Raw genomic sequence first — 144,179 nt, 5'->3', positions numbered from 1 at the left:
ATTACTATGTTAATCAAACATAAGCTCCATATTTCATAATAATAAGCCATTAATAGGTACCCTTAGTGAACATTGGCGGCCACTCACGTGGACACATTTTCAAATGCGTGCATTATGTTTCTCTATATTATTACATTTTCGACGCAAATCCATTACTCAGAATACATGAATATTCTTTAATATTTTTATTAAACACCTGCTTTAGCAGTTGTGGTACAATGAGCCAAAAAAACTCTAGGAAAAATCATTCAGCCACAAAAATCATTTGCTTGTAATAGACATAAATATTGCAAAAAACGTAGAACTATTAAATAATTCAAAGTTCGAAATAAGGAAGCAAGTCATGTTAATGATGTGCACATGTTATCAATAAACAGAATACAGATGTTGCTCCAGAACCCTTCCTGCACAAAAAACAATCCTGCATGGAATGCAGGCACCCTTGCACCATTGTGAAAGGGTGCCTGCGTTGGCACTAGGCTGCTGGAACAGCACCAGTGCAGGCGGAAAGGACAGGAATGCGTCATATGCCATAGATACAGCATACTCCCACCCTTTGATGTGGGGCAGCACAACAACCAAGGTGACTTGCTGCACTACCCTGCACCAAAAGCCCATAAATATGTGCCTAAATTTCTATGGTCTTCAGAATTAGATGAGGCTTTTAGTAAGGTGTTATGCCATTAATTGTGTTTGACCAATGGCTTTGTGTTTCACCACTGCGCATATTAGTTTTTCATTGTTCATCAGGAGCGCATTACATTCTGTATTTAGTTTAGCTGCCTATTGGCTTTAACGTGGCATTAGACATTACATTCTGTATTCAGTTTAGCTGCGTATTGGCTTTAATATGGCATTAGACATTACATTTGGTATTTAGGTTAGCTGCCTATTGGCTTTAACGTGGAGTTAGATATTGCATTTGAGACAATGCAGATGAGCTGTGTTTTTCCACATGGTAGACCAAGCTGTGTTTTTCAAACTGAATTCACACGAACCCTAAAGTGATAAGAGAGCCTATATTTTGTGTTTTCCTTTTTACTCTGCCTTGGGAAGAGGAGAGGCTTAGGAGATCTGGACAATCGCTAATGGCTTGTTTATTTCCCAACTCTGAGGGGAAGGGGCCAAGCTTTTTAACGGTGTCCCTGGGCAGCAGCAAGGGAGAATTTTCCAGGACTTCAGTCAGGAGCGAACGTCAGCTGCCTGGCCTCCCGTTTGGGTGGAAAATCTCTTTCTCGCAGTTGAACAGGAGTCATCAACTTGCTGGCATGAGAAAGATGACAAGCAGTGATAGGCCCTACGGTGCCGACATTTTGACTTGTATTCTTTGCTTTGAAGTTATGCTATAATATAATCACATGTATTTGCTGTGTACATTGCAACTGAGAAGTACTTTGATATATTTTGCTTTCATTGCTGCAACTACTTTTAAACGTGTGCTTCCAACCTACTAATCTCGTCTCTCAGGAACCTTGTGGTGAAGTAATAATAATAAATGTCTTCTTTAAACTAAGAAGTGCATTCCAGAGAAGTTTTGTAAGCTCGGTCATAAGATAAGGAAAGCAAAACATAAGGTTAAGCTTCAACTGAAGAAGCTCCAGCATTTAAACTTTTTATCTCAAGAAATAAATGTATGATCACAGGAGATGCAAGTTTAGTTAGACATGGACCTGTTTTAAGTCAGTGAGTGTCAAACAGGGAACAGACAGTAGTGTTTGCACTGATAATGTTAAAGGTGTCTGAAACACTTCAAACTGTGGAGCATGAAGATCTAGCCTGTACCTGCGCAGTGAAAAAAATTAAAAACTTACATTTGGGGATCTACTTTTGCATTGTATACTGACCATAAATTATTAGCACATATTTTAAATGGTCTTCAGCAAGACTTTTAAGACTGCTTTTGAAACTTCAAGAATATAACTTTCAGGTGAAATATCTTCTAAGCGGCAGGAATCACGGAGCGGATTGCTTGCTGTGCATGCAATTTAACAAGGCTGGGTATGTTGAGTCCCTAGAGGATTCTGAATGTGCTCCCATGGATGCTGTGAATGCGTGTGGCAGCAGCATTTCTGAAGATGATTGGTTGTCAACTTCTGCTAAGGATAAACAGTTATGTTGAGTGAAGACTAAAAGGGAGGTGTTTGACTGGAGATATGAAGAGTTATTTTCAAATATCTGAGGAATGTTCCATCGTCAATGATATGGTTATGAAACATGAACTTTTTTATTCCACCAGAGGTCCTAAGTTAATTTTTCTAGCACATGAAGGGCATTTAGACATTCCGAAACAAATTAATAAGTTGAAGCTATTTTATTGGTGGGCTTCTCTTGATGCTCAAGTTGTTAATGTTGTGAAGAATTGTGCTGAGTGTTTATAGAAAAAACAGTGGCGAATACGGGAAACACCACTGCATCCTAGGCCTCTTCCTGGTGCGCTTTGGGATAAAGTAGCCTTAGATTTCTCTGAGCCTTATAATATATTGCCAGCAAAAAAAAAAAATGTGATTCTTTTAATTGACTATTATTCCAAATTGATGTATTACTTATTTGTTGATGCTCCAAACACTGAATCTGCCATTGAATTTCTGGAAAACGTGTTTAACGTTAAGGGGGCACCAAAAGAAATTGCTACTGATAAAGGTACACATTTTGTGTCAGATCATATGCATACAGTTTTTGGAATCGAATGATGTAACACATTTAAAGGCATCTTTATATAGTCCATCATCAAATGGTTTAGTAGAGTGAGCTAACAGGTTTATCAAAGAAGGGATCCAAACAGATGTAGATTCGAAATTGGATGTTAAAATGATTCTGAAAAAGAAAGTATGAAATTATTTTTTTCACCACACACTACTACAGCTGCTGAACATTTTAGGAAGAGAACCTTGCATGAACCTCTGAAAGTTTAAAGAAGAAAAATGATGTGCATCTGAGTGACAATAAGGATTTGAAAAGATGTTTATCAGGCATTTGTACTAAGCAGGTCACAAATAAGAGTTATTTTGATGAAAAGAACAAATGTAAGAATGATGACATTAAGGTTGGATATTGGGTTTTGATTAGAAAATCTTACAGAACAGTAAAAAGTGTCATAGTTTTCTTCATTGGTAGTGGTGGCGAAGGTTAGCAAAGGGTCTGTTTTGCTTTCTGACAAAGGGTGGTGGAGTAGGAGAAATCTTGTTAGTTTGACAGAGAGCCAAGCCAGGATCATTCTGGAGAGAAAAAGGAGTCCATGTGATGGATGTGATTTGTCAAGGTGGTTGGAAGGCCCTGACAATAAATATAGTGGTCAGCCAACTGATAATCACAATTTGCATAAGTTGATTCCTCAGCAAACAATTTTGTTGTCTGAAGAAGCACATATATATGACACTAGTTCTTCTTTGTCGGTATGGATTAATCCACAACTTTCTTCAAGTTCTTAATTTTGTTTGAATGTTGTAAGTGAATCTTCAGCAAGTTTAACATTTGATGATATGTCCTACAAGACACTAACAAACAACGAGCACAGCAACAAAAGGGCGATTAGAAGATGTTGTATCTTTGGAGAAGCATATCATACACAATCAGTGGTGCTCTTTCATCATAAATATTGAAGTTTGACCCAAATGCCAATGTTTTAGACATTGTTGTAGAATTGGATGTAAGTGCATTCGATTGTGGAAGCTATTGCAGAGTGATTGGCACTGGGGTTGCACAAGCTGTCTGGTCAATCCCAGTGTTTTGCATTTTGCTTCAATCCGCCTCCACTTTGTGTTGCAAGAGATTCTCAGTCACAGTCAGAGGGTTATTGTGCCTGCAGAAGACCACTGCTGGGACGCTTGGAATAAATCTTTCATTATTATGAGGCTCTTCAAATGAAGACTCTAGTGTTTGTTAGTTAACAAAAAAAGAGCCAGATCACTGACAGGCATCTAATACCAGCTGGAGAAAGGGCAAATGGTCTGCATTACAACGTCCTGGATGCTAATGTACCTACTTTCATCAAAAAGAGGCTGCTATTGTATGCCCCTTCCCACCTCAAACAAAGGTCCTTGTTCTTTTCTATACATAGGCTAAGAATGTTCCTTTGATGGAATTATTTTTTCCACCTTTACTCCTGTTGATTGGAGCACCATCCTTTTTAACTTGTGAGCCCTTCGTTCCTTGCACTTATTCCATAAAACACCAAAACACATCTTTTCTATGGCAGCTACTGGTATTAGTACTAATATTCATGTACTGGTATGTACCATTTGTATCCTATGCGCACTTACAGAACAACATAAACATTGGAAAGGTCTTGTATTTAACTATTTATCTAATCTTTCCAATTCATGTTTTCAGGCAACACATTTCCCTCCACTTCAGTGGCAACTTCTTAAGGGCTGTTATCAACATACAAAAAATATACATTACAATCTCAATAAAAAACGATTTGCCGTGATGAAACGTTAAAGTTTAATTAACGTGTTACTAGACCACTGGAAAAAGTCTGATGTCATCCTGTAATCCAGCTATGTTTAACAATATTGGTACGAATATTTTGAAGCTAGTCATATTGTCCCAGATATTATTATGTAGCATTCATTTTGAAGACCAAGGTTATTTTATGTATGAGTATCAGACACCCATATTTAGTATATTCTGCATTATCACAAGCAGTACAACCAAAGCTAAGTATGTTGGCTTACTTGCCCAAATATGAAGTAGAAACCAAAAGCTGAATATCTTCCTGTGGTGGAGGTAATTCAAGCGGTGGATTCTGCAACATGATTAGAGTTTACTCCAGAAACTGGAGGAGATTCAGGACCATATTTATAGGCCCCTAGCGCCTCACTTTTTGTGACGCTCCTGTGACGCTAAGCATTGCGTCGTATTTACAAGGTAGCGTTAAGCCACTTTTTGTGGCTTAACGCCACTTTGTAAATACGGCCCCTTTCCACGCAGCACTGTGCGTGGAGGGGGCGTGCAACGGGTGTTGCTGTGGGTGTGCCACAGCAACACCCATTGGACTTTGATGCTGCCTCAGATTTATGAAATGGTCGTAAACCTGAGGCAGCGCCAAAATCTAACACCTCCCCCAGGGGTGGCGTTAGCAGGGTGCAACAAGAAGGAATATTTTTATTCCTCCTCGTTATTTGCTTTTTCTATGCGTGCTGCAGGATACAGCACGCATAGAAAGAGCAAAATGCCAGAAATTATTGTTTATATACGGGAAGGTGTACCTTCCTGCACATAAACAATCATTTTAACATGACGCATCTAATAGCTCTCTTACAGGTGGGTGGTGGGCCTGCAGTGAACGGTCTATTGTATTTCATGTACCAGTTTGTGTGAACAACCAGGGTCATTGTTTTTCCAACAGTAATTCAGAGGCACCTAATGCAGCGGTGAGGCTGTTTTCTTCTATGGCTCTTATAAGTTTTTTTGAGTGAATATCATACAGTCCAGGATGTAGAAGCGCAGAAAGGTCTTGTTTTTGGAGTGAAGGTTACTGATTAAATAAATAAATATAGGAATTGCACTTACCCTATTCTGTTGCGAGGCAATATGTTTGGAGTAATGTACAACAGAAGAGGGTTATTATATGGTTATTTTGAAAAAAAACGATACAAGGACCTATCATTAGTATTTTCTTTTACAGAGTTGCTTCCCCTGTTTTGATGGTTGTCCTGGAACAGTAATTGAAAGGTTAGTCAGTTTTTAGAACCTGCTTCCAAATAAATCATAAGTGAGATACACGAAATAGTTAAAACAAAATTACCATTGTTTCCATATAGTGTGACAGGAAACCCCCTGTTGGCCGAGGTCTTTTCTGCAGTTATTAAGAAGAAGAGCTTGAGGTTTTTTTTTTTTTAGAATTACATGGATTCTGTGCAGTTGGAGCTGGTCTGGGAAACTTATAAGGCTAATTTACGGGGGTAAGTGACCTTAGTAGATGCCCTGGAGTTCTATTAGAAACAGAAGTGTCTTCTCCAGTCATAAGCCATACTTAATTGCTTGTCAAACCATGAAAATGTTCGTCAATAGAATAGGGCTAAACTGGATTTTAACCTTTTTCTCTTCAAAAACGAATTGATCGATAGGACAACAACTCTACAAAGAGGGGGAACACAGTGGGAAGATCCTGGCGGAGTTTTAAAAAACTAGAGCCATGGCTGCTCTGATCACCAAGATGCATGTCCTGCAGTTGCCAAGCATCACTCAACGCCTAAGCGAATAGAGGAGCAATTTGTGAAGTATTTTGAAGATATCTATACCGAAACATCAGAGCCACCAACCTTAGCCATGGTGGAGTAACTACAGAGATGGCCCCTTCCTCTGCTGCACGCTGAGGAAGCTACAAGTGTGGTTAATCAAATCACGCAAGAACAGTTAGTTGGGATCCCAGGGGAAAGGCAGCGGCCGAAGATGGGTTCTTCTCTGACTGACACCAGATATTTGTGCAACAGCTAAAAGCCCGGATGATACAACTTGTCAGTCATATTTTATCTAGCAGCAATATTCCCCCATCATTTATGAGCAGGAAAAAAATGTTTCCTGGAGAAAGGGAAAGATCAAGCTTATTTGATTTCTTATCGACCTTTGAGGCTCCTCAGTACTGACTATAAAATCTTGGCTAAAGTAATTGCTACAAGTGGCTGCCTGTACAATTGCCCCAAATTATTAATCAAGATCAAAACGGCTTTATTCCTGGATGGCAGCTCTATGGTAACACTCATTTTTTGGCAGAAGCCATTATGTTTGGGCTAATAAAATCCCAGCAGCCTTTGTTTTTATATCTGGGGGAAAAGCATTAGACGTGGTCTGCTGGAGGTTTTTGTTCACTGTATTAACCAAAGTAGGGTTCCCAGCTCAGCTAGTTACACTGCCTCTTCCTGTGAAGGGTGGTCTAGCCAAATTAATATCATAAACATCATGACCTTTATTTGTGAACATAGGATTAAAATCTTGCAACATAGAGTTTAGTTTATCACCCTGAAAAGTGTGTTCTAGATGTACAGTGTTCCTACAGTAATTAGGAAAATATAAATTGAGCCTTTGCAGCTTTCCACACAGGGGTGAAAGTTAAAATCACCCTGGACAACCAAGTGTGTATATAAATACTGATTCTCCCTCACTTGCTCAAGAAACTCCCTATGGACTCCATATGCTCCAAGTGGTTCTTATGGGAATTAGGTTTCTAAAAAATCAACAACCTCTTATTTTTGGAAGTCACAACAAAGCTGTTCCCAAATAATGGGAGGAGGCAGATAACTGAGTCATCCTACAGTTAAGCGACAGTACAACAAAGGTAATAAGCTGTCCCCTCCCCCTGGTCCTAACAGAAAATGATTGGGTCACTGGATAAAAAAGGAACTAAAACCATCTCGAAAGAATGCATTCTTGAGCTCCTGCGGCTCCTGTAACCAAATTATATTGAACTATTTAACAAAATGTACCCATAATGATTCATCCTGCATTGACCCCAGTCCTGTGACGTTCCAACTCAAAACCTCAAAGAATGCAGAAGCTCTAATGTAGTGCAATAATCCTGCTCTACCACCCCAACGTGGCTGTGGACTGCCCAATTTCCATTTGACCAAGTCAATGAACCTGCTCCAAGGGAACGTGTTGTACAAGGACACATTAAACGTGTCACCTAAGGCAGGGCCATGTTTCATGGTGGAGTAAGGGGGCCGTGGAAGCCATCTGATGCATGGGGAGTGGATGGTAAAATTAGCCCAGTGGTGGTACCTGAATCTCCAAAGGGCAACGTATGAAAGAGAGTAGCCGAGATAAGATGTTGCCAGCCAAACCCTTATGATGAAAATTTACCACAATACAGTAATTGGTGTGTCTTCCAGATTTTATTCTGCCAACTAAAGCATACAGAATGGGGCAGTGGGTTAGCCCACTTTAGCCAACGGCTAACTTCCCTGTGCTCTTTCACAAGGAATACATCTGTATGCAAAGTAGTTCTCATCAGTGCCAGGGACTGCTATGGCAACTTATGCCTTTTGAGACTAAGAATTGTTTTTGGTTTTAACCAATTTTTTAAAAATATATATTGGTGAGTGCCCGGCAGCTTCCCCAATAATGAAGTTTTGCGAAAACCATGATAAAATAAAAGAGGCATTGATAAAGTCAGTGACTTAACAGTGACGCCACTGGCCCCTGTGCTAGCAAGGAACAAGGGCCCCATAAACACTGATTTTGTGGTTAAATACATTAACAGCCATGGGTCAGTGGGCCCCTAAAACATTTGGGCCCAAGTGTCACTGCACCTGCTACATCATACAAAGCTACGTCTCTGGATAAATACAAAAGACTGGCAGACAATGCCTGACCTATTTGCTTTGCTAAATGCTTGTTCTGTAAGTAGGATGTCAATCTAAAGTACTGCAATTATATCCACATAAGTCTGCATCAGTTCCTTCAGTACAAGAACATTTAACTGATCTTTAGAGAATCCAAAGTCTGCACAAAAAGTCTTTAGAGAAAGCCAAGGCTATGTATAAGTTTTTTGCTGATAAGACAATCGCAGTCCCTAGATATACTGTAGGTGACAAAACCTGGTTATTGACTACGAATTTGCATTTGAAAAAAGCTTACAAGTTACCAAGCTGCAACTCATGTTTGTGCGTCCGGTTATCACTGAATGCATTGTAAACTTTGTAATTGTGCTATTTAAATTGTCATCAGATTTTTCATGCATCTTTAATAAATCCTTATTCCGCGAAGACGTCTTGCTCCACATCCTGCTTTTATTCTGCCAAACGCCGAAAATGAATATGAAATATATAAGATCTTAGATGTACAAATGGTTAGAAGGCATTTGCAATATTTAGTGGATTGTAAGGAGTACAACAGCCATGAGTAGTGATCATGGAAGCTGGTTTCTTATCTGCGTTCTCAACGCTTAATACAATAGTTTTATGGAGATCTTCCCAACGAACCTGGAGCCATTCTGCCGGGACATCAGCCCTAGGGGGAAAAGAGTATTTGGTGTTGGGGTGGGAGGGTTACTTCCATGAATTGTGGCCTGCACTCAACTAAATATATATGATAGGTGTGGAGATGTGCTCCTTTCCATCATCAGTGGTGTCCCAGTCTCCCCCTGCAGTGGAGGTCAGCGATACATGTCAAGTGGTGCACACTTGGCGCGAGGCTTTGAGATATTTTCACTATGTGAAACAGGCAAAGGGAGTCAAGGTAATTTACATTTCCTAAAGTGCCAAAAGACCCTGTTGAGACTTACAATAGTTGTGTCCAGCTTTCATCCTTTGAGTATAAGTTTCTTGTGGTTCAGAGTATTCCTTTTCTTACTAGGCAACCATGATGCTAAGTTGCTGCATCTGTAATCTTCTTGCCAGGAGATAGAATTCATTGTGCTTTTATCAAGAGCTGAGAAAAACCTCACTCTCAGAGAAGTACTCTAGATAAACATGTGACCAGAGATTAAGATTTTGATTTTCACTTTAGTACTGGAATCATCTTTTCAAGGATTTCTAACTCTATACACCTTATTCTTTCTAGGATTCCAAACTATTGCACACATTCATAGGAGGAGCTAGTAGGTCTTCTATAGCTGATGCACTATGTGTAATGACAGATCACAGACTTGATTTCTAACTAAATGAAGTTAGGTACAGGTGTAAGAATGTGTCATACAGTTTATCTCATACATTATTCACAAAGGTAATGTATATCTTTCAACTATAGGAAGGTACAGAGTTATCAGCAGTCCTGGAGAGTGGGTTATGCAGCAATTGCGACAACGTGTATTAGAAATAGTGAACTAGACCATACAGATCTCTGCTGCCAAACCCACACTCAGACTACCCATTCCACACCCACATCATTATGTACCTCAAAGACCTTCCCTGGCTCTCCACCCACAAATGGTCTCTCTTCAAACTCTTCACACACACATACAAAACCTTATACAACATCAGCCCCACATACCCCAACTGTTGCATTAACTTCCACAAACCTTCGAGACACCTCCACTCAGCTGGAATTCTACACGTATGTTTTAACAAAATGTTCCCAGCGTGATTATTGGGAAATCTGACCCCCCTTCCCACACACTTCAGTCATACTGACCAAGTTATGTCCCCTGCATGTGCTGAACCCCATCCTGTGGTCATGCCTTCTCCTGCTTCGCTCTCAAAGTCTGTAACAAACTGATTCTGCATGCCAGAGCCCCCTCCTCAGTTCTGCAAGAAACAGCTCAGGCTTGGCCCAAGCTACTCATGATTTCAGCACCAGAACACTCTCCCGGGTGAGATGTGCACTGAATAGTAAAATACTTATTTCTTGTTGTAGGTTTCAAGGCCTCTGCAGTAAAGATTGAGTCTGGCAATAAAAACAAGTGAGGTAAAAATATCCAATGTCTTCCTTTATCTCTCTTCTGTCCTATTCTCATTTTCCCCCATTATACTCCTGACAAGCATAAAAAGTAATTGCACAGTTGTCAGTAGGTTCACGGAAGTGTGGGTACTAGCATCATTCCTGTTGGGTCTGTATTGGCAAGTTAGTGCAACCATGACAGGAAATAGCAGTGCTTCCATTTCAAACTCTGAATGAGGGCTTAGTGTTCATGGTTCAGGTGAAAGAAACAGATGAGCTAAAAACAAATGTGCCCCCATGTGAATTTAGGAATTGTGATCAATACCCCTGGTGCAAATATGTGGGTAGGTGTGCCCCACCCAATGGACAAAGAATACCTACAGAGAGAATCGCCTGGATATATTGGCACAGCTCTGACCAGGGGGAGCTGCAGTGAGTAACATAAGCATTCCAGCTGCATAAGTTGACGAATACAACTCTAAATTAAAAAACACCCCTATTTATTTTTTCATCGTTAATGAGAAAAGCTGGTTTAGGAGTATACTATTGCTTAAGACAGGGGAGACTGATGGTGTTAAAGTGTGGGTGTTGAAGTAATGAGGTTGTCTCTATAAGACAGATGACTGTGCAGACAAATGGGTCTGTGACCCCATGGAGAACTAGGCCATCCAGCCCTCTGCACTGATGAAAAAGGCTTGGAGTGACAGCGTAACAGTCTGGGTGATGGACCTAACCCACAGACTGACAGCTAGGTCCACCCTGCCAGTCTCTGAGGGGAAGGGAATGCATAAATCACTGGACATTGTGGCTACCTAGAAGAGCACCCACCCACTCTTTTGCTGTCAGTGTCATGCCACCCCCACCACCTGATGTAGAGAACCACTGGAGGTTTTGAATATGTTCATGAGGTATATCCATGTGTATCCCTTTCTAATGCAAACCTGAAGGCAGGAAATAAATCAGAGAGAAGCTTGCTTGGCCTGCCAGGCTGCAGAGGTCTGCCTTCCAGGTAACAGAAGCTCATCTAGGCTCTTTCAGACCCTTCCAAGCATCTGCTCTGTTAGGAAGCTGTGGGATAAATGAAATAGATTGTGCCCCCAAACTGCTTAGACTAGGGGGCATTAATTGCTTCCTGTCTGAGGGTGGGCCCTAATGCCTCTGCCCACATTTCTCAGGGCTGGGTGGGTATGGTGATGCTTTGGATGGTATGTCCCGGGCTGCCCTAAAGCAAACTGGTGCCTCTCATGCAGCAAAGCAATGAGTCTTGTGTGACAACTTGTGCACTGCTCAGCATGTGGCCTGGAAGTCTGGGTGCCCGCCGGCCCCATCCATGGCAGAAACTGGGTAATGCATAAGACTTAACTATACAGGAGAAAAATTTCTGTATGCATCCATCTGTATAGTGCTTTGACTAAAGTATATTTGGAGCTCTCAAAAGAGAAGACCAGAGGGTGGGAAAAGCCTCATTGGACCAGGGCACTAGGCAGTAGGTGACGCAGGAGGTTGCAGTGTTCCCTCCTACAGTGCAGTTAAAGCCATGCTTGTAGAAGGATTCTTACACAGTTGACATAAATATATATGAAGTAGGTAACCAACATTTACTAATCTGCTCTTACTTGTTTGATCTACTACTGAATACAGTACACTTGCTGGAACGCCATTGAGTAGTTGCCATTTCATATTTGTTCTTTTTGTGTCAGGATCATAATTATTTACACCACTGGGCAAAATAGTCCATATGGGTTGCTTCGCACTATTGGAGCAGTTTGTCTCCCACCTTAAAGTATTAAAAAGATCGGATCAACAGTTGCACACATGCAGGGCTCTGGTAAGTATAGCTAAACGTTAATATAGGTATGCGAGTCATACCAATAACTCATAAATACAGGCTACAATATGGGCTACTTGCAGTAATGGGCAGGCAGCAAGTGGGGGTATGGGATAAATTGCAATGTGAGGGTTGATTATGAGATCGTCTAGGGGTATGCCCAGGAGCAGGTATGTAATGTTGGTGGGCATGGTTTTTCATCTTGGGCTGCTTCTGATATCACATGAATCTTACAAAATGTGAAGCTATACAATGAATGTTTCTAAATCAATATTTGTGCAAATGAAGTAAGCAAAAGTCAATTAGAACCCCATACTCATGAATACCCCATAGACCAAAGCAGAATGAAAAAAGCATGTTTGATATGAAAATCAATCCAGATGATGCCAAGGTAGTGTGTCAACAAACTATGCTATATGTGCATTAGTGCTTGATGTAACATGGTGTAGGTCATGTATTGACAATAGCTGAAGTGTAATCACCCCCCTTGCAGGTGAAACTGTGCAGGAGGATTTTGGTGTGCAGGAGAGTCCTCTACCAGCAAGGCATAAAGGTCAACCAGAGATACCAGGAGCAGTGCAGCAGCGATAAGCAGAGCTACCAGGAGCAATGCAGCAACAACATACCAAACTCTTGTACCCAACCAGTACTCTGGGCCCTGCTACTACCACTGCAGTTCCTACAGTCATCTTATCTCTGCAGCTGCTGCTGCCACCACTGAAGTTTCCTCTGCAGTTGACACCTCTGTGGCATCTGTTGCTGCATCTACTTATGTGGCTCCTCTCTTTCACAATCCTACCAGGTGTCTCCATCCTGGCAAGGTAGGAGAGCAGCACTTGCTACTGCTTGACACTTGCGGGTGACGAAGATTGCTCCAAGAAGAACATATAAGGTCAGAATATATTTACATCGTTGGTGGCAAGGGGTGTTTTGGTTATGGTGGATGGGTGGACAAAGCAGCCTTGAGACAGGATGGTTGGGATTCAGGTGGAAGGTGGAGTAGAGCAGCCAGACCTCAAAGGGGGCTGAGGTTAGGTTGGGTGGTAGGATTGTGAAGCTAATGTACGTTATAGAAATGTATCGAATGCAACTGTTCTGCTGGCACTAAGGGTGAAACATAAATATATGCATGGACCATCTGTATGTTGATGTTCTGCAGAATATTTGCAGTTGGCAAGCCTCAGTTACATTGAATCTTGCTTTGCCATTAGTAACTGTATGCAAGTCTTTGGGGTGGACTGGGCCACTAAAATGAAAAGCACTCAAGTCCTGTTTTAGAATCTGTCCAATTGTAGGCTGTGACATGCCTTTCACCAGTCCTTCCTTGGGTGGTATGAACCAGTGGGATGGGAAAAAAAAAGAAACCAAGAAGTACTTTTATTAGGAGAGACATGGCAGTCAGTATACCAATGTTTGACTCTAATGCATCCCCAGTGTAAGCATTATGTGCTGAATGGTGATTATGGCCAAGTTCTGAGATACCATTATGTTCAAAGGGATCATCCTTAGATTGAAAATCCTGAGCATTCTCCTTTATGTTTGGACTGGCAGTGGGGCTATGGCACTGGACAGCATGGTCCTCTTCCACCAGCAGCTTTACATGCCAGATTTGCAGTGATACCTGGTGAAGCCCACGGAAGTCATTGACATAAGGGCATTCATGGTAGTGCTTGTAATTATCAATGTGGTCAGCAGTTATAGGCATCTGCACTCTATTGGACATACCTATGTGTTAGTTGTGTTCAGGTGTTCCTGAATGTGGTCCCTAAGGCAGTGCTGTACATTGATTTATTATGTGAGATGTTTTCTTTTACAGTTTTGGGTTTACACTGTTATTAGCTGTGTTGTTTACATTATATTTCCATTAACCTAATCAGACTCTGGTTTGTGATAAAAACCTTGCAGTCATTTGCAAATCATAGCTAGACCTCTGAAAGCGCTGGGATGTCATACTAATGCCACATTGGGTACTATAATAAAGTGCAACATAACAATGAGCACTAGAGATACTGCTGCCATCACTTTCATTAACACAGTGGTTTGAGTATCTCTCTTTAGTGATTATTGATCAAGTAGAGACACAGTTGCTGACAAAGTTTGTATCCTTGGGCCTGTCAGAATTAACATAGGAAATGCAGGATACTTTCATCAGCTGCAGCTACCATTTTGACACCAAATCATGCCCTTAATTTTTAGATTTCTTTATTTTCTAACAATCAAAACTATCAAGATACAAATAACCACTCAAGTCCTGGAGTACCTCTGGGTTTTCTGTAATTATGCTAGGGGAGTTCAAAGTTTAAATTCAACTTACTTATCTCCTACACAGGGCCTGAGCTAGAGTTTGGAGGTCAGGCTACTCCATCACAAACATGACAGAGTACCCTATCTGCTAAACCCTTTGTCCACCCACCCTATTTAGACTCTGACAAACTATCAGCTTCCCCCTTTGGAGCAAGGGCATCATACAGCCTGCCCTATTTAGGGCTCAGGGCCTGATATCATTTTCTTCTGTCACTAACTATCAGAGAAGCCTGGCAGTGATGAACAGAAAAATCAAATAATGGCCCAGGGAAAAACTCCACGGATGTGGGGATCATTTGTTATTTGTTTTGCAAAATCAAAGTCCCACTTTGGGAGTTAATGTTTGAAAAACAAAATGTTTGCTGAACATTCATCAAAATTGACAGTGGCCAACCACCTAGCTTTTGGTATCTGCAGAGGAACCACAGTTACAGACTTTCTTCTTTCGTCGCTGATCCAGCAGTGATCTCTAAATAAGGCGTTTTTCTGTTCATCATGGTGGGGGGGACATACTGTACTTTGCCACCTTGACAGACTGAGTAAAGACTGTCATACCTTAAATCAGGCCTTCAATGTTGGTTCTGTGCTCCCAATGTCAATGTTCTGGGTTAATGGGCCTCTGTAAAAATGTAATGTAGGTGGAAGTCTTACATTAGAGCAATGGAATGATGAGAACTCCATTGAAGACAATGCAGCTCCAGAGATCTGTATTCACTGGTAAAGGCCCTCTCAGTTGAGTGTTCTAAACTCCACAAGCTGACACTAGCAATCCATTCTACGGTTTTAAGTGCAGCTAACCCAACAGTCAGAACCAAGTGAAGAGCTCAGCAGAAGCTATGGCAAATCCTCCAAGGAATGTTCTGTTTTTTTAAAAAGCCTCAACACATTTCTTTCAATTTATTTGGACACATTTCCAATGATAAATAAATCATTTAAATAAATCATATGGAGTACTAAAAGAGATGCCTGGAAAACGCTACCAAAACTTTGCTGTACATGAACTGGATGTACATGAAGAGCAGAGGGCTGACAGTAAGACTAGAACAGCAACAACATGGGTATCTCAAATATTCAGAGATTGGTTGGTAGAAAATGTGCATGCACCTGATTATGAGATGCAACCACTGCCTGAACTCTGCAGCCTTCTGAGACATTTTTATGCAGAGGTAAGAAATGCTAAAGGGGAATGCTATAGTAATCAAAGTCTAATATCAATATGAGCTGGACTAAATAGACAAATTAATAATCCTCCTTTAAGCATAGCTGTTATCATCATGCATGATGCTGTGTTTGAACCCGCTAACGATGTGTTAGTAGCAATTTTTAAAAAACAACGTAGAGAAGGCAAAGATGTCAGTATTAGAAAATAATTTATATCAGCACAGCACTTGTCAATGATAAAACACTCTGGTATCTTGAACGGTATTTCATTGCAGTACAAACTTCACCTTGCAAGACGCGTCAGGGAAGGATTGCAAGAGTTACCTAAAAATGCTTTCACTTTCCTAGTAGATGAACACAACTGAAAGTATGCAATGTTAACCTTTAATGAACAAACAAAAAATCATAAGGAAGTAAATGAGAAACTTAGGTATCAAAACAGAGGGCACATTTATGTCCAACTAGACAGTGCAATGTGTCCTGTGAAATCTTTGAAACTGTATATTTCCAAATTGCCCAGAGAATGCAGTTGCTTCTATGTACAACCAATGAAACTTACTGTGGTGGATGCTGCAAGTGCCTCTGTTTGGTATTTCAATAAGCCTCTTGGGGAAAATACAATTGGAGGACTAATGAAAGAAATCAGCAGCAAAGCAGGATTAAGCCGCATTTACACAAACCATTGTCTGCGCGCTACAGCTGTGCAATTGCTTGCAGATAATGGTTTTGAAGCACATTAGATAATGGCAGTCAGTGGCCACGAAACCAAAATCAGTGTGCAAAGTTACTGGAAAGCCTCATCTGAAGATAGAACTGGTTGGTCCACTGTACTAACAAATGCTGGTGACAGTATCAAGAAAGATGGATCTGAAAAATACATAAAATGAGTACAACCCTGTGTAGAAATAGAAGACAATTCTTCATTTAAGGTACCAGGGAGCAGCACAGATCACAATATGCAAAACATTGTTTCAGATATTTTATCACACTGTACCATCACATTTAACAACAATGTACAATTTTTACTGAAATGAAATCTTACTGGTACAGATGTTTCTTGACGGTTTTAATGCATTGCAATGCTTGTTTTTCTTCAAACACATTAGTGTGCATGTTTAACTTGTAAATGTAAAACTTTTTATTTCATGATTTTAGTTCTTTTACTGTAGAATGAAGTTCATGGCAGTGTTAGTAATATAATAAATAATGTTTTGCCATGCACATAGATGCCTTTTGTTTCTGTTTTTATTCTCTGTGTATGTGTACATTTTCCTGTTATGATCTGTGATTTAGAAATTGTGTTCAGGATTACAAATAACTATCTTATCCACAGCTGCATTAATTCCCCTTTAGTACAATTTTCTTTAAATATAAGGGAAAATCAATTCAGCTTATATTCCTCAATTGTTGCATATGTTCCAACTGCTAAGTTAAGAAAACAAGGACAGAAAGAGCAACATTTAAATACCTTTTCACTATGTTTATTTAATTTCCATTTAATTTATGTTTCCAGTTGGTTGCTGATATTTAAAATATGTTAAAGCGTCAGACCTTTTATGGTGCTTCTTTTGATTCTTCCAATTATTTAGTCATGTTTTCAAAATGAAACTGACATTTTATGTCGGGAAAACTATTGCTAGCGTTGTTAAGTTCTTCCCTCAGCAAAAAGGTTCCCCTTTTCCTTGTAACCACGTTGGTTGCAGCGGCGTTCTCACTCCTGGTGGCTCTTGCAGAGGCTGTTCAGAACTAGCTTCTTCAGGTTTAACTGCTACTCAAGATGGTGGCTACAAATCCTTATGAGGTCAGCGCTCTAGTGTTTCTAGCTTAGTCTTATGCTGAAGCTTCCCTCCAGCTGTTTCTCTCTGGGAGCCCTGCACTTCAACTGTCATGCTGAGGAGAATGAGCAGTGTTCCTGAGGTGCTTCGTTTCATAGAGAATTCTTCCAGTTTAGAGTAATTAATTATTTTTCTTGTTACAGTGTGCACACCAGCTATTGTATACCTTTTGAAGTAGCTGATTTTTTTCCTTATTCCAACAACTGGCTATAGGATATCTGAGGAGAATTTGTTTTGGCTTAACAGAACTTCAAGCAACTGCAGTATGGAATCCTTTTGTACGATTTCCAGACTTGCCAATATATATATATGTACATATATATTCAAGAATTCTTAGCATTGCAGACTTCTCAGTCTTAGAGACAAACCTCATTGCTCAGACTAAATCCTAGAGACTGTAAATGAGAAAACTGAATTTTGAGAAGGAGTTTTCGTTTCTTGTAAAAGACATTAGTAGTTTGTATGTTTGTGAACTTTTGGACTGTTCTCCAGAGAACCTTGCAAACCCCTGACTCCTGGAAAAAAGAAGATATTAAGTTGACATTGTTCTCTTAGAGAGAGGCTAGTCACTCAAAAGATCCAGGTTAGGAGAACGACAGAATTGGGTGAATGTGAATGGCTGAACAGTTGAATGCACACTAGGAATGTACTTATCTATGCTCTTATCACCCGACTCCAGGCCTTTCCTTTAAAGAAATCCCAATATGAAGAAAGGTGCAGGTTTTCAGAGACACACACTGAATATCCTATCTTCAAGTGGGAAACACTGACTGGAACTGGATCTGGAGGCGGTCTCTCTTTTTCTATTCCCATTCCCCTTTCCCTCTAGCGGATGCAGGGTTCAGATAATGAATTAAAGTCTGAGCACGTATTTGTTGGAGGGAGTTGCGTAAAAGGCATCTGCTCCTCTGGAAGTTTGATTTAATGGGTAATCTTCTGACATTTTACAAGCCTTGTTATTCTTTGTCGAAGTGTACCTCACACACCTCATTTCTGGTAAAAACTGTACAGCTTTCTAGGTTGCGTAGAGAATGAACATGGCGGGTGGGCTCGTCCTTATTTTCTAAATCTCCACTTCCCTTCTCAGAAGCGCATGCCCAGCAAAAGGACCCAATCTCTTTATTGAAATAGAAAACAGATGCTTGTCATCCCAGTACGGTCTGGTGAACTGTGGACATTATTTAAGTAAATTGAAAAATGAACTCTGCAACACCTCTTCCAATTCAAGTTAGAGTGCGTGAAAAGAGCCGTTACACTTAACGGCAGCTGCCATTGTTCTGCAAGAGATGAAGGTATATGTACGAAAATGTTTATTTGTGGAATGTATCTGCCAAGGTTTTTAAAATCGGTGTATGCGCTTTACAAAAAGGTAAATTAGAGAGCCAGAAACATGTAAAAATATATTTTGTTAGACATGTCCTGGTTGCGCAACGTGTGCAGCCTGAGCTGCAACGGTATTCTTTATTGTGTGTTTTGAAAAGCCTCATGCTTTTTCAAAACATAAAGCAATTGACCTTTGTGTGCAGCAAACATCTACCCACATTTCTCTGTCCCAGAGCCGTACATTCTTTTTTTATTATTTTAACGTGAGTTCTGTCTTTATTTCAACTTCAAGTTTTTTGTTTATTTTCCTGAAACGTGAAACTGCAGAGAGTAGTGTTATGTTTCAGGAAAATACGTGAAAACCTCAAAGTTGAAATGAAGACAGAACTCAAGTTAAGATAATAAAAAAAAAAGAATGAATGGCATTGGGACTGAGAAATATGGCTCAGACTATGACGCCTTCATGATGTTCTCTTGACACGTTTCAAGAGTTCAGCTCGGGCCTTTAATGCGGGAGCGGGCCTTTAATGTCCGGTAGAGCCCGCTACGGAGGGTTCTAAGGCTATATTAGTCATTTGAAGTTTTGTTTGTGACTGAGTAGTGTTTTAAGTTAATTTCTATTGTGTTTAAATTGGGAAGTGAGCTTTAACAACTGCTCTGTGTATTCACCCCATTGTAATATTGGCCCTGCGCAGCCGCGGTATGAGGATTTTTTTAAAATAATGGTAAAAGAGGCTTTGGCTTCACCAGTCTGATCAACATCATCTTATTCAGGATCATTCGTATATCAGCTTGACAGCTGGTATGTATGTGGTACTTGCATAGTCTGAATCTATTTAAAACGGCATCTGAGCACTGTACATGGTCAAAGGCAAGCCTACAATCAATGATTGACAAAAGAGGTACATGATAACTGGATTTAAACAACATTATGATGTACTGTTCTTTTTAGAAGTGTGGCTTCAACTCTTTACCTTTGTGACATCAAGGTGCTCTTCGAGGTATGTACCGTTGCATTATTTAACCAAACCATTAACTATGCGGGAAAATGATAATATGTATTAGCAGTGGATGGCATATCATGCATCTCCACTTTAAGTCATAAATATGAATGTATTCCTGCACATTTATTTTCATTTATCTTAGCCATTTATCTAACATTTCAACAAGGCTAGACAGAGTGGAAACATTTCCCAAAAATTTGTTTGGTTAACAGTCATGGCACCAAGAGGATCGGCTTGCACAGTATCAATTAACCCTCTTCTCAAATTTGATGTTCCATAATAATATATTTTTCAGAATTATTGTGGGGCACACATATTGGGGGTCATTACAACATTGGCGGTTAAAGGTGCTTACCGCCGTGCAGAAGACCGCCAATACACCGCCGCGGCCGCAGAATTCCACCACAGCTATTATGACCCACATCTCGGAATCCGCCGAAATTCAGACACCCACAGAAGTCCGCCACACCAAAGGTCAGTAACAATCTGGCAAAAACAAAACCTCCACTGTCACGCCAACAGAAACACACCCATGCTATCATGACACTCGAATCCACGCAGCAGTCTTTCAACTGCGGTATTCCATTGGCGGTACACACCGCTGCGCTCAAAATACACACACATCTCCAAAACACCGCCACATTGGACAATTCCAAATACACACACCTGATACACATACAAACACCACTCCCACACACCCAACACAATATAAAACACACCCCCACATCACTCACAAACCCCTATGACAAAAAACTGAAGACAAAGGCGACAGAGACTACAGCAATAGACAACCCCACCACACAGAGGCACACAACACCATCACCCATACAACATCCACGCTCAAAACACCCCACACCACCACACAACACCACACTCATCAACACATACACCACCCCACACATCACCTACACCACCCCATGTCACGCCAAAGACACCCCAGGTTTTCTGAGGAGGCTATTTGGAGCACAGGTGCAGCACACCTCCATAGCCAGGAAGATGGAGCTATGGCGAAGAATCGTCGACAGGGTCAACGCTGTGGGACAGCATCCAAGAAATCGGGAGGACATCAGGAAGAGGTGGAACGACCTACGGGGGAAGGCGTGTTCCGTGGTCTCCAGGCACAACATCGTGGTTCAGCGGACTGGCGGCGGATCCCCACCTCCTCCCCCACAACTAACAATATGGGAGGAGCAAGTCTTGACCATCATGCATCCAGAGGGCCTCGGAGGAGTCGGTGGAGGAATGGACACTGGTAAGTCAAATCTTAACTATCATATGCCCCACCCTACCTGCATGCTATCACACACCCCCACCCTCACCCCCTCCCCTATCACTCCAACTCCTCACTAATGTACTAATTACACAAACCACACATCCCAACAACAAGCCCTGCATGACACAACTAAGCATGGACACCCATCACTAAAGCATGCCCACTGCACATACCCATAACAACCCCCCAACCATCATCACACAAGCCCCCACACAGGAATGCTTGCACTTGGGTACATGCACACCCACCCATTGCACACCATGACACACACACATGCAATAATCATGCTCTTATACCCCTGCAGGACCACTACTTAACGTCACCAGACAGGAGGGTCCAGACATCTCCACTCCACCCACAGAAGAGGCCCACAGTGACGACAGCAGCTCTGGCAAACTGGATCCAGATGACCAGCCCGGACCATCGTGGGCCTCGGGACAGTCGGTTCGCCTCGCACAGGCAAAGCCCAACACTGACCTTCCACCCTCTGGTAACACCAGCACAGCACCCATCCAGCGGGCCCATACCTCCGTACCCAGGACACGTCAATCAGCTGTGTGTCCACCACTACAGGGAACCCAGGATAACCCACCACCCCAACAACAACAGGGACCTGGGGGCAGTGGTAGTGGGCACACGGTCCAGGGGATGGAGGCACAGGGACGCAGGGGAACTGGGAGGGCTGCTGTGCGACAGGGGGCGGACAGGCCAAGGGAACCCACTCTCCACGAGGCCCTGTCCTCCATCATGGGAGCATACCACCACTCCCAGGAGACGATGGCTACGGTCCTGGCCAAGTTTCAGGAGACCCAGCGCCTGCAGGACGAACAGTATTTGGGCTTCAGGGAGGAGCTCAGAACCATCAGCTCCGCCCCGGGCACCATTGTAGGGGTGCTGAAGGACATACAAAAGACCATGAGGGACACTGTGGCACTCCAAGGGGCCCCTGACACTAGCCTAGACGATGAACTGCCCACCACCTCCACCGGCGCTAGTGGACAGAACGCCCCACCACAGGACCACCACACCAGCACCCCACACCCTGCAGACGGAGAACCACCCCGCAAGCGGTCCCTGAGATCCAGGAACAGGACAGAGCGCGATGGCAAGACCCCGCCAGGAAATGAGACCACCCTGATTGTCATCCCACTGTCTCACTTTGTTACCCTGTTCAGATTGGAACTGCCCCAGCTCCACTTCCTATGCCCATATGGGCAGTGCACCTGTGAGACTAATAGACTGGACTCTGCCATGGACATTCCTCCTCCATCACCCATCACCATTTTGCCACCCCCTCCAATAATTAGCACTTCAATAAACACCCTTGAACCACAAAACAATCTGGAGTCAGTCTGTGATTTTTAAAATGTGTATTACCAATTACAGTGACAAAATGCGTTTTCAATGTAATGCCAACATACCTATGTCACACATCACAAGTCCATGAAGGATGCAAGCAGATGACACACGTTGGTAACCACACCTGTGAAACCGTAATGGAAATGTACAACTCAGTTACCAAATACTGCTTCTAATTGACAGACAGGATAGAGGTAGAAGTGTGAAAGTGAATGTAATAGTAAAAAAATTGTTCACACCTGTGTGTCACTGGAAATATTGCTGTATGACTGACTCCCTGTTGTCTATGTCTTCTTCCTCCGCTTCCTCCTCATCACTGTCCACAGGCTCAACATCTGCCACAACACCGTCATCTGGACCATCCTCCTGCAGAAAAGGCACCTGGCGTTGCAAAGCAAGATTGTGAAGCATCGAGCAGGCGATGATGATCTGGCACACCTTCCTTGGTGAGTCGAATAGGGAACCACCGGTCATATGGAGGCACCTGAACCTGGCCTTCAGGAGGCCGAAGGTGCTTTCAATCACCCTCCTAGTCCGCCCATGGGCCTCATTGTAGCGTTCCCCTGCCCTGGTCCTGGGATTCATCACTGGGGTCAATAGCCAGGACAGGTTGGGGTAACCAGAGTCCCCTAATAGCCACACACGGTGCCTCTGGAGTTGACCCATCACATAAGGGATGCTGCTATTCCGCAGGATGTAGGCGTCATGCACAGAGCCAGGGAACATAGCATTAACCTGGGAGATGTACTGGTCTGCCAAACATACCATCTGTACGTTCATGGAATGATAACTCTTCCGGTTCCTGTACACCTGTTCACTCCTGCGTGGGGGGACCAGAGCTACATGGGTCCCATCAATGGCACCTATGATGTTAGGGATATGTCCCAGGGCATAGAAGTCACCTTTAACTGTAGCCAAATCCTCCACCTGAGGGAAAACGATGTAGCTCCTAACGTGTTTCAGCAGGGCAGACAACACTCTGGACAACATGTTGGAAAACATAGGCTGGGACATCCCTGATGCCATGGCCACTGTAGTTTGAATGATCCACTTGCAAGGAATGGAGCACTGATAGCACCTGCACTTCAGGGGGCATTCCTGTGGGATGGTGGATTGGTGAGATCAGGTCTGGCTCCAACTGGGTACACAGTTCCTGGATTGTGGCACAGTCAAACCTGTAGGTGATGATCAAATGTCGCTCCTCCATTGTTAACAGGTCCACCAGCGGTCGGTACACCGGAGGATTCCGCCATCTCCTCAAATGTCCCAGCTGACGGTGCCTAAGAAGGACAACAGCGAGCACAGAGTCAACAAATTCTCAGGTATATACCCACAGCTACATAGAACACGACACCAAATACAAAACTCTTCCTGTATGTGTGTTGAGTGTAGGCCTAGGTATGTGTGACGCAGTAGTAAATTAAGCCATGTGGGCCCCTGAAATGGCGGCTGCCTGACCTCTAAACTGGGACAATGGGATGTGAGGTAACTGTGCTGGCATTGTTCACCGTCGCGGTAGGCGGTCGTAGACCGCGGCACAATGCTGCATTGGTTAACATTGGACCCTATGGGTCCCAGGAGCCAATGATGAAGTGCGCCAGCGGTGATGATACGCACCGCCGCGGACATCACCGCCGTGGACGTGACCGCCATTTTCTATCTGTTCAATCACTCAATACCTGATCTTCGACAGGAGAGGACCTACACTGCAAGTGCTGCTGTGACCTCGGTCTGCAAGAGACAATGGCTGCTGCGTCTGGGCATGGGCCCCTGCCTTCACTGCTCAGGAGTTGGAGAAGCTCGTGGACGGGGTCCTCCCCCAGTACACGCTAATTTACGGTCCTCCAGACCAACAGGTAAGTACACAGGGAGCACGTTGTATGGGCTATGCTGGGTGGAGAGGGCTGGATGTCAGTAGGAAGGGGGCAGAGTTCTGCGACCATGAAGGACTGTGAATGCATGTGCCACATGGCAAGGGTAGGGATAGGGGCCACTCACTTCGACGGTGTAGTTGCTTATGACTTCTCTTCTTCCCCTGTACATGTCATGTAGGTCAGCGACCACCAGAAGAAGGACATTTGGCCTGCCATCGACAAGGACGTCCGGACCCTGGGGGTCCACCAGAGACGGGGCACCCACTGCCGTAAAAGATGGAAGGACATTCGCCGCTGGAGCAAGAAGACGGCGGAGGCTCAGCTGGGGATGGCCTCCCAACGTGGGAGGGGTGCCTGTCGCACCATGACCCCCCTGATGTTCCGGATCCTGGCAGTGGCCTACCCTGAATTGGATGGGCGCTTGAGGGCATCACAGCAGACACAAGGGGGTGAGTACACTCTCATTCCCATGACTTTGCACGCAGTGGAGGGGTCTGGGTGGGGGAGGAGGGCTGTGGGTTTCCCTAGGCCAGGGCGAGTTACGTAAGCTAGGCCCCTTCGTAAGGCATGGCCCTGTGGCCCTCCACCCCACCTCTGTAGAGTGCCAAGTACAGTTATACATACCCCTGTGTCATCTATGTGGATAGATGAGACTCATAGCCATGTAGGCCATATCCCAGGAATTGCATCTGTAGAGGCCAAGAGCACGGCGTAGTGCAGGGGGCTGCTGTGTCTGTATTGCCCACCAACGGTAGCGGTAAGCCCTGCACAAACCTGTCTTTCTTCTGTCGTCGTCCCCCCCCTTTTTGTGCTCTCCCTGTTCGTTTGTGCATCAGCATCATCAGGCGGAGGTACAGTGGCACCGGACCACGAGGGAGCTGCATCCCACATGGCCATGGAGGGCCACACCACAGACTCTGAATACACCAGTGGGACGGGGGCAAAGGGAGCTTCACGTCAGTCACCGGATCAGCAAACAGCGACACGGACTCGTCCACTGATGGGAGCTCCCTTGTGGTGGCGGCACCATCTGTGCCCCCCACTTCTACAGGTACAGCCGCCACCCCCCCTACCAGCACCACCCTCCCAGCAGCCCCTCAGCCTTCGCTCCGTGCCCGCTCACCCAGGAGGGTGGGCATCACCTTCGCCCCAGGCACCTCAGCCCCTGCCCCTGTCACCTCTGCTGCCCTCAGTGAGGAGGCCACTGACCTTCTCAGGTCACTCACTGTTGGGCAGTCTACCATTGTGAATGCCATACAGGGTGTAGAAAGGGAGTTGCAACACACTAATGCATTCCTGGAGGGCATTCATTCTGGTCAGGCTGCCCATCATCGAACCCTGCAATCTCTGGTCTCAGCACTGATGGCAGCCATTGTCCCTGTGTCTAGCCTCCCCCCTCCAACTTCCTCCACCCAGACCCAATCCCCTGTAACCCAGCCTATCCCAACCACACCATCAGACAAGCATGCACACACCGCAACACACAAAAGTAGCTCAGGCAAACATAGGCACCACACATCCCACAGGCACTCACACAAGCATCACCCACATACAGACACAGCAACATCCACTGCCTCCACTCTGTCCCCCTCCTCGTCGTCTCCCTCCTCCCTCCCAGTCTCATCTACACTCTCACCTGCATGCACTACATCTACAGGCACTAGGACTCGCACCAGAACACCCAGCACCACACCCCGCTCACCTGCACTCACCACCCCCACTACCATTTACACGTCCCCTGTGTCCACTCCCAGTGTGTCTGTGACGCCCCCTCCCAAAGTACACAAACGCGGGCACCCACACACCCAACATCCATCCACCTCACGACAGCCTCCAGTACCTGCACCTGCACCCAAATCACCTAAAGTTACACCTCCTACAACCACCTCCTCTTCCTCCACTCCCAGACCCCCTCCAGCTACCCGTCCCAGTGTTCGTCAGAAACTCTTCCTCAGCAATGTAGACCTCTTTCTCACCACCCCCACCCCTCCAATTCATAGGTCCCGTAGTAGCACCTCAGCCAAAAAAAGTCAGGTACCAGTGGTGCGTGTTAAAGGTGTGTGGAGTGCACCGGCCACCAGGGCATCCAGTGTGACACGGAACCAAAGCACTGCCAGTCCACCCCCTGTATAGCACCTTAAGTTGGAAAGTGGCCAACGGGAGAGGGTGAAGACTCCTGCTGGCGACACAGCTCACAAGGGTCCCGGGGGCAGTGCCGAGTCAGCTGTGACTCCTCCCAAGGTGGTGAAGTGGCAGAAGAAGTCTCCAAAGTCTGGTAAGAGCAGCACGGCGGAGAAGGCTGCCATCCTCCCCGCCGGCCGAGACGCCACCGCCAGCTCTGTCGTCACTGGTCCGGAGACCACCGCCAGAGTCAGTGCCCTGGAGGGCAGCAGTATCGTCACTGGTCCGGAGACCACCGCCAGAGTCAGTGCCATGGAGGGCAGCAGTATCGTCACTGGTCCGGAGACCACCGCCAGAGTCAGTGCCCTGGAGGGCAGCACTGTCGTCACTGATCCGGAGACCACCGCCAGAGTCATTGCCCTGGAGGGCAGCACTGTCGTCACTGGTCCGGAGACCACCGCCAGAGTCAGTGCCCTGGAGGGCAGCGCTGTCGTCACTGGTCTGGAGACCACCGCCAGAGTCAGTGATCTGGAGGGCCCCGGCAGCCACAGCCCCGCTAGGCACTGAGGGACCGTCATGCCACACACCGCTGAACAGGTCAGACACAGCAAAGGCAAGCACCGCTGAACAGGGCAAAGACCGCCATGGTGAAGACCGCTGAACAGGGCAAAGACCGCCATGGCAAGGCACCGCTGAACAGGTCAGACACAGCAAAGGCAAGCACCGCTGAACAGGTCAGACAAAGCAAAGGCAAGCACCGCTGACCAGGGCAAAGACCGCCATGGCAAAGCACCGCTCAACAGGTCAGACACAGCAAAGGCTAGCACCGCTGAACAGGGCAAAGACCGCCATGGTGAAGACCTCTGAACAGGTCAGACACAGCAAAGGCAAGCACCGCTCAACAGGTCAGACACTGCAAAGGCAAGCACCGCTGAACAGGGCAAAGACCGCCATGGTCAAGACCGCAGAACAGGGCAAAGACCGCCAAATCAAGTATCGTTAGCCCATGTGCAGCTGGGACAGTGACGGAACTGGGACCGTCACGGGGAGCGTGATGCATTCTGGGCACCATTCCCCCTCCAGAACCAGTGGAGACCTGCATCCACTCTGTCTGTCCTTCAAAGGATGAAGCACTCTGGGCACCAGTCCCCCTCCAGAACCAGTGGAGACCTGCATCCACTCTGTCTGTCCTTCACAGGATGAAGCACTCTGGGCACCAGTCCCCCTCCAGAACCAGTGGAGACCTGCATCCACTCTGTCTGTCCCACTCTGTCTGTCCTTCACAGGATGAAGCACTCTGGGCACCAGTCCCCCTCCAGAAGCAGTGGAGACCGGCATCCACTCTGTCTGTCCTTCACAGGATGAAGCACTCTGGGCACCAGTCCCCCTCCAGAACCAGTGGAGACCGGCATCCCCTCTGTCTTTCCTTCACAGGATGAAGCACTCTGGGCACCAGTCCCCCTCCAGAACCAGTGGAGACTGTTATCCACTTGAGAGACTGTGGCTTTGCACTCCCCAGGATAAAGCAGTGGGCAACCCACCCACTGTAGAGACTTGAGAGACTGTGGCTTTGCACTCCCCAGGATAAAGCAGTGGGCAACCCACCCACTGTAGAGACTTGAGAGACTGTGGCTTTGCACTCCCCAGGATGGTACAGTGGGCAACCCACCCACTGTAGAGACTTGAGAGACTGTGGCTTTGCACTCCACAGGATACATCAATGGGCATGGAGCCCCGTCGTGGATCTGGCGTGGTGCTGTAATCTGGCTGAGGTGCCCCCCTTCCCTTCCCCCTGAGGTGCCTGTTGTATTTCTATCTGATGCCCCTGCAGTGTTCTCTCCGTTTGTGGACAGGTATCTAGTGTGGGCCTCGCCCATGCATTGTGGGCCCAGTGGTCCACTGACATTGATATGTGCATACCTGCAGTTCTAATCTTGATGTATCATTTTCAATTGTTTTTATACATCTGTATATATTTGGTTACTGTATTTTGATACATTACAATGGTTGAACTCATTTCCTTTTGTCTTTGCATTCTTCCGGGGGGGATGGTGGATGTTACTGTGCTGTTTGGAAATGTATTGGTGTGTGTGTTGTAGTGGGTGAGGGTCGGGGTGAGGGTGTTGCGTGTGTGTCCCCCTGACTTTTGCCTTCCCCCTCCCCTATGTCGTAGGTGCAGTACTCACCGTTGTCTTCGGCGCCTACGTTGCTGGTGTTCGTAGAGGAGCAGGAAGACAAGCGCAGGGAGGATTTGTAGTTCGGGCTCCATGGTGGCCTCCTTCCTCGTGGAGTATGTTGAGGTGAGTGTTTTCCCATTGCAAAAGCTGTTTCCACCGTGTTTTTATCCACAGTGAATCCGCCCTGGAAAAGGTGGCGGATTGGCGGGTTGTGATACTGTGGGCGGTACCTTGTCTTCTGCCTGTCTGTTGGCGGTGACCGCCGCGCAGCTTGTCTGTACCGCCGTGGCGATTGGAGTGTTAAAGTGGCTGTGTATGTTGGCAGTTTCCGCCACGGTCATAATTCCCGTTTTTTGTCCGCCGGCCTGTTTGCGGTATTACCGCAGCTTTAACACCGTCCGCCAGGGTTGTAATGACCACCATTGTGTCTCAAATGCTGTGATGTGCAGAACATCGTAGGATAGAATATCACATGTAAGAATATAGTTTTTTTCAAACTTTATTTACTTTTTATTTTGAAACATAATACAAACATCCAATTCAATAGAAAAGTGTGTGAAGGGCCATTGTGACATATACAGTATAGTAAGACGTTGAAAATCTATTAAGTAACAAAAAACATACAAGGGAGAATGGCATGACAATTCTGAAAAGCAAAACTAGGGCAGCAATGTAATCTGGTTGGATCGAGTTTGGTAAGTGCCTGCGGAGCTGTGATACTTGTAGTGTAGCAATTTATGCTGGTGATTACCAGAGACAAGTTTGGTCTGTGTACAACAGTAGTACTAGTTATTGCCTGCTAGGGAGACTCCAAGTGCTTCCAGGATGCCCTCTCTGTACCAGTGGGCCTTAACTGTAAGGAATCATGGTACAATTTTAAAATAATGTGACAGATATCTGAGGAGGTGATTACCAGTGTGAGTTGGGGAGAATCCTTAGGTTTGTTCGGGTAATCAGGTAGTGTCGCATGTATTAGTGTACTATGTAAATGACAGAGTATGAAAACACCCATGAGTGTGGAGTCTGTACCTCCATCTGCAGCCGTGCGGGGCTTCAGTACCCCATTGGCAAACAGGTCCGCAGTGACCCGCAACCCACACACATGTAGGGTACTCTAAACAATGTGCTCCTGCATAAGTGGGAACTATGGGTTGTTTACGAGTGGAATATGTGAAAAATAAGGGATTTCTCCCCCCAGATAACTCAGTAGTTGGAACCAAGCACAACTAGATGTAGGAAGAGTTTGTATTTTGGTTTAGATACATGGGAGGCCATGTGGTAGAATAGTGGATAATGGTATATGTGGAATATGTGCCCTCTCTGGCTGCTTAATAAAGGGCAGTCTGGCATCAGAATGATACCAGTGATAGGCATAGTGGGCCTGTGCTATGAAGTAGTACAATTGCAGATCTGGGACTCCGATAGCACCTCGCTCACATAGAAGTGTAAGGGTGTGTTGCGTGTACGACGACCTGCCCATATGAGTCGTGCAAGTAACAACGTAATGTAGCGAAAAAACTTCCAGTTAGTACAATGGGCATATTTAAAAACAAATAAAGGAACTCTGGTAGAACAACCCTTTTAATAATGGCAATGCGCCCAGCCATTCCCAACAGGAGTTTAATCCACCTCTCTACCTGTCTCTCAAGTCTGTCTATGGCAGGGCAATAGTTACGCCTAACTACCTCGGCTCGGTCTTTATGGATATAGATACCCAGATACTTGACGGTGTCTGTGCACCACTGTAACGAGAATTTGAGATTGCATGTCACCATAGCATCCGTGACCAGGAATATTTCAGATTTTCTCCAGTTAATATGTAGCTCAGGAAAAATGCCAAACCGTTGCACCTCTTGAATGGTGGAGAGATCCCTTACAAACAGTAGGAAGTCATCTGCATACAGTGGAAGCCAACAGTGTTCCAGGGGGAAGCGAGACCACTTTGGGAATGTCTTTCCTGCATGTGCGGATGAGCCGGTCCATAGCGATGATAAATTAGAGAGGGGAGAGCGGGCAGCCCTGTTGAGTGCCTCGCGTCAATGGGAAAGTCTCAGATTGCGTACCATTTAACTGCAGGCGAGCTAATGGATTTGTATTCAGTAGTCGGACCAGGCTTCTAAAACCATTAGGTATGTAAAATTTCATTAGAATGGCATGTAGGAAAGCCCATTCAAGGGAATCAAACCTTTCTCAGAGTCTAAGAAAACAGCCGCCACCGGGATAACCAGGGAAGTTTGGTTGATCACTGCAAAAAAGGTGCATAAGTTAATGGAGGTGGAACAGTGTGGCACAAAGCTGGACTGCATGGGAGGGATTATGCGGTCCATCAGCAAGGAGAGGTGGACCGCAAGAACTTTGGCTAAGATTTTGTTGTTGTGGTTCATGAGTGACAAGGGAAGGTAACATATACACAGGTGGGAGGTTTATTGGGTTTGAGAAGTAACGTGATCACGGCTTCCCTCAATGTGGGAGGGAGTGTACTCTGGTCTAGAGACCCAGTGTAAACCTCTAACAAATGGGGGATCAGCAGCGTTTTATAAGCTTTGTAAAAATCACCTGTAAATCCATCTAGTCCAGGAGTCTTAGAGCCACTCAGGGCATCTATGGCCTCCGATATTTCCTTGCACAAGATGGGAGCAGGTAGGAATTGTTGTTGTCCAGGCTCAAGCCACACCATGGCTATTTCTGATAAGTAATCAGCAAGTGCTGATGAACTAACTCTCAAGCTTGATTTATAGAAGGATTTATAATATGACGTGAAGTCCACCAGGATGTACCATGTGCACCCCAGGTAGTGGCATAAGTGCAGGTTGGTCTGGGGGTGAGATGGGTCTCTTGGAGGAAGGCCATGTTCACCGCATGTCTAGCAAGATAAGTTAGTACCTGCTTCCCTTTCCTCAGGTTATTTAGTACGCCAATGATCCATGTCATGCAAGTGAGTTTGTATTTTGATCCTCTATTTAAAGGTGCTGGAATTGATGCCAGTGTATGAACCGTATACGTAAGACAAAAACAGCTGCCTGGCATGTCACGACATAGGGTAACACAAACGATTCAGCAGTGGAGAATGCATCCCCATAAACATTCCACCCCCCCCACCTACTCCAGTAATATAAAAAACGAGAGATACCATAACACACATATAACAATTAGGAGCAAATACATAATGGTATACACCTTGTGGAGACTACGCTCCATGACACAAGCCTGAAACATAAAAAATGCAATCTGGAGCAATAAAAGATTATCGGATTGATTGGTCATTTGTCTCCACTCGTAGCCGCACAGGGTACAACATCCCATATTTGAGGCCTTGGGTTGGGAGGATATGTTTAACATCAATAAATTTGCGGCGGGCCTCCTGGACTATTGGTGTGTAATCAGGGTAGAGGTAAGCCACAGAGCCTTGGTATTGCAGGGGACCTTTATCTCTGGCAAGATGCAAGTCCACATCTCAATCTCTGAAATTTAGGAGCCTAGCAATAATCTGTTGTGATGGTGCGTCAGGGACTGGGTGTGGGCCAAGGGAACGATGCACCCTTTCAACCACGAAGGTGTCAAGGAAAGATTTCCTAGCCAATAGTTCCACCCGTATTTGCTGTATGAACATATCCGTACACTCTATGTTACTGGACTCAGCAATTCCAGAGATACGGATGTTATTACACCAGGATCGCGCCTCCTCCAGATCTTTATTTTTGGCAGCAGTGGTTTTGAATATCCATTCTACTTGCTCAAGGCATTTCAGCACATTGACGGTCCCATCTTCGAGGTGAGGCCTAGTAGGCCGTGGTAGCAGTGTTGCATGGGATGTTGCATGTCCACGCGATTCCCAGCTGTCTCCAGCACCCCGTACCTCGGTCTGGAGGGCTGTAGCTAGAACCATCAGCAGATGGGTCCAAACAAAGAAAGGGGACGGGGGCCCCCAGCGCCGGTCATCCAACGGATGCCCCCAATCCATACACCCACCCAGCTGCTGCTGGGCACGGGTCACAGCTGGTAAACTGATGCGCCCTGCCAGCAGGCAGAGTGCAGAGTCAGCACAAATGGAGAGCCGAGGAAGTTCAGATTGCAGGCCTGTGGCAAGCCGTGCAACAGCCCCTCGCTCAGGCTCACCAGCGGGCTCTATCCCCGCAGGGGCTCCAAGGACTGCGTCAGGCCACCTAGTTTCCTACAATATTGTTTATGAAGTATTTTTAAAATTATCATTGTTTTTAATATTTTTGTTATGTGTATCATTGTTTTATGTGTATTTAGTATATGTTTTTCTCTCTTTTTTTGTACATTTTACATTATATTTTATAATACATTTTTGGAATAGGATTTTAGGTATGCAGCATGTTGCTTGTAATTTTGATTGTTTCGTTTTTATTTTTCTTTATTTTTAATATTTTTTTGTGCATAAAATGAAATGTTTTAGTCATATTTTAAAACACTGCATACATATTTTACAATATTAACATTTTTATGAAAATCATTTTCTGGGTTTACTTCAAGATAATTAAAATATAGGTATGTTGCTATTGATAATATGTACAGATAGATACATACATAGCTAGATATTTTCAAATTTGTACTTTTAAATTTAAAGTTCGTTTAGGTTTTAGTTAATTAATAGTAGATATTATAATTTCATTGATTATTTTATTTTGTTAACGTTTTTTACATTTGTTAACACAATATTTTTGATTTTTAACATAATGAGAAATAGAAATGTGATTTAAAATAGTAATATTTAATTTTAGAATTTTCTACATGCTTTAGTTTATTTGTGAATTTGTTTATAGTTGACGTTTTCATTTAAATATATTTTTTAATTATTATTTTTTAATAAGCAGCTATATTTTGTATTTGTTTTATTGTACTCTATTTCTGTGGCTTTATTTGTATTTTTGTCTATTTTATTGTACGTTTTAAGTTGAATACCTTATTTTAAAATATATAATAGCACATGTAATACAATAGAATGCAATTTTACATAAATACTTCATTTTCAGTTTTAGTTATTTAATTTGTAATTTTGTTTTAGGTTGTTGAATTTGGATTGGGAATAGTAAACCTTACCCTGACAAAGCTCAATTAGTTCCCGAATGTGTATAAGTTGGGCGTGCGAATAGTAAATATGACACCACTCTGGTCCCCCCCCCCCACAACATATAATTATGTTCCCAATGTGGTAAAGTCTGGAGTGTGAGTAGTACATCTGACCTTCCCAAAGTTCAACACTTTCCCCAATGTGGGTAAATTCGAAGTGGGAATAGTAAATCTGACCTCCCCAAAGTCCAATATGTTGCACTATGTGGCTTAGTTTAGAGTGGTAATTGTAAATCTATGTCCTCAGAGTACAACATTTATCCCCATGTGGCTACGTATGGAGTGGAAATAGTAAATCTGTGCTCCATCAAACTTAATATTTTTCCTGTGTGGCTAAGTTTGGAATAGTATGTCCCACTATCTCAAGTTCTAATATTTCCCCCAGTGTGGCTTAATTTGGGTGGAAAAATTAAATCCCACCACCACAAAGTGTTATCATTTCCTAATATTTTTAAGTTTGTAGTTCTTATCCACACAAAACAATAGTTTGTTTTAGTGCAAAAAATAAAATTTTACATGTAATGGGATTTTAGTGTGCATAGAATTTATTTAAGCATGGTTTACAATATTGTTTTTGCTCGAATGTAGGTTTTTCACATTAGTGTTGTTTTTTAATACATGTTGTATAGTAAAAGATACTGTACAAAAATTATTAGCATTTGCTATTCACTGTTTTTTTAACATATACATTTATTTTACACTTGTACTTTTTATCCATCAAACAATACATTGTGATATTTTGCCATGTTTTCTATTAATTTATTTAATAATAAACACTTTTCCATTGTTTTCTACTGGATGTATGTCTTCTTTTTTGTGTTCATTTTTATGTTTTTTTTTTACCATTTACTTGCTTCTGTATTTTGTCCTTTGGGCTGCTCATGGACTATGCAGTGATGGTTTTCTGACCTTGCTTTTCGGTGTAGGTAAGAGTATTTTAGAGTTACTTTCTAAGGGTTTAGTGTAAGGGGAAAGAAGTTAAGAGTAAATTAGTGTAGCATTTGTTAGTTTTTGTTATTTTACTATGTTCTTTGTTAGTGTAATCTATATTAGCCGTTTTATGCTAGAGCGGTAAGCGTTATTGAAAGTTATCATATTTTTATGAATTTTGTATGTGTTTTATATGAATGTTTGTTTGTCATGATTTTTGCAATGCTGTGATTTATGTGTGACTTGTAAATATTGTTTGGTTGGGTTCATATGTTTTTGCTTTGCAAGTGGTTATTTCATATAATTCATATATTGGAGATTATTTTAATCTGGATTTATTTTTTCAAAGAAATAATTGATGGTTATTTAAAAAAAATCTTTTATTTTTATTTGTTTTCCTTGATGTTTTATTATTTTTTTAACCTGCTTTTTGTGTTTTTAATAGAATCCCTAGATTAATGAAGTTGTATTGGATGTTTTCTTTTTTTGTGGTTCATTTTTGCATTTGTTTTAGGATCCTTTACAGGGATAGTGTAGGAACCTGGCTCTTTATATAATAAACCAAAATGAGGTATACTGTGTAAAGAGTCTAGGGGTTCCCTTACTAGTGGACAGGGGCTTGTGGTGCTCTTTTTATGAGGCAGTATGGTCGAGCAGCCCTAGGTTCATCAGACAGGAGTGTTAGACATCTGCAAATGCCCACAAACAGTAAATGAGACACATGACTCAAGAAGGAGATCCTCACCAATTTACAAAAATAACAAGTATCTTTATATATGTTTAGGCACCAGAACCAATACGATCAGGTAAGTACACAAGAAAAATCTATAGTTTTGGAAAGTTGACACAGTGCAATATTTGGAAGCTCCAATGTTATCCTAGGGAGAGAAAAACAAGTACTGCATTCAGGTATAGTACAGCAACTTATAGGACCAGTTTCCTAGACTTAAGGTGAGTATGGGACAAGGTCCAAGGCAGCACCAACAGGTCACCTCGGGTGGCACTGCATTCGGGAACTTCACAGCAACTTACGGAACCAATCTCCTGGTAAATATGCGGCAAGGTCCAAGGCAGTACCAATAGGTCACCTCGGGCAGCACTGAGCCGTCCGGGTGCAGAGGTGCTTTACAGCGTTGGGTGCCCAATGTTAGTCAAAGGGGATTGGTCCAGGTCAAAAGAGGCTGCAGGTTTGGACAGGGAGTCCAGTCGAGGAGAACCAACAGGTGAGTTCAAGTCTTGAGATGCTTGAGGACATGGGGACACCTTGGGTTCTCTTCTCCATGAACCGGGGGGATGGATGCAGAGGAGTACTGAGGCATTTGGGTTTTCTCCACCGGGAGTACTCGCGGTTGAGGGGGCTTGCAGGCAGAGGCTGCAAGCAGTGTCAGGGGGTCCCCAGTGGGCATGGGACCATGTTGGCACTGCTGACTCACTTCAACTGGGGCTAGGCAGCACGGGTGCACTGGTGCTTATTGGTGTTGGTTTTTTGAAGTCCGGCGTCCTCTTGGGTCTCTTGGCATGCCTGCAAGATGCAGAGAAGCAGCTCTGCTGCTCCACTGGAGTTCCTGGGACTTTGTTGAAGACACGCAGTCCTCTCATGCTTTTGGAGGCACAACCGCTTGCAGAATGGGTCGACTTTGGTGCAAATCGGCAGGAACAGTAGACAGGCTGACAGGGCTGGGGCCAAGTCAGATGCTTCTTGCTCGGACTTCGCTTTTGCGGCTCTTGAGTGTCCTTCTTCGTAGGTCAGCAAGAATCTGATTTCCTGGTGCAAAGGGCTCCCCTAAATACTGAATTGAGGGGTATTTAGGGGAGTGTAGGGTTGTAGCCAATGGGCTTCTTACTCCTGGGGTCACTACAACCCCTATATGACCACTTTCTGTGGGAAGTGGGCATAACCCTGTCTCAGAGTTCCTAATTCTGCAAACAACAAGATGGCAGATTTCTAAATGTGGTGTACGTAATAGGCAGCTCACCTTAGGGGTGGGACTTCCCTAAATACAGAATTTCCCAGCTGCACATTGCCAAATGGGTCCTGGGACATGGGGGTCAGCATCTCTTCTTTGAGTGAAGCCAGATCTCCATACCAAGGGTGGTGGGCTTCTTTGAAGCCCCCTGCCTTGCATTGCAGATTCACAGGTTGCCTTGTTGAGTGGGGTGTGTAAACATTTCTCTCAGAGCAGGCTTTGTTTCTGACCTCCCAAGAGCAAAGGCGCTCACCCTCGGGGGTCAGAATCATGTCTGGTGGTGGCAGGCTGGCTAAAACTAGTCAGTCTGCACACTGGTAATTGGTAAGTTTTCAGGGGCACCTCTAAGGTGCCCTCTGGGTGCATATAATAATAAATCCATCACTGACATCAGTGAGGGTTTATTAATAAGAGATGTTTGATACCAAACATCCCTATTTTTGGTGAAGCCATCATGAAGCTTGGGAACTCGTATAAACCAGTGGCCAGCACATGTACTTAAAATGGCTTCTCTGTCCACTCACTATGTCTGGGAATCGACAAAGCCATAGCAGGTGGTATGTTTTCACTATAGTGGAAATCATTGTGTGTTCCAAATCAGTGCTGATTTTCTGAGGGTTATGGTTGACAGCTTGTTGTTTTAAATGTGTTAACATTTGTTTTTAGGTAACAGTGAATATACAATGGGATATTTTTTTATTTCGGTCCTGGCCATGTATTGTGTATATTTAATTGAATGGTGGAGGCATGACTTAATTGTGCGATCCGTCATCCATGTTTTACATTGTGTTAAGGTTAGTAAATTGTTGTTAGTAGCATGAAGTATAATTCTTCTGTTGTTATTGCAGTTGTATAATAAAAAGGGGTCTGCATATGTGTGGTTAGCAAATATAGGGGTATGTCTACTTCTTATTATATTCTATATGCTACTGGTGTTTGCCTAGATGTTCTGAGTGTTCTGGCAAATATTATTTTTAGTATTTGGTATGCTGTGGAGTTGACCTGTTGCCTGTTCATAAACATTTGCAATAATATTTTTAAGTGTTGTTCCTGTTGGCTCTTAGGAAGTTGTACTGACCTCTCGCAGATGCTGTGGGGCATTCGTCACTGATGATTAGAGTCCTCATTATGAGTTTGGCGGTCAGACCAAATGCCGTATTACAAGTTACACAGGCAGGCCAGCCAAAAGCCAGCCAAAAACCCAACCCCGCCAGGACTCTGGATCGCAGGAAACAGGCGGTCCGACCACTGGCACCCCCAGCCTGTCAACCAAGCACCAAACCTAATATAAGTCGAAAATCGCAATGGCGGTCTTGCCATGGCAGTTTTCCAATTGCGGTGTGAACCGAAGTGGTCAGCGGTCACCACAGTAATACACAGCACCACACTGGATGTATTTAAAAACCACACAGCTGACACACATTCCCACACTCGACACACTTGCAAAGCACACTATAAAACACACCCCTTGACACACCACAATCCTTTGGAACTTCCACGCAAAATACACTGTCCAGAGCCCTCACCAATACTACACTTCCATTTAAGTAGGCATCCCTCCATCTCCCACTCAGCACACATTCCACACCCTCGCACTCTCCACTGTACGTACTCCCTGTCACCTGTTTAGCATCCAGCACCCACCCTTTGTTTTTTCCATCACCACAATGTCACCCCAGAAAAATCCCTGTTTCACAGATGACGAGTTAAGAGTCATGGTGGATGAAATTATCAGAGTAGAGCCACAAATATTTGCAGCCCAAGTCCAGCAAAGAACTATAGCTAGGAAAATAGAAATTTGACAAAGGATAGTCAACACAATGAATTCTGTAGGCAGCTCCCCACGCAGAAGGGATGACATCAGGAAGAAGAGGAATGACCTCAGGGGGAAGCTCCGTTCCAAGGCATCCAGGCACCAGGTGCGGTTTTAAAGACTGGTGGTGGTCCCCCACCTCCTGCCCTACAGCTCACATCTTCGGAGGAGAATGTCTTGGACATCCTGCATCCCGAGGGCTTGACAGGAATACCTGGGGGAGTGGAGCCAGGTAAGTCACAACCACAAAAAGGGCACATAAATATATTGTCATGCATGCTCACTTTCACCCCACCCACCAGCCCAGTCAAAACCTGTCCAAAGACCACTGTCTGCCACCTCACATGGGAACTAGACCCACATGGAGGAACCACGTCTCCATATACAGTGTGTAGCACAGGGAAATGACTGCACCACAATTCCCTATAGGCACTGTACTACCATTAGGAAGACCAGAACTGTGAACCACACTTAAGATTACCATGTCCTGCAATTCCCTAGTGAATGCTACTCACCTGAGAGGAGGACAATTCTACAGTGTGTGGGAGTAGGGCAGACACTGGCAGGAATGCCAAGGCCAGGGGGCAAATGTAGTGTTAACCAGCCCCAGCTATACAGATTACCCTCATACAAAACACCCTTCCCCCCTACCCACCCATTGAACTGTACTCACCTGACAGGATGACAGCTGCACAGTGTGTGGGATACAGGGAAGAAATGGTAACTACTCATAGGAAGATACCTTACTGACACTCCAAACAACAGTACACTGTACACCTGCCAAAATACCTTTACTTAGGAACACACACATGACGTACACATCCCTGAGAGTGTCAAATTGAAAATCTGCATGTGGGACAAGGAGTCACATGACTGCTGAGGCCGGGAGTCTCTGTCTACCCAATCCAATTACCCGAACCTACTGTGCATATGGTCAAATATCCCTGTTGATATACATGCTATGACTGTCCACTCACCTCAGAGGTCGGACAATGTGAACTGTAAGTTGTGATAGGAGTAACATCTGAATAAATACAAGAATTACCAGGCCAATGGATCCCAAACACCAGGCCACTGTCCATATCACATTGTGCCACACTCCCTGAACCTACTAATGAACGTGGCACACCTTGGAGGGACAAGGATTCAGGTACTGATACACCCTGTGATGTGGCAACACACCCAGATCTATCTAGAGCTGCTATGCCAATATGAAAATAGTATAGACAGGAAGAACAGCTCAAACTGTCTGGAAAGAACTTCCTGAACATATCAAAGGCCCCAAATTGTGTCTGCTGTATGGCATTGGCAGCAGTCACATCCTCAAGGCACTGATTATAGGATGACAACTATCACATATCATCCAAGGTTCTGACAATGCCTGCATGACAAACAAATAGCTTTCAAGATGACTCAAACAACATCCTGCCAAGCCAATGTCCTGCCTGCACTGCTGGCAAGATATTAGCCTATTACCATCCCTCCAACAGCTAAGGATTCAGGACAGTCTGAGGCTAGGTCACTAGACAGGAATTGGTATGTGACAACAGTGTCAGCTCACTACAAATGACAATATGTGTGCCTGTCACATAAGGGAAATCAGCAAATACAATGTTAACAGGGCCCTAGCCCAATGTCAGTCAACTATTATAGGTACAATACAATACAATCACTAACATTGTCTCTCCACATCAACAGGTTGTGCTGCCACTACAATTGCTACTGCTACTACCAACACCACAGAGGAGACTGCCACTACCCCCCATGGACGAAGCCCTCAGTGAGGAGAACACTGCTTGACCTCTGGACATTTAGGATGGTTCTGGTCCATCTGGGCAACCTGGACAGACGACACCGGTCAGCCTCAACCCAACCACATCGACTCCTTCTGGCCCGTGGCCTCTACATCACAGGCAGCCAATCACCCCCAGACCTGCATCCCTACAACAGTCAGCAACATCTTGTGCCCCCTAGTCCAGGTTCCTGAGTCACAACCTGTCAACCATGACAATGATGGACCTGGAACCAGTGGAAGGGGGGTAGGCTGCATCAAGGGTGCAGGCATGTGGGGGTAGGGTGCGTGGGAGGGATGGTGTGGTACAGCGGCAAGAGGCTGCTGGTGATGCCCTTGGCCAGGATACCATCAGCCAGGTCTTGCGAGTCTAACAACAGCCCCAAGGCGTGATGGGCCAGGTAATGACCGTACTCAGAGAAATCAAGGAGCTAAAGAGGGATTTCCATTGTGAGATGTGGGAACAGTGGGAGGCCCACAATTCCAACATGGCCTCCCTAACCGGGATACGGAGGGACATTAATAGTACCCTGCGCAGGGATAGGCAACAACATCTCACCCCTTCTTTTGGTACATCCACACCAGGCCCTTCATCTGTTAAAGCTACTGGAAAGGAGGCCATGCCAGGGGAATCACCCACCTCAGGCACCCTTGCCTTTGTAGTTTCTGACCCTAAGCTCCCGGCAAGTGGGGACGTCCAGCTAAGCATCCAGGATGTGCAGATGGCAAGATACCAACCACTGCCAGCAAGCGACCACATCCTGATGTCACTCCTTTGTGTGCCACAGACTCACTCTGTTGACTGTTTCTTTACCACTTTATTTTTTCCATTGTAGTAGGACACTGGACTCTAGACTTCAAATGTTGTCACCTCTACTCTATTGATTGCATCCACCATGACTGATCCCTTCACCTTATCATTTTTTTCCCATTATCACTATTGAGTTCTGTAGTAATGCAAATAAACACACCCATCGCTAAAACACTGCCTACTACCTATCTTTTTTAACTGTCTGGAATTTTGAATGCTAATCACATGTAATGTACATGATTAAGACATAACAAGGCAATGGATAGAAGGAGATTTCTCACATAGTGTCAAGCTGAGGATGACTAGCAACACAATGTCACAAGTGTCTGTTCACAGCAAATGTTTTATTGTACTGTATTGCACGTAAGGTGTTAAGAATATCTGCAAAGTCATAGCCAAGAACATCCTAGCCATATGGACTCAGGCCAGATATGTAGGAGGCTGGACTGGCTTGTAGTGAGTACCAAGGGGTACTTGCACCTTGCACCAGGCCCAGTTATCCCTTATTAGTGTATAGGGTGTCTAGCAGCTTAGGCTGATAGATAATGGTAGCTTAGCAGAGCAGCTTAGGCTGAACTAGGAGACGTGTGAAGCTACTACAGTACCACTTAGTGTCATATGCACAATATCATAAGAAAACACAATACACAGTTATACTAAAAATAAAGGTATTTTATTTTTATGACAATATGCCAAAGTATCTTAGAGTGTACCCTCAGTGAGAGGATAGGAAATATACACAAGATATATATACACAATAGCAAAAATATGCAGTATAGTCTTAGAAAACAGTGCAAACAATGTCTAGTTACAATAGGATGCAATGGGGAAACATAGGGATAGGGGCAACGCAAACCATATACTCCAAAAGTGAAATGCGAACCACGAATGGACCCCAAACCTATGTGACCTTGTAGAGGGTCGCTGGGACTATTAGAAAATAGTGAGAGTTAGAAAAATAACCCTCCCCAAGACCCTGAAAAGTGAGTGCAAAGTGCACTAAAGTTCCCCTAAGGACAAAGAAGTTGTGTCAGAGGAATAATGCAGGAAAGACACAAACCAGCAATGCAACAACTGTGGATTTCCAATCTAGGGTACCTGTGGAACAAGGGGACCAAGTCCAAAAGTCACAAGCAAGTCGGAGATGGGCAGATGCCCAGGAAATGCCAGCTGCGGGTGCAAAGAAGCTTCTACTGGACAGAAGAAGCTGAGGTTTCTGCAGGAACAAAAAGGGCTAGAGACTTCCCCTTTGGTGGACGGATTTCTCTTGCCTTGGAAAATCGTGCAGAAGTGTTTTCCCGCCGAAAGGACGCTAACAAGCCTTGCTAGCTGCAAATCATGCGGTTAGCATTTTTGGACGCTGTTGGGGCCCAGGAGGGACCAGGAGGTCGCAAATTGAACCGGAAGAGAGAGGGGACGTCGAGCAAGACAAAGAGCCCTCACTGAAGCAGGTAGCACCCGGAGAAGTGCCAGAAACAGGCACTACAAGGATGCGTGAAACAGTGCTCGCCGAAGTTGCACAAAGGAGTCCCACGTCGCCGGAGACCAACTTAGAAAGTCGTGCAATGCAGGTTAGAGTGCCGTGGACCCAGGCTTGGCTGTGCACAAAGGATTTCCGCCGGAAGTGCACAGGGGCCGGAGTAGCTGCAAAGTCGCGGTTCCCAGCAATGCAGCCCAGCGAGGTGAGGCAAGGACTTACCTCCACCAAACTTGGACTGAAGAGTCACTGGACTGTGGGGGTCACTTGGACAGAGTCGCTGGATTCGAGGGACCTCGCTCGTCGTGCTGAGAGGAGACCCAAGGGACCAGTAATGCAGCTTTTTGGTGCCTGCGGTTGCAGGGGGAAGATTCCGTCGACCCACGGGAGATTTCTTCGGAGCTTCTGGTGCAGAGAGGAGGCAGACTACCCCCACAGCATGCACAAGCAGGAAAACAGTCGAGAAGGCGGCAGGATCAGCGTTCCAGAGTTGCAGTAGTCGTCTTTGCTACTATGTTGCAGGTTTGCAGGCTTCCAGCACGGTCAGCAGTCGATTCCTTGGCAGAAGGTGAAGAGAGAGATGCAGAGGAACTCGGATGAGCTCTTGCATTCGTTATCTAAAGTTTCCCCAGAGACAGAGACCCTAAATAGCCAGAAAAGAGGGTTTGGCTACCTAGGAGAGAGGATAGGCTACTAACACCTGAAGGAGCCTATCAGCAGGAGTCTCTGACGTCACCTGGTGGCACTGGCCACTCAGAGCAGTCCAGTGTGCCAGCAGCACCTCTGTTTCCAAGATGGCAGAGGTCTGGAGCACACTGGAGGAGCTCTGGACACCTCCCAGGGGAGGTGCAGGTCAGGGGAGTGGTCACTCCCCTTTCCTTTGTCCAGTTTCGCGCCAGAGCAGGGGCTAAGGGGTCCCTGAACCGGTGTAGACTGGCTTATGCAGAATTGGGCACCTCTGTGCCCAACAAAACATTTCCAGAGGCTGGGGGAGGCTACTCCTCCCCTGCCTTCACACCATTTTCCAAAGGGAGAGGGTGTCACAACCTCTCTCAGAGGAAGTTCTTTGTTCTGCCATCCTGGGCCAGGCCTGGCTGGACCCCAGGAGGGCAGCTGCCTGTCTGAGGGGTTGGCAGCAGCTGCAGTGAAACCCCAGGAAGGGCAGTTTGGCAGTACCAGGGTCTGTGCTACAGACCACTGGGATCATGGGATTGTGCCAACTATGCCAGGATGGCATAGAGGGGGCAATTCCATGATCATAGACATGTTACATGGCCATATTCGGAGTTACCATTGTGAAGCTACATATAGGTAGTGACCTATATGTAGTGCACGCGTGTAATGGTGTCCCCGCACTCACAAAGTTCAGGGAATTGGCTCTGAACAATGTGGGGGCACCTTGGCTAGTGCCAGGGTGCCCTCACACTAAGTAACTTTGCACCTAACCTTTACCAGGTAAAGGTTAGACATATAGGTGACTTATAAGTTACTTAAGTGCAGTGTAAAATGGCTGTGAAATAACGTGGACGTTATTTCACTCAGGCTGCAGTGGCAGGCCTGTGTAAGAATTGTCAGAGCTCCCTATGGGTGGCAAAAGAAATGCTGCAGCCCATAGGGATCTCCTGGAACCCCATTACCCTGGGTACCTCAGTACCATATACTAGGGAATTATAAGGGTGTTCCAGTAAGCCAATGTAAATTGGTAAAAATGGTCACTAGCCTGTCAGTGACAATTTGGAAAGAAATGAGAGAGCATAACCACTGAGGTTCTGATTAGCAGAGCCTCAGTGAGACAGTTAGTCACTACACAGGTAACACATTCAGGCACACTTATGAGCACTGGGGCCCTGGGTTACCAGGGTCCCAGTGACACATACAACTAAAACAACATATATACAGTGAAAAATGGGGGTAACATGCCAGGCAAGATGGTACTTTCCTACACAACCCCCCCCCCCCAAACGAAGGACAATAAGACTAGCCATGACCTGATGAGTCTTCATTGTCTAAGTGGAAATATCTGGAGAGTCCATCTGCATTGGAGTGGCTACTCCCAGGTCTATGTTCCACTGTATAGTCCATTCCCTGTAGGGATATGGACCACCTCAACAATTTAGGATTTTCACCTTTCATTTGTTTTAGCCAAAGTAGAGGTTTGTGGTCTGTCTGAACAATGAAGTGAGTGCCAAACAGGTATGGCCTCAACTTCTTCAGAGCCCAGACCACAGCAAAGGCCTCCCTCTCAATGGCAGACCAACGCTTTTCTCTAGGGGTCAACCTTCTACTAATAAAAGCAACAGGTTGATCCTGGCCCTCAGAATTAAGTTGTGATAGGACTGCCCCTACTCCTAATTCAGATGCATCAGTTTGGACATAGAATTTTTTAGAGTAACAAGGGCTTTTCAGGACAGGTGCAGAGCACATGGCCTGCTTCAGCTCCTCAAAAGCTTTCTGACAGTTTGCTGTCCATAATACCTTTTTAGGCATTTTCTTGGATGTGAGGTCATTAAGAGGGGCTGCAATGGAGCCATAGTTCTTAATGAACCTCCTGTAATACCCAGTGAGGCCTAGGAAGGCTCTCACCTGAGTCTGAGTGGTAGGGGGAACCCAATCAATAATAGTTTGGATTTTCCCCTGAAGTGGTGCAATCTGTTCCCCACCAACAAGGTGTCCCAGATAAACCACCTTACCCTGCCCTATCTGGCACTTTGAAGCCTTGATAGTGAGGCCTGCCTTTTGCAGGGCCTCCAAAACTTTCCATAGGTGGACCAGGTGATCATCCCAGCTGGAGCTAAAGACAGCTATATCGTCCAGATATGCTGCACTGAAAGCTTCCAGCCCTTGCAGGACTGTGTTCACCAACCTCTGAAAAGTGGCAGGTGCATTTTTCAAACCAAAAGGCATTACAGTGAACTGGCAATGTCCTCCAATGGTAGAAAATGCAGTCTTAGGTTTAGCATCTTCTGACAATTTGATCTGCCAATACCCTGCAGTCAAATCAAAAGTGCTTAGATACTTGGCAGATGCCAGTGTATCTATGAGCTCATCTGCCCTGGGTATAGGGTGAGCATCAGTTTTGGTTACCAAGTTGAGACCTCTATAGTCTACACAAAACCGCATTTCCTTCTTTCCATCTTTGGAATGGGGTTTTGGTACCAGTACCACAGGAGAAGCCCATGGACTGTCAGAGTGCTCAACCACTCCTAGTTCTAACATTTTCTGGACCTCTTGCTTTATGCAGTCCCTGACATGGTCAGGCTGCCTATAGATCTTACTTTTGACAGGTAAACTGTCTCCAGTATCTATAGTGTGCTCACACCAAGAAGTGGTACCTGGCACAGTAGAGAAGAGTTCAGAGAATTGATCTAGGAGATTTATGCAATTATCTTTCTGCTCAGCAGTAAGACAATCAGCCAAAACTACACCTTCCACAAGAGCATCTTGTTCTGTGGAAGAGAAGAGATCAGGTAGAGGATCACTGTCTTCTTCCTGTCCCTCATCAGTTGCCATGAGCAGGGTGAGATCAGCCCTGTCATACTAGGGTTTCAGGCGGTTGACATGGAGCACCCTAAGGGGACTCCTGGCAGTGCCTAAGTCAACTAAATAGGTGACTTCTCCCTTCTTTTCAACAATTGTGTGGGGACCACTCCATTTATCTTGGAGTGCTCTTGGGGCCACAGGCTCCAAGACCCACACTTTCTGCCCTGGTTGGTACTGAACCAAAACAGCCTTCTGATCATGCCATTGCTTCTGGAGCTCTTGGCTGGCCTGAAGGTTTTTACTGGCCTTTTTCATGTACTCAGCCATCCTTGATCTGAGGCCAAGTACATAATCCACAATATCCTGCTTAGGAGCTTTTAAAGGTTGTTCCCAACCCTCCTTTACAAGTGTGAGTGGACCCCTAACAGGGTGTCCAAAAAGAAGTTCAAAGGGGCTGAAGCCCACTCCTTTCTGGGGTACCTCCCTGTAGGCAAAAAGGAGGCATGGTAGAAGGATATCCCATCTCCTGCGGAGTTTTTCAGGGAGACCCATAATCATGCCTTTGAGAGTTTTATTAAATCTCTCCACCAGTCCATTTGTTTGTGGATGATAGGGTGTTGTGAACTTGTACGTTACACCACACTCCTTCCACATGGCCTTTAAGTATGCAGACATGAAATTGCTTCCCCTGTCTGATACCACTTCCTTTGGGAAGCCCACCCTGGAAAATATTCCCAGGAGGGCCTTTGCCACTGCAGGTGCTGTAGTGGTCCTTAAAGGAATAGCTTCAGGATATCTTGTGGCATGGTCCACTACCACTAAGATAAACCTATTGCCTGAAGCAGTAGGAGGGTCAAGGGGGCCAACTATGTCAACCCCTACCCTTTCAAAGGGAACCCCAACCACAGGCAGTGGGGTGCCACCTGTCTTGCCACTGGCTTGACAGGTTTCACAGGACTTACAAAATTCCTTTGTGTCCTCAGACATCCTAGGCCAATGAAACAATGGAACCAATCTGTCCCAAGTTTTCATTTGACCCAGGTGTCCAGCTAGGGGAATGTCATGTGCCAGTGTTAGGAGGAACTTTCTGTACTCCTGAGGAATCACTAATCTCCTGGCAGCTCCAGGTTTAGGATCCCTATGCTCAGTGTACAAGAGGTTGTCCTCCCAGTAAACTCTGTGAGAGTCACTGACATCCCCATTAGCCTGTTTGACAGCTTGCTGTCTGAGACCCTCTAATGTGGGACAGGTTTGCTGTGCCACACTCAGCTCCTCTCTGGCAGGCCCCCCTTCACCCAAAAGCTCAGCAGTGTCTGCTTCCAACTCCTCTGGTGTAGGTTCTGCACAGGGAGGGAATTCTTCTTCCTCAGAAGTAGAATCCACTGTAGAGGGAGGGATAGTAGGAAGTGGTTTGCTTCTACTACCCCTAGCTTTAGGGAGCACTTGGTCCATTGTTCCAGGATCCAAGCTTCCCTGTCCTTTTTGCTTTTTGGCCTGAGCCCTTGTCAAAGCAAAAATATGCCCTGGGATGCCCAGCATTGCTGCATGGGCCTCCAACTCCACATCTGACCAAGCTGATGTCTCCAAATCATTCCCTAATAGACAGTCTACAGGTAAATCCGAAGCTACCACAACTTTCTTTGGACCAGTTACCCCCCCCAGTTGAGATTTACAACAGCCATGGGGTGGCTTTGTGTTATGTTGTGAGCATCGGTTACTTGGTACTGGTGTCCAAGTATGTGTTGTTCAGGGTGCACCAGTTTCTCAATCACCATTGTGACACTGGCACCTGTGTCCCTATAGGCCTGGACCTCAACACCATTTATTAGGGTTAGTTGCTTGTACTTCTCCAAGTTATGGGGGCAAGCAACCAAAGTGGCTAAATCAATAGCCCCTTCAGAGACTAAAGTAGCCTCTGTGGTCTCCCTAATCAGACCAACCCCAACTAAGTTACCAAAAGTGAGCCCAGCTACTCCCTTGGATTGGCTATTAGTAGGTTTGCTCCCACCACCACTGCTATTAGTAGGGACACTAGGTGTAGCAGTAGGGGTTGTAGTGGTAGGAGCAGTGGTGCCTTTCTTTGGACAACTGGGATCTATTGTCCAATGGCCTTTTATTTTACATAAATAGCACCATGGTTTCTTTTCCTTGTTCTGATTAAAGGAGGATTTGGACCCACCACCCCCACCAGAGTGTTTTTGTGGGCCTGATGAAGACTCATTTTTAGATTTGTCCCCACCCTTGTCTGAAGACTTACCATCCTTCTTTTTGTTGCCATCTTTGTCACCCCCTGTATGAACTTTTCTGTTCACTCTTGTTCTGACCCATTTGTCTGCCTTCTTTCCCAATTCTTGGGGAGAGGTCAGATCAGAGTCCACCAAGTACTGGTGCAACAAATCAGACACACAATTATTAAGAATATGCTCTCTCAGGATTAAGTTATACAGGCTGTCATAATCAGTAACTTTACTGCCATGTAACCACCCCTCCAAGGCCTTCACTGAATGGTCAATGAAATCAACCCAGTCTTGTGAAGACTCCTTTTTGGTCTCTCTGAACTTTATCCTGTACTGTTCAGTGGTTAAGCCATAACCATCCAGGAGTGCATTCTTAAGAACTTGGAAATTATTAGCATCATTTTCTTTTACAGTCAGGAGCCTATCCCTACCTTTTCCACTAAATGATAGCCATAGGATAGCAGCCCACTGCCTTTGAGGGACATCCTGTACAACACAGGCCCTCTCAAGTGCAGCAAACCACTTGTTAATGTCATCCCCCTCCTTATAAGGGGGAACTATCTTGTGTAGATTCCTGGAATCATGCTCTTTTGCAGGATGACTATGGGGAATACTGCTGCTGCCACCATGGGTATCTAAACCCAACTTCTGTCTTTCCTTCTCTAATTCAAAAGACTGTCTATCCAAATCCAGCTGTTGCTTTTTAAGCTTCAGTCTGGTTTGTTCCACTCTCAACTTATTGAGTTCCCTCTCTAACATTCTGTCATCAGGGTTGGTGGGAGGGACATTCCTAGAAACAGAGCTATGATGGGAATGAACAGAAGGAGACCTGTCCCTTACAGAAGCCACCCTAACAGCTTGGTTAACAGAAACATTACTACCAGTATGGTGAGAATAAATGCTTTTGCTATGATGTGAGACAACACTATTTATATGGTGTGGCTCATCATCATTACCAACTATGCTAGACTGTCTAGTAATGGGCAGGCTAGGAAGTTTCTTTCCTGAATCTTTTCCTGGGGGGGTCCCTGAATCAGATTGGGAACTATTAGGTACTTTTTCAACAGATGAGGCACCTATGGCCTTATCCTGTTCTCTAAGCATGTTAAGTAACAGTTCCAAGGAAGGATTCTTCCCTGCACTCAAACCTCTCTCTATACAGAGACTCCTTGCTCTTTTCCAGCTAAGGTTGTCATATGCAAGTTTGGACAGATCAACATTTTGGCCTGTGCCAGACATTTTTTAGAGAGAGTTAAAGTGATAGAAAAAGAGAAAAAAGTTTTCAGAACTTTTTGGAAAGACAGAAAAAAACTTTTTAAACTTTTAAGAACTTTTTGAAAGTTTAGAAGTACTTTTCAGCACTTAGAAAAGAGTGAAAAGAGGAAATGCAAAACTTTTTGGCTATGTGTATATACACTGACCTTGTTTTATATATTTTTCTCTTATGAAAAGTACAATGACAAGAGTGGTAAGTAGTCTCAAGCACTTATCCCACCACTGCACAACCAATGTAGGAGGCTGGACTGGCTTGTAGTGAGTACCAAGGGGTACTTGCACCTTGCACCAGGCCCAGTTATCCCTTATTAGTGTATAGGGTGTCTAGCAGCTTAGGCTGATAGATAATGGTAGCTTAGCAGAGCAGCTTAGGCTGAACTAGGAGACGTGTGAAGCTACTACAGTACCACTTAGTGTCATATGCACAATATCATAAGAAAACACAATACACAGTTATACTAAAAATAAAGGTACTTTATTTTTATGACAATATGCCAAAGTATCTTAGAGTGTACCCTCAGTGAGAGGATAGGAAATATACACAAGATATATATACACAATAGCAAAAATATGCAGTATAGTCTTAGAAAACAGTGCAAACAATGTCTAGTTACAATAGGATGCAATGGGGAAACATAGGGATAGGGGCAACGCAAACCATATACTCCAAAAGTGGAATGCGAACCACGAATGGACCCCAAACCTATGTGACCTTGTAGAGGGTCGCTGGGACTATTAGAAAATAGTGAGAGTTAGAAAAATAACCCTCCCCAAGACCCTGAAAAGTGAGTGCAAATTGCACTAAAGTTCCCCTAAGGACAAAGAAGTTGTGTCAGAGGAATAATGCAGGAAAGACACAAACCAGCAATGCAACAACTGTGGATTTCCAATCTAGGGTACCTGTGGAACAAGGGGACCAAGTCCAAAAGTCACAAGCAAGTCGGAGATGGGCAGATGCCCAGGAAATGCCAGCTGCGGGTGCAAAGAAGCTTCTACTTGACAGAAGAAGCTGAGGTTTCTGCAGGAACGAAAAGGGCTAGAGACTTCCCCTTTGGTGGACGGATTCCTCTTGCCTTGGAAAGTCGTGCAGAAGTGTCTTCCCGCCGAGAGGATGCTAACAAGCCTTGCTAGCTGCAAATCGTGCGGTTAGCATTTTTGGATGCTGCTGGGGCCCAGGAGGGACCAGGAGGTCGCAAATTGGACCTGAAGAGAGAGGGGACGTCGGGCAAGACAAAGAGCCCTCACTGAAGCAGGTAGCACCCGGAGAAGTGCCAGAAACAGGCACTACTAGGATGCGTGAAATGGTGCTCGCCGAAGTTGCACAAAGGAGTCCCACGTCGCCGGAGACCAACTTAGAAAGTCGTGCAATGCAGGTTAGAGTGCCGTGGACCCAGGCTTGGCTGTGCACAAAGGATTTCCGCCAGAAGTGCACAGGGGCCAGAGTAGCTGCAAAGTCGCGGTTCCCAGCAATGCAGCCCAGCGAGGTGAGGCAAGGACTTACCTCCACCAAACTTGGACTGAAGAGTCACTGGACTGTGAGGGTCACTTGGACAGAGTCGCTGGATTCGAGGGACCTCGCTCGTCGTGCTGAGAGGAGACCCAAGGGACCGGTAATGCAGCTTTTTGGTGCCTGCGGTTGCAGGGGGAAGATTCCGTCGACCCACGGGAGATTTCTTCGGAGCTTCTGGTGCAGAGAGGAGGCAGACTACCCCCACAGCATGCACAAGCAGGAAAACAGTCGAGAAGGCGGCAGGATCAGCGTTACAGAGTTGCAGTAGTCGTCTTTGCTACTATGTTGCAGGTTTGCAGGCTTCCAGCGCGGTCAGCAGTCGATTCCTTGGCAGAAGGTGAAGAGAGAGATGCAGAGGAACTCGGATGAGCTCTTGCATTCGTTATCTAAAGTTTCCCCAGAGACAGAGACCCTAAATAGCCAGAAAAGAGGGTTTGGCTACCTAGGAGAGAGGATAGGCTACTAACACCTGAAGGAGCCTATCAGCAGGAGTCTCTGACGTCACCTGGTGGCACTGGCCACTCAGAGCAGTCCAGTGTGCCAGCAGCACCTCTGTTTCCAAGATGGCAGAGGTCTGGAGCACACTGGAGGAGCTCTGGACACCTCCCAGGGGAGGTGCAGGTCAGGGGAGTGGTCACTCCCCTTTCCTTTGTCCAGTTTCGCGCCAGAGCAGGGGCTAAGGGGTCCCTGAACCGGTGTAGACTGGCTTATGCAGAATTGGGCACCTCTGTGCCCAACAAAGCATTTCCAGAGGCTGGAGGAGGCTACTCCTCCCCTGCCTTCACACCATTTTCCAAAGGGAGAGGGTGTCACACCCTCTCTCAGAGGAAGTTCTTTGTTCTGCCATCCTGGGCCAGGCCTGGCTGGACCCCAGGAGGGCAGCTGCCTGTCTGAGGGGTTGGCAGCAGCAGCAGCTGCAGTAAAACCCCAGGAAGGGCAGTTTGGCAGTACCAGGGTCTGTGCTACAGACCACTGGGATCATGGGATTGTGCCAACTATGCCAGGATGGAATAGAGGGGGCAATTCCATGATCATAGACATGTTACATGGCCATATTCGGAGTTACCATTGTGAAGCTACATATAGGTAGTGACCTATATGTAGTGCACGCGTGTAATGGTGTCCCCGCACTCACAAAGTTCAGGGAATTGGCTCTGAACAATGTGGGGGCACCTTGGCTAGTGCCAGGGTGCCCTCACACTAAGTAACTTTGCACCTAACCTTTACCAGGTAAAGGTTAGACATATAGGTGACTTATAAGTTACTTAAGTGCAGTGTAAAATGGCTGTGAAATAACGTGGACGTTATTTTACTCAGGCTGCAGTGGCAGGCCTGTGTAAGAATTGTCAGAGCTCCCTATGGGTGGCAAAAGAAATGCTGCAGCCCATAGGGATCTCCTGGAACCCCAATACCCTGGGTACCTCAGTACCATATACTAGGGAATTATAAGGGTGTTCCAGTAAGCCAATGTAAATTGGTAAAAATGGTCACTAGCCTGTCAGTGACAATTTGGAAAGAAATGAGAGAGCATAACCACTGAGGTTCTGATTAGCAGAGCCTCAGTGAGACAGTTAGTCACTACACAGGTAACACATTCAGGCACACTTATGAGCACTGGGGCCCTGGGTTACCAGGGTCCCAGTGACACATACAACTAAAACAACATATATACAGTGAAAAATGGGGGTAACATGCCAGGCAAGATGGTACTTTCCTACAAGATATCCTATAACTACTGTGCCCCTGACCACACCAGAAAGAGCTTGTAAGACCTTGCCCCATAGAAAAGGTTAACAGAGTATGGGATGTTGTCTCCAGTTTGAGCCTTATCACATACCAAATCCAGGCCTGCCAACTTAACATAACAATGAGCAGGCATTTGATGTAATGTCACAAACATGTTTCAGTGTTGTGGCACAGGCAAACTGGCCTGCAATGAGGAAACACATTGACAGCCACTAGCAGGTCACAGAGGATCAATTTCAACACAATGTGAAGGTAGAAGGAAAAGATTACACAGGATGACATTTTACAAGGCCACATGATCACACACATGAGACCATTGGACCAACACACCACAGCAAACAGGTCTATTGTGTAGCTCAGATTCCTACTCTCTCACAGTCCAGGCAGCCTGGACATAGAACTCATGCACCCCAAATCTGCAGCCAACATTACCTGGATCAGTCCATGTCCACTCCACATGTCATACCAGCACCAGCCACCTGCCAATGATACAACTCTGAAATGCCACATGAGGATGGCATGGCGAAGGCACTGGGAAAGAAAAAGTGACTTGCAAGGAATTTAGGCAGGTAAATGCATTCAAAGGACACTAACCTCATTTCAAACTTCAGTTGTTTCACTGACAGTGCAATGTGACTGCCCCAAACAAAGGAGATTATCAAGTGAGTCACATCTTCAACTCGGATATATGATGCATAGCATGAGATGCCCTGTGTCACGGTGACAGAGATACCCTTCTCAACAAATCCTGACCCCTACATTTCCCTATGCAGTCACAGTAATCACAGAACATCACATACCTACACTCAAGTGAAGTAGTGATTGATTAGATCTGCTCGCATATCTCCACCTTCATCCTCATCACTGTCATCCTCACTTGGCATTTCCAGAGGCTCACCCGGTGGCACTGCCACCTCCCCCTCATCAGGGATGTATGGAAAGTTTCTCCTCAGGGTAAGGTTGTTGAGCATGCAGCAGGCTACAATGATCTTACACACTTTTCCGGGTGAGTAGAGGAGAGCTCCACCAGTCTTGTCAATGCACCGTAATCTTTCTTTTTGGAGCCCAAAAGCCCGCTCCACGGCACACCAGGTCCTTCCATGTGCCTCGTTGAAGTGGACTTCCCCTGGCGTAGCTGGGTTCCTCCCCGGGGTCAACAACTATGGACGGTTTGGGTATTCAGAGTCCCCTGCAAGGGAATGTGACATGTGTGCAACCATAAGTCCAAAGCGTTGACTCACTGGCAGCAGAAATAGCTTACAAACATACAAGAGATGTGTTACTTACCAACCAGCCAAGCCCTCTCTGGGTACAGTTGTGTCATCAGCTGGTGAATATCGCTGTTCCGCATGATGAAGGCATCATGGACTGAACCTGGGTATTGGGCACATAAATGGGAAATGTAGAGGCAGATTACTTGGACATTGATGGAATGGGAGTTCTTCCTGTTCCAATAGACCTGTTCATTGCCATGAGGTGGAGCCAAGACTACATGGGTACCATCAATGGCTCCCATTACATATGGGATGTGTGCCAAACCATAGAACTCAGCCTTCATATGGGCAAAATCCTCACTTTGAGGAAACCGGATGTAGCTGTCCAGGTGTTTCAACATTGCTGAGAGGATATCCTTCAAGACCAGACTGAACAGAGGCTGGGACATCCCAGCAGTTAGGGCCATTGTAGTTTGGAAGGACCCTTTGGCCAAGAAAAGCAATGGGTGGTATGCTATAAGGATGACTGATGGCTGGCATCAGATCTGGCTCCAATTGACGACAAGAATCCACGATTGTCTGCCTATCCAGATGGTATATCTGGATTCCATGTTTGTCCTCCATGGCCTGCAGATATGCCAGTGGACGGTACACAGGAGGTTGTCTAATCCTTCTCCTCCCAGGGTAACTATGTGGGAAAAAGGAGACTATGGCTGTCATTCATTGTGTCCCTTGTGCACATGACAAGGCCAGGTGTCATGACAGTCATCCCCTGGCAATTCATGCCAGAAGATGCTATCAATGTGTGGTCACATGTAATTGCTTGACAGCAGTTTGGGTGAATGCATGTTGTATGTGTCTGTCGATCGCTATTTGACCTCAGTTTATGTTGGCACAGTAATCTCAGGCCACATCTGGCCTTGTTGGACTGTTGTTTGGAAGCCAGATAATGACTCACTATTCTCCTCAGCTCTGCACATAGACATCCAATAGCAATTGGCTGTATGCTACATGATGTACTGTGCTACATGTGATTGTCGGATATGGTGTTTTGTGTAGGTCTGTCAGTTCAGCCTGCAGAGACTGGGGCCTGTCTATTGTTACTCACAGTATCAGTTGACATCTGGGCTGGTATTGATTCCTTTTTGCAATGAAAGTGTGACATTGTGCCCACACCCTGTATCCCTGCACAGCATGTGATGGTGTCAAATCATGCCTCAGTGCCAATATGAAGCTTGTTGAGCCTCTGTCCACCGATTAGCATGGGAATTGCATTGGGGGCAGGGAGGTGGTCTGTGAATAATGTGCTCTCATTATGTTTGACAATGTGTGTTACATAGCCGTGACAGGTCCCTTTATCCCACAGCCCTTTTGTCTCTTTCATCCAGCTCTAATGTGTCCTGTGCATGGTGCTTGCATTTTGGTCACTGCATATCTGCAAACAGTATTTTGTTAACTGGTGTGCCATGATATTAGACTCTGTTGTTTCGGCATATAGCGGGACATGCACAATGCATAGCCAGGTTTCTCTTAAGGTACTCTAGGTTTAGTGAACACACATGTGTGGAAGTGTGTATTGTAATGCTGATGTGACACACAGACCCCCAACCCCTAAAGTAGCAGGTGCCTGCATCTGTACCTGCGCATGCCCACACATGGACAGGCTTGAATTTTGTGTGCTAAACATGTCACTCCCTTTATTGTGGTCCAAGCTTGATGGGTCATTCTGTAGCCTTGCTGTGATCTGTATGAACTGTATGCAGCGGGTGACATTCAGAGGTACTGAATGTTTGTGTGCAATTTTTGCTGGGTGGTTTACCTGTCACTTGCCACTTTGTGTGATGTGTTCCATAGTGCTCCTCGTCAGTGTCATGTTGCTAGCTCATGTCCCACAAAAGTCACAGTTGGCCTACCTAGTCAGTGCGGGGCCTGAGCTGGGGTGTGTGTAGGGCACCCTATTGGGGAGTGTTTGTAGTCCTGTCCCTGTGTCCAGTGACTGCTATGTGTCACAGGTGGACAGGGTGGTCAAGGCACGGTATTATTAGCTTTGCGCACAGACATGTAAGTGACTCAGCCATTTTGTATGGGACTTGTGGACATAATATCCTGTCTTGTATTTTTAAACCATGCACGTCAACGCCCTTCAGTTGCGGACCGCCCGCTATTGGAAGAGGTGGAAGGACCTGAGATGCAGGGCCTGGTAGATCACAGAGGCCCAGCTGGGGCTGTCCTGCCAACGAGGACGGGGTGCCCATCAGACAATGACCCCCCAAATGACCCGCATTTTGGCTGTGGCCTACAGGGACTTGGATGGGCGTTTGAGGGCAGCACAGCAGCCACAAGGGGGTGAGTACAAGGCAATTTCATGCTTGACCCTTTGCATGAGGGACTGACTGCTCCCCCTGAAAATGTGGGATGTGTCATGTGTCACAGATCATCTGGGATCAAATTGGTGTAGACAGGCCATTTATTTCCAACTGGTGTGCTCATCCTTTTGGAGCTGGGACCAAGGACTAAACTGGGGAACCCCCAGCCCAATTGCACAGCAGGGAGCACATATGGATGTGTTTAGTATACAAATATACTGCTTTACCTACTCTGGTGAGTGTTAGTTTTCACCAATAGATCACTCCTCCAAAATGTTACATTACAAAGGTAGGTAGGATGTGGCTCACTGTCTTTTGCCATGTGTCTGGGGATATGTGTAGGCAGTCATCTGCCACCCAGAGGCAAGCTTTCTTTCATTGTATGTTGGGTTCTGGTTCCCTCACAGCAGTCTGTGATGTTTGAATGTTCATCATACATGTGACTTGTGTTACATGGCTAAACCTTGACAGCTGTAGCAAACTACTTTCCCTTGGTAAGTGAGGAATGTGCATTGCCATGGGTGATGTGTCATCACCGTAGCCAACATTCCTAATGCCTACGTGTCTGCATGTGCGCCTTTCCCATTATGATACATATCTATGCATTAGATGTAGGCATGTGCTAGCCATGCGGATGGGATGATGTATGGAATCTCTCACATAAATGTGCATGGTGTCCTGTTATAATGGTACATCTGCAATGGTTGTCCATTTACTGTGATGCCCCAGACAGGACTGTGTCACCATCATATATCTTCTGACAGATACATTCATGCCTCATAGTATGTCATTAGTTATGTGTAACTGCAGTAGATATGAGGGACATGACAGGTAGGGCCAGGATGTGGATCCACTTCATGATCATTTGTACCCTTGATGTGGAATGATGGTTGTAGGTGCACAGCACCTGTATGATGATTAGGGATTGTGTCCTGACTGTTGGGATGCATCGTGACTTGACTTCCAGTGATGTTTGCATCACATGTTTGGGGTCAGGGATTCATCCACAGAAAGATGCCATGCTTTCCATGTCAAAGAATGGGGTACTGATGTTGCTTCTCATTGGACAACAAGTTAGGGTCCTTCTGTTAGTGTTTGCAAGGTCTGTGTCACTCCTTCCTGCACGGTACAGTTGTCTATTACAAACACACTCAGATGTAAACATGGGAATGGGTGTTAGACATTGGTGGGGGGTATCCTGGACCTTACAGGATCATTCTTGTGTGTACTATGGAGACATCTCTCCATGAGGTTTAGGACCTGACTTCATAGTTGTACCTTGCAACACCACATGTGGAGCATGTCTGAGAAACCTTACTACTACCTCCTTGTCTCACTTTGGGCAGGAGTCACTTGAGGAGCTGTACATTGTTGGGATGTGTCCATAGTGACATGGGTGTTTCCATGTCGCCTAATCCAGGTATGGCACATTTGTACCAGTGTTGTCTGCATTTCCTTAGCAAGATTAATGTTTGTTGGTATATTACGTCAGTGCATTTCAGATGTGTGCATAGGCATGTGTCTGTGTAATAGGTAGGGTACCTTACAATGGGATCCAATTGTTGACTACTGGTGCACTGGCGTGTACTGCATGTGGCACAGGTTTGGGGTGGAGTGGTCACCTAGTTGTGGTATGGTTAGTGTGGTAGCCAGACGTCTTCCATGCAACAGTAGTTGTGTGAGACCAAGATTTGATCTTGTGTTACTTTTGTAATTCCAGATGGCATGCATGGTTTTGTGTTGGCACATGATGGTGCTACTTTGCTGGCACTTCATGCAGTGGGCCACTTGACATGATGGTATGTTTTGTCTTTCAGAGTGCTTTCATATTGATGTTCTATCACCGCCCTCCCTGTTGCTCCCCACCCAGTTGGCGTGCCCCCTCACCCAAGAGAGTGAACATCTCCTTTGCCGCAGGCACCTCTTCCCCGGCCCCTGTTACCCCTGCTGCCCTCAGTGAGGAGGTTATTGACCTCCTGAGGTCGATCTCTGTGGGTCAGTCTGCCATCGTGAATGCCATCAGGGGACTGTCAAGCCAAGTCCAGCAGAACACTGGGTTCCTGGAGAACATTTACAGTGCAATGGCTGGTCTACAGAGATATTTTCAGGCTCTGGCAGCCAGTCACCCCTTGTCTTCCGTCCCCCCTCCACCTTCCTCTTCCCAGTCCAAATTACCCCTATCCAAAGCACACAGACAGACTTGCATGCCACCTCAACAGATAAGGGTAGTGCACACAAACACAAGCACCACAAGACACACCGGCACGCACATAAAAAACATCCACCTGCAGACACAGCAACAGTCACAACTTGCCCTGATACCCCGCATCCCCAGCCTCACACATCCAATATCTGGCATACCTACAGACACCACCACAACAGTTACTGATCCAGCTAGTACACCCAGCCTACCCGCAGACACCACTCCAGCAGACCCTCAGGCATCCACACCAGTCACCACACACGCAGACACCACAACCACAGACACACCTACATGCAGCACATCCACCATACCTGCAGTCACCACCCCAACAGAAAATGACCCACCCACCATGGCATCCCCCCGCACTGCCACCCTCACTCAGCCCAAAACACATGAACTCTCTCACTCACCCACCCAACAGAAACCCACCACACACAAGCATGCCTCCCACAAGCACACACCCAAGACATCCACTTCTACACGTCAGACAGCCACTCCCTCAACCTCCAAATCCCAACCCCCTTCTGATTCCTGTCTCCGTGTGTCTAAGAAACATTTCCTTGTGACCTTAACCTTGCCCCTGTTCGCTCCACCGTAACACACCCAAGATGACCTCGACACTCTCCAAGGCCATCCCTTCCACCTCCAAGGCCTGCCCTGCCCCCCTGCAATCACCCATGCCCGTCTCCCCTCCAAGAAGAAGCCCACCCCTCCCAAGAAGGATCCCCCCTCCTAATCCCAAATCCAAACCCTGCTCACCCCCTAATAATCCCTGAGGTGCCTGCCCGCTTGATGTCTCTACCTGTGGAGGTTACATGGCACTCAGGAGTCAGGTAGGGGCCCAACCCTGTGCCTTTTGGGCAACATTTTTGGACTGGCGATAAGGCCTTGGACTTTATTTCAAAAATTACATTTCAATAAACACAACCAGTTATTGGTTTGTTGGGTACACCTTTGTCCTGCATTTTCGTCCCTAGCTTTCTGTTGTTCCTGGCTGACATTGGTTGTGTGCCTGTAGTTGTGTGTGTTTGGCCTGCTTGCTGCTCCATTTGGTGTTTTTGCAGTATGTGAGTTTGTGTGCAGTGCTGTTGTTCCCAAGGGAAGGCTGTCTGTTGTGTGATGGCTCTATGGGCCTCATTCTGACCCTGGCGGCCGGTGACCGCCAGGGTCACCGGCCACGGGAGCACCGCCGACAGGCTGGCGGTGCTCCGAAGGGCATTCTGACCGCGGCGGTTCACCCTCGGTCAGCTCCGCCGCCATGGGGATTCAGACACTCCCTACCGCCATCCTGTTCATGGCGGGAAACCCGCCATGAACAGGATGGCGGTAGGGGGTGCTGCGGGGCCCCTGGGGGCCCCTGCAGTGCCCATGCCAATGGCATGGGCACTGCAGGGGCCCCTGTAAGAGGGCCCCGCAAAGTATTTCAGTGTCTGCTATGCAGACACTGAAATACGCGACGGGTGCCACTGCACCCGTCGCACCTTCCCACTACGCCGGCTCAATTCTGAGCCGGCGTCCTCGTGGGAAGGTTGATATGCCCTGGGCTGGCGGGCGGCCTTTTGGCGGCCGCCCGCCAGCCCAGGGCAAATCTCAGAATCACCGCAGCGGTCTTTCGACCGCGGTGCGGTGTTCTGACGGGGTTACTTTGGCGGGCGGCCTCTGCCGCCCGCCAAAGTAAGAATGACCCCCTAAGTGTTTAGATGCAATGTTGGTGTCATGGCATTGTGTTGTGTTTGTTGTGGTGGTATGTGATTCTTTTTGTGCTTGCGATGTGGGCATGTATGGTGTAGGACTTGTCCCCCTGATATGGCTATTGTCTACATATGGTGTGTATGTTCTTGAGTTCTGTCAGTGCAGACATTGAATGCGTTGAGTTGTGATAGTCTGCTTTGCAATTGAGTGTACATATATCCACTTAGGTGTGGGTCCCTTGCATCTGGTTGGTGTAGGGGTATGTCCTATGGACTATGAGTTATGTTTGCTTTGTTGACTTTCCCTTCCCCATTGTGTGGTTGTGCATGACAATTTGTTTTGGTATTGCTTGTCCCTGAGATCCAATTAGGGCCAATTCCTGTGCCCATGTTGTTTGAGGCCCTGTTCAACATGCTATGTGTCCCAGTGCAGCTTCCTTCCATGTATGGTCCTGATGCTCCCATCTCAGCTGTGCAGGTATTGTTGTTGTGGTGCACTTTGTCTCTTTTGCCTATTTGTCTCTCTGTGAATTGTGCATGGCATTGTGCTTCCATTGTGTTATGTGTGTCCATTGCAGGGTTGTTTGATGGTGGTATTGTGTGTGTGCCAAGGCACATGGATGTATATGTGTGTTGTATGTGTGGACAGTACTTGGCCAGTGTTGGGTGTGAGTGTGTGGAATGTATTTGTTTATGTGCAGTAGTTCTGTTGTTATTGCTGTGTGTGTGAATGTTGTATGGCCTTCAGTGTCCCTGAGCTTGTGCTGCATAGCCATGTGTAAATGGAAATGTTACTATGCAGTGTGTGTCTGCTGGCTGAATTGTGCGTGTTGTGAATGTGTGGGTGTCTGTGTTGCAGTATGTGAGTGTCTGTGTGTTGAATGATAGGTGTACCTGCTGCTCACGGCGTCGCTCCTACCATGATGTGCCTTGTGGCATGGCATCCTATTTTTAAAGGGATGATGTTGCAGGTAGGTGTGTGTACTTACGATTGCTGTCGTCGGCATTGCTTTTGTTGTCTTTCGGTGAGCAGGAACAGTGGCTTGATGACTGCGAAGGGATCCATGGCGGCTCCAGAAGTGTATGGCTGTCTGCAGGTGAGTGTCTCCATTTATACTGTCTGTTTCCACCTTCTGGGATGTGGTGGTTGGACCGCCACAGTCAGACTGGCGGTGTGCAACCTCGTAAAAGGTCTGCTGGAAGCTTGGTCTCCACTGGCCTGTTTGTGCTTCCAGGAGACTGCGGCGGTCTGTGCTGCTTGGTGGTGGACCGCTGGCAGTCTTCTATTTGTTCGACCGCCAGACTCGTAATACTGTGGTCCGCTCTGCTAGCCTGTTGGCAGATGGCCCGCCACCACCAACATGGCAGTCCTTTGACGGACAAACTTGTATTCGGCCCCTATGTTTCCTGACATTTTCTTCAAAGTAATTCTAGTGATAGTCTGTCATAGCATGCATTTGAATGATACTTGGTGCATTTCTAGTGTGTTATGTCACTGGTGATGCTCCCCTTAGTATAAGTATATCCCCTATAACTTAGGGCCTGATTAGGACCACCACACTCTGTGCAGACAGTGAGAATTGCGGGGATGCTGGTGCCCCATGCGGGTGGCAGTATTGCCGCCGGCTCGTAATAGACAATGCTGCCGCCACTTGGCTTCTGCCTGTCAGCCCAGTGGCAGCCTCCCCGTCCGAAGTTCGGCAGATGGGTCATCCCGCCTGCTGAACTCGTAATCAGGTCCTTAGTAACAACCTCCATTTTGGGGATTTTTAAATATGTTGCTGTTTCCGTCATTTATTGGTGGGTTTTGGAATATAAAAATTGCATATTAACTATTGTAAAATATATTATGTGTTGTAATGTTTTTTTTATGCAGTTCTATATTATAGATGCATATTTATACTTACATTTTATATGTTTTCTATACTTTGATGCTACTATAGATTTTTGTTTTGCAGGGGTGTTTGCTTCTGGTTTTGGTGATAGCTGGCATTTGTTTTAGTCTGTTGAAAGGAAGTGATGTATAAGTGAGTTTAATATGTACAATATTTTCTATTTTGAGTTTATAAATTTTAGTTTAATTTTTAAATATGTTTATACATTATTTTAAATTTTAATGTTCATTTCCTGGTTTAGTTTTAATACTTAACTTTTGGGTTTATGTTTCTTGGACTTATGATTTTCAAATGTATTGGGCTTGATTTTCTATTTCCTTGTCTTAGTATAGTGGAGAAATCTGTGTTTTGGAGATATAAACATATAGTATAGTTACATTATTTATATAAGCTTTCTTTGTCATTTGAATTTAGAAGTCCTTTGATGTGTGGTTATCTTTGTATGTTGAGCTTCAGTCAGACAGAGTGACACTGCCCTGCTGTGGTTGTTTTTTAGGATGCATTTTGTTGTACATTTTTGTGTCCTTTATAAACAGTTTTTATTGGGAAAGTGTTTGTATTTTCTAACTATTTTTATGTTTCATTTCATAGGTTGTTTGGAGAGTAGTTAGATTTTTTTCTTTACCATTTGTGGTAAATGCTAATTAGCATTTTCAGTTTAAATGTAATATATATTTATTTTGTTTATAAATGTATATATATATATATATATATATATATATATATATATGTATATATATATATATATAACCTACTGGCGGTTGCCAGTAGGTAGTTATAGTTAAGACCATGTTCCCATAGAAAAAGCATTTTTGACTTGCCTATATCTTTGGCACTGTTTGACGAATCTTCACAAAATTTTCCTAAAAGAATGTGGTGGTGATTCCTGTTGCGCGCGGAACGTTACAGGGTGATCCGTCAAGTGGAGGCCAAGAAAAAAAGGGGGGAGGGTCAAAAACATGCGTTTCCCATGGTAATTCCCATAGGAGATTTGAACACAACTACAACCTGAACCACTGGACAGAATTACACCACCAGTATGCAGATTAGGCTTTTGGTTATGTGGTGTAAATCTGTTCAGTAGTTTTCGAGAAATTTGTATATCTCTGGCTGTGATGACTTCACGGATATTGAAGAAATAATGCAGGGAAATGCAGATCTCTGATTGATTGCCAACACTTCAAACCAGGAGATGTTAGCTGCCATCTTGGGAATTGGCTTCAGACGGGTACCAGGATAAAAAGATAAAAAATAAGAAAGATGACAAGGTAGAGTCACCCTAACCCCTTAGCCCCGGTGCTGGGGTCCCAGAGGTCCTGTTCCAAAAAATATTTGTTCACAAATTTGCAGTAAATAAAAAAATAAAAAACAACCATGATCACCAATGCTTGCTTTTTTAAAGCCTGCGGGTGGGCAAGATTCCTGAGGCATATTTAAAAAAAGGCGCATGGGGCCCCCCTCCTGACCTTATTACTGCACTGGGGACTGCCACCTCCCCAGGGCTTATGATTTGTGAAATGCAGGGAGGCCCTGTGGCCCTCCTCGCCTTGGGGACACCACTTGCCTAGGGTAAAATGTAGTATTTTAAGTAGGTGGGGTCTGTGCCCCGGGGATTGCCACCTTCCTGGGGCTAACATAATACTAAGTGTGGGGGGACCTGGCACCCCCTGCAGCCCTGGGGACCGCCACCTCTGAGGGCTGAATTTAAATAAGATAGGGGTCCGTTGCAGACCCCCTGCCCAGGGGACCGCCACCTCCCCGGGGCAAAATTGAATGTTGGAGAGGGGCCGTGCCATAGAAGGCCCTGGGGACCACCAGCTCCAGGGCCGGCTCCTGATATGTCCCCGGATGCCCACCCCGTGGCATAGATGTTTGCTCTGACTTGGCAGCAGCTTTGACAGCTGCTGCCAAGTCAGAGCACACACACAGCTCGTGGCGTGGGAGAGCTGTCAAACAGCTCTCCCTCATTGCGAGCGGAGGTTGCCTCTGTTTCCCTGCCCACAAGCGGGAAACAGAGGAAACAAATGCTTTTGCACACAGGGAGCTGCATCTTTAGCAGCTCACTGTGTGCAAAAGCAATGCCAGCTCCCACAGTCCCCCCCTCCTCCAAATAAATATAAAAAAAAATAAAAGGCCGGGCCTTGGGGGATGGGGTCCCTGGGGACGAAAATTCGCCAGGGGATGGGGACTATGCAGTTCCTCCACAAATGATTTTTATAAAAGGCTACTAATTTTTGATTTCTTCGTTTTTGTTGTCGATAAGTGTGTTTTTCTTGTATCAGTATAAGGTTGCGATACTTAGGTTGTGGATATTTTTTGGCGACAATTTTGTGTTTTGATGTTTTTTATTGATACAGTGTCAAACAACACTAAAATGTGGTGGTAACAAAAAATGTTTCCTCCCAGTGCCAACCAATTTTCCAGTAACAACTCCATAGCAAGCTTGCAAATTGACTGCAAATCATGGTGTCAGTTTCTTCCAGTGGCACTACAATACAAAATGAACTGACAACCAACATCAATATCTCAGTTCATTTTACCTTCAACTTATTATCATGCAAAGTGGCACAAACATTGTCAGATATCAGTGGCATACTAATGAAGATCCATTCAATGACTGTCATATTTCTGGAACTCCTATTTATAAGCACATCTTTGGATCTAATAAAGACATTTCACCCTAATGCCTTTCTTTGTATCCACAGTCCTGCAGTCTTCCTGCTATTCTTTTAAATCTAACAGAAATGTCTCATCTGCCATCAGTACTTGTGTTTACGGTCTGTAAACTGTCTTTAGCACAGAAGTCAGTTCTCTTTCAAGTGGACAAAACCGAGCTACTGTTTCAGCTCATGGAAGTGGTTCACCCTTTCTAACCACATTGTGTATCTCTGCAGGCTTTGGTATGTTCGATGTAAATGCAACAGCACACTCATTCGCACTCATTTTTGCTAAGCCTTCTCCAGACTTTTCTGCAAGAGCCTCAGTAGTGACATTGCATTCTTTACACATTCAAAAAGGATGTAACAAGTGCAAAATGACCAGGAACATAGGCGCTGCCTGGAAAGCACTAACAGTTGAGTAACGGAACTGGGTAAGCTGTGAATAACAGAGGGTCCTTTTTAAGTGTTTCCAGGAGACTTCACAGTTTTGGTATTGTATGTATTTAGGCCGCTAAGATGTTATATGGTACTGGCAGGGGATCTCAAATTAAGAGTCCTAGGTGCAGTCATATAAATGCACCGTACTATAAATAATACAGAAACTGCAACCAAACAACATGAACAATATACACAGAACACACACTCTTATTCACCAACTTTAGGAAAAAGGCAGTTGTTAGTTCCAGCAGATAATGCCAGGGAGGTTTAGGCCTCTTTGGATGCATTTGAAGCCCTTGGTGAAGGGGACGGTTCCTTGGGATGGAGTTTCTTATCACATTGTCTATGCAGAGTTGGACTGTCATTCATACAGTGGTTAAGAAGGTACACAACATATTGGAGTATACTTGGAGTAGTTGTCGATAACTACCAGAATGCACCTCCTGTCTGGTAGACTGTAGAAATCTGCACTAGCCTGAATCCATGGCAAATGAGGTATAGCTTCCAGGATGATTGGTGCAGGTAAGTTGGAGGGGGCCTACTTCCTGACAGTTTGCACTTTCTCTCACCATTATTTCTGCTCACTCGTCAATTAGTGGAAAGCATACTTTGAGGTGGAATCTAGCTTTTGTTTAAACCATGTCGTAGTGGTCGATATGTGCCAGTTTCAACATTCTCTCCAGTAGGCTTCTCGCAATTACCAGTCTATTTTCTCAGAGCAAACTGCCATCGTGTTTCAGCAAGCTTAAATCTTAAATGATGAAGTGATGTAGGTATGTAGTGGGCACCCTCTGTACTTCTGGAATAGTTTTGCAGGGATGGTTTCAGATTTTCATATTTCCAACCTGTATTGCTGGTTGTAAGAATTCATCATTTTGAGAAGTCTCAGTGAGTCTCTCAAGGAGACCAAGAGTGGTTTAGATCTTTCATCTACCATATGAACATGTTCTTCAGAAGCATCTGGATGTTTTATAAGATAGTTGGTGTGAATTAATTTCCTTGAATTTGGAGGATCAATTTTTAAATCCTTGGTGGTGGTTTGGAGGCTGATCTTTGGAAGAGGGATAGAAGTAATGTATGATCATTTATCATTTGGAAGGATTTTCTAAAGAAGTATGAATGGAACTGAATGCCCCCTAGAGGTAGTAAAATGGCATCCTTTTTTATATGAATAACTCTGCTCTGTAGAGGTGAGAGCCCAGCTTGCATTGGCTAATGGTGTCCATTTTGATGGATACGTCTAACCGCCTATTCTCCACCTGGTGAATAATTAACCAGATGTCAGACTGAATCGGAAAACTCAAAAGCAGTACTCTTGGGCAGATGTGAGCAGCCGGGTCACATTTAGACACCATCTAAGCACACCTAACATTAGTGCCTTTGTTTCCGGTCCTCTAGATGCAGATTCAGAGCTATACTCCACAAGTTCTTTCATCAAATTTTCTTTTTTTCCAGTGTGCAAGGGAAATATCTCACCTCCTCAAAACAACAGGGTTTAAAATTTGTAAGGACTGATCCCCATGAGTATACCTCTGGTGCCTGAGGCAGGTATACCTGCCCCCAGGATCTGCAACGGCTGTGCCAAGATAAACCTGAAGGCCATATGGGACTGTGAAGCAAAACTATCCACTGTCACACATTGGAAGACGTTGCGCTGTGACTAGTCAAAGTCACAAAGAAGATCCTGTTCCTGTTCCTGAAGTTGTTCCAATGGCATGTCTTGGTTGTGGTTGAAGTCTTGGGTAAGTTGAAAAAGAAGCATAAGAGGTCAAAGTGTAAAAATAACCATTTCCGCTACTCTGGAACTCCAGAAAGGGTGCAAGGGAATTAATGCGCTCACAAACTCCAGGCCTTGGTCTTAATGCCACTTGAATTTCTGGCTCTTAGCAACATAGCAACAAATAGAGGCCTTTAGGAAGGCCATGCTGTGCATATTTCACATGCTTCTAAAGCCTTCAGATGTCAAGGATCTACAAAGGCCTGTAAACTGGCAGGTTTGCCCTCAACGCCTTCTGTGCCTCTGAACCCACTTTGACTTCTGCACTGGCTCTTGTGCCGACTTTGGTCCTGGGGCCACTCCTTGCATCAGTTCCACCCATATCAATGCTGGTAATGACACTGCCTGCACCAGAAAAAGAACCCCCAACCTATAGTAGTTTCCGAATGAGCTGGCTTCATCTCTACTGAAGCCCTGCTCCGATACCATTGGAGCACGACCTATAGCCAACCCCTCTGACTCCAGTACCTTACCTTTATCTCAAGGGAGAGTGCATACTTAACATCAGCTAGTTAGATCAGATTCTGATAATAACGACTATGGCGAAAGGGTTGAATTTGCCCCATCATACGACGAGGACAGCTGGTATGCCTAATTATAGAATGACAGTGGTCTGGACATTTGCCCAGACATTGAACTTGTCTCTCCACCTGGTCCTGCCATGGAGGAGAGTGGTTCTTTTGCTATGATTATGGGAAGAGCCACAAAAGTATTTGACCTGCAGCCCCTTACAATGGAGGTCAAGACAAACTTTCTGACAGACGTGCTACAGCTTGGCAATGCATTTGCTGAACAGCTCTTGATAATTAGGGCTTAATGGATATCCTCTTGGGCAGAACTGTGCTGTTCACTCCCAGTCAACACGCAAGTACCTCAGCGCCACAGACTTGCACTGGGCGATTGTGACTTCTTGACCCAACACCCTATGCCAGTGGTTCTTAACCTGTTGCCAAGGACCCATGGAGGTCCGAAAAGCCAGCTCAGAAGGTCTGTGACTGCTTAAAAAAGTTAACAAATATTAGCAGATTAATGAAGTTTATATTAAAAGAGAAACAAAATGTACAATTGAAAATGTTAAAGCATTCTGCAAGTGTGAAGAATTTTAAAACTGGAAGCTAAAAATTAAGGTAGTCAGATTGACTCATGGGAGCAGTGCAAGTGCATCAAACTGAATATTATATTGACGATGAGTGGCCTCAATTGAATGTAGAAAAGCTCCAAACTTACCATTCCAGTTTAGATTTTTATAAATTTGTTTGTGAATTAAGTAAAATATTTCATTATTTGTATATTTGTTTGATGGGTGCTTGTTTCTGTATTTTTAATGTATTCATTTGAGGTTCAAATTATCAAAAATGCTCAGGCCATGGCCACTGGCAGTAATTACGCAGTTGAGGTGCTGGGTTCCAATAAGGATACCGAGGGGTTCCTGGTGTCCAGTAATGATTAAGTGGGGGTCCACAGAAGTCAAAATATTAAGAACCACTGCACTATGCCAAAGAGTCTGCTGGCCCAGATGTCCACCAGCAGAGGCAACCCATATACCTTTTCTAGGACTCCTCCTGACCATGAGTCTAAACGCCTAGAAAGTTTTGGGATGTCCATGGTTTTGACTACCAGTCTTGCCTTGCGTTCTGTCAATGCCAGCTGCCTCCCAGGGCACTACAGTCATGCTTTATGGAATGTGCTTGGTTAAATCCTGCCTACCATTCTGGAGGACTTATGGTAGTCTTTAGCCCAAACCATACAGGACAGCCGAGATGTGGCAAAATGTGCCATTAGGTTTGGTCCCAAAAGAAGGATTCCTTGGGCCAGGCAGTGGGCATGAGTGTGGTGCATTAACACCACACTTCATGAGGTCTATGGGCTTCTCCAAGGATGTCCAGACATATTACATGACCTGCAATTTAATGGCTCTCTCATCTTTGCCAAGAAAGCAGACTTGGCTCTGGAACGATTTAAGGTAAGTCATGCCATAGTGCTTTCCCTGGTGGTGTCTGTCCCTTTCAGCCAATTCCTTGAACAGCTTTTCCCTAATCATGGTTACAATAGGGGTTTTCAATACCACCAGTGCCAAATCTCACTGCCAGTACAACAACCTGCTAAACCAGTTTGTGGCTGTACCCGTGACTCCCAGAAACATCATGCAGGGAATCGGGAACAATGTAAAGTTCAGGCTGCCACCCAGCTAGCAGCCACAACCACAGGGTGTGCTGTTCGACACACACACCCTGTAGTAAGCAGGATGAAACATTTTCACTAAGGGTGGTAAGCCATCACTTCAGATGTATGGGTTCTCCAAATTGTCAGAAGGGGCGAACACCTTCCCATTTATTTTGCTCCCCCACTGTAACTTTCACCTCATTAGCTTGGATGATGGAGGAACATGTGTCTCTTTGGCAGTAGGTAGTGCAGGCTCTTTTGGCCAAAGGAACCATAGGGAAAGTTCCATCCTTAGAAGGAGGGGTTGGCGTTACTCCTGCTACTTCCTGGTGCTAAAGAAGGACTGAGACTATTGTCGTATTTTAGATCTTTGCCCTCTCAACGCCTTCCTGTGGGAAGATAAATTCAAGGTGCTCACACTGGCCAAGGTTTGCTTGCCCTCGATCCCAGAGACTGAATGGTGGCGTTGGACCTGCTGAATGAATATTCCCATATTCCTGAACTTATCTGTGGTACACAGTGGGCCAGGAGCATTGTTAATTCCATTTGGCCTCACCAGTGCATCTTGGGAGTTCATGAAAGTGATGGCAGTTGTTGCAGGGCACCTTCAATGGTCAGGTATGCCAGTCTTCCCATACCTCGATGTCTGGCTATCAACATGCTGAAGTCACACCTGACTCCTTCACAGACACTGCTGTTCATCTCAGCCATCCTGGATATGGTGCATATTCGCACCTTTTCCCTAAAGTGGGGACTACAGGACATTCTGCTTATAATCCAGATGTTTCAACCTCCATCCTGGATGTCAGTGAGGATGGCATTAAGGCTTTTGGGACTATGGGCCTCCTTCATCCGGCTAATCAACATTGCCAGATGGCACATGCAGGCTCTGCTGTGGTCAGTTTCGATTCAGGTTTCAGAGGAGACTGCAAAAGTCTGCAGTGATGGCTGCTAGACCACAATTGGGTCAGTGGCAAACCCCCTCTCCTTACCCACCCAGGCATTCATCTGAGGGGAGTGGAGGTCAAATTTCTCTGCCTTCACATAAATTTTTGGAGTTCCTGGCTATCTGTTTGTCACTAAAGGCCTTCCTACCATCCACCAAACGGAGGCTAGTTCATGTTTTCACAGACCACACTATCACTGTGAGGTACTTCAACAAACAGGGGTTCTTGGGTCCTATGCCAGGAGGTTGTGCACCTCTGGAAGTGGCTGGCTCTCCAGGGCATGTCTCTGCTTGTAAACAATCTGGCAGGTTCTTTAAACACCACAGTGGTTGAACATAGTCGCCGACACCTAGCAGATCACAAATAGAATTTACACCAAGAGGGATCACTGGTAATTTTTTAGCAATGGTGTAAATCTTTGCTTGATCTTTTCACTACCGCTTAGAATGCGCAATATCAGAGTTTTTGTACCCTACAGGTCCCAAGAAGGCTCTCTCTCAGAAGCAATCTGCTTAAAGTTGACCGTGGGGCTCCTGTATGTATTTCTGCCTCTACCTATTTTCCCTAGAGTTTTGAAGAAGGTGAAGGCTAACGAAGCCCAGGACTCCTAGGCATGAGCATCAGTTCCAGGACTCCTAGGCATGAGCATCAGTCCTCCAATCAAGCTTCTGCTTTGGGAGAACGTGCTGGGTCCTGCACCCTAGCCTTCCGCCCCCCAAAAGATTTTTCTACCCTAAAGACAGTGAGGCATGATAAACTGAAGCTGCCCATGCCATGTCCCTGAGAAGCACCCAAAACCCTCAGGACAAGGTCAGCCTCCAGTCTCCAAATAAGGCTTCGCAGAGACACAAAGGCTGAGGTCTGCTGCAAAGTGACGTGCAGTATAGATGGAATATCCTGGGTGGAACCCCCTCTAATGGCCTTGGTCTCACAAGGTGTTTTTATAAGGCACATGTTATTATACGTGCAGACATCCTGATGTTGGTATGTACCTAAACGTTAGATTGTGTGCGTAAACTTGTACCTGCAATAGCATAACATATGCCTGACATGTTCACATTCTGTTGTTTGTCAAACATAAAGCAAAAGAACATGATGACAATCTAATATGTACATTTCTGATAATAACGCTTTCATGGAATGGTAACTAATTATGAAATAAAAACATTTCTTCTGAAATGCAAACAATGCTAAAATGAATAATAAAAACAGAGCATGTTATCTAGGTGAAAGAGCACAGGCCTGCACACCAAAGCTAAGCTAAACTCTTGTGCCCAGGCAAGGCTAAAATGGACCTCCAACACCCTCCCTTATTGCTAAAATAGGGATGCTAAGACCAAAGTCTAAAAATGTTCTAAACTAAAAGCCTAATAACAAAGGTATAATCATACATAAGAGCCATAATGTCAAAATTGACAAGCAAAGCAAGTCAGCAGGCAGGCCAAATTTAAAGGCAATTTTGTGTCACATTTTACCTTTTGAAAAAAAGCCAATGGTCAAATCAACAATAATCATGGTCTCCAATGTCATAAATGGAAATTAAGCCCAGAAAGGACTCCACTTCGGCAGGCCACAGATTGATCAAAGGATTAGCAGAGGGATCCAAGTGCAGGAACCTCAAACACAGAATGACTTGCGGAGGTGGCACTGTCCATTGTGCCAGATGTCGTTAGAGCCAGGAAATCCACAAGCGGTGGCTCATAAGATGCCTCGCGAATCAACCTCAGTCTTAAGGGGCAGGTACGTGAATGAACCCCTATTGAGAACATTAACAGATCCTTGTCCAAAAGAGAAACAGGCTAAACGGTAAGACACACTATTGGTGCACATTCGAAGGAGCACCAAATGTAGTGGAAAACTGACTGCACACCTGTTAGGACTGGTCGGAACGTCAATGACCAATCATGCTCTAGCTCTTACAGCAACGAGGCCTCTGAAATACTGCATCATATGATCACAACACAGCTGGACTGGTGGTAGCTCCATCACTCTGCTTTATTGAGGTAGGACAGCCACTGCGTAGCAAAAATAGCAGCAGCAGTGTTCTACCAATTAATGCTAAAGTAATAGGGAATCTGCCAAAGACACTCAAAAAGAGTGAATATATGGCTGAAGTTATGACTCCAAACAGTGTGGAAGGTGGTAACAAACCCAGAACCGACAGCCTTAAAAAAGTGCACAATCCCTCCAGTACTAGAAGCATTGAAAATTCTGCTCGACAAATGTCTGGGAAAATTGGTATTTAATAGGGACTGTATCTCAGCTTATGACCTTGCTTTCTGGAGATTGCATGTCTCTCTGACCGATGTCAAGGCCACTTGTTTTTGAAACAATAGCACCTTTAGTCTGCTCAGCCTGTCAAAATTTACAACGGAAGTACCAATGTGGGGTCACAAGTCTGCTACTCTTATCTCTTGTGTGGGGGAGAATAAAACATGGCCGCAACAAGTTGCCATTTGAGAAACTAAAATGACATATGAAATTCCAGGCTTCATACCAAAGCAGCTTTCATCATTCAGAACCACATAACCTCCATTCAAAAGTATCTGAAAGACTGGATGAATCAAGGGGACGGGAGTACCTTTGAGATGGCATGATAGGTTTGCAACCTCAGCATTGCATAGGCTGTGCAAGGACACCTGCTTATAGATCATAGAATGACTAACAGTAGTCTCACATTTGCTTCCGCTAAGCAAGACCTCAGTTTCGCCATTCAAACATTTGAAATTGAAAGGAAACTTCCACACTTCGTGTGTGTACTGTCTCCTGGCAGGTCATATCTGCCTACAGCAAAATGTTTTAAACAGTTTGTGAAACAAAAGGCAGAAATAGGAAGATTTATAAACCCATGTATTGACCATACTGCTGAGGGAATTTCTGCCACAGTGAATGGGCAACTTTTCTAACTTTTCAATATTAAGCATGGTGTAAATAATGCATTTTTTAGGCATTATCTGTTGTTGCCTGGACAAATTAAAAGTGGTAAATAATTTGCTATTGTTTATGTGTTTCCCGGGCACGGAGCCATTTGTAGAACCTGCAAAGTCCAATCTAACTGCATAATGGAACACAGCTGGCTTTGCTCATGTTGTAAAAAGGGCACATCAATCTAAATGATGCCAATTGCAGATGACACAATATTATTTAAGGTGTAAATTCTGTTGGACAAAGTGTCCACACCGTTATCAACAACGCAAAAGTTTTTTTCCATGTTTTCCTTATCTGTTTGCCTTAAACGTGCAGCAGCTTCCATTTGAGAAAGCTTGCAGAACTCATTATACTTGGCATACAGGAAACATTTTTAGCGTGGCTCCCTAGGTCCTAACAATAAATCTTGTAATTTTATTTCCTCAGACAAGAAACTAAGATGTTTTTTTAACTGCTGCTAAGGAGGAAGAATGTAACCATTGTTGGCACAGTTTGCCCACATTGTATGAAGTGACAATACCCGAGAGCTGGCCCAAGACATAGCGAGTGTCTGGCCGGCTTCCTTTGAAACCCCCAGAGGAATTATCAAACGTGCCTGGCAACCATTTGTGTCCTTCGGCCACAATAACCACCCGCTGGGACTAGAAAGTGAAGAATTAAAGGTACCATTCTGAAACCAAGCCATAAGTTGATCTTTGAAAACGCTTGCAAATTGTCAAATTTACCTAGCGTGGGGATGCTGGGTGCGTTCATCACCTTTATTTTTGCCAACCCCAAGCAAGATGTTTTCTGGACAGTTTCATTTTAAAATACCATTTGTAAAGAAGAAGACATGCTCTAAACAAAGCTACTCCATATCTGACAATCTTTTGTTCCCGTATACTCTTCACAATAATAGTGTTTTTCCAGTACTCATAGCCTTCAACAGCAAGTCGGGAAACAAAGGAATCTGAATAAATCAGTTTTGTGTAAGTTAGCAATATTTTCCTAATTTCGGGCAGTAATTTGAAATAATATGACTCAGCATTTCTAATGTCATGCCCAGTAAAATATTCAAACTTTTCTATATATGTTTTGGAGCTCTCCACAGGTGGAGTCAGCCATGTTCCCATTTTGTGTAATTGAAAACTGATCTGGGTTTACTAGCTCGGTGCAGAAAGTAATGTCTCCAATGGTTATTAAAGAACATTTCCTCATAATTTGCTGTGTCCATATAGACATCTTCACTTTCAAATACAGTGTAGTATTCAAGCTCAGAAAGCATAGGATCAACTGTTTTAACATTCTAGTCATCAGAAACAACACCAGGTGTAAAAGCATCAGTAATTCATATTTTAAAACACATGGAATTTGAATGACCTCAGTAGGACTGTATATATCAATGGGCACTTTATCCCAAACATTCCCATCTTGAATCGAAACTGCTGTATTGTTCACCAGGGAAAAATCTCTTCGAATTTTATGGGAAGATAAGTAAGGTGTTAAAGCCTCATCCACTGGCTTACTGGCAGAGCATTCGGGAAGATAATGAACATTTATCAATAGAAAGAAAACAGTGACAAAACCAATCCAAAGCAGAAAGACAAGCAATGTCAGCAGTATCCACAGGTTATACCATGGGTAAACGAAATAGTTATTTTTCAGCCATGTGTACAGCTTATGTGTCTTTGATACAGTTTCTGTTGCAGAAGCACACGAGTTTGAGGAAAAATCATCAATATTGATGAAATAACCAGAAGAAGTCTGGCCAAGCACAGGAGACGGCGCAGAGCTGGTGGATAAATTCTCTTGTTATGGAGGTTCATAGTGGACAATGCCATCTCTTTGTGTTGAATTAGAGTAGTAAAATTCCACATCTTGGATGTGTCTTGTCAGTGAGGTGGTGACTGGAATCAGCAGAAGCTCATTCTCTGCACGCCCCATGTTCGTGGAGGTTATTGTAGCATTGTTGTACACATTGGTGCTTGCAGAAACGTTTTTTGCTGCTTTTAGAGGTATATTTTCTGTTGGGTCGTGAGCAAGGAGTGGGTACTACCCAAGGGACCTTGTGGTCTAATGTGCAGGATCGGCCACATGGTGCAGTTTGATGTTGGCAATGGGGTCAAATCTGTTCCCTTTGAAACCAGGCAACGGTGGTAGGATGACAGTTCTGGTACCATATATTTACAGGACTGGAACCAGTGCCCTGTAGGATGGGCCAAACTCCTTCTTCACAGCAATCTTTTTACAAACTAGATCCCCAACTTTAGGAATCCAGCCTGTAGATGTTGGCAAATCCCATATTCCCAATGTGGCAGTACAGGCAGATGAATTGCCATCTCGAAATTGTTGTAGCTCCTATAAAACAGTGACACATTCATTCATATCAAATAGTGTGTCTGTCGCCACCATGCCAGGACCATCAAGATCTTGGACGTACATAGGTATCCCAAATAACAGCCCAAAGGGTTGCGATCTCCCAGGTACCTTCTGGGCAGATTATCTAATGCTCTCTGGATCCCATGTAGGTGATGAAGCTAACTACGGCTTGAACCTAATACTCTTGCTGTTGAGGATTGCTTTAAGTCTCGATTCCTCCCATCCACAACCAAATTACCATCAGGATTGTGGGGGAGGAGTAATGGAGCTCAACACCCATTGTCCTCATGGTGTCCCTGAATGCCCTAGAGGTAAAAGCAGGGCCCTAGTCTGAATGGAATGCTGCAACCACATATTTACAGATAGAGACCTGCAAATCTTTAATAAAAGTTCAAGCATCAGCTGACCATTGTGGCCATACCCACAGGAATCTAGAACAGGAATCAACAGTGACTTTGATGTATTTGTATGCACCATCAGGTTATAAGGGACCACAATGGTCAAGGTACACACATTGTAGTAGTCTGTTTGACACTAAGAGGGAGGTCTGTGGTGGGGATTTCAATAGTGGATCATTTTATTTGTTGGCAAATGTCACAACAAAAGACATATTACTTGGTCTTTTTGTTTAGACTTGGCCACCAAAAGTGTTTTTGCAGAAGAAAAATTGTAGCTGCTGCACGTGTGTGAGCAGAAGAGACCTCCTCATGCACTGCTTTGATGAGTCTAATCTCTGGTCTTGTTGGGGATCACACGATCTCCCATCCCTGGAACGGTTGCAAATGCAAAGCCATCAGCCAAAGCTTTCACAGCAGTCAGCATCTCATTATCCAATATCGTATGAGAACAAGTTTTTGCAGCATCAGGAGCCTTAGCTACTACGGATTTGGCAGTTTCATCAGCCAAAGTATTTCCTACAATGTGTATTCATACACACTGTTGTCCCACTGTATGTATTACATGGACCCTTGGTAGTCTGTCCAGTAGGTCAGCTACCCTCCCCCATAATGTTCTGTGTTTAATTGTGTTCTCCTTGGAGTCTGTGAACCCGTTTAAACCCTAGTGAGGATTAAGATAATCATTATAGGACTGGACACAGTAATACAAATTGCATACATTTAGTGTGGGCTGTTCCGGATCCGTATGTTCTAGTGCCAAGATAAGAGCCCTAAGCACTGCCAGCTGTGCAGTGCAGTCCCCTAAGGTCTGAGTGTAGCTCTCTTGAGGGTGGAATGCACCATCTCTTATTACCTCGCTTAAGGTTTTGCAAGAGGTTGAATATTGATGTTTGGTGCCTACACCTGGTTGTACTGAACCACCAGTGTAAATGATAGTCTGATATTGATCCAGGGGTAGTATGTTATTAGGTGCAGGGTACTCCTGCTCATAATGAAGAAATTCTTGTGTTTGTAAGTTTTGGTCAAAAATGTAATCAGTGGCAGTCAGGGAGGCTGCACATCGAATCCAGTGTGGATGTAATGCTTTAGCTTCAAGAACGCTTGCTTTGGTAACAGCCTCTAAGGCTGGTATTGGTGTAACAACAATAATGCATTTCCCTTGGACTAGTGGCCTCTCCTTAAAGACAGCCATATGTATAGCAGTCAGTATCTTTTCTGTGGGTGCAAAACGATGTTCTGCGTTTGAATACAAATTAGATTTTATGCTATGGCTACTGTGTAAACCTCCCTCAAAGTGACATAGGTGAGCCCGATGGCACCAGCAATTATTCTAATGACCAAATTTGTTTTGTTGTTGCTTGTGTGTAGGTGTTTTGCTTCTAGCATTTCCTGCTGAAGCTCTCTGAGAATCCGTGTGTGTTCTGGTGTCCAGTGTTTGGTTGAGAAATCTGTCTGAATTAATAAAAAAAATGGTTTTATGCATTGTGCAATCAGGTATGTATGTTCTGCCAAAATTAAAGAGACACAGTAATGACCATAGTTTCTTGGTGGCATTTGGTGGTTCAAGTTGTGCGCATTTCCCTAGAAAGTGCGGGGCAGGCTCTTGCCTTCATCTTATAACTCATATCCCAGGAATAGCAATTTTTGTCTCCTTGAAATTGAAATTATAGCCTGGGCAGCGAATTCAAGCACAATCCAATCTACCCTGGCAAGATGAATGTCGAGGTTGTCTGTGAGATAAATATCATCCACATAAGAAAGTGCCTCAGGGTCAATATCATGTAATATTGATGTCACACAGGCTGAAAATAACTCTGGGCTGTTCTTATAGTCCTGAGGTAATCGGAAAAAGAGGTGCTGCAAGCCTAATGAGCTAAAAGCGCTTAGATCCTGACTTTCAGGTGCTAGATTTTGGCACAAAAAATATCTAAGGTTGTTTTGTATATTTTGCACACCACATTGTAAATTAGTGCTGTGCTGTGTGTGTTTTGTATTGTATAGGTGCGTGGATGACCGTTTAAGTGTCTGTAATCTAAGACTGTCTATATGAATGGTCAGGTTTGGCAACGGGTAATAATGGGTTACTCGTTGCAGAGACACAGAGTTAAAATACTCCCTGGTACTCAAGTTGTGTGAGAGTCTCTATCACTGGGGCTTTAGCTGCATGTTTAATGGGATATTGAGGTTGAGGCTGGGGTGTGGATATAATAGGTATTACATGGTAGGGGGAATCTTTAAACCACCCTATGTGGTTGCAGCACAGCGCAGAATTCTGCGCTAGAGCCTAATCAGCAGCACACGCTTCCTTTACTGCGTCTGGAACCAGGACTTAGAAAGAAGGCAAAATGCCATCTTCCCCATGTGGGAGCTTGCCAACAAAATCAGGTGGGCAATCTTTTTCTGCCAATAGAATATCACAGTTAAGTGCTTCCTAGATGATTACTTCAATAGGGTGCTCTGTGTCCCTCTGAATTTGGATATTTAATTAGTAAACTCTGTCAGGAGGGGAGATGTGTCTGTCTGCTGTCTCTATGACCAGAAAGACGTTAGTTACTGTTACATCCAGATGATCTATAAGATTCTGGCGACAAATTGTGACCTCTGCTGCGCTGTCTAGCAGAGTCACTGCCCACGTCTTGTTCTTCAACAAGGTTCTCAGCGTTGCTGGCATGTTTACTGAACGTTGCGGCCATTTTTTTCTTTTTAAATTGGGGCTTTTGTTGAGAAGATTTGCCCTCCTTTTTAACATAAGCTTCTGAGGAATGTTGTGAGTCCATCTTCTGCTTTTTGTAGTCAGTGTGATGTTCTGACTGGCCAGTCTCTCACTCTGTTTATCTGGCATGTCCTGAAAGGAACAAGAGGGATGAGTGTCAGTATATTGGTATCTATCTATAAAGTTTCTCTATTTCGGAGATTATGGGGGTCATTCCAACCCTGGCAGTCGGTGTTAAAGCGGCGGCCAACCCGCCAACAGGCAGGCGGTCAAAAAAATGGAATTCTGACCCTGGCGGGAACCGCCAACACAGCCCGCCACTTTAACACTCCGACCGCCACGGACAGGCGGCAGACAATGTATCGCCCACCCTATCACGACCCACCAATCCGCCACCTTTTCCGGTGCGGGAGCCCCGCCGATAAAAACACGGCGGAAACAGACCACGAACGGGAAAACGCTCACCTTTATACACTCCATGAGCAATCTGGACAGAATGGAACCCGAATTAAACATCCTACCAGCGATTGTCTACCTGCTCCTCTACCAGGAGCACGAACGCCGCTGCAGGAGACAACGGTGAGTACTGCACCTACGACACAGGGGAGGGGGGAGGAGAAAAGATTACGGGCACACACATACGCAACACCCCCCCCCCCCCAAATCCCCACACACCAATGCAGAGCAACAAGTCAGATTTACACCCCCCAAACCCCCCGGAATAATTCAAAGACAAAATAAAATTATCATTAAAATAGAAGTATATTAAAGCATATTTGAACTTAAGTGAAATATTAGATTATTAAAACAAATAAATCACAACATGAAGAATATGAACATAGTCCAAAAGTCCGGCACATATTGGCTACATGCCATTGTCCGTGGGCCAATGTGCATAAACACATGGGCAAAGCCCACACACGAAACCCGATTCCATTGGAGAGAACACTGCTGGGGCATCAGATAATAAAACCACAGGCACCTCAGGGGGAAGGGAAGGGGGGGCACCTCAGCCACATGAGTCCACGACGCCAGATCCACGAGGGGCCTCCATGCCCACTGTACCATCCTGGGGAGTGCAAAGCCACAGTCTCACAAGTCTTTTCAGTGGGTGGATTGCCCACTGTACCATCCTGGGGAGTGCAAAGCCACAGTCTCACAAGTCTCTACAGTGGGTGGATTGCCCACTGTACCATCCTGGGGAGTGCAAAGCCACAGTCTCACAAGTCTCTACAGTGGGTGGATTGCCCACTGTACCATCCTGGGGAGTGCAAAGCCACAGTGTCACAAGTCTTTTCAGTGGGTGGATTGCCCACTGTACCATCCTGGGGAGTGCAAAGCCACAGTCCATCTGGTGGATTACAGACCCAACTGGTTATGGAGGAGGCATGGTGCCCAGAGTGCTTCGTGAAGCCCTGCCCGACACAGATCTGGCCCTGCCAATGGGCCAGCGGTGCTTGAGATGAAGGCCCCAGCGGAGCGGTGCTTGAGAGGAAGGGCCCAGCGGAGCGGTGCTTGAGAGGAAGGGCCCAGCGGAGCGGTGCTTGAGAGGAAGAGCCCAGCGGAGCGGTGCAATGACGGCGGGGCCCAGCGGAGCGGTGCTTGAGAGGAAGGGCCCAGCGGAGCGGTGCTTGAGAGGAAGGGCCCAGCGGAGCGGTGCTTAAGATGAAGGGCCCAGCAGAGCGGTGCAGAGACGACGGGGCCCAGTGGAGCGGTGCTTGAGATGAAGGGCCCAGCGGAGCGGTGCTTGAGATGAAGGCCCCAGCGGAGCGGTGCTTGAGAGGAAGGGCCCAGCGGAGCGGTGCTTGAGAGGAAGGGCCCAGCGGAGCGGTGCAGAGACGGCGGGGCCCAGCGGAGCGGTGCTTGAGAGGAAGGGCCCAGCGGAGCGGTGCTTGAGAGGAAGGGCCCAGCGGAGCGGTGCTTGAGAGGAAGGGCCCAGCGGAGCAGTGCAGAGACGGCGGGGCCCAGCGGAGCGGTGCTTGAGAGGAAGGGCCCAGCGGAGCGGTGCTTGAGAGGAAGGGCCCAGCGGAGCGGTGCTTGAGATGAAGGGCCCAGCGGAGCGGTGCCTGACAGGAGACGGCGGGGCCCAGCGAAGCGGTGCTTGAGATGAAGGGCCCTGCGGAGCGGTGCAGAGACGGCGGGGCCCAGCGGAGCGGTGCTTGAGATGAAGGGCCCAGCGGAGCGGTGCAGAGACGGCGGGGCCCAGCGGAGCGGTGCTTGAGATGAAGGGCCCAGCGGAGCAGTGCTTGAGATGAAGGGCCCAGCGGAGCGGTGCAGGGACGGCGGGGCCCAGCGGAGCGGTGCTTGAGATGAAGGGCCCAGCGGAGCGGTGCTTGAGATGAAGGGCCCAGCGGAGCGGTGCAGAGACGGCGGGGCCCAGCGGAGCGGTGCTTGAGATGAAGGGCCCAGCGGAGCGGTGCTTGAGATGAAGGGCCCAGCGGAGCGGTGCAGAGACGGCGGGGCCCAGTGGAGCGGTGCTTGAGATGAAGGGCCCAGCGGAGCAGTGCCTGACAGGAGACGGCGGGGCCCAGCGAAGCGGTGCTTGAGATGAAGGGCCCAGCGGAGCGGTGCAGAGACGGCGGGGCCCAGCGGAGCGGTGCTTGAGATGAAGGGCCCAGCGGAGCGGTGCTTGAGAGGAAGGGCCCAGCGGAGCGGTGCAGAGACGGCGGGGCCCAGCAGAGCGGTGCTTGAGAGGAAGGGCCCAGCGGAGCGGTGCATGAGAGGAAGGGCCCAGCGGAGCGGTGCTTGAGATGAAGGGCCCAGCGGAGCGGTGCCTGACAGGAGACGGCGGGGCCCAGCGGAGCGGTGCTTGAGACGGCGGGGCCCAGCGGAGCGGTGCAGAGACGGCAGGGCCCAGCGGAGTGGTGCTTGAGGTGAAGGGCCCAGCGGAGCGGTGCTTGAGAGGAAGGGCCCAGTGGAGCGGTGCTTGAGATGAAGGGCCCAGCGGAGGGGTGCTTGAGATGAAGGGCCCAGCTGAGCGGTGCAGAGACGGTGGGGCCCAGCGGAGCTGTGCTTGAGATGAAGGGCCCAGCGGAGCGGTGCTTGAGATGAAGGGCCCAGCGGAGCGGTGCAGAGACGGCGGGGCCCTGTTCAGCGGTTCTTCTCACGGCGGGGCCCAGCGGAGCGGTGCTTCTCACGGCGGGGCCCTGTTCAGCGGTTCTTCTCACGGCGGGGCCCTGTTCAGTGGTTCTTCTCACGGCGGGGCCCTGTTCAGCGGTTCTTCTCACGGCGGGGCCCTGTTCAGCGGTGCTTCTCACGGCGGGGCCCTGTTCAGCGGTGCTTGTCTTGTGTTCCTAGGGAACCAGATCTGGGCAATCATTCCCGCTCAGTCGCCATCCGACCTATCGCTTGCGGGGCCCTCCTGTGCTGGACTCCTGGGCCCGTGGGTGTCCTCCGTCACACCCCAAATGGGGCTGGTGGGGCCCTCCTGGGCAGCTCGCCTGCTGCCAGACTTCTTCGCCCTTCTGCCCTTGCCCTCCTTGGACGAATCTCTGGGGCCCTTGCTTCCCTTGGAAGTATCTCTGGGGCCCTTGCCCTCCTTGGACGAATCTCTGGGGCCCTTGCCTCCCTTGGAAGTATCTCTGGGGCCCTTGCCCTCCTTGGATGAATCTCTGGGGCCCTTGCCTCCCTTGGAAGTATCTCTGGGGCCCTTGCCCTCCTTGGAAGAATCTCTGGGGCCCTTGCCTCCCTTGGTGGATGGGCCAGGTGACGGTGCAAGGCTGGTGTCCTTGGGGGCAGCCGTCTCAGGCCTGTGGCGCCAGCCCTTCACTTTTTTGCTTCTTTTCCCAGGGGGTGGGCTGGCTGTCCCCTTGCTGCTGGCCGATGTTCCTGCCCTAGGAGCTGGTGGACTCCAATAGCCCTGAACGATGGTCCTAGTAGGTGCAGGGCTTGTGGTGGCTGAGGTGCTGGTTGGACTCTTACGAGATGGAGGGGGTGGGTCAGTTGTTGGAAAGAGGTCAAGGTTGGAAAGGAAAATCAATTTAGAAAGACAGGGACGGGTAGTTGTAGTGGGTATGGGAGTGGAGGAAGAGGATGTGGTTGTAGGAGAGTCAAGTGTGCTGTCTTTGGGTACAGGTGCTTGTGACGGAGGCTGTCGTGAGGTGGATGGCTGTTGGGTGGGTGGCTGCCTGCGTTTGTGTGGTTTGGAAGAGGGGGTGACAGACACACTGGGAGAGGACACAGGGGACGTGTAAATGGTAGTGGGGGTGGTGACTGCACGTGTGAGGACTGTTCTGGTGGGTGTGGTGGTGATGGACGTACTGGCTGATGGTGGTGTGCATGCATGTGTGAGTGGAGACGTCACAGGGAGGGAGGAGGGAGACGAGGAGGAGGGGGACACAGTGGAGGCAGTGGGTGTTGCTGTGTCTGCATGTGGATGTTGCTTGGGTGAATGCTTGTGTGATCTGTGGTGCTTATGTCTGGATGAGCTGCCCTTGGGTGTTGATGTGTGTGCAGGCTGGTCTGTAGGTGTGTCTGGGATAGGCAGAGGAACAGGGGAGTGGGACTGGGTTGAGGAAGTTGGAGGGGGGAGGCTAGACACAGGGACAATTGCTGCTGTCAGTGCTGAGGCCAGAGCGTTGAACGATCGCTGATGGGCAGCCTGACCCGAATGAATGCCCTCCAGGTATGCATTGCTCCGATGCACCTCCCTTTCCACCCCCTGGATGGCATTCAAAAGGGTAGACTGCCCAACAATGAGCGTCCGGAGGAGGTCAATGACCTCCTCACTGAGGGCAGCAGGGGTAACTGGGGCAGGACCTGAGGTGCCAGGGGCGAAGGAGATGGCCGGCTTCCTGGCCAAGCGGGCACGGGGCGAAAGCTGAGGGGCTGCTGGGAGGGCGGAGCTGGTGCGCTGGGTGGCGGCTGTACCTGTTTTTGCGGTGGGCACGGATGGTGCCGCCACCACAAGGGAGCTCCCTTCCGAGGACGTGTCGGTGTCGCTGACGTCTCCACGGGTCCCCGTTGTGGAGCCCCCCTCGCCCTCCGTCTCACTGGTTAAGTCCGAGTCGGTTGCAGGGCCCTCCAGGCCCATGTGAGATGCAGCTCCCTCGTGCGCCGATGCCACTTCTCCTCCGCCTGATGATGCTAATGCACACATGAGCAGGAAAACCAAAAAAAAGGGGGGAGAGAAGAAAGAAAGACATGTTGAGTGCATGCATTGGTGGCACCGTTGGCGGAGAGGACAGACACAGAAGCCCCCTGCACTACGCCGCGCACTCGGGGTACACTACTCAATTATTGTGACTTGGCCTACAAGTCTATGGACGACAAATGCACATAGGTGAGCCCGGGCCATGGATAGCTGTACTTAGCACCCTACAGAGGTGGGGGGCGGGGGCACAGGGCCATGTCTAACGGAGGGGCCTAGCCTACAGAAACCGCCCTGGCCTAGAGATAGCCACAGCCCTCCTCCCCCACCCAGACGCCTCCACTGTGCGCTAATATAGCAGAATGTGCTGATACTCACCCCCTTGTGTCTGCTGTGATGTCCTCACGCGCCCATCCAAATCGGGGTAGGCCACCGCCAGGATCCGGGACATCAGGGGGGTCAATTGATGACTGGCACCCCTCCTACGTTGGCAGGCCATCCCCAGCAGAGCCTCGGCGGTCTTTCTGCTCCCGCGGCGGATGTCCTCCCACCTCTTGCGGCAGTGGGTGCCCCGTCTGTTGTGAACCCCCAGGGCCCGGACGTCCTTGGCGATGGCACGCCAAATGTCGATCTTCTGATGGGCGCTGACCTATGTGACATGGACAGGGTGGAAAAAGAAATATCATAACTTTTCTGCATGGTCGATGTGAGTGGCCCCCCCTCCCCAAACTTGCCATGTGGCACATGCTCTCATCTGTCGTGCGTTGCTATCCTCATACGCTCCCCTCCCCACCATCTTACATCCACCCCACTCAACACAGGCATAGCCCATACTACGTGCTCCCAGTGTACTTACCTGTTGGTCTGGAGGACCGTAGAGTAGCGCATACTGGGTGAGGACCCCATCAACGAGTTTATCCAATTCCTCAGATGTGAAGGCAGGGGCCCTTTCCCCAGTCGCAGCAGCCATTGTCTCTTCCAGACCGAGTTCACAGCAGCACTTGCAGTATAGGTCCTCTCCTGTGGATTATCAGGTCTCGAGTGATTAAGCAGTTAGAAAATGGCGGTCACGCCCGCAGTAGTGCGTACCGCGGCGGTGCGTACCGCGACCGCCGGCGCACATCGTCATTGGCTCCTGCGACCCATAGGGTTCTATGTTAACCAATGCTGCTTTGCGCCGCGGTCTTCGACCGCCTACCGCCACGGTGTGCCACGCCAGCGCATTGACCTCACATCCCATTGTCACACTTCACAGGTCAGGCAGCCGCCATTTCAAGGGCCCACATGGCTGAATTTCTACGGCGTCACACAGGCCTAGGCCTTGCATTGCCACTCATACAAGCCATTCAATGCATAGCGAATCGTGTACTGTGCAAGCTGTGGTTACGTACCTATGGGTTGCTTGACTCTGTGCTCCATGTTGTCCTTCCTAGGCACCGTCCGCTGGGACTTGCGAGGAGATGGAGGAATCCTCCCGTGTACAGACCACAGGTGGACCTGTCGACAATGGAAGAAAGACATGTCATACTTACATACAGACTTGACCGAGCCACTATACAGGAACTGTGTGCCCAGCTGGAGCCAGACCACAGGGATTCCCCCTCTGGTGCAGGTTCTGTCAGTACTCCATTTTTTGGCAAGTGGATCATTCCAAACAACAGTGGCCATATCATCAGGGATGTCTCAGCCTATGTTTTCTAAGGTTTTGTCCAGAGTGTTGTCTGCCCTGCTGAAACACATGCGGAGCTACATTGTTTTCCCTGAGGTGGCCGATTTGGCTACAGTGAAGGGTGATTTCTATGCCCTTGGACATATCCCCAACATCATTGGTGCCATTGATGGGACACATGTGGCCTTGGTTCCCCCCAGTGGCAGTGAGCAGGTGTACAGGAACAGAAAAAGTTATCATTCTATGAATGTCCAAGTGGTCTGTTTGGCTGACCAGTACATCTCCCATGTAAATGCCAAGTTCCCTGGGTCAGTGCATGACGCGTACATCATGCGAAATAGCAGCATCCCTTATGTGATGGAACAGCTACTGAGACACCGTGTGTGGCTAATAGGTGACTCTGGTTACCCCAACCTGTCGTGGCTACTTACCCCAGTGAGGAATCCCAGGACAAGGGCAGAGGAACGCTACAATGAGGCCCATGGGCGAACTAGGAGGATTATAGAAAGAACCTTCGGCCTCCTGAAGGCCAGGTTTAGGTGCCTGCATATGACAGGGGGATCCCTAATGTACTCACCAAAGAAGGTGTGCCATATCATCGTGGCCTGCTGTATGCTTCACAACCTGGCTTTGCGACGCCAGGTGCCTTTCCTGCAGGAGGATGGTCCAGATGGTGGTGTTGTAGCAGCTGTGGAGCCTGTGGAGAGTGAAGAGGAGGAGGACGACAGGGACGACACAGACAACAGGGACACAGTGATACAACAGTATTTTCAGTAGCACACAGGTACGAATCAACCACGCCATTTTACATTTACTTAAAGTCTCCTGCCTCTCTACTGTCTGAGTTCCCCCCCCAGTTCCTGTTAACTGAGTTGTGACTTGGGGGGCGTGGCTTGGCCACCGGGCAAGATGGCCGTCACCCTGTGAGGCTCTGCCGGGGCCGGGCAATTTATCCGTCAAAATCCATCCTAAATGCGGTGGAGAAGGAGCGGACCCCTGGGGCTTCCCCCCGGGGACTCTGCCGGCGTTATTTGAGCCGGGTTTGGCTGCTGTCGGGGCCCGGGGAGCGGAGGAGCGTCAAGAGGCCTGGCGCCGGCTGCTCTCCGCGCGCGCCGGCTTCTGTGGTGAGCGCGGGGGGAGTGGAGGCGGCGGCCGCCCCCCCTGATCGAGGGGCGCGGGGACAGGAGTGCAAGGGACTTAGGGGGAGCCTGATCGGCGGTCGCTTCGGACCGCGGCTCCCCCTCCCCCCCTCCTTTTCTCTCCGGCGATTGGTTCAGGGTGCGTGCCGCGGCTTGGAGCCCTGGCCTCGCGGACCGCTCCCGCCCCTTGGACGGAGTCTCCCTCGGGGGATCCCGGTTCCCGGACCCACGGCGGAGGAGCGCGGGCCCGGCTGACGGATAGCGCATATCGAGCGCTGGCTGAGTGCGCCGGGACTGGATAAAGTGCGTGCCTGAGACCTGGGCCCGCTTGGGGACCTGTTTGGAGGACTTGGATACTGCCCCCGGCTGCCTGTACATAAACTTTCCTGACGCCCTGCGGACCGCGCTTGGAATCCTGCACTGTGCTGGGAGCATAGAACCAGGTAGGGGGCGGATTGGGGGCGAGGCGGAGGTCGAGGGTCCTGGCTGGCACGGCGCTGCGCTCCCGGTGCCCCCATGGGCTCGAGGAGCTTAAACATCCTGGACTTGTAATTTGGTGGCTGGCTGGCCCCCTCCCCCGCCCCCCCTGTGCTGTGTCGTGCCCCCTGAAGTCGGCGGAGCTAATCTGGGCTCACGTATAGAAAGGAATGGACTTGGGAGCGGCGGAGGCCGCTGGGCGTGCCGGGGGCCATCTGGTAGCTTGGTGGAGTGAGCGAGACAGTCGAACAGTTGTTTTTACCGGCGTTAGAGACTTGTAGTCTCGGACAGGTGCATCTGGACTGCGCCAGTCGCACTATATGGTAATACTGCAAGATGGGCAAGGCAGATAAGCGACAGGCTAAACTCTCCTTCTCCGGAGGAGAAAAACGTGACGCCACCTCCGACCCCCGGCCCGGAGATGCAGACGCTGAGGAGGGGTCTTCAGAGATGTCTGTGAGAGCCATGTTCATGGAACTCAAGACCAGTTTGGCCGGGATAGACGCTAAGCTGGATCATGTAACGGAGCGGCTTGACCGCATTAGAGCCCGGGTGGATGACCACGACGCTAGATTTGAAACTCTGGAGACTCGCACATCTGAGATAGAGGATGCTTGCAGTGGCGATAGAGAACAGATTGCGCAGATGGAACGTCTTCTGGAGGTGATACGAAACAAGAATGAGGACCTGGAAGCCCGGTCCCGTCGTAATAATGTCCGTATCGTGGGGCTGCCGGAGGCAACAGATATGGGTCGCATGGAAGACTTCGTCGAGAACATGCTACAAGAGCTGTTTGCTGGCGAGCTCTCTCGGCTGTTGGTGATTGAGAGGGCACATCGATCCTTGGGCCCTCGGCCTCCGCCTGGCACTCCTCTGCGCCCAATCATTGCAAGACTATTGAATTACAGGGACCGAGACACTGTGCTCCGGCTAGCTAGGGAAAAAAGTCCCCTAATATTTAAGAACTCCGAAATTAACTTCTTTCCTGATTATACTCCAGGTGTACAGGCACAGAGACGGGCTTTTCTGCCGATAATGCGTTTGCTCAGCCAGGCTGGAATAGGATTTGCTCTGTTATACCCGGCTAAATTGAGGGTGCGGCATGAAGGCAAAGTGCTATATTTCACGGATCCAAAGCAGGCGAATAAGTTTGTAAGACGATTGCCTAAACAGCGGGGGCGCCCGGGGGGGTGAGCCCCGAAAACGCCTCACTTAGTGACAATGATTAAGTGTTAGACCTGGGACCTCGTTGCTTCTGGAACTGTGGAGAAGTGCGAGTCCGCTCCGTGATCTGCCCCTGATGTATAGCTGATGTTTGCCCGTGACCCCTCTCTCCCATACCTTCTGGGTGGAGAGCTGAACGGCGGGCTTCTGCCCCCACGGATGATTCCGGTTCTCTTTTGTTACACGCCTGCAGTTTGGGCTCTAGGGATGGTTGGGTGGGGCACTACTAGGGTCCGATTGGGGGGCCTGGGTGGGAGGAGGGAGGAGGGGGCAAATTGGGAAATGATCTTGGTTCTTTTTTTGTTTGGTTTTTGGCAGGTGGAGGGCTGTGTCCAAGTGTGGAGCTGCATGACTGAGGTTCTGGATGGGGGATGATGCTTCTTCTACTGTGAGATGCTTGACATGGAATGTGCGGGGACTTAATGACAACCGAAAAATCCGGCTGGTGATGGCTTATGTTAAACGTCATGGCATTGATATTTGTATGCTCCAAGAAACGCATCTGATGGCGTCGACAGTCGGCAGGCTGAAGGCTGGCTGGGTTGGTGAGGCTCATCATTCGGCATACTCTAGCTACGCCCGGGGGGTTGCAATCATTATCCGTAAGGGGCTGCAGTGGCGCACGCGCGAGATCATTACTGACCCCAATGGTAGATATGTAATGCTGAGCGGAATGTTGTTAGACAGGGCTTGCCGGCTAGTGGCAGTATATGGGCCAAATGTGGATGACTCGGAATTCTTCCTGGAGGTATGGCGCCAAGCAGAGTCGCTGGGAGCTGGGGCTGTGATTTGGGGCGGTGATTTTAATGTTGTGCTGGATGCGTGGCTGGACCGCGAGAGTGTGGCTAGGATGCAACATGTTTCGGCAGCAAGGGCATTGATAGCAGTAATGGATAGTGGCGCGCTGGTAGATTTGTGGAGGCAGAGACACACAGGAGTGCGGGAGGGCACTTGTCTGAATTACTTTCATAACAGCTGGTCCCGTATTGATCGATGGCTGGGCCCTAGAGATGTGGAGGTCTGGACTAGAACAAATCACCATCTCCCCCGTACACTGTCAGACCACTCACCGGTATTATTAGACCTGGCGATGCCTAGTGAGCTACATTCAATGGTGATGTGGCGGCTGCCCAGTGGTGCTCTCCGGGACGACACCTTTCAAGCGGAGATACGAGAGGCTATTCGGCTATTTTTTTAGGAGAACCGAGGGTCGGTGGACTCCTCTGGCAGAGTATGGGAAGCATTTAAAGTGGTGATCCGTGGGGAGTGCCTAGCAAAGCAGCATGGGATAGTGAAGGCACTAAGACGGGAGACGGCAGATATTGAAAGGAGGCTTGAGGACCTGGAGCGGAGACTTGAGGCGACATGGTCAAACGAGGTACTTGCGGAAATCAGACGAGAGGTGTCACTGTATGAAGAGGCCTCGCTTAGAGAGGTTTGCTTCCTTGGGAGACATGCGCGGGCTCGTAGGTATGGAGAGGGCGAGAGAGCTGGGAGGACACTTGCGGGGTTGCTGCGCAGCCCCTGGGCCAGCAATTACGTCTCTGAAGTGTTAGACACCGAGGGTGGCAGGGTGACTGGAACTGGAGGCGTGATGCAGGAATTTACTAAATTTTACTCACAGCTATACGCGCCTCCGGAGGGTCTCAGAGAGGCAGATATGAAGGAGTATTTTGAGAGCATTGCGTTAGTGTGGTTTGAAGAGGCACACAGGATGTATCTGGATGTGCCGTTCACGGTAGAGGAGGTGGTGGCGGCGATCCAGAGCCTACCTGGGGATAAGTCTCCTGGCACTGATGGTTTGTCCCCTGCCTTTTATAAAGAATACGTGGACATCCTTGCCCCCTATCTGCTGGAGGTGTATGAAGAGTCCCTGGCGGTGTGCTCCCTTCCGACCTCCCTCCGGGAGGCCTTAATAATAACCATCTTGAAGCCTGGTAAAGACCCGACGCGTTGCGATTCGTACCGTCCACTCTCCATGATAAACATTGACAATAAGATTCTTGCAAAAATGATAGCGACCCGACTACAGCCACTACTTTCTAGATTGGTGCTCCCAGATCAATCGGGCTTTGTTCCCAGGAGATCCACGAGCCACAATCTACGTACCTTCTTTGCGGTGCTGGGATCACTAGAGACAGACAATGATGTGGCCGCAGTGTTTCTCGATGCGGCTAAGGCCTTTGATTCACTGGCCTGGGAATATATGTTTGCACTCCTGAATCGAGTGGGCCTTAGCGCGCGTTTTGTGAATTGGATCAGGTTGCTGTACACTCTGCCTACTGCCAGGCTTCGCCTCAACGGGGGTATATCAGCCCCATTCCCGGTCTCGCGGGGTACACGACAGGGCTGCCCGCTGTCTCCACTTCTTTTTGCGGCTGCTATGGAACCACTGGCGGCGGGACTGCGTCAGAAGTATAGCAATAGTGGCCTACGGTTCCGGCAACGCCCTGTCTTGATATCTTTATATGCAGATGATATCGCGATATATGTGCGCAATCCCGGGCAAAATCTAGATATCTTATTAGATGAAATTGTTCGCTTTGGGAACTTTTCTGGGGTCACTATTAACTGGTCGAAATCAATGATTCTGCCACTAACCCCTAGTGTAGAGAGATGCGACTCGCGATACCCTTTGGTCTGGGCGGACGGGCCAGTGCGCTATTTAGGTATACACCTATGCCGTGATGTGGAGACGCTTCGACTTGCTAACTACGAAACAGCAATGACATGGCTAGAGGGCAAGGTGGAGGCCTGGAGGGCCCTTCCTCTCTCGCTGACCGGCCGCATTGCTATTGCTAAGATGGTGGTACTCCCTAAATTTCTGTATCTATTCGTAAATCTCCCCCTACCACTTACTAAAGCTTATTTCCGGCGCCTGAGATCTGCGCTTGTGCGGCTGGCCTGGGCGGGGCGTCAGCCCCGCATCGCTTGGGAGAAATTGACGTTGCCATTTGAGCGCGGCGGATTGGCAGCCCCAGACCTGGAGTTATATTATCACAGCGCTCAAGCACATTTCGCGTATTTTTGGTTGAATCCGACCCGATATATGCCACATCTAGCACCAGAGAGTGACTCTGTCTGGCCTGACGGCTTGGTATGTGTGCTCGGCGGGCGGGTTCTCACCCGCCCCAGAGGAATAGATACGGTCTCCTGCACTGCGGGAGCATGGAAGGCGTTGATGCGGCGGGCTGGGTTGTTGGCTCCTTTTGCGCCATCACTACCTGTTATGGCGGTGGCAGATGGCCAGATGTTCCGTGATGGAGGGGTGCGCGGGTTTTTATGGGACGCTGATTTGCTGGTGTTGGGAGACTGGGTGGTGGATGGCCGGCTGTTGGATGTCCCTGACGCACTCTCGAACTGTGACGGCTCTCCGTTGCGGCGCTTTTATGCTCTCCGCGTTCGCTCCATGCTGCGGGATCGGTTCTTTGGAGAGTCGACCGCTCCCTCTGAGTTCCGGGCTTTGGAGGCACTCTGTAGCGCGAAATCCCCCTCCAAGCTGATAACCAAACTGTATAATGCTGCGCAGGAGCAGGGTGGTGGCTTGGTGATGCCCGCCCGGGTTGCATGGGAGAGAGACGTGGGGGAGCCTATCCCGGATGCGATGTGGCGCAGCTGTTGTGCTCATATGAGGACATTGTCCCCGAATTATAGGCTGCGCTTGCTGCACTTCAAGTTTCTACACCGAATATATTATACACCTAGGAAGTTACACTCCATCGGATTGGTGGCGGACACTCGCTGCGTCCGCTGCGGAGCTCCGAATGCGGGCTTCTTTCACCTGGCATGGGAGTGTTCGGAAGTATATAAGTACTGGGAAGAGGTGCGACGAGCGATTGCTGAAATGATAGGGGATGAGATACCCCTCTCTCCTAAGATAGCGCTGTTGGGATATATGGACGAAATGCAGAGCCCGCATAGACGTTTAGTGGGCCTGCTTATGCTGCTGCTGGCCAAGCGAAGAGTAGCAATGTGTTGGGGCAGAGGGAGAGCCCCGCGCAGATCGGACTGGCTACGAGATGCGGCTTTCTGCCATGACCAACTGTTAGTATTTTGGGAACTCATGCCAGAGAGATCTCGTCCCAAAGATATTTGGAGCCCTTTAAATGAATACTTGGCTATGCAGACTGTGAGTGCTGTGTGACTGATGTCCCCCAACTGAGTGTTTCAATCCCCCCCCCGAGTCATGCGAGTTACCCTGATGTGCGATAGCCCTGCGTGACGTGGTTATGCCCTCCACCTGCCTGCTTTTAGAGGTTTTTGCAATTGGTATCTAGTTGCAGTTCTTCCTGTACGACGGTGGTTGATTAATATCATTGGCGTGTTTCTGTCGTTCTCCCTACATGGTGCGGTGGAATGCTGCATCTTTCCGATATGGTGGGCCTTTTTTCTTTATGATTTCCTCTTCTGGAACGGACCCCTGGATACTGGCGGATGGCGAGAGACGCCAGTAGAGTCATACTTGAGATATGTGACACCACTGTAGTTATATGATGTGTAATGACTCTCACATATCCTTATCCACCCGTTTGGAGCTCTGCTGAATTAATGTATGTTTTTTCTTGGTTTGTGCTTAACTGAATAAACAATAAAAAAAAAAAAAAAAAACTGAGTTGTGACTTTCCCTTCCGTTTTCAGAGCTGTGGGCCCCACTGCGTGACCTCTGCTTTGTTTGCCCATGGACTACAGCTGTGTGACAGTGGTATGTTGTCATCACAATGTAACTGAACATTTTGGCACCGTTATGTCTAATACATTTGTTCAAATTACAAGCAGACTCCAGATTTTTTTAGTGCAAAAAGTGATTTAATTCAAGTGCTAAATTTATGGAACATGATTGTAAAACGGGGATGGGTGATGGTGGAGTAATGTCCATGGCAGAGTCCAGTTCTCAGTCGCACAGGTGCATTGTCCATATGCCTGTGGAAGGATGGAGCAGGGGCAGTTCAAGGTTGGACAGGGTGACAATGTGGGACAGTGGGATGACATCAGGGGGTATCGTTTGCTGGCGGGGGTCTTGCAATCCTACTCTGTCTTCTTGTGAGATCTCAGGTTCCGCTTGCGGGGTGGTTCTTCTTCTGCAGGAGGTGGGGTTCTGGTGGCCTGACTAGCGCCGGCGGAGGTGGTAGGCTGTTCCTGGTCCAGGCTAGTGACAGGGGCCCTTTGTGGTGCCACATGGTCCCGCAATGTGGTGACTATCTGGGTTAGGGCCACGACGATGGTCCCCATTGCGGAACTAATGTTCCTCAGTTCCTCTCTGAACCCCATGTACTGTTGCTCCTGCATGACCTGGATCTCCTGGAACCTGGCCAGTACCATAGCCATTGTCTCCTGGGAATGGTGGTATGCTCCCATGATGGAGGAGAGGGCCTCTTGGAGAGTCGGTTCCCTGGGCCTGTCCCCCCCGTCGCACAGCAGCCCTCCCAGTTCCCCTGTTTCCCTGGGCCTCTGTCCCCTGGACGGTGTGCCCACTACCACTGCCCCCAGGTCCCTGTTGTTGTTGGGGTGGTGGGTCAACCTGGGTGCCCTGTAGTGGTGGACACACCGCTGATTGACGTGTCCTGGAGACAGAGGCATGGGCCCGCTGGGTGGGAGCTGTGCTGGTGTTCCCAGAGGGGGTTGGGTCTGGTGTAGCCTGTGGCTGTCTGTGGGGAACTGACTGTCCCGAGGTCCCCGATGGGCCGAGCTGGTCATCAGGGTCCAGGGAGACAGAGCTGCTGTCATCACTGGAGGCCTCTTCTGGGGGTGGGATGGACATCTCTGGACCCTCCGTGGCGGTGGGTGGCCGTGTCCCCCAGTGCTGGCATTCCCTTGTGGGGGCTTTTGTGACGGTGGCTTGTGGGGGTGATAGGTGTGTGTAGTGGGCATGCTTTGGGGATGGGTGTCCATGCTTTGGGGAGGCATGCAGGGCTAGGTTTTGGGATGGGTGGGTTGTGATGGTGAGCCATTAGCAAGGAGTTGGTGTGATGGGGGTGGGGGTATGATTTGGCATGCAGGTGGGGTGGGGGGAATGAAGTAGTGAAGATTTGACTTACCAGAGTCCATTCCTCCGCCTACTTCCTCCTCCCATGCTGTGAATTCTGGGGGAGTAGGTGGGGGTCCGCCACCAATCTTCTGCACCGCAATGTTGTGCCTTGATACCATGGAACGCACCTTCCCCGTAGGTCGTTCCACAGCTTCCTGATGTCGTCCCGATTGCGTTGATGCTGTCCCACAGCGTTGACCCTGTCCACTATTCTGCTCCATCTTCCTGGCAATGGTGGTGTGCTGCACCTGTGCCCCGAAGAGCTGGGGCTCTACACGAACTATTTCCTCCACCATGACCCTGAGTTCTGCGTCAGAGAACCTGGGGTGTCTTTGGGGTGCCATGGGGTGGTGTGGATGAGGTGAGGGGTGGTGTATGTGTTGTAGAGTGTGGTGAGTGTGGTGGTGTATGGTGTTTTGTGCGTGGAAAGTGTGTGGGTGATGTTGTGATTTGCCTCTGTGTGATGGTGTACTCTATGCTGTGCTCTCTCTCTCTGTCCTTCACTCGCAATTGTGGTTGTAGGGGTTTGTGGGTGATGTGGGTGTGTGTTTTATACTGGATTGGGTGTGTGGGAGTGGTGTGTGTATGTGTCTCAGGTGTGTGTATTTTGAATTATCCAATGTGGATGTGTTTTGTAAAGGTGTGTGTATTTTGACCGCGGCGGTGTGTACCGCCAATGGAATACCGCGGTTGAAAGACCGCTGCGGGGATTTGTGGGTCGGAATGGCATGGGCGTATTTCTGTTGGCGTGACGGTGGAGGTTTGGTCATCGCCAGTTTGCCAGTTGCGGGTCAGAATGACCGTGGCGGTTTACCACGGCCGCGGCGGTGTTATGGCAGCCTTCTGGCCGGCGGTAATCGACTTTTACCGCCGAGGTCAGAATGACCCTGTATGTCTTCTTTTAGAGGACTCTGGTAGCAGAGATTCTCCTCTCTGGCTTCTTTTGTCTTTATTGTGTTTTTGTTTAGCCCAGCGTTTTAGAACCCTCTTGTGCTTTTTTAGAACCTTCATTAGGGGTGGGGCTCTGAATTTGTGGTTTAGTTTGTCTGGCCCCCAGACTATCCCAACCTATACTAGTATAAGTTTTGGAACTAATCTTTGGCAGCTTTTGCTCCTGGTTCTGTTGAGGAATCTCCTGGAGCCGTTGGCGAATGGGCGGTGGTGCTGCTTCCCCTTTAATATTTCTTAAGATGATTGATGAGACTGTTGAAATTACACATCAGTTTCATCCCCAAGTCCAGGGCTGGGGCAGCCCTGTGTTCATTTTTAATTTGTTTTAACACGTCTGGCAAATTGGGAAGTGTTGGGGTACCATGTGTGGTAGTGTTTATCGCGGCAAAGACTGCACCCCAAGTGGCGCAGTCCTCCATTGAGGGAACCATTCCAAATGGCAAGCACATTGTGACAATTCTATGTTTATCTTGGGGTCCCGTATGGGGAAACACTGCTTCCAGGAGATTTGTTTTTTGTGCTACCCAGAACAGAATTTTCTCCTGTTCCGTGGGTGCTTTGCCCATTCTTGAGTGTATTGTTTGGGGATTAATTCATGTAGTGGCTAATTGTGGACATATGGAGCAGCCCTCTCTGTGGGGACATTCAAAGTCTGCATTACAAACTGTATTAGTTGTCTATATATTGCTACTAGCTCATTGTAAAGTGTGCGTTTGTCAGTTACTTGCATAGTCTGCACTTTGAGATGGGGTGTACACAAGGCAAACTTGGGCCACGTTGGTCCGTCATTACTTTAAGGACGGGTTGTACTACATATGGAAGGGCGTAATTGAACCAGTTTTGGTGGTCTTGATAAGAAAGTGGTATTTCTAGGTACTGGTATGCTCAGTACCGCTGAGGTACTTGCGCAATTCTGTAGGTGTGAAATGTATTCGAATTGTCATTTACTTCAGGAAAAGTGACCCAAGAATAAAATGTTTCTGTTTGGTATGCTTCATGAGCTTCCACAACAAATGTGACTTCCCTGTCTGTTAAGCCATTGGCTAGAAGAAACTACGTAAGTGCTTGTCTGCAGTTCTCTGGGATGTTTGCAGCGTTTGCCATGTTAAGGAGTGTCGCGTGGGCTCTCATTATCCTAATGAGGCTGCTGGATTCGTGCAGCAGTATCAGCTGAATTGAGGGGAACTGAGTACAATCCCACACCACATGACAACTGTCGGTCTAATCCATTTCCGGCCAGCTAGCAGCGCCTCATCTCCGCCCAAGAGCAGTGATGATTTGTGGCAACCGGGCGCATGGCATAATGACTTCTCAGGGAAATCGGGGTGGATCAGATCTCATCCTTTTCTCTTCAGTTACATTAGTCTCACACATGCAAAGACAACAGAGACAGGAAATGGTTCAATAAGGTTTATTGGATCAGCTGCATCTTAGATAAATGGAATGAAATGCAGCAAAATGGTGACAAGGAAAGTGAAACACAGGAAATGTCCCACCATTCTGTCACTATGCACAGTATATCTGATTCCTACCTAAGCTGTGTTAGAGCACAGCAGGATAAGCCCTAACCTGCCCTTCAGGATCCACCCCCTGGGAAGACATCATCCCTCATACCTGAATATGACAGTAGCAAGGAAGCCTGCTGTCTATAGAGACACCATCCCCAGGTAGGCCAGGGAATTGATAGTCTCAGCAAGCAGCTGTAACAAAGTCAGTCAGCATGTGGTTGTGGTCATATGGCTGGATCCTCCCTCTAACGTGTATGGGACAGGGAAACTGTTTTAAAATAAAACAGGTGATGTTCTGAAAAAATTGTCCCTACAAGAGGATTTGTGTGTTCCTGAGAACGTTATGCCGATAATCCTATCTTGCTGCAGCCTTGAGGAAATCACAGAGTGCAAATAATATTGTGCTAAGAAATGCAATGCTTTCCTAGGTGAAAGAACAACTAAATAAAGAAAATAAAACACCACCACGAATGTGGCTGATTCTGAAATAATGAAATCAAGCAGAGTAAAGTGTTACTAGGCTAATGGGCACAAGCAGCAGGCCTAGTTGCTAAGATAATGAGCCCAGAGACATCACTAAAATGGCTATACAACAGGAGGAGGCATCAGAGTTGGTAACACCAATGGGGAAATAAATCCTGTTTAAGGTTCAACCTTGAACGACCTACAGTCTAGATAGGTACTCCCTATTCAGATGAGGAGGATTGTCCCTAAGACCACGGACGTCTCCATATAATTGTATTTAAGGTACCTTAGTGTTCGTGATACTCAGGAGACTCGTAAATTAGTGCCTACACCATCATTGTTGGTGCCATATTGTAAGGACTTTTGTATGTCAACGAGACTGCTGGATTAGGGGCGGCAGCACTACTGCTTGTAGGCAACTGAGTCACTCCTACACCACTTGGCAGCTGTTGGCCCAATAATTCGGGCTCTCTAGTAGCACCTCACCAAAACCCTACTGTTAAAGGTGATTTCTGGCAGCCTAGCGTGTGGAGTCTGAAAACCTCTCAGGGAAATTGCGGTGGAACAAGTCTTACCCTTTTCTCTTGTTAGCAATAAGTCTCTTACACACACACAGGCAAGAAAGAAGATGCAGGAAATTTTTGATTACATTTATTGAAAAGACTGCAATCTGGGATGAAATATATGAGCTGCAATGATTAAGATAATGACAATTAACAAAATCAGGATTGTGAAAATTAACGATGTTAGTATGAACAACCCCAATATATTGCAATTAAAATGAATTATTCCTCCCTAAAGCTTATTTTCTCCCCTAAAGAAAGCGAGACATGATAAACCTAATCTGCCCATGCCATGTCCATGAGAAGCATCCCAACCCCTGTTAACATAGGACAAGGTTGGCCTCCAGTCTCCAAATCAGGCTTCGTAGTGACACAAACGCTGAGGTCTTCTGCAAAGTGATGTGCAGCATAGATGGAATATCCTGGTTGGAGCTCCCTCTAATAGCCTTGGCCTGACATGGTGTTTTAATAAAAGGCACATGTTATTGTTCGCACAGATATCCTGATGTGGGTATGTACCTAAACATTAGATTGTTTGCGCAAACCTGTATCAGCAATATTATAACAAATGCCTGACATGTTCACATCCTGTTCTTTGTCAAATGTAAAGCAAAAGAACATGATGACAATCTAATATGTACATTACTGATAATGACGCTTTCATGGAATGGCAACTGGTTATGAAATAAAAAAAATTCTTCTAAAAGGCAAGCAGTGCTAAAATGAATAATAAAAACAGAGCATGTTATCTAGGTAAAAGGGCAAAGGACTACATGCCAAAGCTAAGCTAAAGTCCCGTACCCAAGCAAAACTAAAATGGACCCACGACATGGTCGGTCCTGATGGACACAGGGATGTTGTTCCAGATCTTGGATACATAGATGGAAAAGGCCTGTGGTCTTGTTTTACTTTTTTACACTTGTTAGTCTGCAGTCTGATGGTGTCTTGGCTGCAGGTGTGTTGAGAACTGTCAGACATGGCAAGCTTTTTTACAAGGTAAGTGAGAGTGCTGGTTGTGATGGTTTTGTAAATGATACAGCCGATTTTGAAGATGGTGCCAGTCAGCAAGGGGAGCCAATGGGTTCTATCAGGATGGGATAATTTGACCATATTTCTCCAAGCCCTGAATGAGGCATGCTGCAGTGTGTAGGATGACCCTAAGAAGTGCCAATGTGGATTCTGGGAGGCAATGGACTAGGGCATTAGCACCATCCAGATGAAAGAGTACGAAGGTTTGAATAGCAGTTTTGAAATCACTCTCTGGAAAAAATGGTTTGTCTTTCTTTAGAAGAAAGAACTGGTACCAAGCTGACTTTGTTTTTTCAACAATGTGTATCTTGAGAGGGAGGTTGGTATACAGGATGAATCCAAGCATTTGGCATTCAGTGAAAATTGTGTTTCAAGGCCACCAAGGTTCATGTAATTGAGCCAGGTTCGTACTGTATCTTGTTTGTTTTTCTAGATAAATACCAGCTATTCTGTCTTAGTTGGGTTAAGCTTCAGGTAGGCACTGGACATTCAGGTTTGGATGATGTGCAAACAGTGTTCAAGGCGTTGATTGTCTGACAAAGAGGAGACTTTCAAGTACAGTTGTGTATCACAGGCATAATTGAATGGAGATGCAGTCTTCTTCCTGGGTGACAGCTGAATGGAGTAGTGTGTTGTTACTGTAAACAAAGATTCATACATTTTTAAATGCCGGAACCTTAAATAAACTTCATAAGCAGGATTGTTCTTTGAGAGCAAGGTTTATTCAGCTGAATGACATGGGACCTTCTGGAGCTCCAGCATAACATTTGATGAAGGTCGAATATAGCACATTCTTAGGATCTGTCCACACAGTAATCTTATGAATGGCCCCTTTCATGTAATGTCTCCAGCATACAAAGGCTTCTTTGATGAAATTAAATTCTTGGTTGTAGATGGTGTAATTTTGTCTGGAATTAAACAACGTTCTGGCGAAGAACATGACAGGATGCCATGCCTCTCTTGATAGATTTTATTGAGATGGCACTGCTGCTATCGTATATGATGAGGCATCAATCTCAATAATGAAAGAAGGTTTACCTTGAAGGTAAGGTCTTGCTTCTCTTCCAAATCGAATGTTTTCTCCTTATTGGAGAACTGAATAATGGGTGCAATAATTGTTGAAAATGCTGCATAAAATGTGTTTAGAAGTTTGCAAATCAACCAAATCACTATAACTCCTTAATACTAGATGGACTGGACCAATCATTACTGCTTTGAGCTTCATGGTATCCACTTGGATACTCACACCTCAAGTAAGAATTCCTAGGAACTCAATTTTGAGACTTCAGATACATCCTGGACAGCTTCTGCATAAAAAGAATGTTGTCTCAGTCTTCCCAGCAATTCTTGATTTCAGCTCTATATTGTTGAAGAGTATCTGAGAATATCAAGATATCGCCTAAGTAATCTACCATGAAGGTATTTAATAAATAACAGAATATGTTGTTCACAAAATGTTGAAATGTAGCTGGAGCATTACATAGCTTACATAGCCCAGATGGTATCAACAGGTATTGTTAGTGTCAATACCATGTATTGAAAATCTTCTACCTTTCATCACCCTCTTGAATCCACACCACATTTGTGTTCCTCTCAAATCCGATTTTCAAAGGATCTTCATTGTTTTGATCTGGTCTAATTATACAGAGATGTGAGGAAGGGGGTATCTATTGTGAATTGTGATCTTATTCAGTTTACTGTAATCAGTACACAGTCTATGCACCTAATTTGTCTTGATGATGAATAACATTGGAGCCTATAACAGTAAGGTGGAATGCCAAAAAAATATCTTTGCCAGGTTTCCCTTAAGATACTGCTGTAGAACTTCATCTTCTCTTTACGGTCAATGCCCAAATCCTTCCATGACCAACAGCATCCAGAATCAAATTGACCCTACAATCATACTCTAGATGACAATGCAATCCACCTATCCTATTCTTGCAGAACACCTCAATGAAATAACTGTAACCTGCTGGAATACCATCATCTTCACTGAGTTCTTCTTTTGCCATCTGAGTTTGTAATGTATTTTTTACTGTCAAACACATCATGGACTACAACTTATTTATAATAGATCTCAAATTGCAAGGCCATTGACAAAATACTGAAGAGAACGTCAAGGATGGTGTGCATCAATGTATCACTGGATTGTGCAGCTCCAACCAAAACATCCAAGTACAATTGGAATTGCTGCATCAGTGACATTTCTTTGCTATATCAAGTGGCCGTGACCATGAGTAAAGGTAAATTTCCTATTTAACTACACAGAAGTTAGAGAGATCCCATCTGGTCATTATATATCTTCCTTTTCCCCTTCTAGGATCAGTTTCTCTACTTGAAATTCATTATGTACAGAACATTCAGAAGCTGCAGGAAGTACTACCGCCCTTTCTCTAGGGGTAAACAGTCCTCTTACACCTCTGACCTGCACTGGCTCGTCTTCGCTGGAGGGAGGAATGTGTTCTGCAGGGAATAAGGAATACCATGATTTATAAAAATGTCTAGTTTCTGATTTTCATCCTTTGTGCTGTCCATCAGTCTGCAATGGTCAATTGATAAGGGCAGTCACAGTCGCCAATTCACAACTAAGGACGTGGCATCCTTTCTTTCCTCTCAAGGTACCTGATAGAATGTGGCAGCTGCAGCGTCATCCATATATGCCATTTCTGTTACTATCTGCTGAAAGTTACTAATATAGGAAATACATTCATTAGGTCCTTGTTTCAAGATGAGGATACCTGTTTGTAGAGTCTTTTGAGTGCGTCTCTTTCTGAAGATTGTCTTAAATTGTGTCAGGAATTGGTTATATATTGATAACTAGTATAACCCAGGATCTTGGTTGATAACACATGCCATGGCCCTGATAAAAGTGTCTTTTATTAGACATTTAAACATAATACTTATTTTGTTTTTCCCCAAAACATGTAATAGAATGGCATGCAGTTTACATAAGCACATTACAAAATTGAACACTACCTTCGAATTGACAGTTGTGACAAAATTCAATGAATGCATAAGACAACCAACAAAACCAGATAAACCATATCTCACAGACAATTAATCTACAAGTAAAACCAATGAGTATGAAGAACTACAGAACTTGCATACCTTTGTTGGCAGTTAAATGTGTACATTGCGGAAGGAGGCCCGACTGCTACTTCAAGTATAGCACCAAACATGTTAGCATGCAAGTAACTTTCTGCAGGTCGGTTGGCATTATGCACACACCATATGTACCACATTTCTCTCAATTTCCTGGTGAGGCCCCCAACGAACTGACAATATAATAAAACATGTTTTGGCACAGATGAGCAAACATTGGTGTTAATATAGAAAGCAATGCTTTGAGACTAGTGACAATTGAGGGACAAAGAGTTTTAACACAATCCCTCCAAATGTTGCAGGAGAGGCGGATGACAATTCGAGTGTGTTTGAAGAAGTACCCTTCCGTTTAGTGGTAATCTTTCATTACTGAGTTGTAGTCTTTTTCATCACTGTACTTAATTAGTGAGGCCTTAGCCTCACTAATTAGCCTTAATTGGCCTTACTCTCACTAATTTAAGACAGTGGACTCACTTCACAACACAAACTACAACAGTGTTATTCACAATTTGCGAAGACAGTAAACAAGATAAAGGAATGACAAGTAACAACTAATTTAACTGTTGCGGGAATGTTTGGTGACTCCACTTAATAAACTTACATACTCTGTAACAGAGCTGATTGGCATCTCCATTCAAATAAAACGCCCTATCTTGACAAAAAAACCACAGTACAAACTTAGGTCAAATTCAGTAGCACTTTCAGTTAAATGTTGTGCAAACAAGTTTGGAAAGATGCTCAATCAGACTCTTCACTTCAAACATTACACCCACCTCTGTTTTCCCGTCCCAGTCCTTAGTTAAACGCAACCATTTACCATGATCCCTACCTGGGAAACCATTCCTCTCACTATGGAAATAAAGAACGGTCTCTGAAATTAAGACATCCTGTTTCTCTTAGTCTTGCTAAGTCCTGAAGCTCTTCCGGAATGAGAACTTTAGGATTAATATTTATAAACACCACTGCTTTAACCAGCATGTTTATAATTTTAAAAAATGCTTTATTTTATGGGAAAGGGGTCCGGCCCTATGTTCCATTGTTCTCCCCTTCCTCCCTCCTCTCATTTTTGATCTCAGAGTTAGCCAGTAATGTCTTGCAGAAAGGGAGTTCGAGGGGCAGACGGAGGTTAGTTCACTTTATGGATGCCCCAATTGAGTGGCTCTGACGGTAATAAATGCCAGCGGTTTGGTGCAGGGTTGTGCGGGGACTACCCTTCAAAGACAATACTGGAAGCAACCTTCCAGGACTATGCTGAACCATATGATTTCATCTCTTACAGGGGAAACAAGAGGTGCTTCCCTGTGCCAGAGACAAATGCTGCAATGGAGGTTACTAATGGCAGTCGGGGGAGAAACACACTAACAAGAAAAGCCATATTGAAGAAACTCCTGATCTGGTTGGAAATACCAGGATAAACCTTCTGCTTTTCCTTCTCCTCAGGTGATACTGTTGCAGCAGCTTTAAAATATTTTTTGCGCATTATCATAAGCAAGAAATGGACTGTTTAATTTCTCATGCTGCCAATAAAAAGGTCCTCAAAAGGGAATAGAAGGACATTGAAAAAACCCTTTTTCCTCATTGTTTGAACCGGGAATTCACCTCCGAACACTTTCAAGATGAGTGTCCCTCTCTAGTAAATGATTGTGGCGGGCTCTCTTCTCACGGGTGAATCATTTCAGACAATGCAACATCAACTGATATAGTAGATGTAAGGAATTGGGTATTAGCAGGGCCACTGGAATTATGTGATTCAATGGCCACAGCTTTTTTCACAAAAATATGAATTTGCCTCATTTGCCACATAATCCACCATCTGCTGTATAATATGCAGATTTAAACAACAAATTGGTTCCTAGCTCAAATGGGTCAAAAGATAAAAAAAACATTGCAACATGTGTTTGCGTGCAGTGGGAGGACCTTTGCAAAAGTGAACTGATCATCTTTCAGTTGCTTATTTCTGTATTTGGTTGTTAAACTGGTACTAATGAGGTGAAATCTTTTCCCAGACAGTATTACCATGTGAAAAATGTATAAAATAATTAGGTAAAACTATCAAAAAAAGTGCTGCTTTTTTCTGCTGCATCATTTGCCTTTTTGCCACATAATTTAGTAAACTCTGTTGCATAATTTGATGCTCCCTTGCTGTATAATTCCAGTGGCTCTGGGTATTAGATGAGGGGGGAGAGAAATCACCTCAAGTAATAACCACAGCCGTTGTCATGGTGAAGCACTAAAGTCACTAAATTATCCTGAGAAAACTAGAGTAAATTTTAAGAGATAAATGAAACCAAAATGTCAAAAGTCCAATAAGGTTAACCGGATGTAAAGTTTAAATGTGAAAATAGTGCCAAAAAGCCTAAGTCACTAACTGTGGTCATCTGTTTGTGCTTGACCAGAAGACTGCAATGGAACTTGAGTCAAATTCAGAAACCAGGCTTGACCTGGTCTGAAGTTTTATCTTTTGACTTAGGGCCTGATTTAGAGTTTGGCAGATGGGTTACTCCATATCCCACTCTGCTGTATTACGATCCTCAAGGTCCTGCGTTGTAATTGAGGATGCCGTTGATATTGAGCTTATAATGAGAAGAACTGCGTTGAAGATGTGTTTCACAACAGTGGTTCCGAAGAGGCTGCGGGATGCAATATCTTGTGTGAGGATGCATCGCTCAGAGGTCCCACTGCAGAGTTTTGGGAGGTGATTAGTTGCACTGCATTTGTTCTGCTGGGACCACAGCTGGGCTGGCATAGCAACTTCAGGCCTACTTCCAAGGGTCCAGGACTGTGGTGGCCCCACTTAGGAGGGCATACCTCACAGCTTGCAGCTTGCAGAGGCCTGCTGCTGCTGGGTACAAGGTTGTTTGAGGCTGTTCTGTCCCTGAGGGTCTGATCAGAAGGCCAGACAACTAGTCCTCGGAGTCACTCTGGTAGTCTTGGGTTCAAAATGCAGGCCCAGTCCTTCTCACTCAAGAAGGAGGGCAGAAAGGCAGCACAGCAGGGCAGCAGAGAGGCTGTCCTTCTTGCAGCAAAGTAGCACAGCAGTCCTTCTTGAGTGTCTTCTACAGGTGCAGAGGTGTACTGAAGAATTGGGTCTGAGAGTCCATTTATTATACCTGGTGCCCACTTTGAAGTAGGAGTAGGTTCTTGAGGTTTCCACCCTCCTGCTGTGTCAAGCATCCCCTCCCTCCATGCCCTGGCCACAGTTTGTCTGGGGACATAAATAACTAGTGACAAACTCTTTGTGAGTGTGTTCAGGCAGGGCCTGTGTGATGTGCAAGTGTGGTAGGTGACTTATTTATCTCACCCCCTTGCTAAGTCAGAGTGGCACTGTAGGAAGTTGGCTCTGTATGTGCTATTTCAAAGTAAGGAATAGCATGCACAGAGTCCAAGGGTTCCCCTTAGAGGTAAAATAGTGGTAAAAATAGATAATACTAATGCTCTATTTTGTGGTAGTGTGGTCGAGCAGTAGGCTTATCCAAGGAGTAGTGTTAAGCATTTGTTGTACATACACATAGACAATAAATGAGGTACACACACTCAGAGACAAATCCAGCCAATAGGTTTTTGTTATAGAAAAATATCTTTTCTTAGTTTATTTTAAGAACCACAGGTTCAAATTTAACATGTAATATCTTGTTCGAAAGGTATTGCAGGTAAGTACTTTAGGAACTTCAAATCATAAAAATTGCATGTATACTTTTCAAGTTATTGACAAATAGCTGTTTTAAAAGTGGACACTTAGTGCAATTTTCACAGTTCCTGGGGGAGGTAAGTTTTTGTTAGTTTTACCAGGTAAGTAGGACACTTACAGGGTTCAGTTCTTGGTCCAAGGTAGCCCACCGTTGGGGGTTCAGAGCAACCCCAAAGTCACCACACCAGCAGCTCAGGGCCGGTCAGGTGCAGAGTTCAAAGTGGTGCCCAAAACACATAGGCTAGAATGGAGAGAAGGGGGTGCCCCGGTTCCGGTCTGCTTGCAGGTAAGTACCCGCGTCTTCGGAGGGCAGACCAGAGGGGTTTTGTAGGGCACCGGGGGGGACACAAGCCCACACAGAAATTTCACCCTCAGCAGCGCGGGGGCGGCCGGGTGCAGTGTAGAAACCAGCGTCGGGTTCGCAATGTTAGTCTATGAGAGATCTCGGGATCTCTTCAGCGCTGCAGGCAGGCAAGGGGGGGGTTCCTCGGGGAAACCTCCACTTGGGCAAGGGAGAGGGACTCCTGGGGGTCACTTCTCCAGTGAAAGTCCGGTCCTTCAGGTCCTGGGGGCTGCGGGTGCAGGGTCTCTCCCAGGCGTCGGGACTTTGGATTCAAAGAGTCGCGGTCAGGGGAAGCCTCGGGATTCCCTCTGCAGGCGGCGCTGTGGGGGCTCAGGGGGGACAGGTTTTGGTACTCACAGTATCAGAGTAGTCCTGGGGTCCCTCCTGAGGTGTCGGGTCTCCACCAGCCGAGTCAGGGTCGCCGGGTGCAGTGTTGCAAGTCTCACGCTTCTTGCGGGGAGCTTGCAGGGTTCTTTAAAGCTGCTGGAAACAAAGTTGCAGCCTTTCTTGGAGCAGGTCCGCTGTCCTCGGGGGTTTCTTGTCTTTTCGAAGCAGGGGCAGTCCTCAGAGGATGTCGAGGTCGCTGGTCCCTTTGGAAGGCGTCGCTGGAGCAGGATCTTTGGAAGGCAGGAGACAGGCCGGTGAGTTTCTGGAGCCAAGGCAGTTGTCGTCTTCTGGTCTTCCGCTGCAGGGGTTTTCAGCTGGGCAGTCCTTCTTCTTGTAGTTGCAGGAATCTGATTTTCTAGGGTTCAGGGTAGCCCTTAAATACGAAATTTAAGGGCGTGTTTAGGTCTGGGGGGTTAGTAGCCAATGGCTACTAGCCCTGAGGGTGGGTACACCCTCTTTGTGCCTCCTCCCAAGGGGAGGGGGTCACAATCCTAACCCTATTGGGGGAATCCTCCATCTGCAAGATGGAGGATTTCTAAAAGTCAGAGTCACCTCAGCTCAGGACACCTTAGGGGCTGTCCTGACTGGCCAGTGACTCCTCCTTGTTTTTCTCATTATTTTCTCCGGCCTTGCCGCCAAAAGTGGGGCCTGGCCGGAGGGGGCGGGCAACTCCACTAGCTGGAGTGTCCTGCTGGGTTGGCACAAAGGAGGTGAGCCTTTGAGGCTCACCGCCAGGTGTGACAATTCCTGCCTGGGGGAGGTGTTAGCATCTCCACCCAGTGCAGGCTTTGTTACTGGCCTCAGAGTGACAAAGGCACTCTCCCCATGGGGCCAGCAACATGTCTCGGTTTGTGGCAGGCTGCTAAAACTAGTCAGCCTACACAGATAGTCGGTTAAGTTTCAGGGGGCACCTCTAAGGTGCCCTCTGTGGTGTATTTTACAATAAAATGTACACTGGCATCAGTGTGCATTTATTGTGCTGAGAAGTTTGATACCAAACTTCCCAGTTTTCAGTGTAGCCATTATGGTGCTGTGGAGTTCGTGTTTGACAGACTCCCAGACCATATACTCTTATGGCTACCCTGCACTTACAATGTCTAAGGTTTTGTTTAGACACTGTAGGGGTACCATGCTCATGCACTGGTACCCTCACCTATGGTATAGTGCACCCTGCCTTAGGGCTGTAAGGCCTGCTAGAGGGGTGTCTTACCTATACTGCATAGGCAGTGAGAGGCTGGCATGGCACCCTGAGGGGAGTGCCATGTCGACTTACTCATTTTGTTCTCACTAGCACCCACAGGCTTGTAAGCAGTGTGTCTGTGCTGAGTGAGGGGTCTCTAGGGTGGCATAAGACATGCTGCAGCCCTTAGAGACCTTCCCTGGCATCAGGGCCCTTGGTACCAGAGGTACCAGTTACAAGGGACTTATCTGGATGCCAGGGTGTGCCAATTGTGGAAACAATGGTACATTTTAGGTGAAAGAACACTGGTGCTGGGGCCTGGTTAGCAGGGTCCCAGCACACTTCTCAGTCAAGTCAGCATCAGTATCAGGCAAAAAGTGGGGGGTAACTGCAACAGGGAGCCATTTCTCTACAGGCACATTCTGCCAGCACCTATCTTCTCTTTGTTTCACAGTCTGCGAGCAATACGAAAGGACCAACTGCCATCTACACCATGTCAGGTGATCAGGGACAGCCTGCATGCACCAAATGTTTAGGACAAGAAAATGACAACTTTCTAAAAGTGTCTTTTTCAGAACTGTGACTTAAAATGCAACTTTAACATGAATATGGATGTTACATTACTATTGTCTAGGCACCAAACTTGACATTCCTACATGCTCCCAATTGTTGTTTCTAACTTATTAAATGTAACAAGTTAATCCAATGTTATCCTATGGGAGAGGCAGACCTTGCAATAGTGAAAAAGACATTAAAGAGTTTTTCACTTCCAGGATATGTAAAACTTAGAAGTGCATGCCCTACTTTTTAAAGACACTGCACCCTGCTCTATGGATTGATTAGGTTTAGGCCTGGCAAACAGTTTATTTTGCTTGGTGGAAATGGCAGTTTAAAACTGCACACACAGAATGCAATGGCAGGCTTGAGATATGTTTAAAGGCTGCTTAGGTGGGTGGCACAATCAGTGCTGCAGGTCCACTTGTAGCATTCAATTTACAGGCCCTGGGTATATGTAGTATCACTTTACTAGAGGCTTACAAGTAAATTAAATGTGCCAATTGGGTATAAGACAATTCTGGCATGTTTAAAGGAGAGAGTGCAAGGACTTTAGCACTGATTAGTAGTGGTAAAGTGTGCAGAGTCCTAAAAGCCAACAAAACGGGTTCAGAAAACAGAAGTATGAAGGCAAAATGTTTGAGCATGACCCTGCAAAAAGAGCCAAGTACAACACTTCCCAACAACTCCCCGAGACAGAGTCAAAGCGCATGAAAACATTTGTAAAATGCATGTTTTCCTTCGCCATCCTTGCCGTGAGACCAATGATTACATTTTATCTCCTGTCCCGTATTCACACGCACTCTGGGACAAAGTGGCTGACGTTTTGTCAGTTACCTCAAATGACTTCCAAGTCACACTAAAAAGACTAACTCTGGAGGTCAGGATGTTGCGAAATATGCTATCAGGATAAGCCTGGACATGACTGACTATCTGGGTAGGGCATTCAGAACCAGTGTAATGCTAAGGCACCACGCCTGGATGCTCGCCACAGGCTTTTCTTTGGACGTCCAACATCCCTAATGTTCATCCCATTTGACGGTTCTTACCTATTTGGAGTGAAGATGAGCTCAGCCTTTGAATGTTTTAAAGACACCACTCTGTCAGGCGAGTGACTGAACTGATGGCATTAGCTGTGGTACCACTGTGTACTTTGTTCTTCCCACACCAACCAGTCTTCCGGACAAAAGCAGCAATTGCTGCACAAGGTAGTCACGTCCTTTCACATAGTTGTATGTAATTTCATAGAAAAACAATTTCATGGAATACCGTTTCTGAAAAACACTCCACCTAAACAGTTTAATGGAAATTTTCAGAATGAATGGCATTTACCATTGTGTAGAAACCAAATCCTGGAATCTCTTTTTGGTTGAAAATGTCATTTAAATGCTTATTATTTAAGTGTAAATGCAATGATTGTCGGTCTTTCAGAATCAGTTTTGTCTGAGATATTTATTTCAGTGCTTACTTTAGGGGACTTTATTTCACATTTATATCTCATACATTGTCAAGCAATTACTTTGGATGCTTTTAATTTGCTGACCTATAACCACTTGCAAACACCATCATCACTGACCCAGTGGCTTGACATTAGCCCACGCAGCCTCCGCACTCCAGGGGGATCCATATGCCGCATGCAGTGGGCCAACACTGTGCACGGGCTCCTGTCTAGGTCGGAGGGGCTGGGGGGACCTTCATATTCTTTGCAAGCCTTCCCTCAAGTTTCTTTACACCATTGCACTGACCCCTCACAACCCATACTCACATTCAATCTCTGCCCCAAAAACCTCTCACCACACCTCAACTACATTCATCCTTGAAGCCTAAAAGCCCTTTTTACCCCAGACCTCCACGATGCCTGAACCATATATTCCCTCACTACCCCTAACTCCACCCATTCCTGAGCCTTAAAAACACCTTTCTATGCCTGAACCCCACTCATTCCATACCCCTTAAAACACCTCAGCACACCCAAATTCTACCTATCCCTGAAACCTAAAAAGCCCTCACCGCCCTTAAACACCAGCCATCTATGACCCATAAGAACTCCTCATTGCCCTAAACCACCCATCCCTTAATCCTAAAAACCCCTTTCTACATCTAAACTCAACTCCATTATGAACCCTAAAAACTCTTCACCACCTCATCCACTAACCTTAAAAACCCTCACCAGCCATAACCTCTGCCCTTTCATGAACCCTAAAACTACTCAGCATCCTTACACTCTACTCGTTCCTGAAACCTATAAACATCTCTGTTAGAAATGGGGTCTTTGGTTGTCCAAGCAAGGACCCTCACTCTAGTCAGGGTAAAGGACAATCGCCCTCAGCTAACCCCGCTCACCTCCTTGGTAGCTTGGCACGAGCAGGCAGGCTTAACTTCAGAGTGCTAGGTGTAAAGTATTTGTACCAACACAGACACAGTAACTTAATGAAAACACTACAAAATGACACAACACGTGTTTGGAAAAATAGAAAATATTTACGACAAAAATCCAACATACACAATTCAAGCTATTAATAATTAAAAGCAAAAATAGTCTCAAATACTTTTTGTAAACAGGTAAAATACTGTAGCTTTGAAAAGTACCTGGGTAGCGTAAAATTTCTCATTCTCACCTGCAAGCGAGATCGTGCATCGTTTATCCTTCTTCGGTTGGGTCGGCGTGCGTAATTTTTCCTCCCCGCAGTGGAGCAATGCGTCGATCCAGGCAGCGCTTGGGTCCAGGCAGGTAATGCGTCGTTTTTCCGCACCCAGCAAGGTTTGCGTTAGCAAAACCGCGCTGTGGGGGTTGCGATGTTACCAGCCTCCGTTAGCGATGCAGCACGTCGTTTCTCTAGCCGCTTGCGTCGATCTTCCAGTCGCGCTGCAGGTGGTGCGTCTATTTCGGCCGCGGAGTCGGCAGCGTGTCTTTTCTTTAGCTGCTCTTGGAGGTTGCGTCGGAAATTTCTCTGCACGGCGGTCAGTGCGTGGATTTTAAATCTTGGTCTGCCAGCTTCACCTGTCAAGGGAACCACTTGGCAGGGCAGGGGTCTCAGCAGAGAGTCCAGGTGCTGGTAGGCGAAGTCTTTGATGAACCTGAGACTTCAACAGCAGGACACAAGCTCAAGACAAGCCCTTGGAGATTTCTTCACAAGCAGGAATGCACAAACAAGTCCAGTCTTTATCCCCTTTCAACAGGCAGAAGCAGCAACTGCAGGATAGCTCCACAAAGCACAGTCTCAGGCAGGGTAGCACTTCTCCTCAGCTCTTCAGCTCTTCTCCAGGCAGAGGTTCCTCTTGATGTCCAGAAGTGATCTAAAGTCTGTGGTTTTGGGTGCCCTTCTTATACCCATGTTGGGCTTTGGAGTAGGCTTACTTCAAAGGAAAGTCTCTCTTGTTTGTGAAATCCTGCCTTGCCCAGGCTAGGCCCCAGACACACACCAGGGATTTGGAGACTGCATTGTGTGAGGGCAGGCACAGCACTTTCACGTGTGAGTGACCACTCCTCCTTTCCCTCCTAGCACAGATGGCTCACCAGGATATGCAGACTACACTCCAGCTCCCTTTGTGTCACTGTCTAGAGAGAAGTGCAAACAGCTAGACTGTCAAACTGACCCAGACAGGGAATCCACAGAATAGTTTAAGCAAGAAAATGCTCACTCTCTAAAAGTGGCATTTTCAAACACACAATCTTAAAATCAACTTTATTAAAAGATGTATTTTCAAATTGTGAACTCAGGGACCCTAAAATCCACACCTCTGTCCGCTCCCAAAGGGAATCTATGCTTTAATCATATTTAAAGGTAGCCCCCATGTTAACCTATGAGAGGGATAGGCCTTGCAACTGTGAAAAACGAATTTGGCAATATTTCACTGTTAGGACATGTAAAACAAATTAGTATATGTACCACCATAAACACACACTGCACCAGTGGGTACACTTGCCAAGTCGAATTGGCAGTTTAAAACTGCACACACAGACACTGCAGTGACAGGTCTGAGCCATGTTTACAGAGCTACTATTGTGGGTGGCACAACCAGTGCTGCAGGCCCACTAGTAACATTTGATTTACAGGCCCTGGGCACCTCTAGTGCATTGTAATAGGGACTTATCAGTAAATCAAATATGCCAATCGTGGAAATCCAATCAACCATACAATTTATACAGAGCATATGCACTTTAGCACTGGTAAGCAGTGGTAAAGTGCTCAGAGTTCTAAAGCCAATAGTTCAGAAAAAATAGGAGGCAGGAGGCAAAAAGATTGGGGATGACACTGCATAAGGGAAAAAGTCCAACAACCTCACACACTGAAACACCACTCATATATGAACCTTAAAAAAACTCTCACCACCCCTACACTCCACCTCTTTCTGAACCCTAAATAAACCCTTCTATGCCCAAACTCCAATTATTTCTGACCCCTAAAAGCCCCTCATCACCCTAAACAATACCTATCTGTGAACCCAAAAACCCCTCAGTAGTCCTGAACTTCACTCAAGTTTATTGTAACTTTGCATTTTTCCCTAGAATTATCTTTCCTTTTAAGATGTTTCCTTTAATTTTCAATTTCTTTGTATTTCCTTAAATTTGTCTTTAAAATTGTTGTTCTACGATTTGGTTTCCTCCAATATGGTTTCTCAGTTTTCATTTCTCATTAATTCACACACATCACTTTCACAAAGGGGCAATCCATCACCTTGCTGGGTTTTTATGCACTGAATCATCCCTCCAAGTAGAAATACTGGCTCCATCTTTAACCAAAAATATTCCTTAACTTGTACATTGATCATTCATGGGAATACTGACGGGGTGACCAACTGTTGTTGGTTTCTGTGGAGCTAAGAAAGGAAAAATAGTGCACAAGAGACCATCTTCAGATGGAGTGTGCTCTGCATCAAGATCTGCTATGAGCTGACCAGAAAGCAATCCTCTGAAGGGTTGCAGGCTCATTTCACCAGAGCACAGGATGCTACCACAGTGCTGGTTTGCAATGTGCCAGTCTAGGCCTTCTGACAAGCTGCTACCTGGGCATCTTCCATTCCACTATTAATTACTGCCAGGATACCCAGGTCCAGAGGAATGGGCATTGTGTCTGATGTGTCTAGCAGGATTCCGTGATCTGAGCTGTTCCACTGACCCGCCAACTGGGGAGGTGTACTGCTTTGGTATCTATTCATAAAGTGAGAAATCCGCAGTTAGAAGTCTCTATCAGAAGAACCAATTACCTACCTTTGGTAATTCCTTTTCTGGTAGACACTTTATCTACCAGCAGATTCTTCACCTACCCACCATCCTCTCTGGACTGTAAAGTCAAACTATCCAATGATAAGATTCTGTTGAAAATATCTGAATACTGTCACATATTGATTTCTATGGACTCCACATTCGTGGGGGCTGACAGAGTTCAGAAAGAAACTGACATCAGCACACAGAGGTGGCTCATACATTGGGGCCCCAACGTCATATCTGGGGCAAGACGGGTCTATTGCATAGCTGCATGATGCCACCTACTTATTTGTGAGGAAATTGCTGTGAAAGTTTCCAGCTTCGGTCTGACACCTGGGGGAATTCACAAGGCAAGGAATCTGTAGTTAGTTGGAGTCTCTACCAAAAAAAGGCATTACTGAAAGTAAGTAGCTTGTTTTTTTCCATCATTTTTCTTCTTTAACACAATCAATTGTCTTATTTACATAACAAGTTTTCCCAAATGCTGCTCATACAGGCACACTGCTATGCCACTGAATCACTTGGGAGGCTTTTGCTCAGGGGTAGCAAAGGGGTCAAATTTACTTGATATATGTAGGTTTGCAGCGCCTAACTTCGTATCCCCAACTTCTTTGTGGTGGCCCTTAAATTATAGGGCAGGACAATACGCTATCCGTGCTGGTGCAGAAGCCTCTAGAGTTACACCTCTGAAAGGATCATGGACCGCCGATCACGCAAGAGCACTAATGAATTATATACCAAAATAATTAGCTGGATCCAGTGAGCAAACTATGTGCAGGTCCCGCCGATTTAAAATCGTTAAATTTTTCCAAAATGTATAATGCGCCAGAAACATTAAACACCAAAGGGAGAATATGTGCATTTAACCAGCTATTAATCATCATTAAACAAAACACCTTGAAACAGCAATGCATTAGCAAAGCTTTCTTTAAAAACTTTATCAGTATTTTCCAGGGTATAAAAATGTGTTTTCCTTCATTAGGCAAGCTGTTTCAAAGAAATCAGGGACAAATATAGACAGAAATAGAGTAAAACACCCAGGAGAGTTGATACCACACTGAAAAATCCGTAAGAAAATATCCTCAGTTTACTGACTATAAAGCTGACAAGTTGTGCGAACAGAAGCAATGACAAAATGTTGTTTCAATGTATACGGCATAGGGGAAGGAAGGGGTGTTATGCTGCGAGTCCAACGCCACCCGAAACAGGTTTCATAGTACTATACAGTAGGGATTTGCAATGCCATTGTTTGTAATCAGGCTTATGACAGCTAGGAAAGGTAACGAAGAAATAACAAAACAGGCTGAAGAACGTACAGGATATGAGTGCCTCAAGGTCATAAATAGTCACTATTTGCCGTGGTTGCCAATGAGAAGACGCAGGGGCTCAGAAATGACTCAGTCAGAGCTTAAAGCAAAAATACAAAGATACAAGATGAAGGAATTGTGGAAGAGAAGGTGCACTGTCAGGTCTGTAGGTCCCACATGAGGCATTAACTGAGGCCATACTGAGGCAGAGTAAATTATGGATCATATGTACAAAGCATGTATAGTATTTTGCACACCGACTTATGCACTAATAGGTCAGGACGCAAAATACAGATTCCTAGTGGGTTGCAATTCATCCTACCTTATGAATATTATTTAGATAGCTCACAAATTGCGACCCAGTAGGAATAAGTTTTTTTTCTTCATGTACTGTTTACGGTTATAACGGGGGTTGTGGAAGATCAGTTATTGATATGAAAGAAGGTGCTATTTTTCAGCTCTTGGTCCCGCTTACGGTTGTAGCGAGGGTCGTGGAAGATCAGCTGTTGACATAAATGAAGGTGCTTTTTCTTCAGCGTAGGTAAGACATTGTCTAAATGCAACTACTTCCCTGAATATGATGGATTGGAATCGATTCGAATTAAAAAAGCCCTGAAGAAGTCCTGTGTTGAGGATGAAACGCGTTGGCTGTTGCTGTTATGAATGTGTTTTATTTTTAAAAGAAAAGAAGATTGAAGAGAAGATACAAATGAAATATTACTGATGAATTGGACTTTTTATATTTATTGATTGTGGTGCACCATTGAGATTTGAATTTTGTACACTTCCTTCTTTAAAGATTGCACCTTGGCATCAGGTGCTGTGATGTGTGCATGCACAAGTAAGACTTGAGCTTATGACTTTTTTTGATACAAAGTAGGTGATAGGGGTTAAGTGCATGCAGTATAGCCTGCTGCCACCTGCGTTATTAGTGCTGGGACCCCGTAGGAATCGCTGCCATCACAGGCATGGTGGCCCACTGAGGCCAGCAGAGTACCATGTCTGCAATTGCTTTTTGAATAAAACTAATTTTTCATGAAAGAAAAGGATGTGCATTAAAAAAAAAAAAAATGAAAATGGTACTAACATTTTTAGGAGTAAACAGTGGTCCATAGAAATACTGCCTACTCTTAAATTATTTTTTCAACTTTCTCATTCCCATTTGCAAATGGCTTACAACTACATGTTTGCTGTCTTTCTTTTATTTGTTGGTAGTCTCAGCTGGTTCAATGGGAATGACCTCCAGTGTCAGAACTCCATGTTAATCACCTGAGCACGCATAGTGGACACTGGTAAAGTATTAATGTTTTGCAACCTGATTTTGGTTGTAAAACATGAATCCATACCAATCTGTTGCAGTATTTTGAAAAGACGCCCTAAACACAACCCTTCCAAACACCAAATCGGTGGTTGGTCACAAACCTAAATTGCGATTCAGTTATGTGTTACTAAATCGCAATAATGGGCCTGATGTACAAAGATTCCTAATAAGGAATTATATATTTCACCAAATAACGATTTGCAATTTGCGATTTCTTATTAGGAATCTACTAATATGGATTTGGTGGAAGTGGGTGCAATTTGCACACTGACTTCTACCAAACACATTGGTATTTTGTGAACCAACCTATGTATTATTAAGTTTGTTAAAAGAAAATATCAAATTGTAGTGGTTCGCAGTTCAACCTACCTCATTAATACGTAAAATGTAGATCGTAAACTAAGGCTCACTGCGACTGGTTATAGTCACTGGCATGGTGGCCTGCTGGGGTCAGCAGATCACCACATCTGCAACTGCTGTTAAAATGCAGCCCGTTTTTCTAAAAGAAAAACTGGATGGGCTTAAAAAAAGAAAATGAATACTTTAACAAACATTTTTATCAGCAGGAAGTGGTTCTCACAACAAATGTTTTGGTGACATTCACAAAGGGTGGTGGTGCGTTGATCTTTTAGCCGCAAAACAGGTACTGCATCGATTTTTCTCCCGAACAGCTCCTGTGCGTGGATTTCAGTCTTGGTTCCCCCAGCTTCTTGTTTCAAAGGCCCAGGGACTGGATTGGGCACCACTTGGCAAGGTAGGAGTCTCAGCAAGAGAGTCCAAGTGCTGGCAGAGGAAGTTTGTAATAGCCTGAGACTTCAGAACAGGGGGCACACTCAGACCAAGCCCTTGGAGACACTTCACAAGGAGGAAAACACAACAAAGATCAGTCTTTGCCCTCTCAAAGGCCCAAAGGCATAAGCAGCAAATGCAGGCCAACCCAGCACAGCACACTCACAAAGGGGCAGTACTTCTCCAGTTCTTCAGCTCTACTTCTTGGCAGAGGTTCCACTTGATCCAGAAGTAATCTAAAAATCTGGGTTGGGGTTTTGGGTCTACTACTTAATCTCCTTTCTGTCTTTGAAGTAGGTAAACTTCAAAGGACATTTTCTGATGTTCACAAGATCCTGCCTTGCTCTGGCCTGACCCCAGACACACACCTGTGGTTGGAGACTGTATTGTGTGAGGACAGGCACAGCCCTTTCAGGTGTAAGTGTCACCTCCTCCCTTACCACTCTAGCCCAGGAGACTCATCAGGATATTCAGGCTACACCACAGCTCCCTTTTTGTCACTGTCTAGAGAGAATTCACAAACAGCTCCTCCTCTCCCACTCTAGCCCAGGAGACTTATCAGGAAATTCAAGCTACACCCCAGCTCCCTTTGTGTTACTGTCTAGAGAGAATTCACAAAAAGCACCAACTGTTAGTCTGACCGAGACGTGAATTCCACAGGCAGGCAGAGGCACAGAATGGTTAAACAAGAAAATGCTCACTTTCTAAAAGTGGCATTTTCAAACTAACAATCTAAAAAAACAACTTTATCAAAAGATGTATTTTTAAATTGTGAGTTCTAAGATCCCAAACTCCAGATCTCTATCAGCTCCCAATAGAAAACTGCACTTAAAAGATATTTAAAGGCAGTCCCCATGTTAACCTATGAGAGAGATGGGCCTTGCAACAGCAAAAATTGAATTTGGCAGTATTTCACTGTCATGACATGTAAAACACATCAGTGCATGTCCTACCATTAACATACACTGCACCCTGCCCACGAGGCTACCTAGGGCCTGCCTTGGGGGTACCTTATATGTACAAAAAGGGAAGGTTTGGGCCTGGCTCTGGGGTACTTGCCAGGTCGAATTGGCAGTTTAATACTCCACACACAAACATTGCAGTGGCAGGTCTGAGCCATGTCTACATGGCTACTCATGTGGGTGGCACAATCTGTGCTGCAGGCCCACTAGCAGCATTTGATTTCAGACACTGGGCACCTCTTGTGCACTTTACTAGGGACTTACTAGTAAATCAAATATACCAATCATGGAAAAGCCAATTACACACACAGTTTACACAGAGGACACTTGCACTTTAGCACTCGTTAGCAGTGGTAAAGTGCCCAGAGTAACAAAACTAGCAAAAACAAAGTCCAGCACACAGTCAAAAACACAGGAAGCAAAGGCAAAAAGACAGGGGAAACCATGCCAAAGATGCCAGGTCTAACAAGGACTTTCAAAACAGAGGGGAAGAGTGTATGTGTGTTTTTGACTGTGTGAATGCAAAAATCACAAGTGAAATCCGACAAACACCTTACCATTTCTGACGAAAAGCACATGTACTCAACTATTCATCAGAAAATACATTTATTGGAGGGAGGGGGTAACGCCCCAAACACCGCCCTGAAACTATGCTCCTGGTTACAGGAAGGCTTTTTAGCAGCCCCATGTTTGTTAAAGGACCTAAACAACTTATAAGGGAAAAACCCACCTAGTACATATGACCAGGCCAGCTGCTTCCAAAATGCAACCCACAGGTCTGCTTCACGTTGCCTCATTCAGAAACACATGGACTGCATACCATCACACGTACATGCTCAGCATTTGATATTCTGGCGATAAGATTCCGGATTCAACATTACAGCCGCATAACTGTTAGACAGTAGGCTTGCATTCACACAGCACAAGTAAAACGGTCGTCTGATCACTGTAACTATAAAATCACTGTAAACGAAATAAGATATGCTGGCATCACCATGCGACAAGTGTGAATGCCGTGACAGTGACATCCGTCCTTCTGTGATGAGAAGGGCTCGCTTTGTGAACATGTGCATCCATACCTCATGACACGGCTGTAGCATTGCAGGTTTTCCCCCTTTTGTTCATGATGTACAGCATATACAAAAGGCAATGGCCAGGCCGATAGGTCTCAAAGGCAAGACCTATTAGCTTTGCTGATGCTTGCTAGAACAACCATTGGCAGAGCTAATATGAGTGACTGATTCACAAGTTGTTAAGTGTATGGCTAAATGAGTGGGTGACTGAATGAGGTAACGGATGGCTGAATGAGGGATTGAGTGGATGGATGAATGAATGGATGAATCGATGCATGGGAGAGTGACTGAGTTCAAGGTGAACCGTTGACTGTGTAGATGAAATTGTTAGGGAGTACATGGATAAATAAAGGGGTCAGTGAGAGCCTGTATAAATGAATTTGCGAGCAGATGGAGGAGTGATTGCACGGATGAATGGATAAATGAGTGAGTGAGTGGATGAAAGTACATGGATGTATGAGTGAAGGCAGTGGTGGGTAAATAAATGAGTGCATGAATCAAGTACTGAGAGAGTGCATCACTACGTTAGTAGATTAGCAAATACTCTGATGGATAAATACGTGACTGAATGGATGGATGAATGAGGAAAGTGCATGGATGGATGAGAATGAATGGCGAATGAGTATGGTGATGATTGAACACATGGATGGACGAACATAAACAGAAGACAGTGTAACTCTGTACCTCGACAGTTGAAGCCCACTCCGTAGAAGATTTCTTGTGAGCAGCACATACACTAAACTTTGTGAGAGACACAGATGAGGCCATTAGTATTTTGGAATGCACCTCCACATAATATCTGCTGCAGGGCTCCTTCTCGTTTACATCCCCTCACCTGCCTGGCACAGAAAAATATCCTGGAAAACACCATCTTCACTGTGTATCCTCCAACCCACGGTGCTCGCACTTCCCGCAAAGAAACCAATCGCATTCTGTAAACGTCTTGCCTCAAATCTGTGGGTGAAGTCAGGCATTTATGAGCATGATCTCATTAAGGCCAAATGAAAACAAACACTTTTTTGGAAGGTGATACAGGTTTGAAAAGCAGTTGACACCATTAAAGTCTATGGTGGAATTTTGTTTGGCAGGCTGTTGAATAGAAGCAATCATAGACAACCCTGTCCCTTACTCATGGCCAGACCCAGATTCAATGCCTGTGTGGGTGCGATCATGTCATAAGCAGCGGCCTTTTTTTGTTACATGGGCGTCAGTTTTTTATTGAATTAGTGACCAAAGGCTTGCAGCACCAGCAATAGGTGCCAACAAAGAGGTTTGGAAAACATTTTTTTCCAAAACTACCACCAGCAATACAAATGCTACCCGTAAGGAAATGCCTCCTTGGCATGGTTACCCCCTGACTTTTTGCCTTTTGTTGATGCCAGTTATGATTGAAGGTGTGCTGGGACCCTGCTAACCAGGCCCCAGCACCAGTGTTCTTTCCCTAAACTGTACCTTTGTTCCAACAATTGGCACAGCCCTGGCACCCAGATAAGTCCCTTGTAAATGGTACCCCTGATACCAAGGGCCCTGATGCCAGAGAAAGTCTCTAAGGGCTACAGCATGTCTTATGCCACCCTGGGGACTCCTCACTCAGCACATGCACACTGCCTCACAGCTTGTGTGTGCTGGTGGGGAGAAAATGACTATGTCGACATGGCACTCCCCTCAGGGTGCCATGCCCACCTCACACTGCCTGTGGCATAGGTAAGTCACCCCTCTAGCAGGCCTTACAGCCCTAAGGCAGGCTGCACTATGCCACAGGTGAGGGCATATGTGTATGTGCACTATGCCCCTACAGTGTCTAAGCAAAACCTTAGACATTGTAAGTGCAGGGTAGCCATAACGAGTATATGGTGTGGAAGTTTGTCAAACATAAACTCCACAGTTCCATAATGGCTACACTGAAATCTGGGAAGTTTGGTCAAACTTCTCAGCACAATAAATGCACACTGATGCCAGTGTGGAATTTATTGTAAAATGCACCCAGAGGGCATCTTAGAGATGCCCACTGAATACCAGTCCAACTTCCTAGTGTTAGGCTGACCAGTTTCTGCCAGCCTGCCACAACCAGACGGCCACATGTTGAGAGTGCCTTTGTCACTCTGTGGCCAGGAACAAAGCCTGTACTGGGTGGAGGTGCTTCTCACCTCCCCCTGCAGCAACTGTAACACCTGGCGGTGAGCCTCAAAGGCTCATGCCTTTTGTTACAGCACCCCAGGGCATCCCAGCTATTGGAGATGCCCGCCCCTCTGGCCACTGCCCCCACTTTTGGCGACAAGGCTGGAGGAGATAATGAGAAAAACAAGGAGGAGTCACCCACCAGTCAGGACTGCCCCTAACGTGCCCTGAGCTGATGTGACCCCTGCCTTTAGAAATCCTTCATCTTGAGATTGGAGGATTCTCCCAATAGAATTAGGGATGTGCCCCCCTCTTTTCAGGGAGGAGGCACAAAGAGGGTGTAGCCACCCTCCAGGACAGTAGCCATTGGCTACTGCCCTTCTGACCTAAACACACCCCTAAATCTAGTATTGAGGGGCGAAACAGAACCCAGGAAATCAGATTCCTGCAACCTACACAAAGAAGGACTGCTGACCTGAAAGCCTTGCAGATACAACAGAGACGACAACTGACTTGGCCCCAGCCCCACCGGCCTATCTCCAGACTCAAGGAACCTGCACAGCGATGCATTAGACAGGGACCAGAGGCCTCTGAAGCCTCAGAACTGCCCTGAACCGAAGGACCAAGAAACTCCCGGGATCTGAGGCACTGTTCACCTACAGCAACCTACAGCAACATGTTTGCAACTTTGAAGCAACGTTTAAAGAACTCACTCTTCCCGCCGGAAGCGTGAGACTTCACCCTCTGCACCCGACGTCCCCGGCTCGAGTTCCAGAGAACCAACACTGCAGAGAGGACTTCCAGGCGACTGTGACCTCGTGAGTAACCTGAGAAGACCCCCCCAACCCCACAGCGATGCCTGCAGAGAGGATCCAGAGGCTCCCCCTGACTGCGACTGCTTGGAACAAAGAACCCGACGCCTGGACCAAGCACTGCACCCGCATCAAGCCATTGAAGGGCATCATCATGGGGCTCCCTGAAAAACTCAAAGGGAGATGGGATGTCCTCTTGCCATGCCTGCTTTTTGCCGACAGAGAGGTGCTACAGAAGGGAGTAAGGTTTTCCCCCTTTGAGCTTCTGTTTGGCCATCCTGTTAGGGGATCACTGGCACTTGTAAAAGAAGGCTGGGAGAGACCTCTCCATGAGCCTAAACAAGATGTATTGGACTATGTACTATGTACTAGGCCTACATTCAAGGATGGTAGAGTACATGGAAAAGGAAAGCAAAAACCTTGAGGCCAGCCAACAACTCCAGAAGTTGTGATATGACCAAAAGGCTGCTATGGTTGAGTTTCAGCCAGGGCAGAAAGTCTGGGTTCTGGACCCTGTGGCTCCCAGGGCACTTCAGGACAGATGGAGTGGCCCTTACCCAGTTCTTGAGAAAAAGAGTCAGGTCACCCTCCAGTGCAGGAGTGACCACCAGGCGACCCTCTGCCTAGCCCAGTAGGCGGCTGGTCCGAGAAGCCCCCCTGTGCAATGCTTGCCTCGCTAGAGTGACCCCCGCGTCCCTCCATTGATTTCTACAGAAAACCCAACGCCAACTTTGCACACTGAACCCGGCCGCCCCTGTGCCGCTGAGGGTGTGCTTTGTGTGCCTGTTTGTGTCCCCCCCCCCAGTGCACTACAAAACTGCCCTGGTCTGCCCTCCGAATACGCAGGTACTTACATGTTGGCAGACTGGAACCGGAGAGCCCCCATTCTCCATAGGCGCCTATGTGTTTTGGGCCTTCCTTTGACCTCTGTACCTAACCGCCCCTTTGTTGCTGGTGCGGTGACTTTGGGGTTGCCTTGAACCCCCAACGGTGGGCTGCCTATGCCCAGGAAACTGAACTTGTAAGTGCCTTACTTACCTCAGAAACTTAACCTCACTTACCTCCCCCTGGAACTGTTGTTTTTTGCACAGTGTCCACTTTTAAAATAGCTTATTGCCATTTTAACCTATACTGTGTATGTTACTGCTCTAATTCAAAGTTCCTTACTTACCTGTGTTGAGTACCTTGCATTTAATGTACTTACCTCAAATCTTGAATCTTGTGGTTGTAGAATAAATTAAGAAAATATATTTTTCTATATAAAAACTATTGGCCTGGAGTTAAGTCTTTGAGTGTGTGTTCCTCATTTATTGCCTGTGTGTGTACAACAAATGCTTAACACTACCCTCTGATAAGCCTACTGCTCGATCACACTACCAAAAAATAGAGCATTAATATTATCTAATTGTGCCACTCTCAACCTCTAAGGGGAACCCTTGTACTCTGTGCACACTATCTCTCACTTTGAGATAGTATATACAGAGGCAACTTCCTACACTACCAATACCACAGCCACCAATACCGCCAACACCACCTATAACACGATCTCCAATACCACACTACCACAAATAACACCCTACAACAAAACTTCAAATACCAGTACAAATACCAACACCTATACAAATACCATCACCAATGCCACTACCGCAAATGCCATTGCCACAAATACATCCAATACCACTGTCATCAATGCTGATAATACTATGAGTACAATACCAAAACAACCATCAATATCACCAGCACCAATAATACACCACCAGTACCACCAGTACCAGCACCAGCACCACCACCATCCCAAATTCCATCAATACCACTACCTTTAATACCATTACCTTTGATACCACCTATAATACCAGCAATACTGCCAGGAACAATGCCACATCTCCATTACCACACCACCACGACAAACACTTCTAGTACCAGTCCCACGACACAAATCACCACACATACTACACCACCAAACCATATCACAACTCACCACCAATACCTTATCTACCATCAATACTGCCACCACCTCTCAGGCCCATACCCATGTGCATACATAATACATGACTCTACAACCCAGTATGTACAAGGCAGTCGATTTTGGATTTGGGGGCTTTTCTTTAAGGCAGTTAGTGAGACCTCACACAGATAATAACAGAGGCTGCCGTATTCTTTGAATATGTGATTCCAATGTACAAGTGAACAATGTTTGACCCTGATGCAGGATCCTAGGCTTTTGAATAACTGTGCATGCCTCAAGTAAGGAACACTATTCCAAGAACACGCTACACCTGTGCTGGATATGGGCCATTATAAAAGGTGAACTCCAGCCCCACTACAATGTGTTTCTGTGTTTCTAGTTTGGTTCCTCGTTTTTTTGTTCTCTTGGTTCATGCTTTTCCACTGCTCCATAGTTACTTGTGAGTCAGCCTTTATCTTCTGCCTCCTTGGAAACCTTTCTTTTACTATTTGTTTTACACATTAGGCCACTTTTTCCACTTGCTTCAGTCAGGCTGTCTCTTACTCTCCAGCTCCTGTCAGTCTTAGTTCCTTTTTGTTCAGCTTTCCTCAAGACTCTCTGACCCTCTTGCAGAGCTCTTGCTGTAAGAACCAGGTCAACCTCGCTCCCTGAGTCACTTATTCCCATCGTGACTCGTCTTGCATCTCTGAACTGGCTGACCAATACCACCTCCGATACCATCATACTGCAGGCAGACTGCGGATATCCATAGGCTTTGGGAATCCTCCTATTGCCATCAGAGGTTGCACTCAATCTAGGACTGGGGGTCGTCGCACTCTATCACTGTCATCCTGATACTACCAATACCACCGCCAATACAGTCATGGCTAGTAACACACTGTCATCACCAAAAATAATAGCACCACAATACCACCATGATCAATATCACCAAAACCTCCACCACCACTACCTTTATCACCACCACATTCAATATTACCCCAATCAATATCGCCAGGAGCACCACCACCACGCCCTCCACCACTACCAAAATCACCACCAATTCATCCACCAGCACAACCAATACCACCAACATTAAAAACAAAGACCACCACCAGCCCCAAAATCACCACCAATAACACACTGCCAGCAATATCACCTCCAACAATAGCACACCACTATTGATACCAATACCAGCTGTGCCATCACCAACAGTAAATCTACACCACTATTACCACGGCCAATACCAACACCACCATCACCAACCACACCTCCACCAATACTACCAAAACAGTCGTCTCCATCACCACCACTACTACCAAGCATAGACAAAGTAAATTGGCCTGGGATTAATGAATGAATTAATTAATTGATTAACTAATTCATTAATTCATGTATACAGTGCAGCCACATGGGAACACTGTTGTGGTAGGACGGTCTCTCAGAGGAATTAAAAGAGCAAAAGAGATGAGTTTTCAGGCTTTTTTTGCAAAAGCAAATTGTGATTTCCCAAATTGCACATGAGTGTGGCCCGGAGTCGCAAATTGTGACTGTGTCGCCATTTGCGAGCCGGTGCCAATAAAAAGAGAAGAAAACACACTTCCTTGTTCTGAGTAATGACATGAGAACCAGGAAGTACCCTCCATGGAACTGGGAGGAGTCTACCCAGCACAAACAGCAGAGGCACACCCAGCTGAGAAGAGCAACTACAGCCATGTCAACTCAGACCAAGGAGACACCCACTGCAGGGAGGAAGAAAAAACTGAAATTCTCTGATAAGGAGCTGGAGGTCCTGGAGTGCTGCCTGAACCATGAGGTCCTGTTTGGCAAGGCAGCAATGAGTGTCCCTGACACACAGAAGAAGATCTGGCTGACATTCAGAGTAAGATCAATGCGATTGGAGTCGGCCATCGCACCATTGATGAGGTCTGCAAATGGTGGTACGACCTCCAGTCCACGACCAAAGAAAGGGTGGCAGAACGGATGAGGGAGGCGCACGGAACTGGTGGAGGACCATCCACAATACCACCTCCTACAGCCATAGAGAGCATGGTGGAGACCACACTGGAGCCAGAGGCTGTCATAGGAATTGGGGACCTAGACAGTTCAGCACCAGAAACATCCAAAACTAAGTTGCAAACCTCACTTATTTACACCATTCAATGCACCATGTACACAACCATAGTACACAAAAGCATTCATCATCCAAATTTGTTCCATGCCTATATTTCAACCTACAGAACAATGCATTATGGGCAATGTACTACAGTAGTCCAACTTTTGAGGAATATTTATTTTGATACACCACACATCTGAGAGGCACTGACAGTGTATTCCCTGTGTCTCACAGGTCTCCCACAAATACCCACCGATGACCCTAGTGTGCAGGGAGAAGAAGCTGCCACCATCACAGCAGACGAGGCAGCCAGCATATCTGCAGGGGAGTGCATGACCACACCACTTGTCCACCATGCATGTGAGACCACTGAGGAGACAGATGGGGACACCGAGACAGGAAACCTGACACCGGGGCCACAGATGAGTGTGAGTCGGCCACATAGAACAGCTGGGTCTGGACGGAGATGGCGTTGTCAAACACAGTCAGCAGGTGAGGAGGATGTCACCGATGAACAATTCTTAGGACTGGAGGCATCCCTACTGAGCAGTCACCGCCTGAAAAATAAACAAATGTGGTTGATGAACAGGAACCTGCACAGACTGCAACAGACCCTCACAGAGGGATTTTCCAATGTTGACACACAATTTACCAACATGAACAACAACATGGTAAAGCTCACCACCGCCGTCAATGACCTGTGCAGGGAAATGGTAGCGGATCGGGCCAATGCAAGGCGCAGAGAGCGCAATACTGCTGCCCGTTTGGACCGGCTCAGTCAGTTGATTGGCCACCTTGCAACCACAACTTCCTGCCTGTCAAGGCGCACTGTTACGCTACAGGTGGAACTTGGCCATCTTGCTGGAGATGTAGCAAGGGGACTAGGGCACATCAGTCATGCAGTGGACCTCATACAGACCACCCAGGCAGCAAGGGGCACTGGCAATACCCTTCAGGACAGTGAGGACATCTCCAGCGTGAGCAGCGTCTCTGCCCCAGATGCACGCATACTGCGGAGTAGAAGTGCCAGACATCAGGGGACCAACCAGGAACAGGCCATGGTGGGTGTAGTCGCAGGAGGGTGTGATTTAGCTTTTTTGGGATTTGCCTGAGGCACATGATGTAAATGTGTCAGACGTTGTTACATTTTACGTTTTAACTGATAGCTAAACGTCAACAGTTCATTAGTACACTCCTAACATTAAAGGGATATTTTTTGTTGCTCACCCTGTCTGTGTGTGTCTTACATTTGTGAATGCTGTAACGGTTGCCACATACCTGCCAAAGTAGTGAGTTGCAATGTGGTCCCGTCTCCGTCTGCCCTCCTTTGCGATGCTACCATCCCCAGGCTGTCGTTGTGGTGGCTCTTGCTCCTCATCCTCCAAATCTGTGTCATCTAGAGTGAGATGTAGCCCACGTCTGGTTGCTATGTTGTGTAGGATGGTACGTGTCGCCACAATCTTGCATGCAGTCTCTGGGGCATACTGGAGTGCCCCTCCACTTTTGTGCAGGCATGATTTCAACATGCCAAAGGTCCTCTCAATCATGGTTCTGGTTCAACAATGTCCAATGTTGTAGCGCCTCTCATTCTGATTGACAGGTGCTAGGTATGGTGTGAGTATCCATGGCCTCAGAGCATATGCACTGTCACCTGTGTAACAAAACAGCAGATATGAGCATGGCTTCACATGGTTATGCAGTGACATGTATTTGAGACATCGGTGTGTACTACACAGTACCTAATAAATACCCTTCACCCAACTCCTCACGTTCTAGGCGTTGGTGTATCCCACTGTGCCTTAATATGTATGCATCATGTGTGGTCCCTGGATATTTTGCCACTATATCAGTTATTACACTATGGGCATCACATACCAGATGGATGTTGAGTGAGTGAGTACATTTCCTATTGCGGAACACATATTCCAGAATTGCAGGTGGGCAAATGGGTATATGTGTCCCGTCCACACACCCTATTACATGGGGAAAGTTTGCAATTCTGTAGAAGTCCAATTTGGTGTTGTATATTTCCTCCTCATTCCTGGGAAGGTATATGTATCTGAATATGTGTGTGAGTATGGCATCTAAGAACCGTCTAAAGAATCGTGCCAGGGCACTTTAGGACACCCCACCAGCAACAGCAATCACCCCCTGGTAGCTACCCGAGGCCAAGAGGTGCAGTGAGCAGAGCACTTGTACATGTGTGGGGATAGAGCAGCTGTGCAAGGTCTGGCTTTCTATGCGAGGTTTCAGCAGTTCAATAATCTCTAAGATAACTGCGCTGCTCAGTCTGCATTTGTCATATATTTCCTCCTCAGTTTGTTGAAATATGGACTGCCTGGTTCTGTATATCCCTCTCCTGTCTCCGCCTCCTCCTCCTCTGCTGGGCACCCTGGACTCGCCTCCGCCGTGCAATCACGTAGAATGCAGCCATTTTGAGAAACCCTGATGGCTTCTGGGTCTGCTTTTACACTTTGGTTTTGATTACCACCTGTTTGGAATCAGTGCTAATCTGGGTGTGCAAAATGGGCTTTTTGCGACTACTCGCAATTTGCGACTGCCTTGTACATGCGGTTTGCGACTCGCAAATTGAGATTTCTTATTTGCGAGTCGCAATATCAAGTCGCAAATTTTGTGAGTCGGTAATTGGTCGCATCGCTATTTGGGACTCCGAAATGGCATTGGAACATACCATTTTGCTTTTTGCACAACCAATTTGTGACTCGCAAAATGTACGTACATGTAGCCCTAAGAGTCTGTAGAAAGGTATTAGGGAGATCATAGTAGTTAAATGGGGGTTTGGGAAGAGTTAAAGGAGAGAAAAATGAAAGAGAATTTAGGAGGGTTGTTTGGGAGTTCATAGTCGTAAACTGAGGTTTGGGGTGATCCAGGAGGAGTAGAGGAGGGAAGGGTCTAGGAAGGGTTATTTTGGAGATCATACAAGTATAATTGGTTTGGGATGAGTAAGAGAGTGGAGATAGAGCAGGTATCTCCAGCCAGTAGATCTCGAGCTACCAGTAACTCACAGACACCTTCAGAGAAGCTCAGGGCCATGAGTTCATTTTTAAATAAGCACAGGGTCATATTTCTATTTTAAAGTTAAGTGAAGACTGTGTTTATTTTACATTATCATCTTCAGGTTGCAGATAGCAGGGCCTGGTAAAGAGCAGTTCTGGAGTCCGATTTAGACAGTTCGATTTAGGGCACAGAGAAGAAGAACTGAAGTACTGAGATATTTAAATTTGAACTAAAAGTCCTTGTCAACTCAGTATTGGAGCATAAGAACAAAATTATGTTTCAGAATGCTTTCAAAGAGTTAACTCTCATTGGTAGCTGTATCCCATTTCAAAGTGTTTGCATTTACAGACAGCAAACCACCTGCTCCCAGTGGCCAGTCGACACTGTGCCATATTTATATTATAACTTATAAATACTGTCATTTTTTCAAATAGGAGAAATTTAAAGTGAATAAATATATCTAAATGAAACATTGAGCCAATGTTTTTCTCTACTTTCAATTAAACCAATTATGTCTTAATATTTTAAGAAGCATGTTTCTTCACGTTAAATTCCTCCGTTTTACACAAATGACTGTATTTTTCTGTGATAAATATGGCACTGTGTCTAAAGGCCACTGGTTGCAAGATGCCTGCTGTTCGTAATGCAACACTTTGAAATGGGAGAACATTAAATGATGTGTTTAAGGAATTAATGAAACAAAATTAGCTCTTCGGTTTAATTTTCTCCCATTTGAAAGTGTGGCATTTACATACAGCAGGCACAGCAGCTCTCAGTGGCTAGAAAACAAGTTGTCATGTTTAAAACTGAAAAAACGCAGCCATTTATTAAGTGGGAAAAATTTAAAGTGCAGACAAATGTTCCATATTATGAACATTTTTCAAGAAAATTTTTCTGCACTTTAAATTTCTCCTATTAAAAAAGGGGTTGTATCTTTGTGTTCTAAATGTAACAGTGCCACATATGGCGAAAGGTATGTCCTGTGCCACAAGTACATATGACACAGGCTCTCATTCACTAATACACATATATTTCATTCATATGCACACATGTTCATACATCCCCAAAGACCACGCTCTCAATGACACAAATGGAAGCCCTGTTGTAGTGCCCCTACTCAAATAATTTTGTCCAAACCATAGTCTTTGGCTCTTTAGACATTAGACTTAAAGTAAAAAAAGTAAAAAAAACTGGACGTGGGTGTGTCTGGTAACACTGCGGGAGTAGCTTAGTAGCTCAGTGATTTTCACTGATCAGAAATAGTTCTCACTACAGAAAAGTTTGGAGGACCCCGAGATAAAGGTTAGATTGATAGAGGTATAGGGTGATAGTCAGAAAGAGTAAAGCTTTCGCAAGAGTAAATATGTTGTTTTTTGTCTTGTACAGTAGGATTAGAATAGTAAATACATGGATTGGATTTACTACCAGCCGTATTATGAGTTCCATAGGATATAATGGACTCGTAATACGGCTGGTGGTATATCCGTCACTTTACCGTCACTTTTGGGACGGATTAACACCTCCTCCAAAGTTGTAATAACCCCCTATGTCTATATTTTAAGATAAAATAGTTATTATACATATTTGTACAAAGAAATACTCATATCTAGATATATACACATATTCAAATTATAACATGTTTACGTACATGGGGATATGCAGTCCATTGATGTTTGAGTATGGTGGTTATGTAGGAAAGAGCCAACTCTTGAGTAGTCTTCTGAAGATAATATAGTTATCCGTGGAATTTATATTTGGGGGTAATGAATTCCATAGTTTGGCCGCTTAAACAGAGAAAGATGTACCACCTATGGTCTTTTTCTTGTATGGTGATGTTTTGAGGTGGGGTGCCAATCTTGAGCAGAGTAGAGTGCACTGGCATAAAGTGCAGTGGTTAAGATTAGAGTGACATAGAGTACAGTGGCATAGAGTGGAGTAGAGTAAAGGAGATTGGCATAGAGTGCAGTGGCGTAGAGTGTAATGGTGCAGGGTAGAGTGCAGTTGCAAGGAGTGGCATAGAGTAAAGTTGTGTAGAGTGCAGTGGCATAGAGTGCAGTGGTGCAGAGCAGAGTAGATTAGAGTGCCATGCAGAGGATTTTCTTAGAGTTCAGGGGCATATAGTTGGGTGTTACAGAGTAAAGTGCATTGGTGTAGAGTGTACTGGCACAGAGAGCAGTAGTACAGTGTTGCAGAATGGCGTAGAGTACAGTGGAGTAGAGTGGAGTTGTGCAGAGTAGATTAGTGTGGCATAGACTGGAGTGGTGTAGAGTGCAGCGGCGAACAGTGCAGTGGTGTAGACTAGAGTGGCAAAGAATCCATTGGCATGGAGTAGAGTGGTGTAGGGTAGAGCAGAGAGGCGTAGCGTGAAGTGGCATAGAGTGGAGTGGTGCAGAGCAAAGTGGCGCAGAGTGATGTAAAATGGAGTGGTGCAGAGTACAGTGTAGTATTGTGGAGTGGTGCATTCATGGTGTGGTAGCAAATTGTCATTCTCGATACAACATTATTAATTAAAATGATCATTATATTGCACAGACATACAGTTTTACTAATAAGACTATACATTGCACAGACAAAAATGGGTGGAAATTGCATAATCTAGTGTAATGATTTGTTTTGATCGTATTAAAGTATTTGTCTCCAACTCACTTCAGATACAACAAATAATGTGCTTCATTTGTGTTCCTAATTATGATATATTCTGAAATACTTACACAGTTCATTTAAATGTTGTTGTGTGCTTAGCAAAAAACTCTTTCCTACCCCAGTCTCCAGCAAGATTGTCACACAAACCCTCACTTTTAAGTCTTAGAAAGAAAAGTAAACAAGCGCCCTCTGAGGACAGTACCTGCCATTTTACCTCGTCTTTAAATTCACAGAAAATGTGACAGGATAAGAATAAGATTTACAGGCCTGTTTGCAGAAAGGGAGTGCTTGGAAGAATTCTATAAATAAGGTTTGGACAAGGGATGGTACCAACTCAAGCCGAAAACAAATAAAGCCAGCAAATGGAAAGCAAGAAAATGTGAGTTACAAACCACAAAGCCAATGGCAAGCAACAGGTTGAATACATTCCTAGGTCTGTGTAACAGGATGATGGATGGGAGGCCACTACAAAGTAGGTAGATGTGTACTGATCTTCATTTAGGATATGCTTTGTAAGATTCCGATAAGAGGGAACCACCATGTGCTGGGTCATTTTCCTGTTCTCCTTGTCTACTTTTCCTTGGCTTCTGGACTGGCAATGGCACAAAGTACCCTTTGGGATAAAAGGACGTAGGTTTACTACTCAGTCCCCCATTACTCCACTTCAGATCCAACACCACATTTGTAGGAAGCTGGCTCAGTATATACTATATCAAAATGAGATATAGTGTGCACAGAGTTCAGGGGTTCCCCAAGAGGCTTGACAGAGGCAATAATAGATAATACCAATGCTCTATTTGTGGTAGTGCGGTCGAGCAGTTAGGCTTATCAGAGGATAGTTTTAAGCATTTGTTGTACACACACAAGCAATAAGTGAAAACACACACTCAGGGGGTGATTATGACCTTGGCGGACGGCGGAGGCCATCCGCCAAGGTACCGCCGCCAAATGACCGCACCGCGGTCAAAAGACCGCGGCGGCCATTCAGACATTTCCTCTGGCCCGGCGGGCGCTCTCCAAAAGAGCGCCCGCCGGCCCAGAGGAAATGCCCCTGCAACGAGGACGCCGGCTCAGAATTGAGCCGGCGTAGTTGCAGGGGTGCGACGGGTGCAGTTTGCACCCGTCGCGTATTTCAGTGTCTGCATTGCAGACACTGAAATACACAGTGGGGCCCTCTTACGGGGGCCCCTGCAGTGCCCATGCCATTGGCATGGGCACTGCAGGGGCCCCCAGGGGCCCAGCGGCACCCCCTACTGCCATCCTGTTCCTGGCGGGAGACCCGCCAGGAACAGGATGGCGGTAGGGGGTGTTAGAATCCCCATGGCGGCGGAGCGCGCTCCGCCGCCATGGAGGATTCCCCCGAGCAGCGGGAAGTCGGCGGGAGACCGCCGACTTTCCGCTTCTGACCGCGGCTGAACCGCCGCGGTCAGAATGCTCGTGGGAGCACCGCCAGCCTGTTGGCGGTGCTCCCGTGGTCGGTGGCCCTGGCGGCCACCAGCCGCCAGGGTCAGAATGACCCCCTCAGTGACTTAACTCCAGACCAATGGGTTTTTATATAGAAAAATACCTTTTTGTTATTTTATTACTAGAACCACAAGGCTCAGTACAGAAGTAAATTCTGTTGCAGGTAAGTACTTAGCATAGACATCAATGTAACTTTGTTTCACTTTAGTCAAGAAAACAGTTTTTAAGAAAAAGAGAGAATATCTATTTTAAAAGTGGACATTGTATTTTCAGAACAGTTCCTGGAGGAAGAAAATAAAGTACAGTTTTAGAGGTAAGTATATGACTTACAGTTCCAGTCTCCGGGTTATAGGTAGTCCACTATTGGGGGTTCAAGTCAACCCCAAACACCCACTACCAGCAACACGGGCCGGCCAGGTGCAGAGGTCAAAGTTGAGCAATTTTAACGTGGGCTCCTATGAGGACAGGGGGTACTTGGAATTCAGTCTGCCAGCAGGTAAGTACCTGCGGCTCGGAGGGTAGACCAGGGGGGATTAGAGGAGCACTGGAGGGGCCCCAAGTAGGCACCAATCCCACACCTTCAGCGGCATTGGGGCGGCCGGGTGCAGGGTGCAAACACGGCGTCGGGTTTCCAAAGAAACTCTATGAGGGGGCCCGAGGGTCAATCAGGCACTGCATGCAAGGTCCGGAGGGGTGTCTCGGGCAAACCATCAGTCGGACAGGGAAGTGGGCTGTCTGTTGATCGTCGCTGCACCGGGTGTCGATTTCTCCAAGGCCTGGGGGCTGCGGGTGCAGTGGATCCTTTGGAGTCGGTTACCTTAGTCCAGGGCAGTAGCGGTCAGGGGGTCCTCGTGATTCCTTCTGCAGGCGTCGTCGTGGAGAGGTGGTGACTCCTTATTTTTCCTAATTATTCCTCTGGACTTGCCACCAAAAGTGGGGCTTTATCCAGGGGCTGGGCATCTCCACTAGCTGGACTGCCCTGAGGCATTGTAACACGAAGCCTGAGCCTTAGAGGCTTACCGCTAGGTGTTACGGTTCCTGCAGGGGGGGAGGTGTAAAGCACCTCCACCCAGTGCAGGCTTTGTTTCTGGTCCCAGAGAGCACAAAGACTCTCACCCCATAGGGCCAGAAACTTGTCTCTCAGTGGCAGGCAGGCACAGACCAGTTAGTCCTGCACTGAAGGATTGGGTAAAATACAGGGGGCATCTCTAAGATGCCCTCTGTGTGCATTTGTTAATAAATCCAACACTGGCATCAGTGTGGGTTTATTATTCTGAGAAGTTTGATCCCAAACTTACCAGTATTCAGTGTAGCCATTATGGAACTGTGAAGTTCGTTTTGACCAACTTCCAGACCATATACTTAAAATGGCCACACTGTACTTACAATGTCTAAGAAGTGACTTAGACACTGTAGGGGCATATTGCTCATGCAGCTATGCCCTCACCTGTGGTATAGTGCACCCTGCCTTAGGGGCCTGCTAGAGGGGTGACTTACCTATGCCACAGGCAGTATTTTGTGTGCATGGCACCCTTAGGGAAATGCCATGTTGCCTTTGCCTTTTTCTTACCAGCAACCCACATAATCTGCAATGGCTGTGTGCATGTGTTAGGTGAGGGGTCCCTTAGGGTGGCACAACACATGTTGCCGCCCTTAGGGACCTTCCCTGGTCACAGGGCCCTTGGTACCACTGGTACATTTTACAAGGGACTTATCAGTGTGCAAGGGGTGTGCCAATTGTGGAAACAATGGTACATTTTTAGTGAAAGAACACTGGTGCTGGGGCCTGGTAAGCAGGGACCCAGCACACTCTCAGTCTAGTCAGCATCAATAGCAGGCAAAAAGTGTGGGGGGGAACTGCAACAAGGGCCATTCTTTGTGAAGAGAAAACACTTATGTGACAAATCTGTGCTACCACTGAAACACCTGTGTACTTTATGTGCCTAAGCAATATCACAACCTAAATATTGCTTCCTGTACCGCTGCCCACCATTTATCACTCCTTGAACCCCTACGGGTCACATGCATGAGGCCCCGGCTCTGTCTCAGAGTTGCAGCGTCCATGTACTCACCGCCTCTCCTCGGGTAAATCGCCTCCACCTCAGCACAAACTGCTGCTGTTGTCTCCTCTTCACACCACCTGGTCTCCTCCACATGCCATGTTCCTTCTCCTTGCACGCTGCTCTCCTCCTCACACTAAGCTCCCACTCCTCGCATGCTGCTCTCCTCCTCATGTCACTCTTCTTCTCACACGCCGCTCTCCTCTGTCTCCAGGACTTGTCTGCCATTACTTCCTTCTGATAGCCCTTTAACATGATTGACCTCAACATCACCAACCACTAGAATGCTCATTGGGTACTCCCTGGTACCCAGGGGGTCTTGGTGACTACTCATTGTCTTTGGGGTTAAAGATGTTCCTTCACAGTTACCTTTCTGAATGTCCCCAAGATCTCTTTAGCAAGGCTGTGACCTAAAAAAGTGAAGCATGCCCTCATGAATGATGGCGTTGGGATGGGAGTTGAAGCGCAGGACATAAAAGAGTGGACAACCTTTAAAAGGTTTCAGGACATGTGAGATGAAAGATGAGAGACATTACAAAGAAATAAACATGATATAACGTGTATTTGTGAAGCGCATGTTCATCAAGAAAGCTATATTGACACTGAAATAACAGATGTTTATTGTTATCCAGCTCAAAGGTACTCATTTTATCCAAAACAGAAAGATAAAAGGTTTAATCAATGTACCAGGATTTGAACCTGTGACATCAAAAAACGATTCCTGCAGTTGATAGATTAGCCCACTGAGCCACAAGACCCAGCATGAAATCTGAATTTGTGGCGAGCAGCCAAGACTTGTAAGGTCTGTGCTTGGCCATGTAATAAGAATGTGATTCTTGGAGTAATCCTATATCCATTGCCTTTCTGCAAGTCAAGTCGCCAAGCGTACTTTTGTAACGTCAGGCATTAAGCAGCGTCTAGTGGCCAATAGAGAAATATTTTCTGCTAGCCTGTTAAAGTCATCATTGGGTTGGCAGATGGGGCCACAGCATTCTCATCCAAATTGTATAGATGGAAGCAGGAAAAGTCTTCAACACAGAACCGGTCTGAGTTTAATGTGCTATTGCAATAAAATCTATCTGTGCATGACTGTGTTTACATCTGTCCTTACATTAAACCCATATTTATTTGCACTGCTCATGCCTGAGGGTAGAAAACACATTATTGTATACAAGAGGAGAATGTTAGGGGAATGATCATTTTTAGCTGGGCCTAAGGCACGGAAAAGGTCAACTGACACACATAAGTTATTGGTCATCATGCACAAAGTGGTCTGTCTTCGTTCACTTATCTCTTTGCACCCCGCGTCTATCAGTCCGTGGCAGAATTACTCCCATCTGGTTGTATATTGCCCATGGTCTGCATGTGGGTATCAGACATGTCCATGTTTTGCGTGGTTCCTGCCCTTCCCCCATTTCTCGACCTGTGTGAAAGCATTTTGTCAATCATGTCGGCACACCTTTCCAAGTCCTCTTCCAGCTTGTCATCCCTAGGGGATTGTTTCATATGAACTTCCTCAGCCTTCGACCTCTCTGAGACATCCTTATGCCACAATTTAGTAGATGGTGCCGTCTCCCAAGCCACCCCATGGCCACCTGTCTTTTTGCCAGGGTCAGTGCTAATTGTAAGAATTTCCAGAACATTTTCCCATCCGTAGGTCATGTGATCACACCCAGCAAACGCGTTTGCGGATTTGCCCGCCACCCGCCAAACTCGTGATGAGGACTAAAGTGTGTCTACTTCTGAACAAACTTGCTTGCCTTGCCTGGTCGGTTACTGACCTTTCCATTTTTCACAAATAAACAGTGTGGGCTTGTCCAGCCTTATATTTCTTTTGACAATTTATTTATAAGGTGACAAGTATAGAGTAACAATCAATTACCTTTGGAGGTCGACACAAATTTTTGGACTCAGATAGGAGTGTGATAACGTCCTAACAAACAACATTGACAATATCAAATCAATAAACATTACTCTCAATTTTGGAGTCAGTGGGGGAGTGGCCTGACCGCCGGGCAAGATGGCTGTCACTATGTGAGGCTCTGCCTGGCCCGGGCCGTTTATCCGTATATTTCCTCATCTGACGGTGCTGGCGGGCGCGAGCCTAGTGCACCCTGCTAGGAGGAGCCTCTGGGCTGCTTTTGGCGGCTCGGGAGCGGCGGTGCGGCCGGAGCAGCTGTGGAGAGACGCAGACGGGCCTGCTGATGGCCGCGCCCATGCGCGCAAAGCGCAGGGCGGACGAGCGGACGCGGAGGCCCGCGACTGCGTCCGGAGGTGTGTGGCCGGGAGCGGAGCTGTGCAGGACGCGGAGCGGGTGGGTGGATGTGGAGGCCCGTGGCGGCTCCTGGATGTGTGTGGCCGGGTGCGGAGCCGCGCCAGGGGGCTATTCGGCGACGCGGTCGTGTCGCGGCCCTGCGGTGCGCTCGATCACGGCGGCACGGCCGAGGAGGAGGCACCGCTGGGCCCCGTGATTCATCGGGGGCCTGGCGGCTTCAACTGGCAAGGAGGAGGCCCGAACGGAGGAAAGCTACTGAGGTGAAGCCTCTCAGGGGGACACTTGACGTTCGCAGTTGCTCTCCCTTGGCTTCTGAGGAAGAACCGCCCGAAATACTTAGGCAGGCCCCCCTGAGGGCTGCTACTTGAAGACACGAGGAAGTACCCGGTTGAGGGCGGTGAAGGCTGTAATCGCGGGGGCCCAAGGAGGGTGAACGAGCAGCGACTATCCGGCTGGGCAATGTGGGCCGAGCGGGCCTGAGGGAACTGGCAGAAGCTCTGGGGCCCTGTTATTTGATGACTTCGGCTGTTGGTGCTGGCCCTACGGTGAGTTCTGCGCTGGCTGGAGGGGCCCCTGGATTTTGGGCTCCCTAGAGACTGGTTCTAATTGCTTGGTCACGGACGGAGGTGTTGGTGCAGAGTGGAACAATGGGCAAGGCTGATCAGCGCCAGGCCAAACTTACCTTTGAAGGGGGGAAAAAAAAGAATGCTGCTGCCAGCTCCCAGCCCTGTGAGGGGACGAACGGAGAGGATGGCCCTGAGGTATCGGTGAAGTCCATGTTCTTGGACCTTAAGACCAGCCTGGCTGGCATTGACGCCAAGCTGGATCATGTAACTGAACAACTCGACTGCATCAGGGCACGTGTAGACGATCGCGACTCTAGGTTTGAGGTCCTGGAGTCACGCACATCTAAGATAGAGGACGCACGCCAGGGTGACAGGGATCAGATTGCACGAATGGAGCGTATTCTTGAAGTCATACGCAACAAGAACGAGGACTTGGAGGCAAGATCCCGCCGTAATAACATTCGCATTGTGGGGCTGCTAGAGGCGACCGAGATGGGCCGAATGGAAGACTTCATAGAACAGATGCTATCTGATCTGTTCGCTGGTGAGCTCTCCCGGATGTTAGTGGTTGAGAGAGCTCACAGGTCTTTGGGGCCCCGACCCCCGCCGGGGACTCCCCCACGCCCAATTATCGCGCGTCTGCTGAACTACCGAGACCGTGACGCTGTACTCCGTCTGGCAAGGGAGAGACGTTCGTTGCTTTATAAGAACTCCGAAATAAATTTTTTCCCAGATTACACTCTCGGTGTGCTGACCCAGAGACGTGCTTTTCTGCCGGTTAAGCGACTGTTGAATCAAGCGGGAGTAAGCTTTACCCTGCTAAGCTGAGGGTGCGTCATGAGGGTAAGATGCTCTACTTTACGGATCTGAAACAGGCGACCAAAGTCGCTCGACAGTTGCCTAAGAGACGGGAGACTGCGGAGCGCTGGGGCCGTGGTGATGACGACGCTGTTTTAAGTGACAATGACTAATAAGCTCTGATCGCCCTGATATTCATTGCTGGAGCCGCTTGGGTGCGTTGGCTTGCTCCTTGCCTGGATCCGTCCGCCTGATGCCTTGTAGTTGGCCCACGGCCCCCTCTCTCCCGGTGTCAGCTGGACAGAGAGGTACCAGGTCGGTTACAGCCCCTAGGATGAGTCCTGTTATTCACTGTTTTTGTTCTCGAGGAGGGTTTTGGGGTCAAGATGGGTGGGTCACTGGTTGGGTCCGCTTGGGGGGCCTGAGTGGGTGGGGGGTGGGGGGTATCTCACATGTTTGTAGGGTATTGTTCCTTTCTCTCTGTATGGAAGTTTTCTTTGATCCTTTGCTAAATCTATGGCAGGTGGTGGTAGATCTTTGCGTGCAATGCTGGCTGATTGCTGACCGGGCTGAGGGGTGAGGAAGTGTCTGTGGTTAGATGTTTGACTTGGAACATGCAAGGGCTTAATGATAGAAGGAAAGCTCGACTTGTGGCTGCATATGTTAAGAGACACGCAATTGATGTCTGTATGCTTCAGGAGACGCACTTGGTGAAGTCCACAATATGTAGACCAAGAACTGGGTGGGTAGGTGAGATGCACTGCTCCACGTACTCGGGTTATTCCTGTGGAGTTGCAATCCTTCTTCGTAAGGGTCTGCAGTGGCGCACGAAGAAGGTCCTGGTAGACCCAAACGGCAGATACGTACTGATGAGTGGTGTGCTACTAGACAAAGCGTGTCGCCTAGTTGCTGTATATGGGCCGAATGTTGATGACCCAGGTTTCTTCTTGGAGCTGTGGCATTTGGTGGAGTCGCTGGGGCCGGGTGCGGTGCTCTGGGGGTGAGATTTTAATGTAGTGCTAGATGCTAAGATGGATAGCGAGAGCTTGGCCAGGATACAGCATGTTGCGGCGGCTAAAGCCTTGGAAGGCGTGATGCAAGATGGTGCGCTGGTGGACTTGTGGCGACAGCGGCACGGAGAGGCGAGGGAAGGTACATGTTTGAACTATGTACACAGTAGCTGGTCTCGAATTGATCGCTGGCTGGGTACCAGGGATATGTTGGCCTGGACTAGAGAGGTCGACCATCTCCCTCGTACGTTGTCGGATCACTTGCCCGTATGTCTGGAATTGGAGATACCGACTGAATTTGGTAGGTCGGTTATGTGGCGGCTGCCTAGGGGGGCGCTTCGGGATGCGGTCTTCCGAGAGGAATTGCGTGAGGCGATTAAACTTTATTTCGCCGAGAACCAGGGATCGGTTGGGTCCCCAGGTACTCTTTGGGAGGCATTTAAAGTTGTTATCGGAGGGGTCTGTCTCTCGAAACAGCATGGAATAGCTAAAACTCTAAGGCGAGAGATTGCTGAAATTGAGTTGCGGCTTGCTGAGTTGGAAAGGCGACTGGCATCACACTGGTCCAGTGATGTTCTTGCGGAGATTCGTCGAGAGGTATCGCTGTATGAGGAGATCTCCCTTAGGGAAATTTGCTTCCTCAGGAGGGAGGCCCGCGCGCGCCAGTATGGGGAGGGCGAAAGGGCTGGACGTACGCTGGCAGCGTGACTTCGCAAACCTTGGGCCAGTGATTATGTCTCTGAGGTCATGGATGGTGAGGGTGGGAGCGTGTCGGGATCGGGTGGCGTTATGCAGGTGTTTACCGAGTTCTACAAGAGGCTTTATGCGGCTCCGGCGGGCGCCAGCGCGAATGATGCACAGGTGATCTTCGAGGATATTGCGCTGGTATGGTTCGATGAGGTGCACAGAAAAAACTTAGACGAGCCATTCTCAGTAGAAGAGGTGGCTGCGGCCAAACGAGGCCTGCCTGGAGAGAAGTCGCCTGGGGTGGACGGCCTGTCCCCCACGTTCTATAAAGAGTATGTGGATATTTTAGCTCCCCGGCTGTTGGCGGTCTATTCAGAAGCCCTGGAGACTGGGTCACTACCGGCCTCGCTCCGGGAGGCTTTGATAGTGACGATCCTGAAACCTGGTAAGGACCCGACTCGATGCGATTTGTATCGTCTTCTTTCCATGATAAATATTGACAACAAAATCCTAGCAAAAATGATCGCGGCGAGATTGCAACCTCTCCTTCCTAGATTAGTGCTACCGGATCAGTCGGGTTTCGTCCCGGGAAGGTCTACAGGCCACAACTTACGCACCTTTTTCGCGGTGGCCGGTACGCTGGTAGAGGATGATAATGCAGCAGCTGTTTTTCTGGACGCAGCTAAGGCGTTTGATTCCTTGACATGGGACTACATGTTCGCTCTGCTGGGTAGGGTGGGACTTAGCGCGCGCTTCCTTCGCTGGATTATACTACTTTATATGTTGCCCACTGCTAGATTGCGCATTAATGAGAACATGTCGGCTACGTTTCCGATCGCACGCGGCACGCTCCAGAGATGCCCGTTGTCCCCTCTTCTTTTTGCAGCGGCGATGGAACCCTTGGCGGCCCGGCTTCGACAGAAATATAACGATAGAGGATTGCAATTCCGGCAGCGTCCTATCCTGATATCTCTGTACGCTGATGATATTGCATTATATGTACGGAATCCTGACCAAAATCTGGATATGCTGCTAGATGAGATAGTGCGCTTTGGTACCTATTCAGGTATTACTATTAATTGGTCTAAATCTGTGGTGCTGCCTCTGACCCCCGGGGTGTCGCAGTATGACTCTCGATACCCTCTAGTGTGGGCAGATGGCCCGGTGCGGTACTTGGGTGTACAGCTGAGTTGCGCTGTGGAGGAGCTGTGGCAGGCTAACTTTGGGGCTGCCCTGGCGTGGTTGGAGAGGAAGGTTGAGGCCTGGCTGGCCCTTCCGTTATCATTGATAGGGCGTATTGCCATTGCAAAGATGGTGGTCCTACCGAAGTTTTTGTACCTATTTTTTAATCTTCCTCTCCCGCTCCCGAGAGGCTACTTAAAACATCTGCGCTCTGCACTGATCTGTCTGGTATGGGCGGGCCGACGCGCACGCATTTCATGGGAGAGGTTGACGCTTCCATTTGAATTGGGTGGGCTCGCTGCACCAGATATGGAATTAGACTATCTTTGTGCTCAGGCGCATTTTGCGTATTACTGGCTGAATCCTATCCGTTATTTGCTGCACATGGCGCCTGAGAGTGACTCTGTATGGCCGGATGACCTGATGCGGGCATTTGGTAGACGTGTTCCGTCCCGGGTGCGGGGGATTGATACGGTGGCATGCACGATGCGGGCGTGGGGTATGTTGATGTGGCGGTCCAGGGTCGCGGTCCCGTTCGCTCCTTCTCTGCCAGTCATGGCGATAGCCGATGGACAGTTGTACCGCGACGGTGGAGTACGTGGGTTTCTCCGAGATGCCGGTCTGACCGAGATGAAAGATTGGATGGTGGAAGGTCGCCTGCTTGAGGTATCTGAGGTGCTGGCTGATCGTGAGTGCACGGCGCTTCAGCGTATGTATGTTATCTGAGTCCATTCTTTTTTGCAAAATTGCCTGCGTGGTTCGGCGGAGGCACCTGTGGAGTTCCATGCACTGGAGGTTCTTTGCTGTGCGCAGTCGCCTAATAGGCTGGTCACCAAATTATATAACTGTATGCAGGAGCAGAGGAATAATCTCCGAGAACCGTCTAGGCTCGCGTGGGAGGCGGACCTGGGAGAGCCCATCTCGGAGGCCCTGTGGCGTGACTGCTGTGCGCCTATGAGAGCATTGACACCAAATTATAGATTTAGACTGCTACACTTTAAATTTTTGCACAGACTATATTACACCCCAGCGTGGTTGCACTCCTTGGGGTTGCGTGAGGATGCGCGCTGTGTACGCTGTCGGGCGCTGGGAGCTGGTTTTCTACATTTGGCATGGGAGTGTGCGGATGTTTATGCCTTCTGGGTGGCAGTTTTTAATGCAATCTCTGAAATGGTCGGAATAGAGATACCTGCCAATCCTAGAACCGCGCTGCTTGGGTGCGTGGAGGATCTTCGGGTAACACATAGGCGCTTGATGGGCCTGCTATTGCTGCTGGCCAAGCGTAGAGTGGCCATGTGCTGGGGTGGGATGAGAGTGCCGCACTGTTCTGAATGGTTAAGCAATGCTGCTTTTTGTCATGATCAGCTCATGGTCTACTGGAGCTTGATGCCTGAAGGGTCTAGACCCAAAGATATTTGGGCCCCGCTGAATAACTTCTTAGCGGCCCAAGTCGAGTGAGTCAAATAATCGAAGAAGCCCGGACTGTGTTGTTACCCCCCTCTGTCTGCTGGCATTTACGCCAGAAAGGTGAATGATTGCTGATGCCTGGCTGTATGCCCTACCTGCCTCTTTTGTTTGTATCGGCTGCTGTCCCCTTTTTCTGCGGTATGATACTGCCACTACACCACTACTAGAAGCTGCCCTGTGGTAGATTGGTACAGATTCTGTCATCAATAATGGATTGGGTAGTTTAAAAGGGCAAATTAGATTGCAGCGATTAATGTGTGCCTATCTGATTTTTCCCTACGCGACATGTACGCTGATATTGCGGATGATGGCAATTTTCTTTTGTTATGATGCTGTGAAGGGACAGTTGTTTTCTTCTGTATGTTAATAAGATAAAATCAATAAAAAAAAAATAAAAAAAACAGTTTGGAGTCAGTAATTTATACACACCATGACCTATGTGGCCATAAATCACCCCACCAGTTTAATAAAGTTTGAACATTTATTGCCCTTTAGATTAACAATGCTAATGCCACTTTAATCAAATTCAAGACCAAAGGATAAAAATAAAAGAATAACACAAGATGACCAAACCTTCGAAAGAATCTTAGCCTAGACAGAATATTTCTCATTAAACTTTCAAGAACCACTATGAAGAATAACATCAATAGCAAATGAATGATAGACACAGAATACATTTAGTTATCGCAGATGAATTATTTTCAATCAAATTATATGAAACAGTCTAATCTACATTTTGGCATCCTTAACTATTACTCCAATTTGATAAGCATGTTTGGGCTTCATGCCAAAAGAAATGAAGACAAAAATTAATTAGCAAAACATCTAGCTATGATGCTAACCAAAAATAGCGGTTGGGTTTTCTAAAGAGAAAAAACATAAAATATGAAAGAGACAAATGCACATTTGGGTATACCTCTCTTAAATGGATCAGCGAGCAGCGATGTCTTCATCAGTGGAGCATCTTCTGGTCTTCTTCATTTGGGCAATGACATAATAGCAAACAGTTCAGTAATGTTTGGCCTTATTGCATCTGAACTGACAGAATCATAGGCAAAGAGCTACAAAACAAGAACCCATCATTTCACTAGTTGAGAAAAGGAAGATCTGCCCTTACATCACCTAAGTCTTGCTATATTAAATCCCTAGAAAGCAACTAACTAAGCTTCTATCGGCCAGACCATAGGGTGGTTTAGACCAGAACTAATTAAAACTCTTCCATGATTCAGAAGTATCTTTTCTTCATTTTCTGCATTCATGATTGGCTCATCTTCTCTCACCGCAGTCACCAGTTTCCGCAGTAAAATACAATTGTTGCAGGTTATACATGAGCACTGAAGACCATTGTTCCTAGGTACACATTATCTCAACCCAGGAAGACAGACAAAAGTTAGAACATAAGAACATAACTTTTCCACAGTGAACAAGTCACACAGGATACTTAGAGAAATATCATTTACAGAGTTAACACCTTTAAAACATTGCCTCTAGAAAATTACTAAAA

The sequence above is a fragment of the Pleurodeles waltl genome, chromosome 6 (assembly GCF_031143425.1).
Source record: "Pleurodeles waltl isolate 20211129_DDA chromosome 6, aPleWal1.hap1.20221129, whole genome shotgun sequence".
Taxonomy (NCBI): domain Eukaryota; kingdom Metazoa; phylum Chordata; class Amphibia; order Caudata; family Salamandridae; genus Pleurodeles; species Pleurodeles waltl.
Note: the sequence above shows the minus strand (reverse complement) of the source record.